Source organism: Corvus cornix, chromosome 2 (assembly GCF_000738735.6).
Source record: "Corvus cornix cornix isolate S_Up_H32 chromosome 2, ASM73873v5, whole genome shotgun sequence".
NCBI classification, from domain to species: Eukaryota; Metazoa; Chordata; class Aves; order Passeriformes; family Corvidae; genus Corvus; species Corvus cornix.
In genome coordinates, this window is record NC_046333.1 from 122,317,037 (window position 1) to 122,461,215 (window position 144,179).

General features: G+C 38.8%; 2 protein-coding genes and 1 long non-coding RNA gene across 3 annotated transcripts; 1 reads left to right on the forward strand and 2 right to left on the reverse strand.

Annotated features, from left to right (window-relative positions):
• Positions 1–9,099: 9,099 nt before the first annotated feature.
• JPH1 (junctophilin 1) lies at positions 9,100–92,647 on the reverse strand. Its single transcript, XM_039549141.1, is given in 7 exon segments — positions 9,100–11,490; positions 11,651–11,746; positions 19,663–20,324; positions 37,162–37,280; positions 85,016–85,772; positions 92,135–92,435; positions 92,437–92,647. Coding segments are annotated over 6 exon segments (1,998 nt in total). The 5' UTR covers positions 92,515–92,647; the 3' UTR covers positions 9,100–11,490; positions 11,651–11,665.
• Positions 92,648–109,866: 17,219 nt separating this feature from the next.
• On the reverse strand, positions 109,867–112,237 carry LOC109145315. Its single transcript, XR_002046641.3, has 2 exons — positions 111,729–112,237; positions 109,867–110,196 (listed from the first exon to the last, which is right to left on the reverse strand). It is a non-coding gene; the product is annotated as an uncharacterized LOC109145315 (long non-coding RNA).
• Positions 112,238–112,355: 118 nt separating this feature from the next.
• GDAP1 (ganglioside induced differentiation associated protein 1) lies at positions 112,356–124,439 on the forward strand. Its single transcript, XM_039549506.1, has 6 exons — positions 112,356–112,625; positions 112,894–113,086; positions 114,357–114,530; positions 116,867–116,961; positions 117,410–117,524; positions 121,640–124,439. The coding sequence occupies exons 1-6, from the start codon at positions 112,575–112,577 to the stop codon at positions 122,020–122,022; spliced, it is 1,011 nt and encodes a 336-aa protein (XP_039405440.1). The 5' UTR covers positions 112,356–112,574; the 3' UTR covers positions 122,023–124,439.
• Positions 124,440–144,179: the final 19,740 nt, after the last annotated feature.

Sequence of the window (144,179 nt, forward strand, 5' to 3'; positions counted from 1 at the left end):
AGGCAGCTCATGTTTCTGGCCTGGCTTTTCTACTTGCATCATTTATCCAAAGTTGCCAGTCAAGATTCTTTCAAGATCAAGTAATTTTTCTTGTAAGAAAGCAAATCAGCTTGCAAGAGCTCCCCTCCAGCTATACAGTAACTTTGTTTATTGCCATTGAATTTTCTACAGTTTATAAAAGGTATGGGTTAATCACCATGACCACTGAATTAGTATATTAACTATCTACCTTATGTGACTTGAGTAATGCAACAAAGGTAGGTTAAAATGGTCTCTCTGCTGTAGATGTGCCACAAGCAGCACCTGTGGCTTCCAGGAACAAAGTGTCTCATTTAAGACACACAGATCACTAAGGATTCAAAGGTTGTTCTGAAGCAATGTGTGACAGACTGCTCTATCAGATCTGCTCCTATGCTTGAGTTCGATTACCTCTGCTATGGGAAGTATTAAAGTTAGTTGGAGTGGCATTTAAAAAGAAAAACAAAACACAAAAAGGAAAAATTAAGGGTGGCAGAGAGCAGGGCTTACTCTATTCCTAGTTAAAGCAGGTCTATAAACAACAGTGGTAGCTCAGTTCTGCAAAATTTGTTCATCTTTTTCATCAATTCTGGAAATAACAGTTATTTTCACATTTTCTTACCTTGACTTTTCCCAGATTTTCCCACTGTCTCCATAGCATGCATTCCAGATCCATTTCAGGTCTCCACTGCTGTTACTATTTGGGAAAATATCCTATATGCAATCCTACTCTAGTTAAATATGTTAATAAAATTAATATACTGCAAATATATCTGTAACTACCCTCTTGGAATATTTGGTGTGCTCTGAAACAGGCTCCTGTTTAGTCCCCTGATACAATGGGAAGGTCTAGAAGAATAGGAAATAAAACACTGCCTGCAAACTCATGTCATGCCAGCTATTTCATGCCAAATGTTGTTCTCAAGCACCTGGCAAGCACAATTCATTCATTTTCCAAATGTCAGTGGCCAGCCAGCTCCTCAGGACGTTCCCTCCCAACACAGGGACACTCGATAGGCACAGTCGGGCAGTTTTGGCTGCCAGCCTTATTCCCGAGTCACGTGCGCGAACTGTAAGGACGGAAGCACCTCTTGTTTCTGTTTCTGTCTTGCAAGTGGCAACTTTTTCTGCTCTCCTCCCAATTTATTTTACTCTGCCATCAGTATTTTTGCAGTATCTTTGCAGTATTTCAACAGGGCTTTGACAAAGGCATATCTGGAATACTGAAAATACCCCCTAGGTGCCCAGATGCAACAGCTGGTTCCTGCTGTGACATTCAAACCATTAATGGCACGCTGCAAGCACCGAGCTCTGGGGGGCTGTGGGAGCCAGGCACGTGTGCAGGTGTCCTGTAGGCACCATCATTCACCACTGCCCTCTCCAGGATATAGGGAGTGCTCCAGACCCAGTGCTAGTGGGGCAAGTGGAGGTGTCAGGAGGCCTCCGGCTGAGCCCAGGGCGCTCCACCACCTCCAGCTTTCCAGCCGTAGGTCACATCGCCAGTTCTCTGCCCTAAAGCTCGCAGCTACAGCTGGCTGGCAGCTGGAATTCTGTCCGAAGAGCGAACTGAAAGAAGCCTTGTGCCCACACAGAGGGTGTCCTCAGTAGGGTGTTTGTGTGCAGCCCGTCTTGCCGGCCTTTGAGACACAGGCTTGGCCCCTGTGTACATAATACCCCTGTACACAAATGGGCTTTGAGGTTCTCTGACTCATAAATGTAACCAAAAAGCACTTTTCATTTCCATCCAAAATAAATCCAAATTATGCTTCTTCTTATGCCTGAAAATACATTTTCTTCAGTGTTTTCAATTTCTCTCATTTAGTGTGAAGAATGTGAGATGTGTGAACACAGGGTTTTGAAATGTCAGCCAATTAGCTACTAGTCATAAGGTGAATTGAAAATATTTTTCTTTCTGCTTTTTTTCTTCACAAGATGACATCTCACCTATCTGAACACTTAGCAGTCCCTATTTCTGGCAGCCAAAGCCAGTGATTGACATTTTTTATGTCAATCACTAAAGACCACTAAATTTATGCAACCAAAAAACCTACCCTAATGCTTAAAATAATTAAAAAAAAAAAGAAGTTTTTAGAAGTGTCCAGAAGCACTAATGATAGACTTTACAGCTGGCTATGTGCTCCATGCATCACATATTTTTATCTATCTGGCAGCAATGGACTATAGAAGTGCTCAGTCTCCTGGGTAGAGGATGAAGTTCACATGTCCACACTGAGTCTCTGAAATGTCTCTGCTACCTTCAGGCTGCTTGACAGAGAGAAATGACCAATTACTGGCAGAAAACAGTGAAACAGCTGTTTCTTGTTGCATGAGAAGGATGGACACCAGAAAACAAGTGCATGCACGTGTGTGTGCGCAAAAACCCCAATGAACTCCAACCCCCTACCACCTGACACCACCTCCCAGGAAAGAAGTGGGCCTTGGATGAAGCCCTAAATCCTCAGAGGTGTGCAGGTGCCCACACAGCCTTTTAAGGACCTGGCATAAACTAATTAGCACTCAGGTATATCAGAGGAGATTGAGTGAAGTCTGGCTTACTGGAAGGGATCTGTGGCTAAAAGTTGTCCTTGATCCTGCATTTGTTCACTTATAGGGAAAAGCCCATCTCTCCCCTCAGCGTGGCCAGGAAGGAGACAGGTCAAAAGCTGTGTGGCCAGGAGGCAACACTGGTGCTTTGGAGAACTGTTGTTTGTTTGGAAGGAGGGCTTCCTTACTGATCGTGCCTTTCACTGGTTATGTTCTCACCCTGTTCCTGGTGACACTTGCACTATGGAACAGCACTCTGGATGCAATTAAACCCCAATGCAACAGATAGCTTTGTCAAGGAGGAAGGGATGGCAGCACCTGATTACCAGCACATATGGCCATTGGTGTCAATGGAGCATTATCGTTTACTCTCTGGCTGAGTCATCTCCCCTTGAGGAAGTTGCATGAAAATAACATTTAACAAGGGTGATAAAGACTGTTGAGATAAGAGAGTGAACAATCTGTGAGCAGTATTTCTGTAGCAAGCAGATGACTGAATGTAATTCCAAATGTTACGTAATTTCTTGTGTGACTCACAACACCACAGTCTATAGAGCATATGCAACATTTGGTACAGCAGCGAATCACTGTAAATACCAACAACATTTCTGTGCTCTGAGGAGATGCTCAGGGACATAAACCTGCAAATCTGCTTTAGGGTTCTTTTCAAATGGGGAGCTAATACGATTAAGCAGTGGTTAAATTTTTTGTTTGGTTGGTTTATCACATCTTTAGGAACAATAGGAAACTCCCATCGTATGAAGTATTTTTCTTGGAGAAATTTTACACAAGTAGTTAATAAAATGTTTTGGTACCATGTCTGCATAACTGACTCTTTTCAGTGGAACTCAAGCCAGCCTGCTGTAACAGCAAGCTGTTGTTTTCTGCAGGTTTTGGACACAGATGTTTCCCTGAACATTTAATTATTAAAAGGAGGCCTCCTAATAACTTCAATTATTCCCATGATTTAAAAATTGTATCAAAGTCTACTAAGTATCTTCAACTGAGAAAATGATGGACACCTGCGGTGCTGCTGAACACCTGGTGCTTCCTTGGTCTTGCTTTGTCTCCTAAGCCATCTTTGCTGTGCTTCAGTGTGCTGCTCTTGCAGGACTGCCTAGGGCTTCCCAGCCCACTTCCTGCCTGTACTCCTTCCTGCATTGCGACCCTGCATTTGTGTGTTTTGCCCATTTGTTCCCTTCGCTCTTGTGTGCCCTTTTTCAACCCCCTGACACTCTTCTTCACTCTCTATGGCTCATGTTTTCTTGTTCCTCTCATCTGCCTTATCCAAACATCCTCCTGCACTACACCCTCATTTAAGTTTCTTTTACAAGTAAAGAAGAACTCATTCTCTTGTCTCCCAGATCTTTCCCATCCCACCTAATTTTCACATTCCATAATAATTATCATAGAATCACAGAAAATAGGCCATTAAGGGACATTCAGCAATCTTGCTTGTTCAGAGTAAACGTATTAAATCCTCTCATTCCTGTGGTAATCTAATTCAAAGATATTATTCTTACAATTAGAGAATTTTTCTTTATGCCCAACCTGGATCTCAATTTTCATGCAATTTAAGTCCATCTGTTTTTTTCTTAATCCCCGTGGGCTTGGAACGCAGCTTTCTAGAGCAGCTGTTTGAGTACTGAGGATGGTTGCTTCTCAGTCTTCTACCCCATTCATATTCCTATCTAACAAATGCCACTTTCTTCTGTACAATATTGTCTATTTCCTTAATATTTTTTCCCTATAAACAATCTCTTCCCCTCCCTTTTAACACATATAGGCTCCTTACGGCTTCTGCTTTCCCCTTCCTCCCTTTTCCCCATGCTTTCCTCTTTCTTCTGTTTTAGATTCCAACATGTCTGTACCTCCTTGTTCCTAAAGATTCATTTCCAATCCTTCTGACAATGCCTGTTCTGCTGAGTATCTCTGGTGCATGTGGAGGCCTGTTGCAGCCTATGCCAGGAATGTGTTGTCTTGGTATGGCAGGAATGCATGGAAGCCATCCACTGTGATGTAAATGTCTTTCAATTACCTTCTCTTTGCAGAATGTCTTTTTTAGTCCTAGCCCCTGTGAAACGCTGCTGGTGCTCTTCTGTTTTCACTGTTTCTATGGTAGCCGATCCCATCCCTTAGTGACTTTCTCATCAGTGGCCTAAACAAAATCTAGAACTGAGCTGTCGTAATGAAATGGAAGGCAGTTTACAGTATTTTTGAAGACTTGGTGGTATTACATGATAAAAGTACTTTGCAGCTAAAATTGAGTAAGTAATTAAGCACCATTACCTTGAATGATGATAGTTTCTGAGGTATTCTGTGGAACATGTCCCGAATATAGTAAAATTGCAATGTTAAATAAAGTTAATGACACTTCCAGAAGTACAGAATGTAACAGTTTAATTAACCCAGAGTTACAGCAGCCTGGTTTTAAGTAACTCCCTCTCCCCCCAGCCTCTTCCTTAACAGCACTCCTGGTTCAAGTATTTCACTTGTATGCCTTTGGAATCAGATCCAGATTTGGATTCTGACTGAAATCCCAAAATCAGAGCCCGTAGCTCCAATGACTGATTCAAAACCCAAATCTAAATGCTTCCAACCTTTGGCATATTTATAGGCCAGATTTAACATTTACATACACCAGTTTTCAGTGTAGTATCTGATTTCCCCCCTCCCCTCCCACATGTCTGAATAATAACCATTGGGTGTTCAGAAGTTAGAAAATTTTTACATTTAGATCATTAAGTATAGATGAAGAAATGTAAATATAGGCAGCCATTCTCAAAACTCTTGGTCAAGATCTGTCTTTTGTGGTCTAATACAGTCTCTGTCAAGCTGCTATTCAGTGAACCAGTCTGTAAAGTTGAGAAAGACACGTCTCTCTCTCAAATTCAGGTACTGTCATGGATTAACATACCTATTGTTGTGAAAGACAACACCTGAAATTCTACTCTTTGACTATATTCTGTATTTTCTTCCAGGCTGGAAAAAACAGCATAAAAAAAGAGCAGAGTTCAAACTCCATGGCTTAAAGCCTATGATTCACCTCTCGATCATTTATTGCTCTTTACTTAACTAGTATTGAAGGCACTCATGAACATAAAATCTAGTCCTTGTCTAAATGTATGTGCCCCAGCTTCCACAGAGCTGCCTGATAAATCAGTACAAGACATGGAGGAAGACATACGAAAGCTCAGGCAGGACAGCAGCCCCAAACTTCCAACACAGGATGTATTTTATTCAGTCCAACAATCGGCATGTATCTGTATCAGGTCGAGAAATTATCATACTGCACTGTCCCAATAAATCACAACCCTCAACAAGACTCCTTGCTCTTCTGATTTGAGAATCAGCTTCAGCTGCACGGCCAGTCTTTTTCACAGTCTTAATGTGGGCATTTGTAGAGCAGTTCCTAACCCAGTTGATACCAGATTTTGTTCTCAGTAATGTCACCACTACCTTGGTTTCTATGAATTCCAAAGAACCATCAGAAATCTCTGTGTATGGCATCACTTTCAGTATTTTTCTTTTCAGTTCCCACACACTGTATTTAAATCACTGTCCTGACACTGGAGACAATGACAGTAGATTTGAAATTATAATACAGTTGCATAAACCAGCATCGACAGTGCAAAGAGAATGGACCCAATGAAAACTGTGATATGACACGTGCAATTTGCTGTGGGGCAAACTGCAGCAGAGATGGGCTCCACAGCCACACAGAGCTAAATACACTGAACAAGCGCCCCACAGAAAACACAACTTCCTGGAGTGAGTGGCTGAAGTCTCAGGGAAATGTCCAGATTCAGGGCAAAACTGATTATGTTGAATTTGTCAAAACTGGGAGGTGGGTGGGCAGTGAAGGACAGAAGATTATTAGAAAACCAGTGATGGCACAGCAGAAGTACCACCAAACCCATTTTCACTGGTGGTAAGGGAAATCCTGTTTTTTTCATTAATGAGAAGAATTCAAAACCTACTTGAAGAAATGACATAAAATATACTGCCAGTTTGCACCTAAAATCTCCTAGATAACCAGTCCTAATGGATTGTGAAAAGCATTAGCAGAAGCAAGCACATACTGACATGATGAAATTTAGATTACTGGGTTAAAAAAAGCTGTCTGTTCCCTGTTCTCCCCCCCACCCCCTCTTTGTAGCAAATAAAAGGAAGAAACATGAGAGATTGTTATCAAATTCTGCTACCAGCTTTATTTTTGTTATTGGTTTTAGGGGGGTGAAGGATTTGTTCTGCTGTTAGTCATGGTCACAACATAAACTTTTCAGATAGATGAAATGGCTTTTTTCCTTCTAGTTTATAGCCATTGACATTTTTTCTGAAAGATGTTGAGTATGGAAATTATATTTATCTCCTACAATGGTAGGAGGTGTAACGTCTCTTAGTTTGTAGTTTCTGTGTCCAGTAGAAAAAAAGCAGAGACAGATACTGTAGATGGCTCAGCTACAGCACGTTGGCATGCACAGCTTCTTGCTCAGATTTAGCCTAATTTCTATTTTCTGCTGTTTCTGTGAATATTAAATGAGAGAATGAGAAGACTACTTCATTTGAAACTTATTTAATCTCCCTTCTCTTAATTTGCTTTGTTTACTGAATTACATTTCCATATGAGAATGGCCTGTAGAACCGTCTCCCCTGACTAAATGGTTCAAATGAGCTATGAGTAAAACCATTTAGATACAATTCCCAACCATGTTTTATTAATTACAACTAAGGATGTTAGTGAGGCTCAGTATGTGCTGAGTTCTCCAGGCTTTTATCCTTGCATCTATGTTATTGTCAGAATCTTTTCATACTGTGTATTTTAACAGAGCACTTAATAAATATGTAATCACAGAATGTCATTAAAAGTTATGTAAATAACTATTTCAAGGTTTTTAATTTAACTCTCATAAAGAGGTTCTTCTTTTAAAGTCAGCACTAGGCTGTATTAATGATTTTTTTAACATATGTCTGTATCTGAAGGGCAAGCTGTAGCCATACGTCACAGAATTTCTACTTTCAAAGTGAACCCCTCCTTTTGGGAAGCAAATGCCAACAACTCCTCACTCTTCATGTTCCTTATTGCTTTTCTGATGGAAAAGCCAACTAAGATATATACTTAGATATATATATACTAGGTAAAGCAAGGCCTTAAAAGCTATGACAGATGATTCTTTTTTTCTTCAGCCAATGGCACCTCACCCTTGTTCACTTGCTGTCTTTCTGTGTACACTGTACATACAGTTTAACCGGAAAAATGGAGCTGTCCAAGAAACCAAGCCTCACAGGAGTGTGGTGAGAGAGCTCACTGTTTACCTGTGGGCAAACACACAGCTGTGCCAGGAGAAACTACTTTGCCTGAGAAGCTTTCCTTGCTGGAACTGGGGTAAAATTTTTCGTGCTGGAGCAGATCTCGAAGCATTAAGTTGCACGGTGTGTGCATGGGGTTCTGTTCCTTTAGGCACAGCAGAGGCACGGCCACGTAACACCATTTCTAATATAAACCACTGGTAAAAACATCTTGGATGGGAAATGACTTGAAAATTATGGGAACTTTTTTCTTCTATTTCCATGCAAATCTTCTGCTTGCTGCTGATCAGATTTTTACATGCCTGAGTACATTATCACATTCATATGCCTTAAGAAATACTTCATGCACACTTTACACTCCTTACTGAACGTATAGACTGTGGATCACAAATGTCAGAGAAGACTTATCTCACTAAAGTTAACTTTAAAATTTTCTGGCATTAAAGTTTTTTCTGTTTATTTTTCTTGAAAATGCATTTTTCTCTCCTTAAAGAGTCTAAGATTTTCTTTAGGAAGAAGGTATTGTGCAGAAAATAAAAATTCCTGAAGTTAAGCTTCATGCTGGTAGAATTATTTTAAAGAACAAGACAGTAATGACTGCTTCCTAAAAATATATTTCCATTAAATAGGAACTACTAATAAAAATTGCTCTACTTTTCAACTAAATATTAGGATTTCAGTACAGCTGGCTACAAGCATGAACTGGAATCATGGAAAACAGTATTTTCAGCTGATTGAGTAGTTAAGCAAATGTAGTGGCTTTAAGACAGTTGTAATGGCAAATTTTCTCTGCGTAAATACTGGCTCACAAATGTAATGTTAGTTTTGAACCTATGAAGACCCTGAGGAGCAGTGAAGCCTAAAAAAATTAATTCCCTTACAAGAAGAGCTGTTAAGTGACCAGTCACTCACCAATTAAAACAAAATTGATCAAACCATCTTGCAGTGGGAATACAATTTGAGATATTAAATTGATAAAGTTACAAAATCCTGTATTGGAAGATAAAAGAAGACACAAAAGGAAGCTTGAATTTTTTTTTAAATTATTTATTTTTAATTGTTTCCCAGAATCACTTTTGTTGAAAACAGTAACTCACAGTTATTTCAAAGGGACTAGAATTTCACCCATTTTCCTGCTTCACACCTTTTTATTTGATTAGTTGTTAGAAAAGTTGCTTCCAGAGAGTGAACAAAGTAATTCATAAACAGGAAAAAGTAGTCTGAAACTCTATTAATAACCAACTTATTTTTATTAGAGCAAATACAGTTGTGAAAACTGTACATTGTACATTTTGGGTCAAGAATTATAAATAGAGAAACTCATAGATAAAGAGTTCATTCTTTGACAGCAAGAAACTTTAAATAGACAAAATGACATTTTTAAGTACATTGGCAGGCTTCATTGTGCTGTCCAAAATGTAGTGTACAGTATAACAACCAATTATAAATAGCCTTTCATGTAAAATACAGCTGTGCACATTTTAGAAAAATACCAACAATTTGTTTGAGCTTTGTTTTTAAAAAAGCTTATAAATCATACATATTTATAAATGGTACTAACATGCTTACTTAAATTTATAAACATTTTTCATAAGCTTTGTTACCCATTATTTCCAGAGCATAAAGTATTTTAAATAAACATTTAATAGGAATTAAATATGTCAGTTACAAAATTACCTCTCCATGTACGGAGACAGGGGGTGACTGAACGGTGGGATGGAACATTTCATCCATTAATTCAAGGCTTACACAGTAACTTTTAAAATTTTGTTCTTAATTAAAAATCACTTTCCTAAATTTAAAACACAATTTAAACTTTGTAGTTTTTTTTTTTTTTAAATAAATATACAAGTTTTATTTTCATTTGCTCTCTTTCTGCTTTCTTCTTTATCCACACTGGTCAATACACAGGATTCTCAACATATTTCTGTAAAAAACACCACGGTGTTACTTGCCCTGCTCGGAGCTGCTTCGCTGCACAATATTTAGTCCATACCTACGGTGCTTTACTATGCCGCATCAAAAAATAGCTAATATATTTTGTAAGAATGTTGCCCATTAAACCATGCAAAAACTTAGAAAGTTTACAAACAGGTTCAAAAACTATACTGTATGAAAAGTTTTCTAACAGAGATAAAATAAACCGTAATACAAGCCCTTTGCTTTTCGCAGCTTTAAATTAAAATGTTTGCTTGCCAAATGATCACACCACATACCTTCAATAAATAAGCATGCATTTGATTAATATAGGGTACAATAATTACAGTATAATGGCACAAAAAAAGAAACGTGATCACATCGTTTGAACGAAGGGCTATGAAACTACTTAAGACAAACTTTCCAAATGAAAAATTTTGAGGCTTTTTTAATGCTGAGGTAAAATTATAAATGGACTTTAAAGACACTGAAGGCATCAAGTTGATAAACAATCACTTAACATTTTAAAATGCTCTACCTGAATGTATTCAACAGAAATCTAGCATTTTAAAATTATGATTTATGAGCATTAGCTAGCTTAACTGTCCTTGGCATTAATGTGCACCCAGACAAGACTTTATTTTAACTGCTGTCAAAATACCTCAGTGTTGAAACATACTAATTCAAATCACCAATCACCACAGCACCAGAATTAAGAAAAAAATAAAAAAAAGTCAACATGCAAACCCTGTATCTCACCTTTCTTGGCTTATTTTGATATTCTATCTCCTGTTTAGAATGTGCTTATACCAATGTAAGATTCTTATTTTTTTATTATGAAAAATTTTCCTTGGTATTGGCGTAAGTATTTGAGCATTTTAAGGAAGATACCAGTACCTTTAAGTTTTGCAGTAATGGTGTATCATTTACTGAACCTTAATGCAAAATGACTCTTCAGGTTTAAGAAAATGAATTTTAAGAATTTTATCCTTGGACTAGGAAAATATATTTGATTTTCTGCTTCTGCTGCTAGGCAGAACTGGTAGCTTTCTCCAGCTTGGACTAAACACTACTTATGGCTATACATCAAATTTCATAAACAACAAATGAACAGAATCATGCACAGGCAAATGAAATTCGATCTCCCAGAACACTGCAGGAGATGTTAAAAGCAGCAGGTAATGGAATAAGACTGGTGACTGATGTTGCTAACTATTTCTTCTAATGAGATAGGAGTGAACGCTGGAATCACTTCCACAGCAACAGAATCCTCTGACCACATTCCTCTGGCAGTCGTTTTCCCATCTCCCCACTAAAAACATCAGACGGTAAAATAGTAAGGCAGCTGTTAACTTCCATCAACAAAAAGTGCAGCTCCGTACATTTCCAGTTTAGTCACACTCTGCTGGAACAGATGGAGAAGCCAACGCACTTCACTGGCAGGGCTGCTTCAGCAGATTATTTTGTTTGTTTTCCAACATGGCTGCTTGCTTCAGCTTTCAGAGGACCCCAAAGCCACGAGCCACCAGCAGAGAAACTGATCTGGGCCCCTGGCTGAATTTTCCAAGTTTCATCTCTCTTGCGTCCCATCCTAATTCCAAGCCTCCTTCCCTGTGTCTGAGTATGACAGGTGCCATTTAAAAGGCTGATGACACAACTGCAGAGAACTGTGGGCTAACACCACTAGTTGTCATGACTTCACTGAAGGGTCAAAACAGTTACAATATTAAATAACTATGTTGAATCACATTCAGGCATAGCTAAAGTGGGGAACATTAAAAGTATGTGAAGAAATTAAATCTTTATCATTTAAGGTGGGATGGATATGGTGAATTTAATACAAAAACAAGACCTTTCTTACCTTTCTTAATTCCAATCAAGTTAGAAAATGGACAAAAAGAATGGCTAAACCAATATTCAACAGCATTACCAGGGCGATCATGACTGAGTTAGGGCCCTGAAAATAAAATAGAGATAACAGAATTAATGCAACCTCCAACATATGCACAGCAACGAACAAGACCCAACTTCACAATTTCTATAGGTTTTGACCTTGTGCTGAAGGAAACAGACCCTGCTGCTGAAACACAGCCACTATCCTTGATATTCAGGTGAGATAAGTAACATCTGTGTGAAAATGAGCTGGATGAATACAGGAGAGAGTATATTATTCACTGTTCTTAATCACACTGAGATAAAGCCACCTGACAAATATGACTGCATAAACAAATGAAAACAAACCCATCAACACAAAAACAATGTCAGCCTAAAATAAAGCAAAACAAAGAATGTGAACTACTTTAGGGAAGCCAGAGTGCTGCTCTACATTCTTACAGTGGGTTCCTTCTCCAGTTCCAGCCCATTTCAAAACAAACGTAACAAAGATGCTTAAGAATACACTTTTTTGATAACCCAAGTGGAAAAGAAAATTTACTTACCAGTGCACTAACAAACCTGTTTCCATTACAGATTAAAATCCATTTTACAGCTGCAAAATTAAACTTGTTTTGATTTACTTGACACTTATCTTACAGACATCTGTACTGAAGAAATGAAAAGTCAAAAAACTCCTTCCATTCCCAGCTAGAGCTAAAATTGGTCAGAAAATTTACATCATTACAAATTTAGTCTTTCTGTAAAGCCAGAGAAGAGTTTTTAATTCTTTTTAGCAATTTTGGATTTTTTTTTTAAATGGATACTTTCTAATTATCAACTTGAAAAAATGTCCCAACAGATGAAAATTCTCAGTTCTGTTCTGCTCTTAATATGCTTGATTTATTACAACATAATTTTACAAAGATTTGTATACTCTTTTATTTCAGAGTTGCACTGTAAGCAGAAACAGAGAAACTTTTCATTCAGACAATACTTTCCTAAATCAAAGATCACGAAACCCACCAGAAAATGTGTGCAGAAAACTATCTTCTGAGCTACACAAGAATCACTGGTTTGCATAAGACGGTATGTATTTCATCAGAAATGATATATTGTTTTCCACATGAGGCATGCCTTGCAGAAGTTCATTATGCTTCATGACAACATAATGCTAACATTAGCTATAATTTCTGGAATGCAAAGGTGTAAGAACTTGCTATCAGTAATTTGCTGCAACAGTGTAACTGGGAAGCCATGGAATAGTACTTGTGTCATTATTATATCACATGCTTTCCTGAAACAGTCTCGTTAAACACCTTCTACCAGAACACACCTTTACACAGTAGATCAGACGGCAAGCCAGAACAAAACACATTATGTCAGGTACTGCTTAAATCCCTGGTGAGTCTAAATCCCATCAGTGCCTCTATCTGTAGCAGCCATCAAGCTCACTTAGCACCAACGCAGAGGTGTCTGTTCACATGCTGAGAACTAGGTATTCAAGTTCAAACAACGATTGAGATTATCAGAATGCCAATTAAATGCTGCCACAAGGGTAATGGTATTGGCAGTAGCACCCACATTTTGCTTAATGGCAGAATGTCTAAAATATTCACTAGGAAATTGAAGACCAGGTTTAATGGCACCTTGGTCAAAGTGATTTTGAATAACAAGCTCCCACTTACCAGCGGTACATTTCAACCATCAGGTCACAGAACAGAAGTGGAACCATATTGCTTCCTCCTTAGTGGAAGTGACTCACCATGTGCCAAAGCATACCAGACACTCGGGGGCAGAGAACAGGCATAAAAGGAAAGCACAGCTCCAGATATGGTTACCACAGCATTGTGAGCAGCCTTGCTCTCTACAGGAAGTGTGATTTGATTACACTATTAATTTCCACTAAGATATGGGTTTCTTTCTGGTGTTAGGCACTGGAACAGGTTGCCCAGAGAAGCTGTGGATGCCCCATTGCTGGAAGTGTTGGATGGGGTTTTGAGCAACTCGGGTCTAGTGGAAGATGTCTCTGCCCATGGCATGGGGATTGGAACTAGATGGTCTTGAAATGTGCCTTCAACTCCAAACATTCTATGGTTCCATAATCCTATGATTCTAATAGGGACTGCCCATGTGATTCAAATCAGGGTAATGGCTCCTTTATAGGCTGAAATCCCACCTGAAGATTTTGCAGTTATACTGCCCCAGGAATTGCAAGGAACTGTAAAAATCATTGCCAAGTACCATTAAAATTCTTTGGGATTTGGCCATCTAGTACTTTGCATATCTGAAAATAACATGTATGAAAATCACATTCATTTTTTCAACTAAAAAAAAAAGGAACCTATGGTGTCTTCACAGGAGCCAAGAACTTGTTCATTACCTGAAATACATCATGGAACAGCATCCTGGTAGCTGCAAGACAGATTTTTGCTGATTGCAGCTCTAACGGCAGCTTGGTATCATTAGTGCACAGTCTCATGGAATTAAGCTTGTTGGAGGGGAAGGGGACCTCTCTTTTGATGCATCTGTCAGTCAGGTTAGGTATAACAATCTCACCACAGCAACATTAGATAAATTAGGCTGAAAACCCCAGGGCTACGCTCTGAATCAAGTCTCATTTACAAAGACAGAAGCAAGTGACACCTTAAGAACTGGGCTGTTGATTTTACATCAAGATCATAGAAAAATATGTTATTTCTTTATGATAATGAGTCTGTGCTTTATAAAAAGAAGTAAAGCTCATATTCTTTGATCTGCTATTTGTATTGTGTTTCACATTCTGACAACTACACCTTTCAGCCCAAAGCAGGATTTCCTGATAAACTAAAAAATGATCAAACAACATTTATGAACACACTGTTATTATGCAATGAACTACTGCCTGTTTTGTAGACACCTACTAAATGAGCATTTAATGCTTTAAGGCAAATACCACAAGTAAGACTTTAGTGTCCTGCAAGGGCTTAAAATAGCAAAAGCCAAAATTAGTTTGAACAGTCCAAGAGTGATTAGAACAGGTGCACTAAAGAAGCTGTAGTAGAAAACCTTCAGTCCTGCTTAAATTTACCCTTTCAGCTTCTCGTAAGTTAGAAATTTATATAGTTGAAAATACAACCATATGATTAGCTTCCATTTGGGGAAGAAAGAAAGTTATTTTCCTAAAATGTAGTGCCAGGAAGTAAAAAGACTAGGCTTGTAATTCCATTGCATTAGGAATGTCCATTAAATTTAGCATAAAGTTCTTGCTCAGAGGTTTTATTTAGGAACAGGCAAATACTGTTCTATTTTTCTAACATCATGGTATTTACAGCCCTTACTAAATGAATGTTAAGTGAACAAAAAGATGAGAATTGAACAAAAATATGGGAGTAGAATCCCTGGGTAACATTCAGGTAAAAGCCAGGCTAAACACTGTGTGTTTAAAAATCTTTACCTGCCAAATGAAAAAAGTTACAGTTTAGTAAAACACTTGTGCCTGAGCTTGTACTTGTTCTAGGGCAGCACATGGACACATATTAAGCAAAAAAAAAGGGTATTCATAAATGTACACTACAATAGTGTTTTGTGAAATTCAATCCTATTTTTCACTCAAATCCAAGAGAACCTCCAATCAGCTCATACTCAAGGTGGGACAGCAGCCTGCAAGCTGAGACTGGGGCTAGAGGCTGCTAATGACCAGTTAGAAACAACAGTACTGGTTTGTGGTCAAGTGTCTCTGAACACTTCACACTGTGGGAAATGTAAGGTAATGTAAAGGAACATGATTCTTGGTGAAAGAGGGGTGATTTATCTCTCATAAATGACAGGTAATGCCTGCAAACAGCTATTTTTGAGCAGCTGATGAACTCACAATTTGTCATTGTGCTTTACATATGATTTAACCTTGATAAAACTGTGACTCTTTCTTATGAGTTCTGGAATGATTTCAAACTTTGTTTTTTTGAACAACAGGGAGTAAGTACGCAGAGAAACACACTTATATGTGTGGCATACGAACTATGTGCTGATATTTTTCAAGTATAATGCCAGAAATGGGGTATCTAGAGAATCAAGACTGTTTCTATATCTTTTTGCACTCAAAAGGCATTCTTAAGGATGTAACACATTCACAGAAAGTACAAAATATGAATTTGATTACTAAAACAACTACTACAAGCTTTGCAAATAAAGCTGTTTAAAGTTCTTAATCCAAATTAAAGTTGATGTTTCATTCAGGTATGAGAAATGGCTTTGATTTAGACACATGGAAGGAAGAATTAAAAATCTTCCCTTCGGGATCTGTGTTCTTAATGCGTTATCACTGAAAACCTGGAAAAAGTACCGCACAACTTTATACAGCACTGTTAGATAATCTAATGAAAAGTGCTCAATAAATGTTAATAGATTCATTTTTTGCATTCCAAAACCATGTTTTATCATTCTCTTTTCATGAGAGTTCTTTTCTCTTTATATTCCTTAACAAATACATTTTAGAACTTTTATGGAGGATCTAAGGCAGACTTACTTTCAAGGCATAACAAAATCATTTGTCAGAATGACTAAAAAGCAATGGCAGTTTCTTACTAAAATAAAATAATTCCCCAATGCAACTCTAGAATTCTGAAGTCTCTCAACATTCAGAAGCACCTGGGATAAGGAGAAGTACATTAATTAGGAAAAGGGAGAATGGATTTAAACTAAAAGAGAGTAAGTTTAGATTGAGTATTAGGAAGAAATTCTTTACTGTGATGGTGGTGAGGCACTGGCACAGGTTGCCCAGAGAAGCTGTGAATGCCTCATCCCTGAAAATGTTCAAGACTATGCTGGATGGCTCTGAGCAACCTGGTCTAGTGGAAGGTGTCCCTGCCCATGGCAGGAGAGTTGAAACTAGATGATCTTTTAAGGTCCCTTCCAACCCAAACCATTCTATCATTCTATTAATCTGGCTGCTCCTCACTAACTGCACTCTTATCTTAGTCACTCCAACACGCTGTTGAGCTCGGTCCTGGAGCACTGCAGAACAGGCTACTGTTTTTCTGAAGCTGAAAGGTGATACTAAAAGTTAAAAGTCTCCAGGCAAAGTTAATAGTCATTCTGTACTGTTTCTCCCTCAGACTGCTAGGCCAATAACCTTCTCTTTTTTGCTTTAATTAGTTTAGCATTTTTACTCTCAGCATTTTGAAGAAATAAGCATGTAGGAAATTTAGCCTGTAAGGGCAAATTTATAGACACATAGAAGACATCTTTGAAAAACACCCACATACATTACATACATCTTAAGGTACTGATATAGTAAAACGAATTCCTAAAATCTACCTTCCTTCCATATTGGAATGCTGGTAATAAGAATAATGCAATTAGGGTGCTCCAAATGAAGTAGATGGACCTGGAGTAGAGCTCCCAGATAACCTGCAATATCGGTGAACAAACAGTAGCTAATGCACAATATCTCATCACTTTTACACCTTTCGTGATAACAGGCTGTAGGTTCATGGTCCTTAGCCTGATTATCCTAGAAGGTCAATAAACTGCTGTTCAGATACCCTACTTGTTAAGATGAAGCCTCCCTCAGCTCCAAAACATTATTTGGAATGAAGGAAAAATAAGGACTATTTCTAGTCACTTATTTTCACCAGAGATGAAAAACAATTCCAATTCAGCCTAAAATTTGTACATGCTCACTCAACATTTACAAGCCTGTCAGCTTTGTGCTACCCTACATAGGAGTCATATCTGTGAGATTTGAAAGGTTAAAGGGCTGATATCAGCTGTAATACAGATTTTCAGATTAAAAAACCTCTGTGAACATCTACTCTGATCCGCACTAAACAGAATAAAAGCCTCCTGCAGAACTAGAGAATATCATCTGGACAAAATGCTCATTATCAAACTTTTCAGTGATGGCTCCAAAACCCCAGCATCTGGAAACTGATGGCACATTTAATTAAGATCATTAAAATCAACTTGAAACAAGCTTTTTATCTGAATCTTTCTAGCTGTTGGATCTTCTCACACATATGCTTGTTAGGCTGGGAAACTGTTTTATAAAGCACACTTACAGAAAGTGATTTAATATGTCAGGGTTTTTTTACCTTGAATCTTTCACTGTAAGATATGTTTTAATCATTCTTGCAGCTCTTTGTGGGACTTCCCCTCAAGGTTTTTTTTTTCATTTTAAATCCCTGATTTACGGACACTCTATTTTATCCTGGAAGTGGTTGCACCCGTGCCAAAAGCAGACAGAACAGACTCCCATGTACTCTTGCTTAATCTTTTCTGTTGATAAATCTAAGGATTATATTAACATCTCTGAACAACAGCAGCAGACTGGGAGCTCATGTTCAGTTGCCCCTCTTGCTCCTGATCCACCAACCTTTTCCAGTTCTGTTCCTGTGTGGCCAGGCTCTGTTAACTGTCTTTCACATACAATATTATATTTTGCTGTGCTGCCCATGGATAATTATACCTGCAGCCTTCTTAGCAGTTGATTTGCATCAGCTTGTATTTGCCTTCATTGTAGACCACTCTCCTGGTCTCTGTGTCTTCTATAAACTTCATGGGCAATATTCTTATGTTCTCTTGTATGTCATTAATAAGAATGTGAATAGAGTAACAGAATTAATGTAAGAATGACCTCACCAGAATAATATCAAATAACTAATGGTTTTCTAATTCTTGAGAACCATCAGTCAGTTTTAAAAAATTCTTGTAATGTGACATTTAGCCTTTGCATTACTCTGGTTTCCTTGTCAGAATACATCACCATGTAAAAGCAAATTAAGTGACCTTCTTGACTGAGGATGATTCTTCTGTCACACCTGAAGATGTCAAACTTGTTTGACAAGACCATTTACAATTCATGTTAGTTGGAAATTCCTCCCCCTCTTTATTTCTAAATTCTTTACTAATGAAGTCTGGAGTCAATTATTCAAGTGTTTTGCCTGCAATCTATACTAGGCTATCTGGATCTCTTTAAATAGGTCATTCTGTTTATCCCCTCAATAATAACACACTATTTGTTTTGTAGAGTACCACCAAAAATGACTCAAAGAAACAATGCTTATAAAAGAGAAATATTATGACAATTATCTCGACCTCTTCATTTACTAAAGATTAATTTTAGGATCTACAGCTAATGCTTTCCCGAGTTTCTCTTGGCCCAAAAATCACAGAATTATCATCATAGATTCTGAATTTCATACCCTGGCTTTTTCTTCTACCATGGAATAGAAATGGTACTAGTCATCACTCCTTTTCTGCATAGCTATTGATAATTTTATTGTTTTTAAATAATAATGAAATTAAGATTCACACTGATCCGAAAGGGTAGTTTTAAAACTCCATTTCCTGATGAAAAGTAAAATTTTTCACATCACTGTAAAACGTAAGCATTTTTAGATGTATGCATTTTAAAACAGCATGCATTTTGGTTCAAATTCCCTGTTTGTAGAGGCCACAATCAACATGGAGAAGAAGCTGAAACTGGGAGGTTGTCTGGACTGGGTCAGACCACAGGCCAGCACCCTGTCTCCAACAGTAGTCAAAAGCAGACCTTTGGGGAAGAGCGTGTGTCTAACTCCAAGTACTGCCCAATTATCTACAGAAGTGCAACACTGTAGGACTTCTTTTTCTGAGTGGGAATATATACATATATATGTACGTGTATAACTGCAGGTATGTATGTACACACATGCAAACCACACCTGTTTGTTTATACATACACACCCTAATACACACAGTAGCATGCTTTTGTGTTTATGGATAGGGTCTCATGGTCTCATGGTTCAGAAGTCTGTCAGTATCTGCCTATCAGCTGTCCCCTCCCAGTTTACAAAACAGATAGTTTGAAGGACTGGAATATTTTTTCCTAACTCCAGTCTGGTGTAGTGGGTTTTAGCTAGCAGACCGCATCCAGATGAAGATTTGACAGAAGTAAGCTTTTCCTGTGCTTAGGTTGCAAAGCTCAGCACTTGGAGGCAAAAGGGCAGTGAAAGTGAAAAGGTTTCTTGCAGTACTTACCGAGCTGTTTCCTACTTCTTTCTCCATTGCTGAATGTGACTCATTATTAGCTGGGTTCTTTGGTGCAGCAAATTCTGGTTTCTTAATTTTTATTTCAGGTTTGTTTTCTTTGGCATCTGGCTTACCCCCAGATCTAGCAGGACTTGGCTTCTGAGAGGGTGGTACCCGTGCAAGTGTTGATGGTGAAGGGTTGGCATATTCATCTTCTTCCCTGAGCTCCTGTGGAAGCGCTGTTGGATTCGTTTTTACATAATAGCCATGGTAGTGACCATGCAGCTCCCCATTCTCTGTGCTGCTGGGATTGTGCTGGGCTGAAAACTTTGGCTGGTGTTTCCCAGCTAGCTCTTCCTTCACTGGTGCTTTTGAATATAAGGGCTTGTTAGTTGTGGGTGTTATATTCTCAGTGGCTAAAAGCTTTTGTTCTTGACTGAGTCTTGCCCCAGAAGTGGAGCTTTGCTTTTTCAGTTGTTTTGAAGGAGAAGTCTCAGAAGAAAGAGGAGGACTAATCCTTGGACTTGCTTCTGGGGTTCGAGGGGGTGTAGTACCTTTTCGATAAAAGTGAGGTGACTCTTTTGGGGTGGGTGGTTTCTCCTGACCTTTTTCTTCAGATTTTTCTTTTGCATCCATTCCTTCTTGAAATTTTTGTTTGATATAATCAGGGCCTGAAAAATAGTGTGAGAAATATTAAGATCAAAACAAAATTCACAGTAAAACTATCACATTGGGATGTCAGACTGCACTGCCTTGCTGAAATGCAGGCAAGGGTGTGTATTACCAAAAATTCATTGACATTCATAGTGATTTACTCCAAATTTCTCAGTCACTGGAGTTACTGTAGTTTTTTGATAATTGTTGGGACTACTTATTAACTTGGCTCGGTTACTCTACATCTTCAGCTTTACAAAGGGCCACAGGATGTAAATTGTTCCTGAGTGAAGTCTGAGTGACTGAAGACTGACTAAGCTTACCTCATCTATCATTCCTTTTCTGAGAGGAATATTTTGAGGTATGTTTTGCTTAATTACCCTAATTGATTTAACTTCTTATGATCAGAATACCTGTTTGATATGTAGGTAATTAACCATCAAAATGAAATGTCTCTTCTGTTCTTATAAGCTACAGAAAAAAGTGCTTGAATCGCCTTTTTTCCCTTTGGGTGAATGTCAGCTTGTCTGATATACACATATATGCACCTTGAACTCTCACATGCTGGCTTTGTCTTCCAGATCAAATAATTTCCATATGAAAACCCAGGTTAAGCACTCTAGTCAGTAATACAACTCCTACTTAGAAGGCAGAGCAGCAAGTATTTAGAACATCCTCTACCTAAATTGTACCTAAACACCCATGTGCACATTCACTACTAGGACTCACTTATCAGAGTGCATGTCTATACAGCTGTTAACATAAACACAAACTGGCTGACATGCTCTGCTCCAAGTTTTGGTTGTCAGATTTAATTGTTTAATGGTAAGACCTGAGCAAACACTGTTGAAGAAACAAAATTGCTGTAAATCTGTACGTATTGCAGGCAGGGTTTTCTGTTTTACTTCCTAGAGGTCACATTTCAGATTCCAGGATCAGTTTCCCATAGAAGTCAGAAGCTGGAGAGCTCTGTGAACAAAGAACTGCCAACAAACTTTCGGTATTTTCAAAAATGGCTTCTGAAAAATATATTGCAACTATTTCTCCACTTCTATCCTTGCTAGCACCACAACTTTCCTTTGATTTTTTTATTCTTCTCTAAGTGAGCCTTATCTGTGCTTTATGTCATAGAGAAATTCTGTGCCCAGGGAAGAATGTCTGCACACATTTTTCTGCTTCTGAGTTTAAAGGAGGCTGTAACTGTGCTAGGCAGATACAGTGTTTTTACAGATGCCAGAAGCATATGCATCACTACGCAGTGCGAAGATGAGAGGAAGGAAGAGCAGCATGAAGCTTTTGGAAGTTACTGAGTCATCTGGTAAGTAAGCACTGCTAAGAAGAATTACTCGGCATGCAAGGTCTTTTGAGCAGGAAAATCACAACATTTTTGGCATCTCTGAAAACCAGGGGTGGAAACAGGGAGCTCTTAAGAAAGAAGGCTAGACACAGACAAGCCAGGATTTGTTCTCAAATGACATTTGAGGAGGAAGTTTTGAGGAGTTAAGCCTGCACAGAGGGAGAGAACTAGAGGCTTGATTCACAGCTTTTTATAATCTTCCTGGTAAAAGGGAAAGGCAGCACAACACAAATTAAGAGTTTCCATATATAAAGTTACAGGTATGATCGCCATTCAAAAAATTCTCCATCACGTCGGGGATTTCCTTCCATCTTTGCTGAGATACATAAGGTAATGCTGAGGGGTTTAACATGCATAAACTTTCATGCATAAACTTTCTTTTTCATATCCTTTCACATTAGATATAATTACAGGTGTAAAGAGAAAAGGATAGCTAAAAGAGCTCTGACTAATCTTTAAGCCCAAGCACGGAGCTGTCAAATTGCAATGATTAATTATTATGGACAAATCCACATTCACATTAGCTTGCTCTTTACAACTGCTGTGGTTAAAACATCCAATTGGAATATTATCTCTTCAGTCTTAAAATGCTGCTTTAACTCTGAAAATTCACATACTGTGACAGCTCTGCACTGCCTTATATATGTAGAGATTTGACTTTTACTAATATCTGACAGCACTTGACAAACTGAAGACACTTTCAGAAGGAAAACATCAGAAAATTACATCAGAAATGACCTCAGGAATGTCATCCCTCTCCATCCTTTCCTACAATCAACTAAAAGCCTCCCAAAGTTGGTCAGAGAAAATCCCATCTTCTCAAGAGACCTCTAAACTCTGTTGGAATTTTTGAAAAAAGAAGGGAGCCCACGGTCTCAGCTGCCCATGTCTCCCCAAGAGACTGGGGGAGCGAAAAGTAAAAAACTTAAAGCAAAACAAAAATATAATCTGGAGCTTCCCAAAGAAGTTAAGTTTCAACAGGCTAACAATACCACATTTTTACTGGATATTTGGCAATATTGGAAGCTATGTGACACTGAGATCCACCAGAGAATGCTGCATCCAAGTAACATCTGAGGGTGTCTGACCAGACATTCAGTCATTGCCTTAACACAGCACAGCAGCCCTCCCTCCCACCCCCAGTACATCACATATGGATATTAGAGATACATCCCTTGCCTCAAATCTTGTCAGGCAAGTCTTTCCAACACTGAAATTCTTGGCTCTATGCTCAAGTTAGCTTTGGAGATTGTCCAAATACTTTTAAAACATCTGTTCGCTGTATCCAATACAATCGGATTATGCACTGACTCCAAGCAGCAAGCAGCAAGAACTCAACTCCCACTCCCTTCTGAGGATTAAGAGCTGCCAGGATTTACCTTTTCCCCTTTGTTTAAGACACTATCTAACACTACAGACATATGTAAGAGAGTCCTTCTTCAGAGCAATCTACAGCACAGGTTTAAAGAAACAAGGGCCAAGGGAATTTGGAAAGAGAGTCACTAACATCTCTTCTTGTAAGATTTCTTAGCTGGCTGATATCTTAATGAGGAAGAGAATAGAACTTGAGGGTGGGAAGAAGGTAAAGGGGGATTATCTGACCAGGAAATAAACACAGAGCTCTGGTTTGCTTCAGTTTGCAGTTCAATCAACCAATAGATCTAGACATGATACATGTGAGTGCCTATGGAGAATCTGGTCTGGAAAGCAGAACCAAGAAATGTTATCTAACCAAGTAAAGGTAAGATGAACCTGTGTGTTTCTTATGGTGACATGCTGGCTGTGCTACCATCGGTTCAAAATTGATGCACCTTTACTTGATAAAGGTCAGCCATGGGGTGGTTTTGGCTTGCACACCTGTTGTGATGCCAGCAACTGGATGGCACCATAAAAGTGTGAATTAGGCAGTACTCAGAGGGAACAGCCTCTGGAAGCCAAAGGACTGTGTGGATGAGTGCAAGGTATGCACACAGAGTCTCATACAGTCCGATGGTTTGCTTGAACAGCATTTCACTGATGGCTGTGGGGTGAGGGAAGCTTTGATTCGGTTGAAGACACACACTCATGGTTGTTCTAAATCTACAATTTCTTGTGAAGTTCTTGTTTAATATGTCCTTCCTCCTGGAAGGGCTCCAGTTAGTGATGTGACAGCACAGCCAGCCCTGTAAATGAGAAGAGAAGGATGCCCTGGTTCTGCCACAGCATTTTTAAAGAGGTGACAGCCACATGCTTTCCCCCATGGCCTAGTGAGGCACACATATCGGTAGCACAGGGCTGTTGCAGGATTGTGGCTCAAGAAGCATCTGAAAATGTCATCTTGCAGGACACTGTAAATGCAGCCACTGTTTCCCAAGAAGACTAAGAAGAGACCTCACGCCTCATCAGATTAGAATGAAATGTGAAGCTTGAGAGGGATGGCAGAATATATCTAGGATACTGAGGGACAAGGCATACATGCAATTTCATCAGTGATTTTATAAATTTCTTACCATTCTTACAATTCAGGAAAAATAAGCATTTCATATTACAATTTTATTAGTCTGTTGAAAGCAAAAAAAAGATTATAACACCACTAATGCAGGCTCCAGAACATAATCTTTTAAGAATATAATATTTAAAGTACTGTTGATGCTGAGTGATGTGATTCAATTTCAAGGTGTATTAGAAGTACTTATTAGATAAACATATGCTAATTTCTGCTTTTTAAACTAAAGTACACTTTATGTGATGTAACCTATCTTTAGTACTACATAGAGAGTTAACAAATAGACAGGGCTATAAAGAGTAATCCATAAGGAAAATAAGAAACAACATTATAATTCTGTCATTATGAGAAGATTTATGTTGTGCTTATAGATAAATTCCAAACGTGAAGCACATATTTCACTTCCTAATTTTGTTTACATGTATGAACTGTTAGTGGAAGCATGCTCCACTTTCACTGTACTGTTTAACAACTGTCTGTGGGGTAATGGAGACACAATCAAAGTTACTTGCTCAACCAGAACACTGCAGTCTATATGCAAACCTTCCAAGATTAGAGACCCCTTTTTACTCAACTACTGAACACTTCTACAAAAACAGGAGAGAATTTCTGATTTGAAAAGTTCACAATCTGTAAATAGAATACTAAAGGTCATACCAATAGCTCATTTTAGTGATGGGGAAGCTAACCCAAAAGGAAATTATGACCCAAAGCACATGTTTCATCCAAATAACCTTTCTGAATTTAGTGCTCACCTGTCAATAAAGTACCAACATGCCTAAAGCTTTGGTAAATCTTTGGCAAAGCTAAACATGCAGAGAAAGCCTTTGTCAAAACTAGGAATGGAGTGTAAGTCTCCTGAATAATCAAAACCCCACACAGCACTTTGGCCACAAGTTTGTTGCCTACCATAAATGCCATCTTGCTGAAAAAGCCGAGAGCCGATCTAACAAATCAAAATTCAAAGAGGAAACAGTAAATGATGAGTAAGTTTCTTACTTCAGATTATACCCTAAGACAAATCCAGAGCATGATATGGTTGAAGCAAAAGCTTAAGACTTTTGTATTTAAATGAACTGTACAAAAAAAGGAAAATGTATACTTTAGTGTTGGTAGAGCAGGTTGATATATGCTGTTCATGAAATAAGCCAGTGAAAACCATTTTGTTTATCTTCTGATATTTTTCTAATGTGTCACTGTTAGCAACAATATGTATGCTCTCACAATAAGATTTCTTTGCTATTCTGATGAACTTAATAAAACTTTGGAAAGCCAAGCGATCGATCAGAAGATAAATTAATATAGGGTCTTTCTTCCTTATGTTAGGATTTTTCAGGACAGGACATCCAGTTTAGAAGAATTCCTCAGGATGGTAACAGTAGGTGAAGGAAATATAAATAATCAATTATCAACCTCTTAAAATAAGTGATTCAGTGAGTCATTATGGAAGTGCAAATAAATATATTCAGTAAATTTTAGAAAGATATGGCTTATTATTATTTCTTCATTGTGGAGATGAGAAGGAATGGGGAAGAACTATAATTAATATCATTAGTACTTCCTCTGTTTTGTTCTTAATTTTCTGATGGTTCTACTGGTAACAGGGAACAAAAAATCCCTCTTAAGTGCTAGGCTGCTGGCTTGGAATTCAGCCCAACTGAATGGAGGGCTGTGCAATGCTACGTACAAAATGTGTTGATGAACTCGCTGGAGGCAGAGATATGGTTACAGTTTTAGTAATGTTTGGCACACTGAACTGGGACTGAACAGGACTGGAAATTAATGGCTAAGGATTATTTCTACAGAGAAATTAAAGGATAAAAGGCAAGGTACTTAAAGAGCCATAGGACTCTGAGAGAACACTTCTGCCTGACTTAGGTATGAGTAGAATAGAACAGGACATTTCAGTTGAAAGGGACTTAGAACAATCATCTCGTCCAAGTCACTGACTAATTTAGGTGTGAACAAAAGTTAAAGCCCATTATTAAGGGCATTGTCCAAATGCCTCCAGAACACTGACAGGCTCACCCGGGGCATCAACCACCTCTCTAGAAAAGCCTGTTCCAGTGTTTGACCACCCTCCTGGTAGAGAAAGACTTCCTAATGGTATTTTAAGAGGTTATCACCCCAGGTGTCTGCACTACCCTTCTGATGGATGCAGTGATCCAGCAACAGGGCGTGGAATAGTGCAGCTCCTTCATGGTTGGGTCAATGTGCAGCAAGGTAAGAAATCTCTTATTCCTAGTGATGCATATGTAAGTTATTTAATAATTCCTTAATTCAGAAACACATATGTAGGCCTGTCTGCCCTGTTTCAGCTGCATCTGAAGTTGGGTGCCAGCTGCAATAATGGCTTTCTTTAACTGTACTTGAGAACGCTTTACAGAAGAAAACCCCACATTATCTAAGGCTTAAAAATAAAGCATGTCACAAAAGAGAAAAAAGAATTGAAATGGAAGGGATTGTTGACACTGCTTTGTGAGATGTAGAAGAAACCCAAGTCTGGATGGCTGATTTAACTTTCAGCCTCTGATGGCAATTGCATTTTGGTGAGGTATGATCAGTATTTTAAATGTTATTAAGCAGCTTCCCTAGCTAGGAGCAAATAAAAATATTTCCTGGATCATTTTTAAAATTCTATTTGGTTGCCTTAAAATCCCTTTTTTCTTTTTTTTCCGAGACTTAGTACCACCAGCATGGAAGTACCATGGCTGCCTAGGAAAGAAAACTACAGTGTAAACAAGAGGGACAGGAGTGCATTTTTTTGCATAACCCAAAAAACACTCCAAAATATAATGTTTATTATTTAGAATCTTTTGTTAACTTTTAATTGCAAATGCTAATTTCCTATGTTCCCTCCTTGAAAAAACCTTGCTGAAGTTTTCTCCAGCTTACACTTTCAGGGCTTCTCAATCTGTTAGCATTGCTGCTTCCTTAAGTAGTATTCCTGGTACTCTTCCTTCTCTTGCTGGACTGGAGGAAAGACTGAAGCTAGCACGTGCCAACAGCTACTCACTAAATCCACGAATGTCATGGGGATTGATGCCTACATGTGTATGGAACTGTTCTGACTTGATCTGGCAGCCTGCTGTCTTTGAAACCATGTACTACCAACATGACTGAAAAATATGACAGAGATAGAATATAATGTGGTATTTTACTATTGCCACAACCTGACAAAGCCACATCATCATTCAGCGATGCAAAAGTTAGAATACACCTATCTCCCTGAGTCCTCCTAGGACTAATTTTAAAAGGTAGCATCACTGGAAACAAGTGGGTTTCAAAGCAGCTTTAAATGCAACCTACACTTCTTGCTAAGTAAAGACCTACAGAAAGTATTCACTGGTAGAAATTGCTTATTAAGTGTCTTGTTCAGAAGAACCCTAAACACATAAATTTTTGCATATCAAGGTTGCTACTGTCTTTATACCTGCTCAGGAAACAGTTTTGTGCAGTATCCTAAACAACTTCTGCATAGTTTTGCTAGAATATGTATCTACCATCTTTAAAATATCTGCCAATGCTTTATTTTCCTGACTTTGACATCAATGAAAGTGACTCAGCCTTCTCAAAACCCCCATCAAATGCTTCCTGACACAGACTAGACCGAGATCAAAAGGCTTGAGTTACTTATTTACTAGCCCCATATGCAGAGACACACACACACTTTGGCCAAATCCAAGGCTAGTTTTTATGCCTCTGTGTTTATTCTGCTGTGATATTTACACAGCACAACACAGTTCTTGGTGTGACCTGTGTGACTACTTTAGTGCTAGTGTCTCTGCATTTTGCACAGGTATTTGCAGAAAAGCGTATGACACCATGTTATCTCACAACGCTTTTTGAAAATATCAAAACATCTACTCAAGCACACTTGAGTTGCCAGCAACAGCAATAGCAACAGAAAAGGAAATGGACTTCAGCCAAACAATTCACATCACAGGCAACGTCACAAACTTGTGAGTCTAGCAGCAGGATGATGAAACAGATATTAATGCAATTTCTACCAGCAAGAAAGCCAGACTGCCTCCTCTCTCCCTGTCAGTTCCTCCAAATCTGGAATTCATTTGAGTTACCCTACCATTAACACACCTGCATGCAGAACCTAAACAGTATTTTTGTAATTTGCATTTTTGTATTATCCAATAACTAAAGAATCATTAAGGATAAAAGAATTCCTAAAAATAACATTTTCTTCCTCTAAAGGTTTATAAATGCATCATTATAGAGCAGACATATACACACTGAAAGATCTGAAGTCAGGAAATACTACACCAATGAATCTCAAAAACTTCCTGGAGTCAGCACCAAGAACAATGAATTTATTCTGACTATAAATCCAACCTCTGCTCCATTTCTGTTACTGCTTTAGCAGGTGACTGAAGTAGCTGTGGTATTTCCAAAACAGGGCAACATTTCCTAACTGTATCTGCATAGCAGTATATAAGCCTTTATACTTCTGGATTCAACACCACCATAAAAATCTAGCAAATTTATCCTACATGGTAGAGGGCACTCTGAGTGCTGCATAACTACCTCTAACACCTCACTGGGACATCTGCTTATATACATAGAAATTGCTTGTGACCAGCAATCTTCATTATGGCTTGCCTTACTTACCCTACCTTTCTGTTGATGAATACTGACAGAACTTCAAAAAAATATCTGTCAAGATTACACGGTGATGCATATGACTCCTGTATCTAGGACAAGCTTCATTTTTCCAGGGTAGATAATATACACACATTGTATTTAATGTGAATGATCCCAGCTAAATAAAACATGCATTATAATCTACTTGAACACTTCTAAGCCTGCAGGCTGCTTAACAGGCAATAACTGAGAAGGTAAATTTTTAGCTTTTTCACAGAAAACCTAGAGACTACTGTACTTCATCCAAACTGCACTGGGGCAGCTGTTAACCGCGAAAGTAGTGTTCTTTAAGCTCCTAAAGCATGGGTAGAAGCGAAAGGCTGTAATCCAAGTCTCATTGCAGCTGCATATTCTCTGAGAAGATGAATTTTAAATATAGAGAGAGACTTTTAATGTGGCATAATAGCTGTGTTTACTCAGTAGAATTCACACTTTTTTACATTTTTCCCAGTGTGTCCACATCTTTCTGACATGATTATCCCCAAAGTTCTACACAGTATTTCAGACTCAGTGTCACTGGGATCATGCAGAGTAGGAACCATTCTCCATGACGTCCTTCTGTATATACAGCCTGGAAGGCTATGAGCTACTTCTCTTATCACATTTCAAGTGCATGGCTATCATCCTGCTCCATGGGAGTTTGGCACCCGACCTCAACAGGAGCAGGTTCATGTCTGCTCTCCAACTAGCCAAGTCTGTCTTAAGAACTGTTTTTTAGTAAATTCAATAACCAAGTGAAATTTTTCTCCAAGTCCTTCTAACTTTTGCCTCTATTAAAATCCATATTTTGTAAAGAAACAGTGCCTGTTTTTCTCAGAATACCCTTCTGTTCTTCCACTACAGAAAAAAGAAGAGCCTAGGATATGCACTCAGGGCTTGGGTTGATGATGTCAGCAGTTCTTATGCCTATGGAATATGTTCCAGTAAGGCTCAATACTGGGAAGACAGAAAATACATGTGTCACCAAACAACCAACACTACTTTTGAATATACAGGCATAAATATAGACAGGCAAAATAACATGGAAATAACTAGACAGTTTCAGACTCCACTGATTCTACAGATCTAGAGATGCATTACTGCCTTTACTTAAAACTCCAGATATTTCTAAGGTATTAATGATTATATGATAATGTCAGATTTAATTTTTTTAGAAGTCTCCTTTATCCCCTTGTATTTATAGAAAAAACACTTGAAATTAGGAACTTTGAAAGATGCACAATCAGGAGTAAAATAAAGAGACTCGAAATGTACTGCTTTTGAAATATATGGCTTTATGAATTTTCTTGGAGGGTTGAGGGTTAATCCAGGATTTTTCAAAAACAGTACTCATTAAGATGCACCACACTTTCAGCAAAATTAATTTCTTGTATCTAGCATTGAAATTAATTATAAAGTGTAAGAGCCTGAAGTGACTGCTGTACTGCAAATGGCAGAACTGGAGAAATACAACAGTCAATTTAATTCTGGAAAAACTAGGGTATGTGAGCTGCTTGGTCTTTCATCCATATATCCGGCCTCTTTCCAATATGCTCTTGATCTTTTGTATGTTAAGAGAAACCCCACTCATCATGCAACTTACCATTCTGACCTCCCACAGTGTCATTTCTGCCCTTTCACATCAGTGCTCTAAGTTTTCATTTCTAAAGTCTAAATTTGCAATATCCATTTACTGGTCCTCTTCTCCAAATCTATCCAATACTCTTCAGTTTGGCAACTGCCTCTGACAAAATACTTTCTGCTCTTCATCTGATACTTTTTGAGGAGCTTCTGCAATTTTCTTAGTCACATTTCAGTATCAGTACTCCACTCTCACCCTCCTTTGACACAGATGACCATTCTCCTCTTTTGGAACAATTCCCCTCTGTTAACATCTATGATTTATCTCTTTAATTCACCTGTATTTTTCTTCCATTTTTAAATTATACTTTCAAGGAAAATAACCTCCGATTATTCTGTTCTTGGTCTCTCTACCTTTCTTTTACAATCTTCATCCTGTTTAATTTCACCATACAAAAACTATCAATTCCATGCCAGCTGTGTTTCAGTTCCAGGTTTTACTCCTGTTCAGACGATGATCTGAGTGAATAACTACTACTGAACTAATAGGCAGAAATCTTCATCTTCTCCAAATTCTCAGCATGGTCTTCTACATCATACTCTACATTACTTAGCTCTATAACATGAATTGCATTTTTCTTTTTTGGATATCTCCCTAGAGTCTCTCTACTTTTAAGTAAGTCTTAAATTTTGCAGCCTTTCTTGGAATAAAAGGCCATGTATATTAGCCATCTATTTATGTGGCCTTGACAAACACAGAATGCAACTGCAAAGATTATTTTTCTCTAATGGTCCACATCACATGTTAAAAGTGTAACAGGAGAAACCTAACCTTTTAAACATGATTTAAACCTCCACTAGTATAATAAAATCCTTTCAAAATAGATCACCATACTCCACTGAAAATTAGCACTGTAAGGCAAGTTCTCAGTTCTTTGTTAACTGAATTTCAACATGGAACAAATATTTATGACGCAGTTATAAATAGGATTTATAATGGAAATTTTGACACTGTGATAATACTCCCATGTGATAGACCCTACTTCATCTTGTCCTTGGCTGGACACCATGACAGACCAATATAGAAATTCATTGGAGCAGGCCAACAGTGTCCTGGAAGGCATGATTCTTTTTCGGAGCAAATGAATGATTTTTAACAGGAGAAAGGAAGCACTGACCTCCTTCTCTCAGACTATACCTGTAATTAACACTTCCATAGTGCCAGATTAGATATGTACACCTAGGCTAGAATTTGAGAAGTTACTTCAAGGTAGCAAACACAACTGAGACAGCACTGAAGTTAGTCCAGGCTTCTGACTAGTTTCATAGTAAGATCCTGCAGCCTTTACTAAGCAACCATGAATTTCATCTGGATGCAAATTAACTAGCTCACTACTTAATGCAAGTTTGTGAAAATTACAGTGATTGTAACAGCTTTATCTCTCTGCAGGAAACTGGTTCTCTGTTATTAGTTTTAAAAGTTAATTTGCTCAAAACTAATTAGGCATGTTTTTTCCTAAGCATATCATTTGATTATGTGACTCAAAAGTATCTTGGAGAGATTGAGAAAGCATCCTGAAGAATCAAGGCTATGCCCTTGCACAGTCTCTTTGCTTTGCTTTCTCCCAAGCATGCTCTCCTGTCCCAGATGCATTACAGGAACACTGTGGAGTGGGTTGAGCCAGCAGGTGTATTTGGCAGTGTGGCAGGATGGACGCAAACTCCCAGCAAGCTGGATGGTCCTCACACTGGGCAAGAGGAAAGATGTGGAAAGGTGGGGGAATCTGTACCCAGGGCTTGGCGAGACAAGTCATAAATCTGGAAGTCAAGTTGTGAAGACTGGTATAACAAGAGCTCTAAAAAGAAAGGGGAGAACAAGAATAAAGCTTGAAACTGACACCTTGTCTTCTAATGCACCTTATTTCTTTGATTATTGGATATAACAAAAGTGCATTTGGGTAAGTCTGTAGGCTCTTGCTTCTCCAGAGTTCTGTAGAAAGAGGATAGAAGCAATAAACTGTAGAGAAAAAAATGGCATAGCAAGAAACCCAGTAACAGATCTGTGAGGCTGATGAAGTCCTATGTAGAATAAATTCAGAAAATGAACAGGCTCTTGTATCACTAAGAATAATGAGCGAGCTTCTGTATGCTTTAAGGCACAAACTGATGGCATGGCTGGTAACTCTAATCAGGCAAAATGCTCATTGTAATTGGCCTTTTATATAAAACTATCTGGTCCGGCCCACATGCATTTAGCCAGGACATTGCAGTTAATTAGCATCAGCCAGAAATCTCTCTTTCCTGTCCATATGGAGTTTGCATTTTGAGAACTCGAGGAGGTGGTGATGGCAGAGAGGAGAAAGATGGGAAGGATTTTTTTTTTTCTTAAGCTACAGACATCTACCACTGGTCAAAAGAGAATGTAAACCACAGTTGCTCTTTAAGGCATTAGAGGCCATTACAAATTGCCTTGTAATAGACTTAAAATGCTTATTTATGAAACTAGTAATGTTCAGCATGTTAATACTGGTACTTTAACAAATGTTATAATAAAAAATACTAGTAAAACCTGCCAAATTCTTATCATTAGAAAGTCTTTGCTCATATATTTCACCTAAAAAATTCCGCCCATCTCTAAATTTAGACAACTTTAATTTATACACTGCTACTTGATTTCTCTCATGCCTTGTTTAGGAGGTCAAGGCTGGATGAATGGTATTGGTGACCCATGTATGTTCATCTGGCAGCTGGCTGGCCTGACAAATAATCTGCCAGAAAACAAATCAGATCTGAATTTCCAGACCTTAACTGCTCTGTGGTAAAGTGCCCAGACTGCTCTTACCCTGCAGCAAAGTAGTTTTACCCTTCTTTTATTTAATCAAATGTTATTCATTCAAACTGAATGAAAGAGCAGTATCCATTTGCTGCAGGATATATATGCACACAGACAATCATGGCTTAGCTGTCCAGTCTGTGCAAGTCCATACTTCGGTTTACCTCCGGACAGTGTGTTTACAAGGCCACATTCTAAAGATGGTCTGTGGAATTTAGAATGAATGTGTCAGTCAAAGCATCCACTAATCTTGTGCAAGACTAGAACAATATTCCCCCTTTTTACTGAGTGTCAAAAACCTTTCTTTTCTGTTACACCTTCGATACAGTATTCCCATCAGTCATTTGTTCTTCTCTAGGTTTTTACAAGAGACACAAAACAACACTTATTTTTTTCTCTAAGCAAAAGCAAATCTCAAACTGTCCCTGGATGACTCCCTTGAATGAGGCTATGACTCAGGTTTCATTTGTTTCCTGTCCTGGTATGCTCTCTTTTGACACATCCACAAGTTTAGTGATGCCTGGAGGAAACAAACAGGTCAGAGCTGGGATTTCGCAAAATTTGTTCTATTTGTTGATAAAAAGACCTGTAAAGTATGGCCGCTGTAAAGAGTACAACATTTGTTAAATCTACAAAATGTACAGCCTTGTGGGTAGGACCCTGCAAAGATACACATCCTCATAATTATTAATCACTAGCCAAGTATCTGCTACAGCAAAAATAGAGGCAGAGTCTTGCCTGCAAATAGCATGAACAAACTCAGGGAAAACAGCTCCCTGCAACCTTTCAGGTCCTTATACCATGGCTCTGGCCTGTTCAGTCATACTTGGCTTTCCTTATATGCAAATACTAAGGCAATCAATCACTGGGAGACCTGAATCTTAAGACTTCTACAGTACCTCATTATTATTCTTACCTGCTGGATGCTACTTTGCTTCCTAATGTTTTGTTCTCCTTTTAGCCTCCTTTTAAACTACATTACAAAGGAAGAACCTCTTGGCAGCTTCTGATGATTGCCTTAATGAACATAAATGTGAAACATAAGAGAAAGTATTTGGGAAGTATGAACTGCCATGGTACAATGAACGACGAATATTCACTGCAATTATAATTTGTGTGTAATACTAGGCTACATGGCCCAGAAAGCTGATTTTTAAGAATCTGAAATTTAAGAGCTTTATCCAGAGGTTTTCAAATATTGAAATGGTTTTAGGCTACAGGTAATTCAGAGATCACTCCTTAAGACAGAAAAGAATGCTTCTCTTATTTACAGAGAGGTATTTGTATTTCACTTCTTTTTGTCTCTGTTGTTGATATGCTACATACATTTACTGCTGACAGCATGCTTGTCTACCATACTAAGCAGTTAAAGAAATAAGAGAAAAATTACACTTTCTCATCATAACCTATTTTCAAGACAATTTAGTACAATGGAAAGCTTTCACCTAACTATAGTTTCAGAGAATGAGACAACACTTATCAATACCTTTTAGCAGTACTTACAGATACTGTAAAAATAAAAAGCTCAAGCAACAGAAGAAAACCAAGAAGTTGCTATTGGCAAAGAATAAGTTACCTTGTTTTCATTCTAATACATGAAAAATGTTATTTGAAAAGAAGATGTTTACTGCTGTTTGTGTGAGTGAATGTAAATACTCAGAAATATTTATCTATTTCACTACCATAAATGACAAAAGCTAACAGTAACACTGTCCAGTTACTCTTGGCATCACTCTTGGGAAATGCTTAAACAAACAAGTATGTATACAAGTGAGTGGGTTAACTGGTACCACACAGAAAAAGTGTATCTGAAAAAGGCATCACGTACACTGAGCCTGGAAAACATCTCAGACATGATAGCACTTGAAATCATCACAATGATGTGTGAACCTGGTGGTTTGCAGGAGTTTATTTGGGATAACTGAAATTTAGTTAACATCTTGGGATTTAAAAGTTGTTTACTCAATGGGAATAGATTTTTTTTTTCAAATGTGTACAAATATGGTGTATTTCGCTATCTTGAGAACAATTACAGAATTCAAAATTTAGACTCCAGAAAAGGTACTTATTTTTGCTAAGAGCTAGCTAACTGAGAGACGTTTCTACACAGAGAACAGAGTAAGTAAACTTGAGAAATGCTTTGCTATGTCATTCCACATGTATCCAGCTACACCTGGGGAAGGGATACAAACTCTCATCTTCTGTAAATGGAATAGAAGTTTCAAATGGGAGGAAAATAAGTTCCCACACTTTCTCTCCCATATCTCAGCTGATTTGTCAGCAATGCTACTTCAATTCCTGTGGCAGGGAGTAAAAAGACATCTGAGAAATTACTGATCTGGGTGATATCTTGGTGTCAAATTTCACACAGTCAGATGTTGGCATTTTCACTTGAGTACTCTAGTAATTTCTTTATTTGAAGGGTTTGGCAGCTTTAAAATATTTTCTTTCCAAATGCTTCAATTCTTTGCATGGCTAAGGTTATGGATTCTTAACTTACGAATGGCGAGATAACCTGCTGCTGTAAATTGGGATTTGTTCAGCTGGTGGAGGACGAAATAATGAAAGAAGAAAAAGACAGCAGTAAGTATGGGCCAAATATATAAATCCACAGGAGAGGTAGTAGTGAGGTAATTCTCAACAGTGAAAAGTACATATTTATGCTGTTTCAAAGCTAGTAAAGTCTTACTACCGGAAATAGTTGAGTTTTGCCTACAGTTCTGGACTGCCATGTTCAAGAAAGATGAATTTACATCAGGATGTGTACAAAGAAAGTCCGCAAGACTGATGAAGGGAATGAAAATTCCAACCAGGTCAACAACCCTTGACTTAGGCACTAAATGAATACAAAAAGAGCTCCCCAATCCCCCCAATCCCAAAACACATTCTCTACAACCAAACACTTAGGAATAAAGAAAAAAACAAGTATTCTATGAGATAAGTGACAGTAAAGATTTAGTAAAAAGTTACACATAGTGGCCACTTGAACTGAAAAATGAAGTAAATAGGTGCAATTTTAGAAAATATTGCAGAATGTTGTTCTTTGCTTTTGTAGGTCATGATAGCCTGCATTCACTATATGGGTACATTTAAGAATAAGTTTGTGTCTGAAACAAGGATAAGCAGAAAACAACTGTAAGTGAAAATGAATCTGAGAGCTATAATCTGTATTAGCATACAAGTACAGGCAAATCCTTGAAAAGTAGTAACAAGATATGACTCAACTCAATTTGACAGGTGAAAGAAAGGGCAGACACGAAAAGACATTAAATTGGCAAATGGAGTTCCATTTTATCTACCAATTTTAAGCTAAAGAGCAGTACACAGAAATATTAGCCTCATGGAAAGACAGAAGAAAAACAAAGTAAAACCAACTTTGCTTCTTCCTACAGCAATTTTCTAAACCCTGTGACAGATGAAAATGGGCTGCAATGCTGACATAAGTGAGACAGACTTAATTCTATGCTATCATGAATATGGAACTAATGTTCTACAGAGCACCCCAACCATAACAGAGATGATTCCTTTATAGGTTATGTATGCTTAATGGTAAAGCATTCTGCAAAATCCAGACCTTAGCTAACCAAGACTGTCAGGAATTTTACTGGACAGTGAAAAAGCTATAGATCTTCCCACTAATAAATACATTACAGAATTCATCCAAATTTCTGTTGATTTATGACGGCTGAAGTCTGTCTCTGACACTGTCCTGAATAAACTATTAATCTGAGGCAAAGTTATATGCTTTTTATCACTCAGCTGTTTTCATACAAAGAAACAGTCACCGAATTATTAAAAATTGAAAATAAAATCTTGAGCAATGTACACTCTTCATGACATACACGTGACTTATTTCTGTATAAATGATAACATTCAAGATGGAATCAACACTTAATAACTTAACACAAAATCTTTTCACTGCAATAAAACAAATAGTCACACAAAACCCCAATCTACAATTACCTGGTTGGTAGAAATTTGGTGAAAGTTCTCTGGCAACTGCTCTTGCAATATCACATTCCTGGCGAGCAGCCTGAGCAGCCTGATCCGCAGCATCAGCTTTAGCTCTTGCATGTGCGGTTCTGTACAAAGTAGAAAATAGTTTATATGCAGAGGAGTCTTTTATCAGTTGCACCAAGCATCTGAGAACACAGGACCTCAGCTACCATACACTATCCTGTACAGTGCACTCTTAGGACAACCTGTTGTGAGCAACTGCAAATCAGCAAAGTATTTCAGGAACAAATCACTATTCCTCTCAGCTCTTCAGTCCTGTTCATCCTTGGATCACAATTACTTGCAGGAACACAATATACAGCCTCAGCTTATCATTAAAATTTCTAAATAGAATGAAAGAATAGTATCTTGGGAATGGGATTTAGGATTTATTTACATGTTACCAGAATGTGTACAGAAGTGTACAGAAGGTCAGACTGGGCCACCACACTGATTCCTAAACAGGGTTCTGGGATTCCAGGACACATGGTATTCAAAGGGACTGAGGAATGCTACTACCTTTACCACATTGCAAAGTTAATGCTGGGTCAATGCTGAGTGCCATGTAAAAATTTTTGAAGGTCAAAATTCAAGTATATTGGCCCAAAAAATAGGAAATGTCTTCCACAATCAGATCACGTTGGTAAGGAATAGCCTGGAAAACGTGTTTAACACTTCAATAGGCATTTGTAGAAACAGGGACTTAACTGTACTAAATCCTTGTAACTCACTGAATTTCAAATCCAAAAACAATCTGAAAAGGCAACTTTTCTGAAGTCAAGACAACAGTATGGAATACTTTGGTAAAGTAATGTGCACTCTGCTTCCACTTTTTTCCTCTTGCTATTTCTCAAAAAGCCTCAAGAACAGCTTGTGCAAAGGCCTCTGCTTCCAGACTGCAAACTGATAGCTGTGTTGCTGCAGATTTGCATCACTGTTTGTCCCATCTTCCCTCACCACTTCATTTTCCAAACAGTTATCTGTTTAAAAATTCCTGATGGCCATGATCTCTCTGTGCCTCTACAGCATTAGCACATAGCCTAGAGCTATGAAATGGCTTGTTAGAAGGGAGGGGAAGCTAAACATGGCAAACCAGCAGAATATTTTGAGACTCTAAAGAGATTAATAACATTTCTAAACCAAATAAATTAAATTTCATGATCTCATCACTTTTCTTGTAACATTCTAGTAGAAAACTGACACAGAAGTAAGAAAAGAATTAGTTAACAGGACAACAATAACACCAAACTTTATCCCATGTGCCTGGTAATAGTAATGAATAGCAATTAAATAAATGAAAACTTCTAACAACTTCACTGTAAAAATTCTGTTTTGTTTTCAAGAAATAAAGAAGGGTTCTATGTGTTTTAGACAAAGGAAGAATTAAATGTTAGCATTAACCAGAATGAGCATCAGGAGATTAACAGTATGGCAGACTTTGCATTTCTGTAAGGATGTTTAATCCTGTAGGGTACTAGTATAAACACAGACATAAAAAAACCACATAGACAGTTTCATCTGTGGTGCCTGGAGAAGATTTATTTAAGTTACATCCTCCCTAAAATGTGTGTGGGGATAAATGTTGAATGTTCTTTCAAAGCTTAGCTTGTCATAATTTACTGGATAAATATTAGCTTCTGCTGCCTTCTTGCAGGTGTCCCTAGGTCTGTGAGAAAAAAGACAATGAGGAAATGAATTGTAACACCTTTGATTTGTACTCAGGATGGGGGAAAGAAACTGTTAATAAAAACAAATACACCGTATAATCCCATATGTGTTCTGTGCAGTTCATGAATGGGTGTATGGTACGTGCTTGCTTAGAAACAGTAATCAAACCCGTTCTTTCTCTATAATCATTATTTTCAATTAGATGAGCTATTCTTAGCTCCTGCATAATTATGTCTATGCAGCATAAACTTAATGAAGCAATCCCAGCACTGGGACATTGTTTTGTGAGACAATAATGTAGTCTGCTCATAGATAAACTAGACACTGGTCATCTTTTTGTGATGAAAGAACAACCAGACTACTCTCATAGAAAAAGAGTCTAACACTATTGCTACTGCTACAACAGACATTTTAAAAGCTAATATACTAAATGACCAGCACCAGGAAAACATACTGCCAGGATAATGCATTTATTTATTGATGCCTATGAATTTCCTATATTATTATATCCAAGAAGCAAAACAGACATTCTGTAGAAACGTACAGTATCAATCAGTTAAGGAATTAAATGGTGACATGAGTAAGAAGCTGGTGTAACTCTGTCACATGAAGCGGGGCAGAGCAGGTCGCAACAGGAAGAAGCCAAAGGAACAGAAGGTAAATGAGCACAGCTTTCCTTGGCTGCCTTATCTCACACCTCTTTTTTCAACTCACACTTCCTGCTATTCTGCCCCTTTTGTACTCTCAGTGAGGAGTTCCAGCAGACCAGAACAGGAGGGAGCACTGCCAAGGCATGTCCTAGCAGTGACACACAGGAGCAGAGCCTCAGTGCTGAGAGACGATGCAGCAAGAGGAACTCACCAGCACAGGAGGGCAAGGCACAGGGACATGTTTATGCTCCTCTGCAGGCCTTCGACAGCCAGACAGAAGTGTGAGCACATGCCTGTGCTGAGATATTTTCTTGACAGCCTCTTCAGCATTGATTAGCAGTGACAAAAGTGACAAGAATGGGATAAAGTGGCAGAGCTGATCCTTCTGCACAGAACAGCAGCTCTGTGCCCTGCCTGGGAACGCAGGCTCTTCTCTATGTGCAATTACTTGCTATTTATCACCTTGGCATTTGGATGCTTTACTGGCTAACTTCAGCAACATGTACTTTATCACCTCCATTTGCAACTGTGTACTTTGATAATTTTTTAACTTCTTGCACACTTTTAAGCATCAGACTCAAATAATTTTTCTGTTGCTATTTATTTTCCTGTTTTGTTTTTTATTCTGATTTCCACATTTGATCTGCCTGTATGTTTTCCAAAGGACTTGCTTCCAATTACTGCCGGTTTTATTTTGCCTTGAACTGACCCCCCCCCCACACTATCAGACTATTAGTATCAGAAACTATGAAGAAATACGTTAGTTTTGAATGATAATGCTCGTAAAGGAGAACTATCAAAGCAGAAATAGAATCCATTTGCTCCATTTATGCTTCACACAGTTTTGGAAAGCTTTCTTTACCTTTCATTTCTGGGGTACTACTTGGAGACCACTGTAAGGTCTCCAAGTTTTGTTTGCTATCAGCAGTTATTCATAGAAATTGAAGTCTATGATATATCACATCAAAATGACCCACATCTGAATGACCACCATCTACTTGAGAGCTGTTTTGTTTCTCCAGGGAACTCTATGTCCTTTGCTATGACAAGAGATCTTTACGAGAACTCTTGAAAGAAAAACTTAGAAAAAAAAGCCTCCTTTCCTCTTCCTAGCCAAGAAAAAGACTGCGGTAGGTTTTTTCCAGGAAGGATTGATCTCAAGTTTCAGCAGCAAAATAGAAATTATGCAGGAGAGAAGGCAGCAATCCACAGACTGCAAAACAGTACAAAAAGATAGGTAACCTGCTTTGCAATGCTGCATTCAGGTTCTAATCCATAGCAAAGGACCTTTAATGATTTTTTCATTTTAGGTGAATAGGTGTTTCTTTGTAGAAATTAATTCTGAGCAACCGTAATACCTAATACACACTAGTAACTTTTGAATTGCTGTGTGGTTTTATGTGTATTTCTCCTGGAAAGTATCAACACTACCATTAATATTCCACATGATGTCTCAAACACATGCTTGAAAGGTTTCAAATGAATATAAAAATTGAAGTAATTACCAAAATCAATTCATATTTAGAGGGACAATCTACTCCTCCACTAATGAATGCACAGAGGTAGTAAATTCAATGAAGACAGGGGCTTCAGATTAAGTTGTATCTGTGGCAGGAATCAAACCGTACTTACATTAAAAAGGAACCTGTAGCTATAGCTCATGGAGAGTCTTGGTACCACATAGCAGCATGTGGAATCCCTATAGATACTGTGTAGATACCAGTCTCTGTTGTCAGTGAGTGAGGGCTGAGGGACCAGTGCCTGACTGAAAGCCTGGTACTGTGAGAAACTGCGTATCAGGGTCTGATTTTTAAAGCAGCCTAAGCTTTCTAGACTGTGGGACAGCTGGTATGACTACTGATAGCTTTCTTTTCTGTGTTTTACAGGGTAGGTAAACAGGAACACATCATATTAACTACACTCAAAAATTATAAGCACAGAGCCAGAGGCTTTTTACAAGCAGCTCCCCTTTCGGCAATACTATGGTCAGGTTTCTATCTATTTATGTATGAAAAATAACTTGAAGGAGGAGTGCTTAGCCTTGAAGAGCTTAAAACAATATTATCTCCCTTTCTGCAGCAACAATGCTTATATATAATGCCATGTGCCTGGAATGCATTATGTAATGTTTATCTAAATTTAAAACCCATTTAGAACTGTCCATTACCCTCCAGATTATTTTGTATTTCCATGGTATCCTTCAATGCACTTGTAATGCTGCCTCATTCAGAGTCAACTAAAAATGTTAGCAGCATATGTTTACTTTGTTTCATTTTTCAAACTTTATTAAACACAGTGAATCCAGCATAAAGCTTTCCAGGAGCTTGCTTTCTATTTCTTAAAATTATAGACATAATTTTGCTTTCCATTTGCCAAATATATGACACAGAATTATGCTCTTATCCCATTATCCTAAACTATTAATATCTACAATGTTAAATTAACAGATTTCTATATTGTAAGAACAAAAATATCAGTAGTGGCCAAACCTACATGAAGTTCTCAGGAGGTATTTTTTATTAATGACAGCTATCAGGTTTATCGTGTAACATTACATATTGTGGGTTACTACCCACTACCATTCTTCTTGAAACTGGAATTCTCTATAAACAATCCTACCTTCCTAAACTTTAAAATGCAGTGATTGTTCTAGAAAACAGAGAGTGCTATGTTTTTTTCCAGGTATAAAAATTTCCAACATTTTCATATTTGTTTCTATCTGTCAGAAAAAAGCTTTGCAATCTGCAAAACCAAGTTCTGGTAAAATTGGTACAGAGATCCATAGCATTTCCAGGTAAAATGAGCTGGAGAGAAAGAGAAAAACTTTAATCAAAGTTCTTTGGTAGACAAATATTTTCCTTGCTCCCATTTTATTTCCATATTCTTATGATAATTATATATCAGTAATGAATGCTCAATATATATAGAACATCTATGCATTTTTTAACACTGCAAGTGAGAGACTGGTATTTTCAAGTGTGCTAGCCATCCTTCTCAGCTTCTCTCAGTGATAATACTGAGTGAAAAACAATATTCTGCTATGGTAGAATCAAAAATACATACATGCATGACTGTGTAGAGTACCTAAGAACTCTAGGCTTCATAACTCCCAGCAACTCATTGCTGTAACAGCTGAGAAGTGAGGGTAGGTCACTGAATACCAGCAAGAAATGGGAGTCTCTGAGAGAAACAGAAAGAGGAAAAAAGACAGACTTATAGGTAATGCAATACAAGAGCTTCATGTCAGCAAGAAACTTAAAGTGATCCTAAACTACAGATTGAATTAACAAAATGAGACATATGCCTTCAACTAAACTTTACTTTATCAATCTCCTTTGTGCTTTACTAAATTTTAATCTCAACCAGCCACTCCTTCTTTATGAACTGACTTCACTCAGTAATTGGGACTAGCTTGGTACTACCAGTGAAGGTTGAAGCAGTAAAGCATGAGCACATCTATCATGCAAACACTGCTGGCACATCAATCTGTATCATCTTGCCTAATGGATTTTGCTTCTGAAAACTCCTCTTTCCCAGCCTAAATTAATTTCTCATGTTTTTCAGTCCTTACTCATATTAGAAGAACTTGAAAAATACTAACTTTTAGTTAATGACTCCTGAAAAACTGAGGAAATTCCTTACACTTGGTAAACAGCCAACTTGATTTCAGTACTTGAAAAAATAACCTGGGGCTAATGACTGGTAAGCCCGATGTCAGTTGTAGGCATAAATAATACCATAAATAAATTTGGTCTACTTCCACAGAGATTTGCAGGCTAACAGTGTATTGTGCCAGACATCATACTTTAACAAAGTATTTTGCCAAACACTTCATACACAAGTGAATATTATGGGTCCTGTACCTTATCTTGTTTGTCTTGATTTAACATACTTAGACTATTTTTTTAAGGCTTCTGATTTTGTACCCTATGGAAATATATTTAAACAACAGCATAAATTACATGGAATTAATAAAGTACATCAAAATGGATTGAAAGCAAACTCTGACACATTTCAAAGCTTAATGTAGAAGACACCAAAGAAAACAGCTGTCAGGTGCGTTTTACCTTAAGAGTTAGTTTTTTGTTCCAGAGTTGTTTAATATTTCACTTTTAGAATGTCTCAATACAAGCTAAAACATACTGTGGTAGAGCTGGCAAGTTACACAACTTCTGAATTCTGAAAAACCCCAAGGACAATTTCCTGTAACCTAAAGTTACTGTAATCTACGGTTTACTGCAACATGAAGTTCAATCATAGCAACTCCAAATCCCACTGTGTTTAAGTGTACCAGAACAGAACACTGGGAAACAAAAATCCAGCCAGTATTGGAGATGGTCATGGAAAGTAGCACAAAGGCAGATGACATCCTGCTGGCTAGTCCCACACACTGCCACAAAAGGAAGGGTTAATGTGCAATTAATACATGTAGAGACAGAAATCAAGTATGAACTAAGGAATCTGTTTTTGCTCTACTACATAATCCAGCATCCATAAAAACACTAAGGGAACAATATCCAGCACATCCATGTCCCAAGAACGAAAAAGAAATGTCAGGACCACAGAATAACTGAGGATCTAAAGACAAGCTTTTTGATTTACACTTCTTAAGCCTTCTGTCTATTCATTTTTGAAAAAAACACTGAGAAGCCACTTATCGAGGCGTATGCACAGGTATCTGACAGAGGAATATGGGGAAGACATAATGGGGAAGAGAAGTGTTTCAGATAAAGACGTAACTGGTTCAACGACTAGAAGATGAACTTGGGCATAGTCAACCTTGAAATGTTATGGGTGTATTTTACAGCGAAAAAGATGGACATTTCTAAGCCTTTGCAATGATATTAGGCACTGTAATAAAAGTGCTCTTTAATCCATTTTCTGAGTAAAGAACTACATAGTCTTTTGTTTACAGGAAGTGAGATTAGTTGATTTTGGGACTGTTTACATTAGGTATTTTAGACAGCTGACATTAAGGGCTCTCATCATCTCACTGAAGACACCCATCTTACTCCATTAAAACGAGTTTTCAGTTTGGAACTCTGAAGTGTACAAATGTCAGACTCCTGATGAACATGCCCTGCTGTGCTCACAAATATGGCAAACACCAATCTCTGTGCTTGTTGGGGAATCAGCTGCCTTCTTATGCCAAGATTTAGAACCTGGTTGCATTCTCCTTTAGGGTCCATGCCAATAAACCCAAGTACAGCTCAGCAACTCAGGAGTGCCAAGGTACTAATTTCTGTAACACCAGTCCCATACACACAGCAGTTCAGAAAGATTTTAGGTGAATGAAGGACATGATCCTCAACAGAGTATATTTCTGAAAATCCACTTTCAGCAATTGACATAAATTATTTCAATCTCCCTAGTCTGTCTTTCAGGCCCTCACTCTTGCTTACTTATTTGAAAAAAGACTCACATTCAGAGGTCTGAATTTACAAAGTTGTTTTGAATTGCTGTTAGCATCACTAGAGAGGCTGCTTTATGTGGTACTCTGCTTAACTTTAGGTGTCCCACTAGCCTCGCATTATTTATATGCATGTCAGATACTCTGCCTCTGTATAAAGGAGCTGGCTTATCATGTGATGGTACTCAGTTTTAACTACCACTCTGTCAGTAGTTTGAATGAGTTTTGCTTTCATATTGATTTACCTGACTACAGCACTGGCACAGAAATCATTGAATCATTTAGGCTAGAAAAGACATTTAAGATCATCAACTCCAAGCATTGACCAGGTACCTACTTCCACATCTGCCACTAAACCACATCCCTGAGTGCCACATCTACAAGGCTTTTAAATACCACCAGGGATGGTGACCCAACCACATCCCTGAGCAGCCTCTTCCAAAGGTTGGTAACCTTTAGGTGAAGGAATTTTTCCTGATATCCAATCTGAGTGCCCCCTGTCACAGTCTGAGGTTGTTTCCTCTTGTCTTACTGCTTGTTACCTTGTGAGAAAAGATCAACACCCACCTCGCTATCTGTTAAAGATGGCACAGTCTTCAATTTCTGCAAGATCATCACCATCACTTCAAGCAGAATGCAAGCTTTCCTGTGGGAAAATTTACACTGCACAAAATACACTTTTGTATGCTACACTCACAGGAGGTTTTGCCCCATTTTTGCCAACGGTGATTCACTGACAGTTTTTCTGTCACATAAATCTTGATGTGCATTTATCTCTCCTACTTTATAGGACAAATCGTACTCTATTCTATTTTATTACCAACCCTCCTTGGTGAGCAGTATTTTCTTCCAGTTCCCTGACCCCACAGTATTAATTCCTGCGGACAGGAAGGGGCTTTTTTTTTGAAAGGGATAAGGGAATAGCTGCAAACAATTTGTTGTTTCCAATCACTAAAGCCAATTACATTGTTTGGCTGAAAAGAGCTTCTGAATCTAGCTGGAAGCATGAAAAAAGATACACACTTGAGCTTCAGCTGCTCCTGATGACATAGTTAAGTGAAGAAAAACAAAAAGGAGATAAATATGTTTCTCCTCCCTTCATTATAACGTACAAGCTTCATAAAAAGAAGAACTTCATCTAGTAATGATTCTGCACAGCGAAGGCATTCCTACTCAAGGAAATGGGAATACATGGACCACTGTGGTCATTTGCTTAGATAATTTGTAAGGTATGTTTAGTGCATTGCACTTCCCCCCACCACATATTTTTTTTTAAAAAACTGCTCTCCATCTGGGACAAATAAAATAAAATGGTGGGTATGATGACTGTTATCATCAATGCCAATATTTGGAAGCTATTCTACACTCTCAAGTATAAGAAAGCAGTAACATTTCATCCCAGGGATACAGCTAGATGAAAAATAAGAAAATCTTACAAGAAGAGATTTGAATGGACTGTCTTTTCCATTCAAAACATTACCTTTTTCAGTGTTTTACTGATTTTTACCACTTTAAATTACTTTAAAAAATAAAATAAATCAGAAAATATGATCTCAAATATAATTATTTAAAAATTTTTTTTTTGTTAGAATAGTTCTAGTTAGAAAACTTTTGGAAGCTCTATTAATCAGTAAACTTATTCAGAAAAACTATGTCAAATGTCATCCAAGATAATGTCTGTATTTCTTAATCTCTCCCTTATACGGTTGGTGTGGTTTTTTAACATTTTTTAAAATTTCAAGGAAAAAGAAGTCCACAGTGTTAAAAGATATTTTAGCAAAGAATACCAGAGCTTTTGGAGAGTCGTATGCGTAATATAAGACCAGCATCTGATCTCTCTTAACATCAAAATACATGTAACTCACAACATATTTGTTGCATGAAAATTACATTCCCGGAAACCAGAGGGCAAATGTGAAAAATTAGTTAAAATTCTGTGGGTTTTACTGGCTTCAAAAAATGCAAGATAAACTCCCCAATCATAAGTACTTCTAGGAGCATACTTCATGCTTTTTCTAAGTGACTTTGGCAGTCTGTAACTTACTATATTGCAGTTTTAGTACCTGAATCCAAAGCCTTCATTACTGTGCTTGATGGAGGAAAACATGCTAAGAAAGAAGTCCCTACTACACACTTAGTGTCTTGGTGCTTATTTGGCTTTCTCTATTACAAAAGCTGTAGCACACACACTTATTGCTTATATTTTCTCAAAATAAAATAATATTATGAAATTAAAATCTTCATAATAAATGAGAACAGAAAGGATACACTGACCATAGAATAAAGCTTAATCATAGTAGAGCTTTGTGCATTGCACAAAATTGTCTAGAAAATAATACAAAATGAAAATACTGGCTAGAACTTAGTGCCAACAAAATAAATTTTTTGTGAGATATAATAGTGGCATTTATGCACTTATTACTAAAAAAAAAAAAAAAAGTGGTGTAATTAAACTATTTAAATGATGAACATATTGCCATGAATTCAAACACTCTGTGGCAATATTATGGTGTTTTTTAACAGTCCTTTTAAAACCTTTGGGCATTAAAATCTAGTTCAATACTTTCAGCATTTTAAAGGCATTAACTATGCGTGTTTAAATTTACTTCTTGTGTCTTTAGCAATCTTAGAGCCAAAACTAAACTGGGCTTATCTTTCTTTGCATGGTTCATTTCTGTTCCCTGATTAGGCGTCAGGTGTCTACAAAAAAAGTATTGATAGAAAAATGTCTAGCAAACCACACTGGAGTAAGTTCTTCCTTTTTTTGTTGTTTAAAGATAACTGTTACAAAATTCACAGAAATACCTGAATAACAGAAGACACTGACACATTACAATTGAGCAGCTTAATTAAAAAGGGCCTAATCTCTCCACGAAAGACAAGTACTCAAGTGTAGGGATGGTTTAAGTAATTTGCCTTTTCTCCACGCTGACTGATATGAATCAGGCTGTTCATATTATATATTAAACATCAAGAAACCAAACAGGTTAAACAAGCAGAGGAAAGACTTTGATGATCCTTCCATCTGTAAACATGTAATTGCTCTTAACTAAAGAGCACTGCAGATTGAAAATAACACCAGATCACTTCAGACATTGGGCAGCTGACAGCTATTTTACAGGTTTTGCTATCTCCAGCACGAAGGAAAGGCAAAACCTGAGTTTATGACAAATGCAGTTAACAGCTTTAAAATAATCTTCTCTCATATACATACCCCCCTCCAATGAACATCTATGCATATGTTTACCCTCTATAGCTATCTATAATGCTGCCAATAACACACACTTGGAATAAACAACCACCATGTCCTATCAGCTACCAGAAAAACTGAAAACCCAGGAATGTTGCTCTGTTCTGGTTTACACAGGGCTGATGACCTTGCCTAGATGCCCAGAAAGGCTTTTGTGGCATCCAGAGACTGCTGAGAGTTTACAGCAGCTTATTTGTTCCTGCTTAGAGCAGTCCTTGACTGCTTTGTTCAGCTGAAGTCATGCAGATCTGCACAGTAAAGTTGAGGATTGTTGTATTACATATTTAGCAGTAACCATTCATGAGAGCAACAACTTACTGCAGACTCATGAAAGTCTACTGTTTTAGACCCTCTGAACAGAGCTGGTCATGGTCTATTTGCTCCTTTTTTTTTCTTCTTACCACAGGCCTTGTCTGGAAGCCCTGATATTCTCTTCCAGTCTCCTCTAAAAAGCAAGCACTTTCTTTTCTGAGTCACTAATAGCAGAATTTTAGTGTAAACACTATGGCATGCCATTAAAAAGAAAGCAAATCCCAAAATAATCAGTCCTATATCTCCTTGCCCTCTCTTCACACAAACACAGATTTATCAGACTTTCCAAGAATCTAAAGGTTGATGGCTTTTAGTGACACTCACGACTGACTGTGATACTGGAACAGCTGGTAAGACAAGAATCTTCTATTAGGCAACACCATGTGCTCCCTCTCCCACCAAAAAGCTGTTCCTACTGAGGCCCAATCTTGAGATCTGGTGCTTGACATCAGGATGGGCAAGCAATTCCTGAGCCTCAAGAATGAGTCTCCTAGTAAAGTTACCTTTCTGAACTGCAGGTATTTGAGCTTTTAAGTGTATCAGAGAAGGGCCACATGTTGCTCCCTCTTGCACAGCAGCACTACCACAGCTTGCCAAAAGCACTGGATCTGCTCTACCTGCACTGAATAATGGTGCTGCATGCACACGGCAGTATTTTCCAGAAGTGCTGGGCATGACTAAATACACACCCATCTAAGTCCTGCACTCATCATGTCTTCAATGAATACCACTACAAGTGTAAGTGCTGCTACCACAGCAATTCATGTTGCTGACAGCCAGTGGTAACTGCAAGGGTCTGAACACCAGGGAGTGACAGGAAAATATTTGCACCTGCTATTTTTCTTGAGGACATTAAAGGAGCCTTACCATGTCAAGGGCATGCATCTTGGCAGGGAAAGCGCTGATAAATCCTGGGAAACCAGTGTCCTGGAATAACCCTGTGGGCTGGATGAATTATCCTAGGATCACAGCATCATAGAGTAGTTTGTGTTGGAAGGGACCTTAAAAATCATCCACCTTCAACCCCCCTGCCATGGCCAGGGGCACCTTCCACCAGACCAGGTTGCTGAAAGCCCCATCCAGCCTGGCCTTGGACACTTCCAGGGATGGGGCCTCCATAACTTCTCTGTACTACCTGTTCCATCATCTGACCACCCTCACAGTAAAGAATTTCTTTCTAATACCTAATCTATATCTACCCTAAAAAATACCCTACATAAATCTCTTGAAACCCTCTGTCTTATCACTATACTCACTGACATAAGAGTTCCTCCCCACCTTTCCTGTATGCCCCTTTTGGGTACTGGAAAGCCCCTCCAAGATTTTCCTGGGCCTTTTTTCCCTGGGCTAAATCACCCAAACAGCAACTTATTTTGTCAGGTTGTATAACAAGATGGTCCTTCCTACAGTCTGTAATGATCCGCCTTCACCTGAATATGTGTCTTATTTTATGAATCGCATGGGGAAATATGAAGGTCATCAACTGGGAAGGCTTCAGTCATGCCTCAGTTCTTCTGCTGAAGCCTGCATTGCTGGGGGCTTAAGGGAGGAATGGAGGACATACTTGAAGAGCCACTGGAAGGGAAGGGAAAATGAACACATGCTTTCTTGGAGAATTTGGTAATTCAAGATCATCAGTGCAAGGTAATTCAAAGATTAACCAGTTTTATGTAATTAGCAAAATAACAATAATAAAAATCTCTCCCTCAACAAAGGACAGAATTCCAGCTAGATATATGGATGCAGTGCATGTCTACTGAACATGGATATGACCTCATATTATGCTTAGCTGACACTATGTAACAAAATGCTAGGGTCTGTTCCATACAGCAGTCTTGCTGCTCTGGCATGAACATGCTCCAGCAGCAAGTGGATGCACATGGAATATGATTTCTCATTGGAAAGGCAAAGTCATTTGGTAACAAGTAAAGACTTACTCTGCAATCCTATTCAATAAATAAAATTTTCATTCTCCGTGAGACAAATGAGCAGTTAAAGTCCTGCTGAAATTAACCAGACTTCTGCTATGAACTCCAGTGCTTAGAAGACTTGCTGAAATACTGCAATGGGTTAGTTTGCAAGAAATTATGTGAGAATCCTTCAGCAGAGGTTGAAATTTGCTTTTGGCAGTTTCTTCTTCTACCTCTTATGCAAGTGAGTCTAGCTACAAAATCTTGCAAACTACTTCTGCTTGAATGGTTGACCTGTCTAGTAGCAAAGCCCTGTTTTGAGTATTCAAATACTGAGAAAATAAGATACAAAATGACCTCTTTTTGGTCAGTATGGGAGCTAGATTTCTACCTGACAATCAAGCTTGGCATTCCACAGAATGGGCAGACATAGAAAGAAAGCTTTTAGGAATTCTCAGGTCTAGAATCTTCATGTACTTTGATCAGAGTTTATACGTGCAGAAACTCAGCCTCTCTGTAAGTTTGTTAGAAAAGCCCTCACTGCAGAGAGAAACTATATCCTTTACTCATGTTTAATAGGTTTGAATAACAATTCAAATGGCAGAGCTGTTCAATTCCATAATATCTGGACAGAAACATGCAGGTCACACCATATATCACTGCACCATATTTCTCTCTTATCACCTAGCTGACTGGGCAAAACCAGGAGTTCCTTATTTTAAACACATCATATGTTTTATAGAGAGTGAGAGCCTCATGGAAAAATTCCGGATGCAGCATCCTTGATTGACATTTTCAGGTATATCATGCACTATATCTCTGTAAAAATGCCAAAAACAATGCATTAGTCTTACACGTGTAACGTCCTATGATAAAATCATTACCAGCCTACAAGTGAGATAGCATAGGGAGAACTTTAGATTTTTCTGGGAGAAGAAAGAAATTGCCTTTCTTATCTACCTTGAGAAAACACATAGTTTCCAGTGCGAAGAAAGCAGGACCCTCATCTATAGATCTTACATGAAACAAGGTCAATTTTGTTTGAAAAAGACTTCACAGAGAAAAAAAAGTCTTTGGAGAAGGAAAAGAAATAAAACTGTCTCTGGCATGGCAAATTGAGACTGAACGGATTAGTCAAGAAAAACAGCATTTTAAGACCCAGCCATCTGAGATCCTAGCAATTAGTCTTGAGCGAACAGGGCAAGATAGAGTCTGAGAGATTGTATTTTCTAGTGTTGGTTAAAAAGAGTTACCTGCTTTCTTGTCAAATCTATCAAACAAGAAGTAGTGCCAAAGAAAAGGGAGGCTGACTCCCACAGCAGCAACCCAGAAACATTTGTCATAGGATTCTGTTTGCAATGCTGGGACAATTGTTTTGGCAATTACAGAGTCTATGTTAGGGAACGTGTGTATGGGTCCCCCACTGCCCAGGGTAAGAGTTCCCAGTCCTTTTACTGAGTCTACACTACCAAACCTCCACACTGAAGAATTCTGACCTCTAAAAAGGTTCCACTTCCTCCAGAGCACCTGAAGCTACAGTTATATGATAAATGGTCAGGATATCCAGTGTGTCCATTTCATCCAGCGAAGCTACTTGGCTAATGCTCGACCCTTTTGTTTCACCAAAATTGAGCTCTTTGCTGTCACGTGAACAACGTGTTATCCCACTCTACATGAAATGATGATTTCTTGCCTCCAAGACTTAGTCAGCCAAAGAGCTGTAGCAAAGCTGAAGTACAGTTTTCATACAGAAAGGTCAAATTATTTGGGGTCCTTGTCCTTAGATGGGCTTCTGCTTGTCAGAATGCCTCTAACGCCGCTTAGGAGGCTCAACTGAAGTCACTATAAAAATATTCAAGCTCTTTCTTATTGCCTCGCTCTACAAATCTCATCTCTTTGGCTGGTGCCTACTACACTGTTTTCACTGAATCTAGCAGTCACCCATTAATGTGGAAGATGACCCTGCATGAGTAAGACTTCCCTGATGTCAACCATCCATGTATGCCTCAGTCTTCTGAATCTCTGCACTCATTCATGATGTGCCATGAGACCCAATTCTTCCATACACACATTCCTCAATGGTAAAGCCTCAGGGGATGACAGGGTAAGACTATTGTCTCTCATTGGTGCAGACCAATTCTCAAAAGACAGTGACTGAAAAAAGTGAGACAGCAGTTGACACCTGAATTGTCCACTTTCAGTCAATCCTAAGAAATACTCACAAGACACTCTCATAAGATGCCAAATAAGCTGGGGCTGGGTAGAAAACTTAGCACAGGGGAACAGCTCCCTGTTCAGGGGGGAGGGCAGAGACCAGAGAACCAAACCTCCTCCAGGAACATCGTACAGATATAAAGTGCGCTTGGTACTACAATTTTTATTTGGGCTAGCTGCTACCTCAGATTCAGTGATGGACCAGATTAAGTGGACCTATCTCCCTGTAACTGGGATCAGTGAGACCCATGTTGCAGTAACTACGGCTACTGATGTCCATGTTGGGAGTATCAGTGGTGCTGTCACTCTGAAATTTTTATACCTCAGCAGGGTGTAAGAGCATCAGTACATTGTTAACTGTTTATTATTCTGTGACATTTTGCTCTGGCAGTCGGGTATTAGTCCTCTCAGTGGTGTATTTAATGGACAGTAATTGCTTGCAATAGAAATGCTGGAGCTTGCTTAAGGTTTGATGAGGCCATGAGCTGCTGTAGAAGACAGTTTGTCATCAACCTCACATACTGTGAATTAAAGCAGATAAGGGCAGACATATGAAACATCTGAACATGCAGTCTCCCTAGCAGAAGAATTGACAATTTTTTATTTTGTGGAGGAAATATATTTGTTGAAAGGTGGATTAAATTTAAAGTTTAGGATTATCTAGCTGGGGGCATCTGAATCAGGCAATAACAGATCAGGGCAGTCAGAATTCTGTATATTCTGGAAGGTTTTGGGAATGTTTGAGTTAGTAACAAGTATTTTCAATAGTCACCACATTCTCTCACAGCGAGAGGGAAATAAGGCCCCTTCTATGCTATCCTTCTACTTAGAAGCTTTATACATCTTGTACTTTGCTATCCTGAGTGGAAGTGTAAAAGGGCTAAGCTGGGTGTAAGTCCAGAAAATATGCTGCTATTAAAAACAAACTAAACAGCTCCCACTGTCTAACCTAACTGAGGTGTACATGTGCCTACAATGACATACACCTGAAGAAGAAATGCCATCTGGTGAGACTGGAGCATGATGTACTGCAGTGCTGCTGCTGTGTGAATGAGATTTTTGCCAGAGCATGTCAGAGCTGAATTTAGCCCTGTTGGAGATGGGATAATTAAGCAAAGAAGAGTCCACCTCCAGCTAATTACTTTTCCTCCTACAATATCTCTGAATTAAAGAGTATGAATTACATCTAACACAAGCTTTAAAAGCTTTGACAAAGTGAACTTTGGAATTCAGAAACTTAAATACCCTTACCTATTTAATTCTTTTAAAAAGAGTTATTTGGTATCCATCTGTCCTTCTGAATTAAACTAAAGAAAAAAGCTATGTTATTTGAATCAATTAACATGGCACAATGCCTAATAATCAGTACTAATGCTATCCTTCTATTCTCTTCAGCGGTCTTTTTTTCTACACCTGAAAATTATTTCAGAATAAGGTTTGTTTTCATTGTAAAATATAACAGTTAGTTAGAGTAAATCCATGAAGCCAACTACCTTCTCTGCATCAAACAGTTTCAAAACACTCCCGGAAAAGGCACTGTTATTCTGAAAGTGCATGAGAGAACTGTACATAGTTAATCCAGAATATTTTATACATAGGAAATTTTACAAAGCTAAAAAATAATTTAACTAAAGAAAAAAATCTCTGCACTGGTGTTGTAAAGCAATTTCTTCTCTGGTGTTGTCTGTTGATTTACTTACTTCAAGTCAGATTTTTTTTTTTAAATTATAACACTTATTTTCTTTCCCTTATTACAATACTTTTTATATGGAGCAAATCATGTTTCTCTCTCAGAATTTGCTGTGATGAAAGGCTGTGGAACACAGAAGCAGTACCAGTCATCTCAGATAAAAAATATTTATGAAAGATCTGACGATTTTTCCCTCTGTTATCCTTCAGACGACATTTTTTCGGAGCGCTTAAAAGGAACAAAGCATATGTTGTTTAAGCAAGCTCCCTGAACAATGGTATTGCCTCTCAACAGTGTCAGGATTGTGTCAGAGATCAGAAATGTTAAAAGGCAAGAAGACAAACAGGTTAGTAAGGAAATAAAACATGCTCAGCAACGATTAAACTGTGAAAGCAGCTAACTGCTACACATGGGGACAAACAGCAGAAATGAAAGTATTTGAGAGAGAAACTGAGTCAAGGTGAAGAAAACAAAAATTGCAAATCAGAAAAATGTAGCCTCAGATAAGTTTTACCAATAAATCTAAAAAATAAATAATAGCGCTTAGAAAATTCCTTGGTACCCATATGATCTTTGATATGGGTCATTTTTGTCTTTATCCTTGTGAATTATGGAGGCAAGGAAAGCATTAAGTAGAGTCTCTGAGTTCTGGAGTTGAACTACATCCACTCAGACAGAACACTGCATCCTTGACACGTACGGTAGAAGACAATATTCAATTCTTGACAAGGGTCTAGAGGGAAAGAAGTTTTTGTATGTGTTTGGGGTTTTTTGGGTGGTAGTGATTGTTTTTTATTTTGGGTTGGTGTTTGCCTTTTTTTTTTTTAAACACCAAAACTTCTGGCTTAAACTGTTTTTGAAAATATACATTTCAACCGATAGAAACAGACTTCTCTATCAAGCATCAACAGCTTCTTTGTCTATCTTTCCTTATATGAGTGGCAATGAGAGAACACTGTCTCCTTGCCAGCACATTCATCCTTAAGATGATCAAAATGGTAATTGTTTTAAATTTGTACTTTTTAAAAACAGATATTAAATTAATATATGGAACTTTTTTACTATTATAGCTGTATTTTCTAATCTATTTCAATACCACCAAGAAGTAGATTAGAAATAATATTCTTTACATGTCTATAGCCACAAAGTCTATTTACCACTATATCCATGAGAATCTGAATTTGAATTAATGAATAGCAAAATAAACAGAATATTGGCTATAGAAACCAAATAGAATTTACCAAGGTTAAACAGGGCAACCTTTCACAATTCAATTAGAATGAAGAATAGTTCATTATGGCCTTTAATGTGGCAAATGTGAGTTTGTTTTGATTTTCAATTATATTTGTCTTTTATTGAACTAATCTTACACAATAAAAATGTGTACATGGTTTTAGAAACAATATCAACTGAAGCATTAAAACACCCCCTGCTACTGCTATAAAGGGAAATCATATAGAAAGAAATACTAGGTCCCATGTGCACAGCCCTACTGTTCAGAGGATTCTCTTCTCTGGCTGGCATTTTGCCTGAATACATTTTTTCCAGGTCATCAAATTCCAGATTACATTCATACAACAAAGGAACACACTAGATCCCTTTAAGAGACTCTGTAGGAAAAAAAAAATCAGGTAAAACAAGGCTATAGTTGCATGCATGCTTAAATCTAAGGAAAAGCACAGCTGAAAGGAACCATCTTCTCTTCCCCCAGTCTCAGTCAGTCATTCCGCGGATCAGTCCATGTCTCATGTCTGCAGCTGATTCCTGGTACTGGTTCCTGGTACTGCAGGCAAAAACACACTTGAAACCACAGGCTTCAAGAAAGAAATACGGAAGTGAGACGCTTTAGCAAATAAAAGGGCTCGGTATAAAGAATACTCAGCTATTTTTTTGGCTCTGGGGGCTACTGAGTCTTGGGTCATACAGCTCCTGTTCAGAGAATTATTTCTGGTTTTGTAGGAAATGTTACCCAGGAAAATGCAACAACAAAATACGGAGCAGCTGCTTCTCTTTCATCAGTTTTTGCTCCAAATGCTGGATTTGTCTGTATCTCTCTGCCAACAAAACAAAAGGATCAGTACATGACAACTAAGTCTTTCTGTGGTCTATCTGTGTGATTACAAAATATGTGCAAGGACTTAGTACCTCATAGGGTATATTCTTTTGCAGATGCTCAGTTTGTACTATTACACAGATTTGGTGAGGAGAAGTTAAGGAATGAGGTAGCTCATGAAACACAAAGATGAGCAGATCCACAAACTAAAATACCATACTACTTTATTAAGACAGGCAAACCAAAACGATGACTACAAGAACCCTGTAATGGCTGTTTTGGCTCAGGCAACTGTACAATATGCTTTCTCGGTAACTTACTTCTTATCCTCTGCAGCTGGAAGGAAGTATGGCACTCCTCACTTCCATGGCATACTTTCTCTTGGGCTACTTAGTGAACTGTGTTTTGGCCAAAAGGATCAATACTTTGGGAGTCATGCAGTAAATACTTCCAAAAGATCTAAGCAATTCAGAAATTCAAGACATCATCCTCTAAACTTACTGTGTGCACAGTATCCTTCTTACTTGACATATCAATCCAGCTCCTAGTCTGCCTCCACAGGTAGTGCATTTATGTTTATACTACAACTCTCACCATATCATTTTTAAGAGACTGATCTACTGAGAGATGATCTTCGACACTATTTAGCAAAATATCCCCCATTGCAAATATAGGTCAGGAACATCTAATAGAAGTTTGCCTATGGCAGCACAATATTTTGAGACATGAAAACACTCTTTCCTATAGAGAACCCAAAAAGACCACTAACAGAGAAACCAAGATTCTACCTGCATTTTCATCTAAGATAATTAAGAATTCTTTTACATGAAATTACATACTCAAATACTTCTCTGTTGCTCAGGTCCTCTTGTAGACCTTAAACCCAGTAATAAACATAAAATTTCATTTGAGACAAGATATGATCTTGCTCTTTTATTGATCGTGACACACAACTTAAAACAGGCATGAGCGATGCAGATGAAAAGTAGAGGAAAAACTTTGCATAAAAAACCCCCAAAAACCCAAACATAAAAAAACCCCAAAAAACTGGAACATGAGTAAAATCAGGAACACAAGAGGTGTTCATATGCTGTCCAGCAATGCAGGACACGACATGTTTACATTTTTAAAGACTTGACATCTTAGAAGAAAAGGAAAGACTGACTGTAATGAACAATACATAAGTTTAAACAGTCTTTTAGAAGCATTAACTTAAGTTCAAAGAGGTTATTCTAAAATCCTTGTCATTCTATACACCAGTGTCCTACTTATGGCTCCAAAGCTTGCCATAACACCTGGCCCATTTTCTGAAAAACCTGATGGTGGTGGTAAGAGAAGGCACATGTAGCTTCAAGGCAGTATTGTGACGGCCCACATGCTCATTCTGCCCTTTCTCTTGACACAAATCTGTTGTATATATGCATAGGATCCCATGCAGACCATAATAATCCATTTTTACCTTTGGTGACTCTACGACAGGTCACCTGGCTTACTCTCACCACAGTGCAGGTGTCCCCTCTGCATTTAAGCCATATGTACCAATTCTCACTGCAATAAAATACAACTGCTCTGTGAAATTTTACTAAAACTATCCTGTTTCCATCACCTTAGATAACAAACAACATATTGCTTAACTGAGACATTATTCAGAGATTTACCAAGTTTTCCACATATTTACTACAAAAGCTTATGGACTTTGAAATAATGAAAGGAAAATAATCAACTATACGCACCAAAAATAAGCTTCCTTTAATAAATCTACTTTAAAGTTCTTGGCAGCTACATGAAGATTGTTTTAATGAGTGCACAGATTTACGTACAACAAAATTAGAACTATCTTGCTTACATTCACTGCATCTTGATGCTGACATTAAATCCCAAGACAATAACTATGAAGCAAAATAATATTAACTGATAGATATAAAAAAATAAAGATCATGCATTGCTTGAAGCTATTCAGTTGATGTGGAAAACCAGGTTATAGCTGATGAGATGGAAAGAATGATCACCATAGCAACAATTTACCACTTAACAATGAAGGGGGAAGGGTGCATCATTTCTTCCTACTCGCACATGTAAACAGGATTGGTTCAAAATTCTCAAGTTCAGTGACTTATTCCGTTCTTTCAGTAAAGAATGCACTGAAAAATTGTATTAAATAGTACTACATTGTACTATGCAATACAATGTCTAATACTAGTACATAGTACTAGCATTGCATTCAGCATCATATGTCAGTCCTATTGGCAAAGATAAGAAATTCAGTACCAGTAAAAAATATAATGATGATTTTAATTAAAAGTTTCCTTATTAGCATAAGCTGTCATGGAAAAGCTTTTCTCACTGAGGAATAAAACATCCCAGTGAAGTAGTGAATCAAAAATATAAATTGCTTGGTTTTAGCAATGTAATTTATGTTTTAAAAGAAAACCTGAATTATATTACCAACTTATTTTAAAATAGATCTTTTGGTTAAAAAAAATACAGACTACATATGTACCAACATAACATTATCTATTAGTGCTCTGGGTAATTTAAAATATATGATTTAAATGCACTTTCCTGCCATTTTTTGGAATTATGTCATGTGATAGAGAAAGAACGTGTATTGATGAAATACACTTGAACTGTTTTTCCTGCGTCTGCTCCACCACTCCTCTCCATGCACACAAGAATACTTCAACACCTGTAACTTGCATCACCTTGAAGTTTACCTCAGTCATCTTCAGTATTGTTTATACGGTTCAGATATATTAAGATGAAAAGAGCACAGCAAGCAATGAACTGTTCAGCTGTCATTGAAGCAAACTGAATGACACTGCAGTCTTCATTAGCTGTGTTGGGTACTCAGCCTTTGAGGCAGGCACTAAGCTCATTCACCCACTCATTATTTTAACTTTTACCCCATCTCTGCAGCATGCACACTTTATCCTCAAAGTGCCTTGGTAAAACACGGATGTTTAAACTGCTCACATTTTACACTGCACAGGGATCAGGAGCACAGCATTATGAAGCTCAACAATGCTGTGTTTAGATATGAGGAGTAAAAATCCTAACGCCTAGAAATAATACTTATATCCTCTCACAGTGAATGGAGGAGAATCTGGTGTACAGATTAGGTACTGGGCAGCACTTTAAACACTACAAAGCTTCACTTGCCTAAAGAAAATTCTCAGAGACATTTTCAAAATACATTCTCTCATCCGTATTTATGCAGCTCTGTGATAATGAGTTTCAGGCCATAAAAATTTTCAAGAATTTAAGCTCTAAATTCATGCATTTAAATCCAGATGAGTGGCTTATGGTCAGTATTCAGAAAACACTGCCAAAGGCAGAGTCTGTAGTCCCACACATCCTTTTTGTCTCTGCTGATAATTAGGACACCAACTCAGGAAGTGTGAAATATGAATTGTGGGTGCCTGCTTCCAGTTTGAATCTGTACTACCTACATACCAGAGGGTGTGTGCAGAACAGTAAAGCTTTTGACAGAAAAAGCTTTACCTAGAAATGATCCAAAAGTGGAAAAACAAGTCTTTAAACTTTACATATGATACACAGGATGTAGAAGTCTAAATTCAGTTACAAGAGAATGCAAATCTATGCAGAGTCAGTTAACTACTCTGAAGACAGCTCAGAGGAGTCAGGAATGATGCAGCCAAGAACAGCAAAAATGGTAAAGGATTTCTTAAAGCAATCTCCCTACAAGAAGGAGGTGCCAGACTAGTCCTGATGATCAAAGTGCCTTAAGAGAAAGCAGAAAAAAAATGCTAGCTAGCAGTTCTACATCAGAATCATAAAGGAGATATTAATGTACAAAAAGTTTAATCACTTTCAAAAGCTAAAGAAAACACTACAAAAAACACTACATAAAAGAACCAACATAAAGCACTCATGAGTGTCAGTAGCGTAGCTGCATAAAAGCACCCCTGGGAAAAAGGGATCAATGGTGCTCATGCTGTCACACAAAAATTGCATGCAAATAAGTCATTATCTGCCACAGCACTCAAATATCCAGAACCACAGATACAGATATGGCTGCAGCATAATAGCTGAGATCTTCCAGAATAAACACAGCCACATTACTTATGCCTGAAGCCCATTCTTACTTCTGGGCAGATAGCACAGGCACAGTTGAGGCATGGCATGGCACTTGGCCAAAGGACACGGCAGGGCCTCCACTATGTGTGCAGATGCAAGCTCCTTCCTGCTTGGCAACAACCTGCTGCCCACCACTTGATACTCAGGAAATCAGAGAATGGAAAAGCAGAGAAAAACACCTTTCCTGCTCTCCTATTGCTGCTAAGTAACTCTGTCTGCCATGGACTAATGGTGTCTAAATGCCTCACCGTGGCAGGGCAGGGACCATGTCATCAAGGCACCTGGCAGTAGTGGCTCCTCACTCCACTACTCTGCTGGATAGACAGAGACAGTCACTGCAAAGTGTACGTATCATCCAGTCTGATGTTTCCCATCCACATTATTTCCACCCAGTAAATCCCTACCCACTCTCAGCTGCGGTTGAGAACCCTTGGAAGTCAGGAGTAGGCTGCTATCAGCAAGACAATCCATTCAGCCTACTCCTGAGCCCTCTTGTTCAAGGACACTGCAGAGGCAGCTGCAGACAGGCTGAATGGTCACCCCCACTCCCAAGTATATTCTTAACAACTTCTAGCTTTTGCATCGCCAAGACTTCGGCACATGATCTTACAGCGACAAAGGTAAAAAACTTGAAAGTGAAATACAACACTGAAAGAGAAATTCCTTTGGCAGATCATCTTTCCCTCACCCCTTCTCACCCCGCATTTTCAAGAAAGGACAAGATGCAAAAGAGGTGAAAGATTTAGAGGAACAGGTGCACATTGCAGTACCCATCTTACCAGGGTCTACAAATAAACTAACAGAAACAGTGACAGAAACATAGAATGACACTGCAATGAATCCTTAAAAATTAAAAAATTCTGGAAAACATAAGCAAGCATTTCCCCAGTTACCCTGGTTATTTAAAACCTCTGCAACTGAGAGAGCTTGCAAAATAGCCAGGCAACACACACCAAGACTGGAAGGGACTACAAAAGACAGGTAAGGAAGTAAGGCTCCATAAAGGAAAGGGCATTCTCAAACATGAAATATTATAGAAAAAGCACTGGATTAAACCACGGTAAAGAAATAATTATAAACAAACTGTTGCATTTGTGTGAAATGCCAGGGCAGAGAAGCAAAAACCCCTACCATAATTTGTTATATGGTTAGTCAAAACCCAGCAGCAACTAACACAGCCACAACTCACTTGGTCTGCTCAGCCTGGCAAAGAGGAGACTGAGGGGAGACCTCATGAGAGGAAGAGAAGGGGCAGACACTGATCTCTTCTTTTTTGGTGACCAGTGACAGCACCCAAGGGAATGGCCTGCAGTTGTGTCAGGGGAGTGTTAGGTTGGATATTATAAAAAGGTTCTTCCCCCAGAGGGTGGTTGGGCACTGAACAGGCTCCCAGGGAAGTGGTCACAGCACCAAGCCTGACAAGAGTTCAAGAAGTGTTTGGACAATGCTCCCAGGCACACGGTGTGACTCTTGGGGCTGTCCTGTGTAGGGCCAGGAGTTGGACTTGATCTTTGTGGGCCCCTTCCAACCCAGTGTGTTCAGTGCTTCTGTGAAGCCTATGAGATGGTGCCGTGGCTGTTTAAGTGCTAAAAAAATTTCCCAGAGACACAGGGAAAGAATTAGAGACAAGGAGCAGATTATGATTATCAGTATCTATAATTAAGGTTTATTTGTTAGGAAAGGAGACAAAGAGCTAATGTATGGTATTAGGATACAAGGAGGCAACTAAGGTGGTATTTGTGAGAGAGGCAGGAAGCAACCAAGCTTCCTGGTTACCCAGGATGTGTCAAGTGCAGTTGCTGACATTGCACAGCCTCTGAAAGATCTGTTAATAAATATTTGCTTAGCATATTGTAACTTGAGCATAGGAGAGAAAAAGTACCCCTCCATATTAGCACACTACAGACAACCCTTACAAACCTCACATACTTTTCATAGCAAAGGAGAAAGTTGCTCTTTCTCTTAGGAGGAAGAGGCTCTTCACAGGAATTACCTCTCCCACATACATTTCGAAGAACTACCCAAGTTTCTTAATAACCTTTCTTTAAAGTCTTTACAGAAAATTTTGGAATGTCCCCCCCCCTCAGTATAAACTGTACCAAGGAAGACAAATAATTATAGATGTTTAAGATTTTTATCACAAAGGCAATGGGATTTCTTCTGGTAATTTCAGCTTTAGCAGAAACAGACAAAGTATTTCAAATTAAGCCGGGTTTTAAGAGAAAATAATAACAAGTCACCATACATTTGGAGTAATTTCATCTTTAGAAAATGTACACATTTACACATAGAAAACAGACCTCAGCCTCTTTATTACACAGACCATACACTCAGGACCTGTCCCTCTCTTTTACTATAGCTTGCAATATATGCAGCAGGACACGTCAAGTCCCAGATCTAGCTAGACAAAAGTAGAGAAAGTAGCACTAGGGCACCTGTGAGAAATCCTTTGGTGCCCCTAACCAGAATTTCTGCTTACAACCTGAAAAGTGCATCCATCAAAAGCTTAGAAGTTTCATTAGAGATAATAATGGTCCACAAAGACCATCAGAGGGCTGGAGCACGCCTCCTACAAAGACAGGCTGAGAGACCTGTGGCTGTTCAACCTAAGGAAGAGAAGGCTTTGAGGAGACCTCACTGTGGCCTTCCAGCACCTTTAACGAGGCTTATAAAAAGGAGGAAAGGGGACTTTATATACTGGCAGATAGTGATAGGACAAGGGGGAATGGCTTTAAACTGAAAGAGGGCAGGTTTAGATTAGATACCAAGAAGAAATTCTTTACTCAGAGGGTTGTGAAGCACTGGAACAGGCTGCCCAGAGAAGCTGTGGATGCCCCATCCCTGAAAGTGTTCAAGGCCAGGCCGAAGGGAGCTCTGATCAACCTGGTCCAGTGGAAGGTCTCCTTGCCCATGGCAGGTGGGTTGGAACTACACGACCTTTAAGGTCCATTCCAACCCAAACCATTCTATGATTCTAATATGGTGCACTGAGCAGCTGGTAAAATGTGTTGAAAGAGATTTATTTCCCATCAAACTTTATTTGTTCTATCCAAAACCATAAAGGAATGTGAACTAATGTTTCAAAAGTATAAATCAATTTTTAAAAATAGATTTCAGATTGAAAGCCTTCAAAACACTCATTTTAAGAAGATGAAGTCACATCTGTGTATCACAGACTCTGTGCTTCCGGAGTTGCAGAATGAGCAGTAAACACTGCAATGTAATGACAGAAATTCTGAATGGATTATGTATTACACATGCGGGACTTCACTTCGCTAACGTATAATGTGATCCAAAAGATAAATCATAGTTAATGAACAGTAAAGTCAGAATCTCCGAAGAAAAGCTAAAATTTATAATTCACTGGAAGCTACACAGTTATACAGTAACCATATAAAAGTACAGAAAAAACTTTAATGAGATGTTGAAAATATAGTATCATTATAGCAAAGTTAAGTGCTTCATCTCAGCTTAAAAATGTCTTTCCACAGTTAAAAACTGTAATTTTATGGGCATCATTCTCTGCCGCTAACTTTTAAATTCCAGTCTTCCCAGCAGAAGGCTGAAAGTTGGGTCGCCTTTTGGTTTGTTTTTTTTTTTAAGATTAAATAATTCACGGATATTTTCCATTATATGCATTTGGCTTTTTAGTAAAAATATTTAGATTTAATCCTGGAGTAATTATTATGAAGAAAATATGATACTGTGGGTGGCTCTGGTTGACCATCTCTGATGACTGAACTCCCTTCTCAGGGGCACTTATATTTTGAGTTACTGTTCAGCATAAAACTAGAGTAAATACATCTCTAAAAACCACTAAATTTAAGCTCTTTATGAGTTCTTGATGTATGCCAAACCCCACCTACCATGAAATGCACTGGAAGTTGACACAGGCTAAGAATTTGTTACCAGCCCATAGCCCAAGCTGATGCATTTCTTAACTTCAGTGTAGACATTAACTAAATTTCTACAAAGGCTGATCACATTGTCTCATTCAGCAATTAAAAAGACTGCTATTGAATGAGTTATTCCTTAAAGTCCAAGTATTATTTATCAGTGTTTAGTTTCCATGATAATGTATAATTAATAATACATAATACAGTAATATAGTTTGCCAAACACTTGCTGTTATATAGAAGCATATTCAGGTGCAACAAGGCCCGTATTGTAGAGTGCTGGACTGCTTCAAGCTATTTTTAACTGATGAACACTTTGTTAAATTTGTGTGCTATGAAAACAGGATAAAATATTTATGAAGAGTAGAGTATGTTTAAAAGAACCAGAAAACATGAAATTGTAAGTCTGCATAATTAGTATGATTACAACAATTAAAGCATTTTCAAAATGCATTTTCAGAAATTAAAAAGATGGAAGTCATTAATAGAATTTCTCAAAATAAAGCAGCCCTGAATGACTAAAGAATTTTAATAGCTTTACTATGCTTTTCTGCATAGTCACGTAACTTAAATTCATGGCTATACAGCTTCTCTATTTCTCTGGACACATCATGCTTTCCATGCAGATCACACAGGCATATGACAGACACATACCAGAAAACTAATGGAGTACTTTGGGCATAGCAGGAAAGTGTCAAAAACGCAGCCTGAAAGTGTCCTTATTTGCACTGTAGAAGTGCTCTTATTTTGGAGGGGAGCTATTACACACATGGCAAACAGTCCATTACACTGTGCATGTCCTGTGAACCCTCCCAACGTGCTCTAATGGCAAACATCCCAATGAACTGCTTATTCTCTCAGGACCATTATCAGAGATGGACTCAGAGCAGAGAATGACATCTCTGTTACATATATTGCATACAACAATGCTATTGATGTGTGAATTCACATTAGGGCATTTAAGCCAGCTTACTGAACTGAAGAAGATGGATCTCAAATTGCAGGTTTGGTTTTTTAAAACACTGCACTGGGTAAGAAGAAAAGGCACTTTGAAAACCAACTTTCGAAAAAGCAAGGAGTGCTTGCTGTGCCAATAGGATTTACATGCACAACTCCCGATTAGGAAATTTATTGCATTTTTGTGACACCAACTGGTACACAAGAAACTAACACTTGAGAGACTACAAGAGGTAAGCATTCTTCCCATGGCAGAGTTAAAAGTCCCTTCTTTGTTCTGACAGGAAAGTAAATTTCGAAGGAAAGAAACCTGATTCTTCATTCCAAGCTTAGAGAAGAGATAACAGGAAGAACAAACCAAAACAAAAAGCCTCACTGTCCTTTTCAGATTTATCTGTTCCACTTTCCCAGGACTGTTAGCAGAAAACTCTTCCCTAGACTGTTATGGAAATTCTAGTCTTTCTCTGATCATTTTGCATATTTAAGTGTTGAACACTTAAACAAAATGTGAGGTTCCCACAAAACCAACCTGGAACCTTCTGAATGCTCTCAGAATGATGCCATGCACTCTCCACTCCTCAGTAAGCTTCCTGTACAGAGGACAAGTGGAGGGTGAATACTGACAATGCTGTGGTGAAAAGAGGAAAACAGTAATGGAGGGCTACGGAAGAACAAATAAGCAAGATATTGAGTTATCAAAGTAAGAGTACTGGGTAGTAGAAAGTACATACAAATGCATGTAAAAAGGTAGAATCTGGATCTGATTTTATACGGAGAAGTTTATAAAGCCTGTTTTACATTTACAATAAAATCAGAATAACTGTAATTTATCAAGACTACTTTTACCCGAGTGTGCAAAAACCAATTTGGGGTACACATCTGATAGGCAGGTGTAAAAGGATTAGTGTGAAGAGACTCAAGTCAGCACCACAAATAAAGATGATAGTACATCATCCATCCATCCATCCATCCCTTCCCGCCTCTTTGCTTGACTTGGGAAGATAGCACAGAACAACAGTCAGAAGGAACAAGAAATTAAAAGTGTGCTATAGAGAAATGAAAAGGATTTTTCACTATTGTCTTAAACTCCTGCTTGATCACCTTTGTAACAGAAACTTTTGCCAGAAATTCAACAGCCTTGGCCCCGCAGTTTAATGACTTGAATTTGCAAGAAAAGGAGGAATTCTCAAATCACTGACCTGTCCTCATAGTAAGGAATAAGAATTTCATGTCTGATATTTTTCAGAAATTCCTTAGAAAAAGGCCACACATGCACACACATTTACATGCACTCCCAGTATCAAAACACATGGGCAGATCACCAGTTTGACTGTTTTGGGACATTCTGTAGCAGGCCAGGTGCCAACAAATCTTAAAATATATTTACTGGCCTAGTAACTTTATGGATAAAATTGTCAGATCCCGAACTCTTGCACAACACGAGGACAAAATCTGACAACCAAAACTCAGCACAACAGGAAAAATGATACTGAGACAGTGTTAAGGGTATTTTACTCTGGATTTTTTTTAAAAGCCCCTACAAACATTCAAGGTACAATACTATTTCCAGAAAGATCACTGGGAGCTTAGACACTCATCTGAGCAGTATCAGACCCTCAGAATGAGGAAGGCACCATCAGTCAGGACTTGCTTTCATGAAGTTATGGATACTTTATACAAGCATTTCTTAGCGCACAGTAGTACCATAACGGCACAAAAATGCATTAAGTTTCCTATTTTTTATTTATATTATCAAACAATATTCACAATACTCCACACTATCTGGTGGTAGAAGAAGCAAAAGGCACAACATACTTCTCTAAAGTTTGAAAGCTGACAACTCCACATCCGTTTTTATATAGATAAAAAAATATTTAGCTTTCTAAGGGTTTCAGCTCACTTGTATTACTTCCAGCATATACGAACTGAAAAGAAAAGGTGGAGGGCTAAGTTTTGAACACTATCAGCAACCGAGCAGATGATAAATGTACATCTGTGTGCAATGTAGGGAGACGATGATAGCACAGAAAAGATGGGCTACTGTATCAGCTGTTAGTGGACTATATTCCTGTCAAACCCTGATAAGCTCTACTCATGCACTGCCTTTTTTAGTCAGGCTCCTCTGCTGACACACCAATGCACAGTAACAAGTGCATATGATGATTCCAGTACAGACTTCAGCTCCTTCTTTTACTCAGAGCATAACAAATATTAAATGGCTTAGTGTCATTTTTTAAGGCATACTGGAAAAGTCATATTTTCTCATTTAAGAATACACTGCCAGTAATAAAACTGCATTCTTAATAGTACTTAATGTGGAACATGATGTAGACTGAAATAGAATGGTCAGAAAAAATTGAAGACTTTTTCATAATAAAGACAGTTACTCTCTAATTTGAAGACTAAGGAATTTACTGGAACATGTGATGTTCCATAAGCCTGTTGTTTGGGAATTACTATTTTAAGAATGAGCATAGGATAACAGTTTAGGTCTCCAGAAGTAGTTCAACCAGAAGATAAAAATTTTTATAAACTTTTTATTTACATATATACCTGTAGACTATTACTGTGATAGTCAGGACAACTCTTTTCCCAAGTAACTCTAGCTACGTTTATTCTAAATGACATGACACATATGAGGAGAGAACATTTTCATTAATATTAAAAGCCAGCATCTGTTACTTTCAGAACCATTTCAGTGGCCTCACACTCACAGAACTAGTAGATTAGTCCTGTTTCACTGAAACTATTTAATAATAGGCTGCTGTAGTACAGTGTCCTTTCAGGAAATCATCATTGCTTTAACTAATAGTACTACTGTCCATTAACTCATCTATTACAAATATATTTACAGCATAACTGCTGCTATAGAGGTAAATTAGCAGAGCACATACTGTTAAAGCGTGTATCCCTGAAGTTTTGTCATCATGTTTCACTCACTTGCTAAGTTGTAAAATCAAGTAATCTGTGATGGGTCTTTTAAGTCATTAGCATGAATTAACAAGATTCTGCTGTGTATTATTTCACTGCTATTGCCAAAAGGTCAGCTCTTGAATACAGGAGATCCACTCAATGTCACATATTTTACTTCCTTTGGAACAAGGACAATATATTCTATTAAAACTCACGCTGCATTGTACAATGCCATTAATCATGTCAGCTAAAGCACTCAGTTAATATCCTACTTTTTTAGTGGAGGCAATATGCCTTTCAACGCTGCAGATGAACACCAGTCCTCATCAGATTTTACCCTTAGAAGAGATCATCTAGACTAAGCTGTAATTTTCTTGGTACACATGGAGAGTTGGTGCACAGCTTGACATATAACAAAAACCTGTGCTTACACACTTACCACATCCCTCTTACAGACCTAAAGGAGTACTTGTTCCCAGGTCAGGTATTTCTAACGTGGTACCCCCCCTGTAACTCATCTGCTGAAAGGTCACACTAAAGTTTAATGTCATGCTTGGAAAGCAAACCCACATAACCAAGTTCTGTTGTGCACCAAATCCATTGGATCAACATCCCGCCTGTGGCCTGGGAGCATATGCAGCTCCTATCACTAGGCCAATTCACCAAACCCAGGGCTGCCTTTTGACTGGACAAATACATGGGGAGGAACAGCACAGGTGGACTGCCACCTAAATTACTCTGGAAGTAATAGCAGCCCACTCCTGATCATTATCTTTCCCATAGCTGCTGCCTCTACCACAAGGCTGTCTGGCTGCCTCTACAGAATTTCACAGCACATTCCACACCCGCTTCCAAAGATCCTTTGGGAGAAAGCACAGCCGGGAGCCAGCTGTCAGAATGGTTTCAGCACCCTATTCTCCCTGGAAGCCTTGGATGTACTGCACATGCAATAAGCCACCTAGCTTTCCCTGCCACTAGGTAAATGATACATGCATCTAGCCAGGGAAGTTTGGCACCACTATCTAGATGACCTTCCAGAAATGGGGCTAACAAAGCTGAGGAAAACAAACCATGATTAAAACTCTATTAAAACCCACTCACATAAAATGCTTTTACATGGTTAGCTAGTACACTGAGGATCTTTGCAGCACAGAAGAAGCAGTACTGCAAAAAGAAGAAAGAAGCAGTAACCTCTATAATCAGCTATTTCCACTGCAAACCATGTAGTCTGTTAGCAGTATTTCTTACATGTAAGTAAATGCAGAGACCAGATTCACTAGTAGAGCAATAAAGCACAGAGCTATATTCCCAGTTACTTTTCAAAGCAAACCCTCACTCTGATTTCCAGAAATATGGATTTCCTTGGCAAGTGAGCTGACATGTCTTTCTAGAATAAATTCTGTCTGAGCTGTACCATACTGAGCTGTACCATACTCAGATCTCAGGTTCTGAGGACAGTATGCAGAACAGCATAGCATTCAGCATGAGTAACAGCAGACTGAATGTGTGTGACAATACGGATTCATTACAGAAGCTTCATTGTTTGCAAAGGGAAAAGACTAAATCTCAGAAGGTACTATTAGTTTCTTCGGAATTCATAAAAGCACTGAATTTTAGTTTTTCTGGAAGTTAGGAGAAGTGGACAGCATACTGAGAACCTAAAAGTTTCCTCCAGTGGTAACTGAACTGTCTCTGTATTTGATTATCCCTTCTTGTTCCAGCTGGGAACTTCTAGTATCTTGACTTTGGCCTTTCAACTGCCCGTGACTCCCACAAGACATGCAGCTCACAAAGAGCACTGTTCCATCAGTGATATCCTGCTATCACTGGAACCAGTGGGAGTTTCTGCTGTTGATGTCAGCATGGCAAACATTTCATATTTCACCAGCAGACTATGTAAAGGATAAATTAAAAGCCATGATCAGCTCACACTTTTATCCTCCAAAGCAATGGGAGTAAGTAAAGTCCAAAGCAAATAAGCCATTTGTCTGTTCTTTGATTAGAAAGGGATGTTTTCTCTGCTCCTAAAGAAAGTAACATCACAGGAAGTATTTTAATAGCAAGTTGAATGTTTTCAAAAGTCTTGACCAATTTTCTCCCTTTATCCACTGAGCAGCAAGCCACATGCACCCTTCCAGCTTCTCTTCATTTCAGAATTTGCCAAGTAACAGCAATGAAGAGTTGCTGATCAGAACATGAAATGTCGGCTCATTCCTTCAGGATAACAGGCGCAATAAAAACTAGCAAAACAAACACTGTACATTACTACTATAATCTCACTAGAATTTTATTTCATAACTGCCCTCTAGGTTAATTAAGTACACTTTAAAGTATCCTTCAGGGTTATGAAAGGGTAGGCAATTTCAAATTATAATATCAAAGTATTTGCATATTTTCATATTAAAATCCCACAACATTATTGCTCTTCTGGTTGTTTTAGATCAATTTAATAAGAAAACAATTTTCTCATCTTAATGTTACTAATACACTCCTATGTATGCAAGGATCCCTCCTACTGAAACCCTCCTGCTTTCACTCAGAAATACCATAATCTGAATCATGCCAATCCTTCCTTGTTCCTGCTATTGAAGAATGTAGGGCTTTCGCTGTAATATGCTCACTCTTGAAGTCCCTGCTTTATTCATAAGATTCAACATAATGATCTTACCTAAGTTTGGGTGTTTTTTTTATAAAATCTGTGCCTATTTTCCTTGGCATAAATATTAAGCCATATTTCAACAGCAGAAAGACAGACGAGACCAACACAATGCCTCCATACCATTCTCTCCAGTGGCTAGAAACAATTGTAAACATTGCAACATCCATGGGCTGTGGCTAATTATTTCCTTTTGAGAAGAAACTAGAGACTTGAAGACTAGAAATCTGTAATTTCTTTCCTGGTAAGTAGTAGGGAAAAGTGGGAGGAAAAAAAAAAACCACAACAAACTTGTTTACTCTTACCAGCACAGTGCTCATAAAGACAGTATTATTGAACTTAAACAGAACAACAGCATTCCAAAAACCCCCCACAGCAAATCATCTTTTCACTGCTCCTCTTATTATTAGTGAATACATTTTGCTAATAATTGCGTGATCACAACTAGACTAAGTTCCACCATTTCAGTAATTTAAAACATGTATGATGAAAAGGCCCAAGAGTCTAAGCAACTCAAAAGATGAGATGAAACATGTGGAGAGAAATATTCCAGACAGAATGGAGTAAAAGCCAGTAGAAGAGCAATAGTGAGTTATCCCATCAGAAACAACTGGTACCATCTTCAGGTCTCCACTCTTCAAGAAAAATGACTCCAGGTATGAACTCTGAGAAGGATCTGAAAAAGCCATACATTTCTCCAACTCACTTGTAAAGAACATCAAAAAAACAGACCACGGAAAGTTTGAACCCGTTGTGTACATACTTTTCCAGAAGCAGTACATGAACAGCACCAGCTTTAAGATGATGCCGTACACTGTGATACAGCTTTTGGCACTGAACAAAGGCCCAGTAATGTGCCTCTGTCCATAGGCCTTGTTTCTGAGCAACACCGAACAAGTTAATGGGATATATCAGAGTATTTCAACAAAAGGTGCCCAATTACCTTTCAGGATGTTCTCATGCCCTTTAGCCAGCTGATTATATGTAGTCTTTTCCCTTAGATGCAAAGTGATTGCTCTGATGGCATCATTTCCTTTTTTCATGCATTCAAGTTTTTTCTTTTCAATTAAAGCTACACAATAGAAAAACAAACAGCAGGAAAGGATGTAACTGCAGACTAAGGTGACACTTGGTTGACCCTTAGGATACAAGACGACTTGTCACATTCACAAGGAACAAAACCTTTCAGCTCTTTTGCAAGGAACCTGACCACAGGCAACAGCTCCACTGCAACACAGTATCATCTGTTTGACACAGAGAAATAAAATACTGCCATCAAACAAAGTTATCTCACCACAAACATTTATGATGAGAATTTCAGTCAGTTATCTACATGTTTAAATTGAGCCTCTTTTTTCTTCATTCACTCCTGCTCACTAACAAAGTGAGTTACAGCATCAACTTACTACTAGTCCTATTTGTGCAGTCAAATACTGCAATAACATACTAAAAGATAAATCACTTTAGATCTTCACAGTAAATTTAGAGAAAAATATTGGAAATATTAAAAAAAATTAATTAATGTAAGGGAAGAGTAATAATTTCAGTCTCGTTCTCTCCTTACAAAGGTCTCTGGGATGGATTAACTCTGGAAAACCCTTTATTATGCCTGATACAGCAAGTGCAGAAAAAGGTGACATTCAGTTTTAAAGCGGGTCATGGTGATCAAATCTGCTCTTGCATACATACTTTCTAGAAAAAGTACTCATCCTATTTCAGAGTACCACGGCCCTCAGTAGGGCACCTGATCTAAATTACTATTCATTTAAAAATACCCCTCTGCCAAAGCAAGCAACAGACCCAAAGCAAATATCAGACATACCACCCCAGAGTGATCAAAAAATAGAAGAAATATATGGTATAAAAGTAGCATCACTATCAAATTTTGATGTGAGCATAGTTATCAGAAGCTTTCAGTACACCCTACTTGTAACCTTCTGAATAAAGAATGTTATCTAAAAAAAGATATATTTGATAGTCTGAAAGAAGATCTGATGTTAATCAAAAACTTTTTTCACTTGATGTAGATTGTAAAATGTAGATTTCTAAACTGTACAACTGTACCACAGCATGAGACCAGCAGACAAGAGAAATCGGATGGTTATATAATTTGGTGGTTAAGCAAGATATTTTTAGTGCTTTGCTAATCCATCTAATGCATTTCTTTCCAAGAGAAGAAAATGCATTACACTGATAGCAATAACAGGGTCAAAACATGAGGATATTGACAAGGAATTTAAATTTTCTAGAAAATCAAAAATTATCTCAAATTATTCTTAACAGCATCCGTTCCTAAGGAAGGCTTATCAGGGATTAGGGACACTTACACATAAGTAATTGAAGAGAAGAACCAAAACAAAGCAGGAAAACTTTCACAGAAACACTTCAAACAGGAATCTCATAATGCAAAACAAGCTGGTGACACCTCAAGAGAATCAAACAAATAGAAATTTAATTGTGTAGGCAGTTTCTGAGTGGCACATAGTTTATGCTACCTGGGAAGCCTGAAGCAACTTCTGCTTTTTCTGAAAGAGTATTTTTTTCAAAAATGAGAGTAGAGACCATAAAGGGATACTAACAGAATTTTGTAATAGCTCTAAAATTCAAGATTTTAATTTGTTCTCTCAGCTCCTTTTTACTATACTGTTGCTACACTAATGTTAAATGCTTATTATATTAAGTAATAAATTCTTGAAGTCATATATAAAACCTTCCACAGAAAAATCTCACTATGAAAACAAAGAAAATGTGGGTTTACAATGCATGTTATTTGGGATAACAGAATAGAACTTTGCTATTCATTTCCCCTTGCATTCTATTTCATATTAATCTTGAGAGGAACAAAGCATATTTAAACTGAATGTATGGGAATAGGACCACCAAAGGACAACAAAAGTGTTTCTATATATAGTAAATATTCTTTTAAAAAGATGAGTTAAACCACTCCTTAGTGTAATCTGAAACATACTACACTGGACTTAATGTTAAAAGGTCTCAATCTACCTTAAGGTTTCATTTATTAAAAGATGGAAGTGTCAAAGTTGTGTACAAAATGTTTCCTCAGCTGACTTGCACCTCGGCAGGCTCGATTTCTGACTCCCTTGAAACTTTTACTTGCAAAATGAGACAAGTCACTGTCAAAGAACAGAGAAAAGGATTCAAAGGTGTGAATTAGCTTTACTAATGAAAAGACAATAAATGGTTTCAGAGTCAGACAGATGATAGGAAATGGTTTTAAGAGTGAGCATATAAAAGCAGAAAATCCAAGAGGGAACTGTCACCCTAATTCTGCAAAGTGAATTTCTATACAAAACCAGAACTATTTTCTTGAATGGATTAAGCAATGCTAGGTTATACATCTGCTCAAAAACACATTTTCAGGTACCAGCAAATTGCAGGCAAATTATTTATCTTTTTCAAAGAAAAGTATCTTTTTAAGTATCACATTAGATACACTAAAAGCAGAACAGCATTTCTTAAATTTTCAGGGACCTTGACCAAGCAGGCAGGGTTTCTGAAGATAGCTTAAGCTGCATTTTCTCAGCATGACCTATGAAGACACAGTCAGTATGTTCTTTGAACCATCAACCAAAAATGCCTTCATTGTTACAAACAGCTGATTAAATATGTTGTGAAATAGCAAATAAATGGGAGAACTTTTGCTATGAGGAAATGATCTCACACATTTCACAGACCCAAGTCTTGTGCAACCCCTACTCAAATATCAGGGCACAATTCAACATTTCTGAGGACTTTTAACAATGGTTCAAAATTTAATAGTATTTTATACTGAAAGGATTCCAATCTGGCTTCATCCTTGCTGGAAACAGCAAAAATCTAGGTGTGCAAAGAAGTGTGTGAGACCTCTGATGGTGTACCTATCTGTAGTACCTTCCGGAAAGAGACACCAGCTTTTTTATACTGCTCATTCACCACGACGGTCTGCAGCCAAAATTCATCATGTTATGCAGCATGTCATGTCTCAGCAGTTAACTCAGAACTTAACTGCTATACAGACTCATGACCACTTCTATAATGGTCTAATCATAAGTGTAAGGAGCAGGTGAATTCAAACCAAGTATCTATTACATCACAAAGATGGAACTAATGAGTGAACTGTTAAAACCCATTTAAAGAGTATTCCGATCAACTAAAATTCGAAGAAAACATCAAATTTAGCACAAACTCCTTGATGAATTTATTCAGAACCATAATTTTGACTAATTGCTCTCTGAATTCATTGTTTACCAACCCAGCAAAGCTCAAAGCTAAATTCTATGTACTTTAATCCTTCTGCTGAAAAAGGTTCATCCTCAGAGCTCCATCAACAATTTTTCCATCAGAAATGCATTGTACCTGTGCATGTCACAGACACAGATACAGACTTGGAGGTGAAAATGCTCAGCATCTTTTCTTGACAACAAGTAGTTGTATGAAGTTCAATTATGAGCAATTTAACTAGATCTTTTGCAGGCAGCCTAAATTTTGAGTGTACAAAATATACACTAATTTTTATCTGTCCCATTGCTGTCTTAAAATAAATTTCTGGATCAGGTATAAACTCTGCATTAGGAAATAAAACTACACTCTTTACCGATATGGCACAGACTATCAAACACTGCTTGGGATTGTAACACATCATTATGATTTTTTTCCTCATAATTCATTATCCACTGAGAATAAAGAATAGTATTTATACCTGTATGCTGAACCATTAAGAAATTGTGAATGCTGGGCAATGTTAAACCTCCCAAAATGAATTAAGTTTTGCACAAGGAATCTAGCCACCACTGGAAGAGAGAGAAAGCCTCTTCACCAGAAACCACTGACTAATACTTCAACAGATCTGTACAAATGAAACATTTCTGAATATCAGAAAATGTCACCAACTTATCTGTTCTGTTGATTTTTATGGAAATTATAAATGCCATTCCCACCTTTGTTGCTAATCTGCAATTTCCAAAATTGAACTCTTCGCTGAAGCAGAAAATGATATTATGAATGTTAATACATTTAGAAATATTTAAAACATGAAAAATCATTGGAATTTTAGCAAAACGGAAAATAAGCCCTTGGTCAAGATGTGTTAAGGTAAAGGCAGGACTCCTGACATATGGAAAAGACACCCATATGCTTAAGGTGGCTCATGACTGCATCTTCACAAAGCATTCTGACAACCGGCACCTGTTGGGTTATACTCTTAACTTTTGGTTATAGAACCACAGAGTTGTTTAGGTGTCAAAAGACCTGTAAGACCATTAGCTCCAGCAGTTAATCCACCACTGCCAAGTCCACCACTAAACCAAGACCCTAAGTACCACATCTACATGTCTTTTAAGCACCTACAGGGATGGTTCCCTTATTTTTCCTGAAATACATTTTGTATCTTAGTGCTCGGCATTATACTGTTCGTTTTTAGGATACTCCTAAGATGCTTATACAACTGACATCACAAATTCCTGCAAGTGAAGGAGCTTAGAAAGTGAACTTGGGCTGAACACACACAGAGCCAGATCCTATGAATTCACTTCAATTTAGTGATCACCAAAATTTCTTGGTCTTCTTTCTTTTCCCTATGGAAGTCAAGTTTTTAACCAGCAACAGGTATATAATCCTAGCTCCAGATAAGAACAAACCAGGGCTGTGATGCATGCCTCCATCTGCCAACAGACCACTTCAACAGTGAGTTTCCTTGGAGTCTTGCTTGTTTCCACATCTGGATTTTAAACTGTTCTGCAAAACTAAGAGTGACATGATCCAATGCCCTTATTTATGAAGCAGTCTAAAAATTCAGAGAAGAAATATCTTTGAAATGATTCACCCCAAAGCCAGAAAGGAAAGCTAAAGCAGCAGCAAAACGACCTCTCCTTATGTATGCCAGTAACATCTGAAGCAAGCGTGAAGTGGAGATGCTACATTATAGCAGTAAGGTAGCTAAACAAGCCTTACCCACCAGATTCAGAGTGGTAAGAGAAAAGAGATGTAGCTACCTTTCTTCTTCTCCTAGAACAAGATAGCTGAGAATTCACATTTAACAGATTTCAATTCAGTCAGATACTAGGAGGAGATTTCTGGCTTTTAAATGCAAAACAGTAGTACCATCATTTTCATCAATCCCTACTTTCAATGTAGTAGGACCAAGGTATAGCATTCCTCACTGAAAACTCTGGAAATAAAGATTAAAAAAAAAAAAGAAAAAAAGAGAGCAGAAATGCTTAATAGAATAAAAAATTAATTCAGAAACAGAATATAACAGGACAGACTAAAAGACTGGTTCTCCCAACTGCGGTTTACCACTGGATACCCACAGGGCTCATGGCTGAGAACCCATGCCATTCATAAATCCAGAGGAAAAGCTGTGAACAGCTAAGTGACTGAATTTGTGAATGTCAGTGTCAGAGAAGTCTGAGGGACAACTGCAGTGAAGGGCTGCACAAAACTCACTGGTCACTCTTATTGGCGAATGAAGTTCAATTTAAGAGTAAGAATGATTTGCAAAGCAGAACGCTAACTTTATTTAGAAGTGGCTTTAGGGTGACCTTGGGAATGAGCTCTTGGGAGACTACCTCCACTCAGCAGATCTGGGAATACTAAATCTTGAGAGGACTCCAGGAATAATCAAAAGGTTGTTTCAGATGTTGAACACTTACATGGGCTTGAGGGAGGCAAACTTGTGTGGACAAATTTATTCCTGGACACTAGGCACAAAGAGACTGTGCCTCTGCCTCTGCAAAAAATGAGAGCAAAGAACTTCAAAAGAACGAAAAAGCAGAAAACAAAGCACAGAGTACTGAAAGAGGAAGATCACAGTAAGGTAGGCAAAAGAATGCAAGTCAGTGTACGCAAGTATGTACTGACATCTGTTAAATACATAAAGCAGAAAAATGTATTAATCACCAGAAACATGAAGAGAAGTCATAATATGTATCACTGATCCATTAGTATCCAAACAAAGAGCACTACTCATTGAACTACCTCAGTTTTGAGAAAATGAATCAATTATTATTTGGGAAACATAGAATTAGATCAATGTAGGGGGCATAAATTAATCACTTTAATGAGTATTTTTCTGCTGTAGTTTTTCAGAGAGAAGCATCCTACTCTGTAGAATACTGATTGACAATGTTACAGTTGGATGACGGCAAGTTTTCCTATCTCTGAAGAAATAAACTGGGAATGTTCTATATGAGTTGATTTAGTCTTTAAGCAAAATATCAAGAAAATTATTCAAGCTCCAACTAGTATTACTGGACATATGTATGCAGTTGTACTGGATACAGCAGAAATACAAAATATTTTTTTGGTTTTGAGAATATTTTTATAGCAATCAATAACAAACCTAATTACTTTACAGTTTGTACATGACTAACCAGTACAAACGATCCAGATTTTTTTTTTAATGGGTATTTATTTCCATCACACAAACTCTCCTGTAAGTCAGTAGAGATGGATGCTATTTGCAGCTTAGCTTTTGAACAATTGTTGTAATACAGATCAAAACTGACATGCTGTGTAAAAACTAAGGGGAGAATCTGCATAACAGAGCACCTTCTGTGGCTACAAAAAAATATTAGCCTCTTTGTATACCCCAGTATAATTTAAAAAAAGCCTTAATGTTGTCACATACATCTGCTGGGCTACCACTGCAAAAATCCTCTCTGCTCCAGAATTAAGTGTTCTGGAAATTGGGAAAAAAAATCCTTACCATCTGAATAAAGAAACATTTCAAGAATGTTTGCACAGTAGAAAAAGGCTTTTTAAAAAGGTTATTTTAGAAGCAGTGGTGCAGCATTGTTTCATTTATGTTCTGAAAGCACTGAACATTTTCAGTATTGTACTAGCAATCTCCTGATTTTAAACAATTTAGAAAAGCAATTCTCATGTAACAATTCTGTGTCTAATACAAACACAGAAGGTAAGACTAGATACACACCAGAACCACTTTAAAAAAAACCAAAATCCCTGTTCAAGCTTATGTCTGTAGATACGTATATTTGGATATAGGTAATAAAAAATTTAATACTTGAGGTTTTTTAAAAGTTCAAGCTGAGGGATGGTACAAGACTAATTTTGCATATTTTCAGCCAGATAATCTTGGTGCATTAAATATTAAGAAAGTAAAAAAAAAATCTGTGATGTTTATATTATTTGTATATTTCAAACAGATGTATTATTCATTCCCCAGCAAATAACTGAGGAACAGTCCAAGATTATACTCTTTTACCAACAAGTTGTTTGTGAAATCTGAGTAAAAATGTGCCCCACTGAAGTTAGTGGTATAACGCTGACAGGATTCAAAGAACATATGGTTTTCTCTAATGAATGAAGAATTAACTTTAAAATTACTATCTATAGTAGCCCAAGACCTATTTTAAGCTTCACCACAGCATTTCATTTGTTATCTTCAAACAAACTATGTAGCAAAATGATTAAAAGTGATTTCGTTTTGAACTTCAGGCAGCTTTTTGTACTGAAGCAAGCAGTCTTACCTTTGGTATTTGTTGGATCCTATTCCTAAACATAATGTTCATATTTCAGCTATAATAAGTAAAGCATCTCCAAGGCGTGTGAGGCACCAGTCTTGCAAGTGTCCAGTTTAGTTTCTTGAGTAAAGTAAGAGTGCTAGAGTCAGCTAAATCCATCATGGAAAGCTGTGTGTGACACACATAATTCAGTGCTGTTTGGAATGATTGGCAGCTGCCTTCTAGCATGGACACAAACTGTACTGTCACATGCATATAATTTCAGCTCTCCCTAGAAATCACAGTTTGTTCAGGTCAAGCTGAGCACACTGGTCACGCAAGGAAATGAAGTCAACAAAGGGGCTGGCTAATAAACCATTTAAGAATCCTCCTTGAGACTTGCATGCTTCATATAACCCCATCATGCAGCACAGCATACTGAAGCTTACTCTGAAGCAAGGTTAAGAGAAATAAAAGCAGTGGGTTCTTACGTAACTGCTGTACTGTGGACATGGCTGCGCTGGGGCGGACAAGTGAGCTGGAGGTGCTGCCCAGCGACCTGAAGCCAACACTAGGCACCCAAGCCCAGGCTGGGGCAGCAGCAGGCCACGACTCAGGGTAAACTGGAGTTCTCTGAAGCATCCTCAGCGCTGAACATTACACAAGCCAGCTACTGGGTCCAGACCATGATGACTGCTAGGAATAGCAGGGACCCAAGAAAGCCCAGGTTGTGAAGGTGAGTTCACTCCCAAACAAAATTGTTACTCTGGGTCTCCACTACCAAGTCAATCCTGGTGCACCTTCCTCCTGCATCCACTTCTAACAATTCAAGACTCCTTCCCAGCCGCACAGAATGAAGCAGCCTGCTTGTGAGACAGGAACACAGCCAGAGTTTCAGTAGTTTCTATTAAAAAATAAAAGCTGAAATTTAGCTGTAGCATCTGTGGACTTGGACATAAACATGTTAAAAATAAAACTGAGCTATCTAAAAAAGCTGCTCTGAAAAAGAAATTGCTGCAGAAGATGCCAGTTAATCCCCCTTCAGTGCTCCACTTAAAAGGTCTTCCCGACTAGAGGCTTGGTAGTCACTGCTGTCTGAGCACAGACAGCTAATTAACAAGGAGGAACTGCTCCATATTATTAGTAGCAAGATATTGATTTTACTGTTATCTTGTTCTCAGATCCAGTCTTTTGCCAGCTTCTTTTCATCTGTTGGGCACTGCCATTTTCCCAGACTGCAAGGTCTCCAGACAGCATAATTTGTTTGTGCAGTACCTAACACAAAGGAACCATTATGCTTCACCAAATCTCAGGTGCTCATGTAATGAGAGCCCATTACAATACTGCTTTTAAGGTGGTCTCAAGTTCTCATGGCATATTATGACAATACATACACTTCACTTAAAATTCACTCAAAACTTTAAAGTAATTAGAAGTATTTAGCTTCTGTGAAAAAGAGAATAAAATAGAAGTTTAAATTCTTTAACCTGCTTGTTTTATGACCTGAAAGATCAATGAAATGTAAGGAAAATATCAACAAGGAAGTACTTTTTCTTTTGACTTCTTTCTCCCTTTTCCTTCATACACTATCTTCTGGTTCATATTTCTTACCCTTACTGTACTTTTATCATGTCCCTCTGTGTCCTGCAAAGTTTGCTTTTCTTCAGAGACTCAACACTTAAAGAAGAAGATCTTTTAAGGGGAGAATTAGCTAGAAAATATCTGAAGGAAGGAAAAAAGAAAAAAAAAAAGAAAAAAAAGGCCTGGCTCTGAACACTCAATTCTGAACCCATAAAACTGACTTTTCTGAAAGAATATGGAACATGAAGGGTTGTTAGTAAACAAACATCATTCCTTCTGCCTCCAGTGCTTCATGTTTATTTACAGGACTGATGTATTTTAAAAGCAACCAGTGACACTGACTATTGCAAAGTAAGTTTATGTTCAAACTCTGAAAATGAAGTCCAGAAACATTACAGTTTTATGCCATCATAAGTATTGATGAAGGCAAAGTTAATATAATACAGTAGAATGAGAACTTAAGTAATTTTCATACTAGGAAAGAGTGCTCTAACGTAATTCCAGTTTATACTGAACTGCAGAGGGTTATCTCCTTCAAATGAGACGTATGAGAGTGATGAAAAGGGAAGTTCAAAATCCCTACAGTGAAAATTATGGGATATCCTCAAAGTGAGTTCCCACTTGACTCTGGGTTGAGTCAACATTTGGGGCTTTTTAGTATCTTCCAACAGGGTCTTCCAAACGTACATCTTCCGGCATTTAAAGCCCTTCACATGTGTAGAAAAGAATCAAACATTTCTGGAAAGCAGCTTCTCCTTTTAGACAGGAGGATCCCATATAAGACACATAAACCTGACTGCTTTTAGCACGAGTTAAAGATGAATTTGAATTAGTTACTCCCTATAATAATGATATTTTTAAAAAGGCACCTTATAAAGTTTTGAAAAGGGAAAGTACTGAACATACGTTTGAAGTTTCTCAAATTCTGGGATTTTTATATTTATGCTGAAATACTTTTCCTTAAATACATGTTAGTAAAACTCTAATACACAGTCAAATCTATTAAGCAGCACTGCAATTTTAAAAGCGTTTTAATTCATTGCTAGTTTATAAACTGTTTTGAATACACATCTGTGTAGCAGAAACTAGTAATTATTTCTCTGATACAGCAGCTTTTTATACATCACACAATGTTGCAATCTGCTATCTTTTGAGAAATGCTGCTATCATTTCCAAAACACCACAGTACAAATGCCTCAAAAACCCATAAGATAAGTCAGGAGAGCCAACATAAATTCAGGTTCAGAGAAGCACTATTCATCCCAATTTTTATATTTTTCTGTGTATACAAAACTGCCATTTTAGACAGCAGAAGATGACACAGATTACTAAAGAGGACTTTTAGACACAAAAAGACATCAGGAATATAAAGCAAAACAGTGGCTGGTCTCATTGAAGACTGTGCGGACATCTGTCACAGGTCAAGCTACCAGCCAAACCTGTCATGACCAGCAGGGAGATATGAAGAGAGTATGATCTGTTTCCATCTGGCTGAACAAACATTTTAGGAACAAACAATGCAGGAAGAACAGCATGTAACTCCAAGCTGCATTGAAAAGGAAGGTATCCCGATGAGAGTAAGGATTTCTATATCTTTGGTTTGATGGCTTTTGGGCAGAAAAGGTCTACCTAGTGAGTTCTTCAACCAGTGGAATGGAAATCTACAGGAAGCAAACAGTGCTGGTGACATCTGTCCAGTCTGAGACACAGAAGGCCACTGTGCAGTGAGGTTATGCCATATGGGCAGAATCACGTTTGTATTACACATTAGAGAAATTATAGAAGGCACTTCTAGACTTTTTTGTGCAGTAGTAATCGTTGGGAAACAGACAAGACCACCATCCTCATATTCATGTAAGACGACACTGCAAGAATGCTACTGTCTAAAGAATTATCATATTATTAATATATCAGTTTGCTAAAAAATAACGGTCACAAACCAATACTGGTCATCAAGTTTCAGTGAGACAGAAGTACTTTCATCATGAAACCATACCAATCCGGTCAGCCTAGATTTTAACAACTATTTGAAACGGAAGTTTTTTACTCAATGCTGCTCTAGAATCTATTCCAGATGACCTGGCTCTCAGATACTGACCCTGCCAGTACGACAGTTCCTTAGTTCACACAGTGCCATGGTCTTGCTCCCACTGGTTGATACTCAAAGCAACTCTGAAAACCTGAGAGACAGGAAGACTCCTGTCATTCTTACTACAGGAGTAACATGCACTCACAAGTGAAGTTAATATTATCTTCATGCCTGACGTTGCCTGACTTGGTATCAGGTCTCTTGGCCTTTGAATCAATGCCAGTACAGTTGGTGCAGTGGCTACTAAAAGAGAGAAAACCTGAATCTGCAATCTTGCTGTCTATACTTGCAGTCATAGGAGTGTTTCAGAGAGATTTTTAGCGGAGAAACCAAAGGGAGAGATCGCCCCTGGTCACAGCTGCACTACAACTGATTCCTTTTGCTGCACTTTCAAAAATGTATTTTCATGAAATAAACATTGTTTTGATGAATTGTTCCAAAAGAAGCAATTTGAACTCTGTCCTCCACCTAAAAATCAAAGGGAAGGAAAAGCAAACAAAACACTTCAGAGACACTTCTTGAAGAGGAAGCGCATACACTGTGCCTTGGAATGTAATGGTCTCAGACTACAGCTTTTTAATAGCTTTATGTAGACTCCAAATGGTGACTCCCCCTTTCCATACATCCCACTGCTCCATTTTATTCAGAACTAGGGCTTATTATGTACTGACAGAACATGAATGGGATCCAGTACTTTCTTAAAGTTAGGTATTACTGATCTGTGTTACTAATATGGTATGCTGTCATATAATGCCTTACATATATTTATAGAAGTAACCAAGTATATACTACCCTTCAGTTACTTACGTGACCAGTTCTCAGAAAGGTCCTTTACCAGTGTGCTACACTCTTCATGTTAGTGTCTCAACTACTTTTTGCTATGAGCATTTATATATTTAAGCTCTCCCACTTATGCAGTTTTTGGTATTTTCTGTATTCCTTATCACTGTCAGGAAAAGGGTAGTCACTGAGGACACGCTAGTGACCACACTAAATTAGGAATCAGTTGTTCAGCTCTAAGAGTAACGTGACATCCTCTTTCTAAAATAGCATGAAGATTTTCTTTCACACACATTTCTGGACTCTTTTTTTTAATCAAAGCATATTTTAAGAGAAGCCTGCCTGAGGAAACAAACTAAAGCCATAAAAAGAGAAACCACCACAGAAACTTATTGGAAGGCAATTAAAATTAAATAGCTTTTAAAGAGCACTCAAACTTAACAATAAAACCTATTAAAATTGTCTATACTGATTTAATTTGCAACAATTCCATTTCAAACAACTTTGCTTGGTTGCTGGTTAGGAGTTCAAAGTGAAAATGACGTTTTTCTCCACTACCAATACCCATACGCTTCTCCCATCTCAAACACTTGGCAAAGGCACAGGGAGAAGACCACCACCTCCACCTGACGTGGTGGTCGTATGATCATATGAATTGAGGAAAAGCATGCCAAAATGGAAGAGTCCTCACAGAGAACTCTTTTGTCAGATACTGCCCTGGCAACCAAATCAACAGTCTCTAAGCACAACATCCTTGACCATTATTCTTATGCTGTTCATACCAGTTTCTCAGATAAACAGATGCATCTTAAGATGCCCACTGTCGAATGGGCAACTTCAGTGAGTTTCAGATGCTACCAATAAATCAGCAATACAATAAGCATAACTGGAGCATGCTTACAGAAAAATATTCAAACTTTACCTCATATATTCAAAAATATTCAAACTTTACCCCCAAATCATTCACTTATTTCCTCACCAGTTTTATTTTCCAAACAGGTTTAAAGGCATAATGCGGCACCTTTCCAGACAAAGCAGAAATGTATCAAGAATGGAAATTTACTTTCACAGTATATTATGGAACATACACAAACTCTTCACTTAAATGAGTTTAAGTTCTAAGTTTTACATGTGTAATGCCACTAAAGACAATGGAGCTACACATGTGAAACTAAAAGCTGAGCAAGTGCTCACTAACGCAGAGGTCTACAACCCTACATTTGATAACTTACCTTGAGGTTGCAATTTCCACTTTGGTTCTTGCCATGGCAGCTGCTCGTTGTGCACCCTCTATTGCTCTATCCACCTTTTCTCTAGTTTTTGTGTTTCGTATTGGTATAAGTTGCTTTCTTATTCCACGGACCAAAATGTTATTTTTATACTTTCCCTCTTCTTTGGTGCCATCTGGAAACATGGTACATCCATACCCATGCCTCCTGTTATTCAGCCACTCTCCTTCGTATTTCATACCATTTGAACGCTCACTGATACCAAAACCACTGCGCTTGTCATTCTTCCATTCACCCATATAGGCTTCTGTAGTGGTAGCATCAACGTGGTCTTCCAGAGGGCTATAATCACAGTCACCGTCTCCAAAACTAATTGTAGAGTTGGCGTCACTAGAACTAATTCTGCTCATAGCAGCATCACTCCTGACAGAGCTCCGTTTGCTAGATATCGATGACCTAGACTCCGATTTTCTAAGTTTTATACTACCAAGAAGGGATCCTCTTCTGAATAAGCCTCCTTTTTTCTTAATGCCCATGGCTTCTGGATCACTGTGAAAATTGAGCACAAATCCTCCTCTTGTTCCAGCTGGACTGTCTGAAGTGACGTCATGCAGAACAGTGCCATTGCTCTGCTCACTTCGAAGTGACGCCAGAGATGTTCGGAGAGGTGAACGGATCACAGTGGCCATGCCATAGGGTACACTCTGACGTACACCATATCCATGTCTCATCCCTCCTGTCCACTGCCCCTGGTAGGTACCTTTTAAAGTAATAAGAAGTTAAATTTAGGAAGCTGTAGAAGACCTAGCCCTCTCCATCCAATATGCTACATGCAACTTTACATTGTCAGTTCTGGTTTTGGAAAGAAGAGATGCACATGACACAGACTACTTTTGTTACTTGTTTTTCTTATAATTTTTTTTCCGCTTAGCAAATCCTTCACTTTCACAGCTGACCTGACTTATTTTGGTAACTACGACACAGTAGCTATAATCATAGGCATTTTTTTAATGGATCTGTCCAGGGTGAAAAAAAAATTGAGAGAAATTTCTAAAGCAGGACTCCCTCAACATTTTTTAAGGTGGACTGATGGGAAGGTGGCCAGCAGAAACAGAGTCACATTATATGTAGTCAGCTGAGGAGGAAGACAGGGCTGGAGAGAAGGGAGAGAGCAGAACACTTACAGCTCTTGTGCCCAGCTGCTCACATAAAGAGCAAGCAGGAGAAGTATCCGCCCTGTTATTGTGGGTTTAAGGTGACTATAGACCTCTCCTTGTCAGGAGCTATTTGACAATGCACTAGATTGTCTTCAGACAGGCCTTTGGATCCACTGTCATAAACTTCTACTGTAAAATTATATCTTTTAAAATGTTTGTGTGGATTTGAATGAAAGAACAAAACCTTAGGATTCCTTTCTCTTTATGAACTCTTCATACCAACACTTTCTGGTATCCCTGGTACATAAACATGCACTGCAATTCTGCTGTAACAGAGGGATCAAAAGCATGAATTCTTTAGCCCTTTCTTGCCTTTCATTTGTTTCACAGTACGTAAGAAAGGCAAGGCAGTAACACAATATTGCACAACATTCTAGCAAACATTTAACCATAACTACTCTTGTAAAAATATTAAAGAGCAATGTAGGGAGGAACACAGTATACAATATGAAAAGTCATGGATGTCCATGCAAAGCTGTATTGGAGCCAAACCCCACCTTTATCAGATTACTACAGCAGACAATTATTTTCTTGTATTCTTGAAAGGCATTTTTATTTTGACACTTGCCAGTGTCTAGTGTCTGAAGGCCATTTCTACCAGAGGCTACAAAGGAAGGTGACAGGAATGCTGTAACCAGCAAATAGAAGATAACTTGCTTTCTGATATATTTCGCTCTAATTCCCATTAAACGGCTTTAAGCTCCTCAAAATGAAGTCTCTCACCCACCTAGTGCTGGTTCTTTTTTTTTTTTTAAAAAAAGCTGCTTTGAATCTGAATATTTTTACAGAGGGATGAATAAGCAATCTTTAAAATATTTTTAAAAATTTTGATCTACCTCAATTGGAACACCTATTAACTATTCAGGGAACTAAATATCAAATGTTAAATTCAGGGATTGATAAAATTTTTGTGAAAATATTTTTTAAGTATCTGCAGTTGTAGATGTAGAGCCAAGATTCATTTGCTTTGAGATTCAATCTCTTTCATGTACACATACTGTTTTGGTTATATATGTATCCACCATCTATCAAGTGCTGCCTTGCTCTTTACCTCTTCTGCTATGTTATATTTCAATGTTAACACACAAATTTGGTAAGTCTGTTTTCTTTATTATATAATACTAGATAGGTTCCAAAATATAACTGGTGTGTGCTGTAGAAAATTCTACGAAGTGGAAGGTTTTTGTTTTAACAGATGGCTGCTGACACAAATAAACAACTTTCTTAGTTTCTTTCTCATTCTCTGTATCCTGGATACCTACTGCTGTACTGGTTGTAAGGGTGCTGAATCTAGGAACATGATTATTTTAAAAAACTCAGCATATGGGGAAGAACAAATAGAAACATGAGCACAAAGCACTGGTATGACTGTAAAGCACTGGTATGTTCTGTAAATACTGCAAATATACAGCCACATTCTAAGATTTTTTTTTTGTTGTTTTAAACAGAAGATTCCCAGAAATACATTAATATTTTATGAGCATTAATTACTTCATTTTGTCCCTAACTATTTCTGGGATCTGTAATGATATGCTGGAACTAAGAATCTGTCTACATATACTTACTGCTACACATTATAACCCCTCTAATGTTTTGCACCAGTTAATTTAATTTTGAAATAGTAAATCTAAGTCTAATTTTGATTATACCACAATATTACATTAGAGCAGCATCTCATAATTATGGCTCTCCATGCTGCTATTACTATGTCAGACTTGAAGCACAATCAACTCATTTCAGTATGGAATTTTATAGAAGTAAAAAAGGTCAGCCATTTTTCTTACTAATAATTTAATTAATAAACATGTGTTTAATGGAAAGCTCAAAAATACTTAATTAATTTAGGACTTGTATTTTCACTACTATAGAAAGATGGGTAGTGGTTGCTGCTGCCCATAAGGGCATTAAAACAAGAACAATTGCTGTGCTGCTATCCACTAGTCCAATTTTCCTTTCTATTGCAGAAATAAAATCAATGCCAGCTTCTTCTGAAGAGAAAACAGTCAAAAAGGAAATGGAAGATTCATACTCATTTCGTCCTTAAAAAGTATGAGATATTTAGGTTGAATTTTATGCAGTGTAGCAGGTAAATATTATATCTTCTGCCATTACAAATCCTTTAATGGAAAGGCTTCCTATACTAATGCTAAAAAGCCAACTAATTTTCCTTGGTTTTTCAACTCATACTTTAAAGAGTAAGTATTTTAATGGCATATGGAAGACAGTGTCCAGACTGTAGATACGAGAACCTTGTACAGTAATTTGACTGACTATATCAGATTTTAACGGCATCACCTTATTCAATAAAAGAAATTTTAGAAATCTTTAAACAAGCAAAACAAGGTATGTGAATATTGCAATATAATTAAATAAAACAACTTATGATATAAGACATGATGAAAAACCTTCTCCCATATACAAAGACAAAAACATATGCAATATATGCAATATTTACCGATCTCTCTAGATAAATATGAATACTACATCAACAAGAACACCATATTGTTTCACCTTATACCATAGTTGACTGTTCAAAGCAGTTCCTCTAAGGGTTAATTGTTAAAATTTTAATTACCATTGTAATTACCAATCTAATTTAAAATTGTATTTGACCATAAAACAGTAACATTGTTTAGCATTAACTTTCCAAAAGCTAGGCTCACTATCCTTTGTAACTGAAGAAACATTCGGTCACAACTACTGACCATCCATCTGACTTTTAATTGGTTCTCTTGAAAAGGTGTTCATATTTCGAGCCTGAGAACTATTAGGAAGTTTTTTTTTTTCCTTTTCTTTTTGTTGGCAAGTAGCTGTAAGATATAATTTCATAATCTGTTTCCTTAGTTACAGTATGCCATCCCTTCTAAAACACCCTTGGTACATCTTACAGCTGTAAATGTCATTGCCCACTTGCAGCTAAAATTTAAAACTACACTGTGAAAAAAATGGAGAGGCCAAGGAGCCATTTAACTACTCCACTTGCTCTTACCCTTTACTTAGATACTCTGTGGTTTGAAAAATTTGTTGTTGCATCAAGATTTTGCATGGTTTTCTGACTCAAATATTAATAAAGCACGGACCTAGAAAGAAGACCTCTCAGAAATCAATGAACATATGTGACCTTCGCTTAGGGTGCTTTTGCCACTGATCTCCCTCTGTGGAATGACAACACGCAATTGCTTTTTGCTGTTGTTGAAAGGACCATAAATAACCAATTCAAACATACTGAAGTTTCAAATTAGGCCACAGTCCCTCCTCCAGTAGGTTTTACATCTTCACAGATCAACAAAACCTAGGGAATTTAAAGGAGGCACAAAAATCCAGATTGCTGCAGGGGACAGACTGAGGGGCCACTTGAAGGCCCACTGTAATCACGCACAATGAATGAAGCATCATGGTTTATAATTCACAGTGTTTTCCTCAGAGATTTGACTGAGTGACAATTTTAAGCATCTAAACACAGCATGACATATATTACTCATGTCATGAAAAGTGTTGTGTGCAAAAACACTGAGGAACACTGTCAGTGCTTATTTTCCTTTTCCCTCCTTCAATGATATCTTGTAATACCACCAATACACCTTAAAGGAACATACTGGGGCTATATTTAAAAAACACAAAGAAACTAGCAGTAAAGAGGCCTGGATCATAGTGAGTTTGAAAACAAACTGGAAATTGGCATAGTCCGAAGAATTATTTCTCTATGCTGGTATTCTCGGGTAATCATAAAAAGAGCTTTCCTGCAACTGTTTTAAATTATGTTAAAGATACATGTGTAAATCTGGTTTCCTTATAAACCCATTTCAGATGTTCTTCTGGTGTGCAAATACATCTATTGTCCGCAGAGCATGAAAATGAAAACACATCTGCAAACATCTATGACGTACTGCTCTGCTTCATTCATGAGTACTTTCATTAAAATCAATGGGACTTCACACTCTCTGTTCGTATGAACTGCAACATGCAAAAGACTGGAGTCATGACAACAGATTTCAGCTAACAGTATGAACTGGATCCTTCATGTGCTGTTCCAACTCCAAATATTGAGAGAATTTACCTCCAATAATCAGTACTGTATTAAGATTTTTTAAAAATCCACAAGAAGCCTAAAGAAAAAAGGATAAAAACAACTTTGAGAAAATAATTTCTAGAAGATTTATTAGAATGGCAATTTACTCTTCCAGAAGGGGGGGGGGGGGGGGAGGGGGAGGGGAAGTACTGCTTGTAATATATTAGCCAAACAAAATAAAAATCGAAGAGTGCATTGTGTGAGGAAAGTGAAACTGAAATACTGATCACTTTCATACCTTGATTTCAGTGCTCTTTTCCCCTCCTCCTTTTTTTTTTTAAATCCACAAACACATAGCTGTCTTTGAATATCAGAACTTTCCACACCAGGAAACAATTTCTGGACAGCTACAAATATCTATAAACCAGGGGACAGAAAGGTACAAAACCCACCATGTATTTCGTTTTCTGAAGGAATTGCATCTTACCAAACTTTCCACATTTTGTATCTTGGAAAAGAAAAAATAGGAGCTCAACTGCAAATATTTCATCTTCCGCATAATACAAAAACACCCATTCTCCTGAAAGTTTGACTAGAGATCTTCTGAAAAAATTCTTTGAAGAAACCAGCAAACAAACATATCAATAGAGAGGTAATACATGGGTTAGTCCTTTAGTCACATCACGTGAACAGTACCTCTGATTTTGGTAAATTCTATTTCTTGCATGTTAACTAAACACGTTGTTGAACGCTGAAGCAAGCAGCATGTCTGTAAAAAAAACCAACAGCTCTCTAGTCCTCAAACTGAGACCCGTTTTTCGCCCTCTTACAATAGAACAAACCTTTTTTCTTGTTCCTAGCTGAAGACCAACTCTGCAGAAGTTGCAGGTGGCACTTCCACTGAGGCAAATGACATTACAGCAGCTGAATTAAAGAGTATCAGGCTTATTTATCGCGCAGAGCATGAAATGACAGAGGTGTAAGAACTGTAAGTGAGCACTCAAGTAAGCTCCAGTCCTCTCTGACCTCACTGAACCCTGACTTCTTGACCGCTCCCGACTTCAGCAGGAGGGCGGATGCCGCGGTCCCTCCGCACGCCCACCGCGAGCTCAGCCCTGGGACATTGGCTTTGTCGTGGGGAAGGATGTGAGAGGCAGGTCTGTGTGACTGCACTGCACACCTCGTGCTTTGAGCAGGATGCTTAAAACTATCCCGTATCTTGATAATAACAGCAGTTATATGAGGGTGGACCCAAGTTTCATTGATTTTACGCAAGCTGCGTACCCACTCCATTAGCTCCAGCCTCCTGTTTACAAGCCGAGCGCACCAAGCCATCCCTGCCTGCACATCAGCGCGACACAAGGGCTCTACCAGAACAAGTTCTTGCCGTTTCCGCACGAACGCGGTGCGCAGGGGGCGAGGCGCCGGGACTCGCTCCCCGAGCCAGGCGCGGCCGCCCGGCCATCGCTGCCTCAGGCAGGGAGCCCAGCAGCCGCCTCGGCGGGGAGAAAGGAAAGCCCTCTGCAAGCGGCCGTAATGCGGATTTCTACCAGCTGGCCGGGAGAAAGCGCCGAGCCCGGACAGCTCAGCGCGCTCGGAGCGCAGCCGGGGCCAGGCGGCTCCTCACAGAGTGGGGCGGGGCGGGCGTCAGGCACCTGTGGCGCTCCCCGGCCGCCAACGGGGTCTCGGGGGCGCCGAGCGAGCGGCGCCGGGAAGGGTGCACCGCCGCGGCCAGGGCAAGGAGAAGAGACCCCGGTGCGAGGGCAGCGATAAGGGCGCGGGGGTGGAAGGAGGGGCCCTTCCCGCGGCGCGCCCACGCAGGCGCGCGCCCCCCCACCCCCACTCCCGCCCGCCCCCGGCGCTGCCGCGCGCGGGGCGCCCCCCGCCGGCGCCCACCTCCGTCCCCGTAGGTCTCCACGCCGTATCCGTCCTGCAGCCCGTTGCTCCAGGTGCCCTCGTAGCGGGCCGGCGTGCTGAGGCTCTGCCGCACCCCGTAGCGCCCCTTGAAACCGTGGGACCACTCGCCGCGGTACATCCACCTGCCCTTCGTCTCCACGCCCAGCCCGTGGCGCTTGCCCTGCGCCCAGTAGCCCAGGTAGGTGTTGCCGCTGGGCCAGGTGTAGCCGCCTGCCACCTCGAAGCCGTGGGACCAGGAGCCGGCATACTCGCCCTGCCCCTTGGGCCCGGTGCAAATGCCCGTGCCCGTGGGCTTTCCCGTCCTCCCAGCCGCCGCAGTAGGTGCCGCCATCGTCGAAGTCGAACCGGCCGCCCGTCATCCAGGGCAGCGGGGCGAGCGCGGCGCCGCCGTCGCCTCCCGCCCGCCTTCCGCTCCCTTCCCTGCTCTGCCTGCCTTGCCTTGCCGCCCGCCCGACAGCCCCGGCGCTCCCCGCGACTGCGAGCGCTCCGCCGGCCGGCCGCCCGCGCCCAGCCCAGCCGCAGCCCCGCGGCGGCGAGCGGCGCCCGCCCCCCGCTCCTCCCCGCCCGCCCCTCCGCTCCCGCCCGGGTCCGCCCCCGGTGTGGCCACGCCGCTGCCGCGGGGCAGGTGCGCGCCCCTGGGGGACGAGCCCGCGGCTGCCGCGCCTGGGCGGGCTTGTCCCCCGGGAGCGAGCGGGCGAAGGCGGCTGCTCCCGGGGCGGTCTCCGTGTGCCTTCTGCTCCCGGGAAAAGGTGCCCCCCGCTGGTCGGGGACGCGCGTGGCCCGGGGCGGGGCGAGCCGGGAGCGCGCAAGCCGGGCCGGGGCCCCCGCGATGCCCGGAGGGCGGTGGTGGCTCCGTGCTCTGCGCTGCCTCGGCGCTGCTCGCCCCTCGGGTTCCCGAGCAGGTTGCTGCTACACCTGCTAGCACCTGCAACAAGTAGGCAAAGAGAGAGGGCTTCCGAGTGCTATTTGTGATTCTTAGTTTTGGTTTTGTATTTTTATTTTATCCTTTACTTGCCCTGAGCTTCGAGACGAGGTTTAAGCTGAAATTGTGCATGAAGAGCACATCCGAGTTGTGTTTTTGTCCGTTTTCCAAATCATGTGGAGCCCACCAGGTTCCACGGGTGGAGAAGTACGGGGCAAAAAGAACTTTAGTGATATCGAGGCCTTTCAGGGATAGCACTGCTGGGAACTTCATTAGGAGCCTCTCATTATGCCATGAGCTCCGTGGTCATCAGGTGACCGAAGAGCTCTAAATCCTGCCAAGTACTTCTTTGCCAGATATTTGATAAGCAGATAAAAATTTATAAGGGCAAATGACAGGAGAAACACGGAAGCATAGAAACTGCAGAGAGAATAGCAGGGAAGGGATTGAAAGCTGCTGTCATCACATCTTAGGTTTTTGTTCTTTCACAGTTACAGACCAGGACTGGAAAAAATATGAAAGAAAATGTTCCTCTTCAATGGGGATTTTGTTAGAAGCATAAATCATATTTGTTAATCATGGGTAGTGGTACTATCTGGACACAGATGATTGGAAAAGTGAGGAAATAACGGCTATGTTAGTAGTGATGAATAAAAGCAGAAATATAATTGCAAATGAAAGATTTGAACACAAAACATTAGAAATTGAAACAGTTAAGCTTCAGAAATCTGCCAAATTCAGCCCAAATGTGAGCAGTTTTGACATAAACCTAAATGAAATTGAAGTATTGCACATACTAAACATACCCATAGAACTTGAATAAATTTTCAAACTTTGTGCTCCACAGCACTCTCTTCTGTGTGCATTTTTATGCCACAATTACACCGTTTGGTGCCAAAGTATTTCTACTCTTTCTAGGGGAGAGTTGGGCACCATAACTGATACTGTTGTCTCCTCTCATCATTAGAAGTGTGTGCTTCAACACCTTCTTTTGGTGCCAGTAAGAGGATTTCTAGTTCTGCTTGAACATGTGGAGGTAGAAGACTCTGCACACACATTTGAACACATACATACAAAGAGAAAAAGACACAGTCAAAGACTTGTGCCTTTTCATGAGGAGATGGAGAAGCTTTCAGTGCCCTTTTGAGCCCAGAAAATTTTCTTCCATAGTTTTGGAGTGTAGAAAACCAGAAAAAAAATGTTTCTGTAGCACAGACATGCAGTCTTTCAAGTATCATTGGACAAGTGTGCTGAAGTTAAGGACTGAAGTTAAGGACTGAGACCTTCACTGCAATGTGATATTTTTGGAAAGCTGTTATTGAGAATGGAGGGGAAGTCTGAAAATGTTGGAGTGGGTGGGATTGCTGAAGAAGATGCAGTGCAGTATTCTCTGAGTATTGGTCGAACTTACTGGGTTTTATGCCCTACATGTCTTGCGTTTCTTCCTCAAGAAAAAGATTGGAAACAATAATGATGACAACACGTGCTTTGAGGAGTTTACTATTTTCATTCTATTCATTTTTTTACTAGTTTACTATTTCACTCTATTAATTTTTCACTACTTTCCTATTTCACTCTATTAAATTTTTTTCCTGTTTTCTTTATTCTGACAGAAGATAAAGCCCTGTGATGTTTGAACAGAATTACAGAAGATTGAAACACTTTATATGGTTGTGGGGAACGACCTGTTGGAATTCAGCATGCATAATAGCTGATACTGGTATACAGTTAACTAGTCATTGAGGTTGCCTGTTCATAACTGCATATTATTATATGACCAGACTTTTTTGAAGCACACAAGTTGTCGTGGTTGAACTGGAGCTGCTGAGCATTGGGTGTGTCTGTTGTGGGGCTATTGTTGCTTTACACGGTGTTTCTTGGTTCTGTGTGCACAATTGAGGTGTCAAGCCAGTATTGCCTTGGACAACACTTCTGTGCCCTGTGCACTGCCGGGACACAACCAGCACGGAGGGGAGCAGAGGTGGGCTGTGAAGACAGGTTAGCAATTCCAGACAGTGCTGCTGCGACTAGGCAGTGGAAGAGGTGTGTCTCATGAGGGAATGTGAGATTTTCCCAGCTCCTCTGTGGATCTGAGTTGTTCCTTTGAAGAACCAGCTGTGTCCCTCTGCCTGATGGCTTAGACAACAATCACAGTTGTGCAAGTCCTTTGCCAAGCTGGGTATCACTTTTGGCTCAGTATTGGTGAATGACTGGATTTGCTGTTGTAAAGACCTGGGTAATTGCAGCCCTGATGTGTTACTGTACTGTTATGTAGTGATGAATTGTTTATCCCTAAAGCTGTTGATGTAATGTCTCTTATGGTATCCCAAACCTACAGCTATATTGGGGCTGCCTTAAGTTCTTACATCTGTACAGTAGAAGATGTTGCACCATTGCATAAATTTTAAATAGGCACCTATTAGTCCTTTGTTTTACCTCCTTGATTTAAATTTTCCAGGTTTTAATACTAGATTAGCTGAACCAACAAGACCAGGTGGGCCAGAGATGAACAGTGAAAATTTCAGGAAGGAATCGTATTCTTTTTCTTTTGTTATCACATGTGTGTTAGTAGGTCCTTTTTTAGTGACCTGCAAATGATGCTAAAATCAGTGGTAATTTTGCATGTGGTTGATATTTCCAGGTGTACTCATTTAAATGAGGTAATCAATTTAAATGAACTTGATGCTTGATGACAAGATGAATTCATCACTGCCAGCCTTCTCTTATTATATTTTCAGCAGGGGATAAATTTTAATAGATATGAGAATAGAAGTGCTTTGCAGAGAACTCTCAGCATCACTTAGCCAGGTCTTGATGATGTAAGAAGCCACAGGTGTCTCATTGCTGATGAGGTTGTAGATTCATTATTTGTTTTTTTGGTTTGGTTTTCTTATTTTGCTGACAGATTTTGCATTGACAAGTCTCAGCTGTAGTTCATGCCACCTCATATTTGCTTCTGGCCACGGTGTAAGTAATGCCCATATTCAACCTTTAGCATGTATGTGTTAAATACCTTAGATCCACAGATTTGTTTCCTTTCCTTCTTCCCAGAATTAACTTAAAAATTATTCTACAACTCCATAGATGCAGGAAGTAAGCAGTTACAGATAGATGAATGAGTTTCTCTTTTGTCCAAAGTAAACGGAATTACTTCCACTACTTTTTTAATCTACATTACAAGGGTTCTTTTCTGAAGTCTTTCATGCATGTAACACTCAGAAAATACAAGGGCCAGGTGCAGTTTATTTATTATTTACAAAAAAGTCATCACAGTACTATGTCTGATGACACTATATGTATGCAAAACATGAGTGCCTAATGACACAGTATGTATACAAAAACTGTGATGCAGGGTTATATTGAAAAAGGTCCTTGCTATAGGGATGGCAGATGCAGCAGGTGAAGATACATTAACTCCAGAGATTTAATATTGACTGGATACAAAACTGCTGAGTTTAAACTATTAGTCTATAGATATCTGATGCATGAATAAAAATTAGGCACATTTATTCTTACTTTAAAAAGCCTGATTCAGCAGGGAATTACTTTAAGTACTTTAGTAATCCCATTTACTTCAGTGGGACTACACAGGAGCTTTAAATTAAACATCTGCAAGATATCTGTGCTCAAATAAAGCAAAGCTCCGAAGACTGTTCTCAAGTGTTTTGCAGAATGGAGGCAGGATGTTTCACTGATGAGCTCCACGCCTCACACGTTGTATTGGAGGAGTTCACACACAGGACTGCTGTGTGGGAAGCAGAAATACAGAAGTAAAGGTAGTACAAAAGCCACAGTGTAGGAATTTCAAAGGCAAATAGGTCTTTTCTGGCTCCATAGGAACAGCCACAACTTTTATGCCGATTTTTGTGTCTGGAGTCTACGTTAAAATTTTTAAACATAATTCTGTGTAACTCTAACACAAATAATTTTGTCTGACTTCTAGAACAGGAACATACCACTTTTTCCTTATACACTGTAAATCACATAAGTTAGTGTAAATACTGAAACAGTAATTCTAGAGGATTTTTTTTTTCTTTTCAAAAAATCTGCTATAATATTTGAGTAACATTGTGTTATGAATCTGCTCTCCTGGGCACATCAGTAAGTGTCAGTTCTACCTCACACTTGAAGCTGGGACCTAGCCAGTAAGACAGTATATTTAATTCTAGAGATATTGTGCTTGCTCAGTGAATACAGTTATTATTTTCTTTGCAAAAGTGCTGATAAAGCTTACAAAATCAAAAATACAGATCCTCTTCTAACTTGAAAACAAGATGAGTATGTTCTGTACCCAGACTTCTATTTTCAGCATTGTTCCAAGCAACTGAATTAGATTTTAAATAAAAATGCAGTTTATTTGTTTTTTAAGAAAATGCAGCATTTTTGTTGAACATCTTTGTCTCTAGAGTGATTTTAACTGTAACAGAACTATATGCAAATAAGATACAGTGTGTTGGAATGATTTTTTTAAATCTATAAAGATATTACAATATTTTATAATAGTGCAAAAATATGATATATTGTTTCTGGATCTTGTCAACATTTGGAGTTGTGTTGTTGGTTGGTTTGGGTTTTTTTATATATGTCTACAGAACAAAAATGAGTGGGTCACTATACCTTAATCAATTTAGAAAGAAAAGAAACTAACTCCAAATGTGTTTGATTTTGCAACACTTGATTTGAACAAAAGTGTAATATCAGTGATTACCCTAAATCAGCATTCAAATTATATCGGTGGAAAAGATCTAGAAAATCAGATTTATCCCCAATAAATTTTTCCTGAATGGTAATAGGAATTCTGAACTGCTGTAGTTCAAGTCTTGCTTCCTTGGGGAAGACAGGAAAGGCTTATGGATTTCCTCTTCGTAGCACATTCCCACTTCTGAAGGTGGCTTGTCTAGTCTTACTTGAGCCTTTTTCTTTAGCCTAAGGAGGCTCTGTGATTCATTATTTTCTTGTAGACCTCATGATTGTCACAGCTGTGGTTGTCTGAACTTCATCTAATTATGTTATGTAGTTGCTAAAGAGTGATTTCAAATACAAACCATGCTATTTGGCCAATATTGTGTCATATTAAAGTAGCATCATTCTGTGTGACTCCCAAATGACATTATTCTTTTTACACTGGTGCCAGGAGTCGGCAGTATGGTGATTCTGTTCTCCTCCACACAACAAGATGATGTGTAAAAACTGATCTTCAGTTTGTGATTTGCTGTTGTCCTAATTCTTTCCTATAAAATATTGTTTAACTAGTTGTACTAGTTTGAAAACAAACCAGTGGGAGGCACCAAGTCAGAATAACAATTTAATGGAAATTAAAGAAAAGGAAAAAAAAAGTAAAAGAAAACACTGGTTCAAACTGACAGAGTCAAGGTACAACCTGAGTCCCTGTTAGGCAGGGTGGTGGTAGCAGTCTGGTAGAATGGTGGCTGCAGTCCTCTGAAGCAGTGATCCTGTAGTAAAAGAGTCTGCTCTTCCTCAGAAAGTCCAGTAGTGGCTGTGTAGCTCCTGTCCTCTGGAAATCTGGTGGGAAGGGTTGTCTCTGGTCGTCAGTGTCCCAGATTATATCCAGATGGGAATGCTTGGTTCCTCCTTCTGGGTGGAGCATCTCACAATGGGGTAACGAGTCATGAGGCCAAGTGTTGATTAGGCTCATTAACAGAAGATAGTCCGGAGGGAGTTATCTCTGAGTCAGGCGGCAGGACAATGATGGGCCATTAACAGAAAGATAGTCTGGGGGGAGGAGGCAAGGAAACACTGCCCCACCTGATTTCAACAGCTCCTGAGGATGGTAATAGAATACACTGCAACCCAGGACACTAGTTGCTTCCCACTTTGTACTAGCGAAGTTGAGTTTCACTTAGCAGGCTTTCACTAGCACGCTCTTTTTTCCCCCTTTAAGATTATGCTCCCAAATTAAGTTAATTTTGAGTTTTAATCCCACATTGCAGTTCCTCGCAGGTTTTTAACAGTTTGCACATTTGCATGTGCAATAACTGAACTCTTCCAAGATTACAAAGTTATTCATGAAGGTATTGAGTATTAAAGCATTTGATACAGATTTAGCATTTCGTACATCCTTCAGGCTTGGGACTTAATAATTAATAACCATTACTTAGTAACTATAAACAATGTGTAGTCTCTTACAGCTTTACTTAGATCACGTTTAACAAACATCAGCAGCTTTGCTGAAGTTAAAATACATATCTCTTTTAGTGAAGGCTGAAACAGAAAAGCTTTTAGCACTTTGGTTTATCTCAGTGGTGCGGCTTAAAGCTTTTCCTCCCTTCCCTTTGCCGTCCTCCTCCTTCTCTAGGGCTTCTCAGTTTCCCTTTCTGTTCCTAGCTAAGATTCATTCTATGATTTGGCCTTTCTGATTTTGCCCCTACATACTTGCACTCTTCCCTAAAATTCATCCTTTAGTAATCTGACCTACTTTTTACTTGCGTATGCTTCCTTCTAGTGTTTCAGGATCCTCGAAGAGCTCTCCATTTAGTCAAGTTTATCTCATGATACTAATTTTCTCTTTACATTGAGGCAGTTTGTGTTTATGTCCTTCACATTATTTTCAAATTATATTCACATTTTATTTACAGATTGCTCTCTTTGGAGTTTATAATCAAAATAAAACCTACTAGAGAGCAAATCTTAAGTTTGTGGTTTTTACAGGGCAGTCTTGGCAGACACTGGCTTGAGATATTCTCATGCCCCCAGTCCTCTGTGCTGCCAGCACAACTGTTTCTTCAGTGAGCTGTGATTTGGATCAGGAAACCAATCCATCTTAAAAATAATCCAGCAAAAAGATTTATTTTTATTTTGCTCTTAAAGCTGAATCCTTTGCTCTTTTTGCAGAACATCTATACAAACAATTGCCCTGATGCAATTGAAAGCATACAGAAAAGCTGGCAGCTTTACTGTTCACCTTGTTTGTTTGTAAATCCATTCTCTTTTTCTAGGAATTACAAGTAACATTTTCCCCATAATCTTTCACCCAAGTTGCCCTCAGTCTTGCACTTGCAGTCAGTTTACCCCCCGTTGATTAAAAAAGAAGAAATATTCCTGATTTGATGTAGTCACTTATCTGCTCAATAAAAAAACTTCTCCCTGCACAACGGCCTTCCAGTACCTGAGGGAAGTCTACAAGAAACATGGAGACTATTTACAAGAGTATGTAGTGACAGGACAAGGGAGAATGGCTTCAAACTGAAAGAGTAGGTTTAGATTAGATATTAGGAAGAAATTCTTTACTGTGAGGGTGGTGGGGCACTGGAACAGGTTGCCCAGAGAAGCTGTGGACTCCCCATGCTTAAGAAATGTTTGAGGCCAGGTTGGAAGTGGCTCTGAGCCACCTGGTCTAGTGGAAGGTGTCCCTGCCCATGGCAGGGAGGTTGGAACTGAATGATCTTTTAAGGATCTTTCCAAACCAAGCCATTCTGTGGTTCTGTACTGTAGTGATCCTGTAGTACCTTCCCAACATGTCCCTTGGTTGTTGAAGTTCCCCACGTTCACCCTGTTCCATGCTTGGAAGAACTAGCAGCAGCGCCCAAATCTTGAGTCCTGTATTGGCACGTCCTACAGATTTTCCAGGTGCCTGAGGAGGACCAAAACCTGACTGAAGATTTTCTAATTGTTTGGAGGATTCATATTAACTCCCACATAAGGTAAGAACTGGGATTGTTTAATATTTATTTGTTAGTGATATGCAAAGCATCTCTCTTCTGCCTGGATGTGTACCTTGTGGCTTTGATTATTTTAAGTTGTAAGAATGACATTCTTTTGAGATCTTAATTCCTCTGGAATTTTCATGTAAATTAGCTAGTGAATTAAATAGTTTTCATACATGCTGCTTCAATGCTGTAGGAAAAAAAGTTCAACAGCCTTCCTGCTCACCATGGTGCTATTTTTCTGAATACCTCTATTGAGAACCACTTATATCTTCCCAGAAATCTAGGCCTTTTGCCATGCTTTAGGCCACTTATTAATTGAAAATCCTCCTTTATTAGTTAGCATTTTCATCACCAGTGATTACAAACCTTCACAGAGCTCTGGTAAAGAGAGTTCCTTCATCAGACAGACAGCTCTGCAGTGTTTCTGTCTCATGTGACTCAAGTGAAGGAGACCAGAGCTCTGCAGGTCACACCAGGGGACCTTTGCAATGGTGAGTGCCCCTCAAAGAAGGCACCCATCCCAACTTCCGTAGGGATCACACCTCTCCAGCTGCCCCCTGGAGCTTGCAGTTCCTTATAATCTGCCTTGATTTTATCAGGCCAATTTTATCAGACATAGGGATGAGGCTGTATGTCTGTCTGCATTCATACCTAATTTTATCTTAGCATGGGATCTGTCTTGTGAGTTTCTTCAGGTTTTTTTTTTTATAAAAATGTAAATGTATTTTTTTTTTAATTGAATGGTGATAAATTAATGTTAAAATAGCAATTAGATATTATATTTCTAATTTTAAAAGACTTTTTGATGGCCTTGGCTGTTGTCACGCTCTGGTTTTGCTGTACTGGATCAGAACAAAAATTGCATTTCACCAATGAATTAGTGTTGGTGCTTGTCACACCCCAGATAATTAGTTCTTCTGAGGGAATCCATTTGTGAAATTAGTTGAAAATCATTGTCATTCTAAATATGAAAGCGTTTGGGGTTTGTTGGTGTTTGGGGTTTTTTTTCAGTTTATGATGGAGAAAACAAGGTAAATGCTACCAGGATGCAAAAGCTGAGGGTTTTGCTGTTTGATACTGAATATAATACGGATATTTTATGCACAGTATAGTAACTTTTGAGATATGTTTCCATTAACAAAGTCTGCAATAGAGGAATTGAGCTTTAGAGGACATTACCACAGGGCTAAGCAGGCTGCACTGCAAAGACCATTAATAGAAAGCCACTCCCTCAATCTGCTTAAACTTTGGTGAGGATAATGCGGCTTATTCTAACTGATTTTTGATATACCAGTAAAAGACAAACAGATGCATGTTATGCCTGAGTTCAGAAGTGCACCATATTGATAAGTTTCTTCTGCTTCTCCAGGAATATTTGTCCTGGGGAAGAAAATTGTTCTCACCACAGTTAACATGCAAGTCAAACACCTTAATGTATTTTGATACTTAAGTTTTTATGAAAGAATATAGCAAGGGTTAGTGCATCATAATCAGCCTAACCAATGAATTAAACCTCACAGCTGGTATGATATTTCATTTTTTCTTCATTTGCTTCTCTTCTGCTGGCTTTTTGCATGATCATAACATAATGTCATGATGTTTTTATATGATGAAGAAACCTGTTCACTGTGTGGATTACAGTATCAGCCCCCTCTGCATCTTGAAAACTGGCTTTTTTAGCAAATGCTCTTACTGTAATATCACATTGCTGCAAAATAGTTTTCTATTTGTCCACTGAAATTTCACTTAGAGATTCAATTCTGCACTCTGGAACAACCAATCACCAGTGCAGAATTTTGAATGTCTCTCTCTGTGTTGTGCAGGTGCAGTACAGTTTTTATGCTCTTGTTTTGGTGAATTCACATGAATTTAGTGTTTGCAGCTCTGCATATGAATAAGTTAGGTAGATCTGTGTTATGTGTTTCTGGCAAGATACACATTGGACAAATTAGTATTTGCAGTATTTTTTTCCTAAAAACAACCTGTATGATTTGGAGAGTTTTAAACCTTACTTTTGTTTAAAAGTAATCTTTTCTTCTTTTTTTTTTTCTCTAGTTGTGGAATCATAGTGCTTTTTATCAAAATATCATCCTTTAGTAACTGCAGTTGTCATAGTAAATAAAATCCTTTTATGTAGAAGTTTATGATCTTGTACAAAATGATCTTTCTCCCTTTATGAGAAAGTATCCATTATTTGAGTTTTTCTAAACTACCTATACTTTGTATTAAGTATGTAATGGTGGAATTTAATCTAAGATTTCTGTAGAAGGTAAAAATATCTCTTCTCTGAGAGTGTCTGCTCTAATCATGGAATGTATGTCTTCCTAATAATACAGTATATTTGAAAAACAATTATATGCTATTCTCTTATGTCTGAATGCATAATAAATGTAATTGACTTACAGAATAATTTATGTTTAGTTAGGCATGTATTCATCACTAAATCTTTCACTTGTAGGTATGCCTAAAATCACCTGTGCTATTAAGTCCATTGTGGCGATCACCTTAGTTTCTGTTTTAGGTTGTTGATTTTAAAATTTGTCATTAACCTCCATGGTATTTGGTTATGTTAGGTACAAAATATTTGGATATGTTAGGTACAAAGGTTTTTTTCAGCTGATTTGAAAAGTGAAATTGATTTGGAAATTCCCTTATTTCATAACATAGCAAAAAATTTGTTAATTCACCCACAGTTACCTATCTGCTATTTTTGCTTATAAGAAGTTCTTCCATGAAAAAAAAAAATTAATAGAGCTGGAGGACTGTTTCTGTGATACAACATGCTAAGACTGGGGGTTGCAGTTTTGTTTTCATATGTAAAGGGATATAGTTTTGGTTTTATGTAAGTTTGAGACTGCAGTTTTTGTCTAACGAAACTTTAAATCAGATTTTATTATTACCAGCTGGTTGCATATTTGCAAAATTGAGCCAAATGAAGTATTTAAAAAATGTCAGCCAATTCTGAAAATTTATGATGTCAGGATGTTCTACCTTAAATTTCAGTATCCAGAAAGGGAATGAATCCAGTACTATGCAACTTTGTGATTCTCCAGTTTTAGTGCTGAAAATTTCATTGTATAGGCTTAAGAGAAGAAAAAGAAATGTGGGTCTTTTCTGTGCCATTTGGTATCAGTGGCATATTTCTAGATTAAAAAAAAATAATATTGGCAAAATGATAACACTTGAAGTGTGAAAAATGTGCATGTCACTTCAATCTGGGAATTTTGTTAGGTTTTTCATTTGTTTGGGTTTTTTCTTTTTTTTCCTTTCTCTTACAAAGTCTAGCACAGATCTTGCTCTAGGTTGGGTTTAATCAATGACTGGATGTGCCTGGCTCATTCTGCAGGCTATTGAGTGAGGTTCAGTTTGTAAACTACTTGCCTGATTTTGGAAGAGGTGATCATATGTGCACAATTGGTTTAACAAATACAGTATTTTCCCCCTACTTTCACAGTTTTTGGGAGACACAGCTGCTGTCCACATTTGGAAGTGTTGTGCAGAGCTGGAGCTAGTGTTGCCACTGTCCTGAGTTAAGAGTTCATTTATGGGGACAAATAAGCTTGTGCCTCCATAATAATTTGAATTATTTTATGAGGTAATACTTTTCTTTTTCTTCTTATGGTTTTATTTTTTTTAATGGGACCTAAAATCTTATCTACCTACAGTACAAAACATATAACATGATTATTGAAATAAGACTATGTGTGTGCATGAAGTTGTTAAAATGGAAGTCTTCAATATGCAAGTACGCTTGCTCCCAGTAAATTTTGTTTTATTTCATCCTGTCATGCTGGGAGTGAGTGTTGAAAGACAAACGGGCAAGTGTTGCTCAGCCAGAGGGGAGAGGCACGTCATCCAGCCCCCAGAATAGCATCGGCAGTAAATACGGTCATGCTGTTCTTCCCCGAGATAGACCCAGATCACATTCGTAGCACCCACTGGTTCTGCTGCTTACCAGACGCTCAGGGCCTTTGATGAAACATTTACAAATGCAGCTGCAGTTCAGAGGGATCTTCTGCCAGCACCGAAGTAGCTGACATCAAGAAAACGGGAGGAAACGGGATCACAAGCCATGGAGTTCAAACAAAACGCAGTTTAGTGGGAATTCAAATTTATTCACAGTATTAAAACACTGCTCCAAGGTATGAACCCTGTACTTGTTAGACTCCTTTTTCATGTTAGCTTATGTTTTCCAGTGACTTAGAGCTGCTAAAGCATGAAGCTTTTGTGGAGGAGGAAAGGGGAACTGAAAAATAGCTCTTTGTTCAACTGTCCTGGGTCAGACACAATGTCAAAACTGGAATTAAAAGATATTGTAAAGTGAAATCAGAGAGAAGCTGAAATTAATATTTTTTTCCAGTTTCAGTTATTTCTCACTTTGTGCAATATATTCAAATGAAGTAAGATAGCCCTGAAGGTCTGTGGCAGTGGCCCATCTAGCATGTTAGAGGGGAAATTTTAATTATTCAAGGACAAGAAAAAAACCCTGTTAATTTCTTCATCTTGAAAAGATAGATTATTCTCCTGGGCCAAAACAATGTTTTCACTTCCTTGTCCCAAAGCTCTGTTCATACTGACTCAAGTTAATATAACTTCTATGCATTTATGTTTGTATTTTGCTCTGAGGACTGTAACATACAGGTCAAATTCTGCCTTTCTGTTCTGCTCGATGGACTTGACAGGACACTACAGGAATTAAGCCAAGGCACTGCATCTTCCTCCACCCCCCCCACCAGTTTGCACGTCTCTGTAAAATTTGAAAAGCTTGTTTCAGCTTCTGCAGCTTCTCTCCTCTGGCTTTGCCCCTGCACCGGTGCATTAGCTCGGGTGTTAGTGGAAAGGGTTTGTTATTTCAGACACATACCATCGCCTGCTGCCCTCACTTCTCCCATGCACTTGCACAGGGCAAAGAGACAACTTCATACTTTCATTTATATCAGTTACACACAGAGGATTTAAATTCATCCCTTTCTCTGTATAGTGCTTTTTTTTTTTTCCCTGCTCTCTCCAGATAACTCGGTAAATGCTAAATAGCAAGTATTACTGCCTTCTGCTGGCACAAATATCCTACCTCTGTTTTTCTTAAGAAAATCTCAATGGGATTTCTTTAGATGTGACAGAGGAAGTGTGTTTTCAGAGCAGTAGCTCTGGTATTTGTTCTCTATTTGAGTGACGTTATGCAGTTGAGAAAAAATCATGCCAGCATGTTTCAGTCAATGCCAAAAGCACATAGACAGTGATTCAGTGCCCAGATCTATTGCTGCCCAAAACTGTATCTTGTCCTATTTTTACTTTCACAAATGAGGGTCTTGCTTATGAGAGGAGTTAGGTGAATGTTATGTTTGCATGCTATTTAATAGTGAATTTAAACAGATGTTTTATAGTCTGCTGTTCTTATATTTCATGCAATAAGGATTAATTAGTTTTCAGAATTCAGTAAATACACACTAAATTGATGTATCATAATTGACCACTACAATTTCCCTTTTGTTTCTACTTTAATTTGAAAAGACAATCCAATACTGATCCATAAATTATGTGATTTAGATTGGGGGGAAAAAAATTTTAGCAAGAGAAAATATTCTACCCACACTTATGGCTCCCACCCCTCCATGAGCGTTTGTGTGCTGGGTTATCCAGACAGCAACCATGATTTTCTTGTGGTGGTGTGGAGCCCATGGTGGCCCAGGACAGAACAGCCTCCATCCCTGCTGCTGTGCTGGTGCAGGGTGCTCTGGGATAGATGATGACCTAAACTCTTCAAAACACTTTTTTTTTTTTACTTCTGTCTAACACAGATATCTGATTATCTCATGAAGTGAGATTTCAAGGAGGCTAATTGAAATATTTTGTCTGTTACTGTTTTAGTCCAGTTTGCACAAATGTAATGAGCAAACAGCAAAAATTAGGGCTGAAGAAACAAGTATTTACTTATTTAAATGAGAGCTGTATTTCTATCTTGTCTCAATGATGAATGTTGTTAAAAGAAATTGCTCTTCCTTAGGGGCCTCTATTTTTTTACTTGTCAGTGTCAAGGGTGTGGAAGTACATGGTTATGCTTTAAAGCATCTTAAAGCTGTTTTTCTGAACAGTTTGCTGGAAAATGATTAAATGTTTAAACTTATTTAAAAATTAACTTAGTGAAGTGTTCACATTTCCAATAGAAAGTGTAAAAATATTTTTAGAATTTTTTGAAAATTATTAAACTTTGTGTTTGTTTCAGGGACGGAAAGAATCCAATTTCTATAATTTTTCAGGAAATATTTTTAAAACTGTTTTCCAGTCAAAGAAAATACTGCACAAGACTTCAAAGGACATTTTACAAAATTGTATTTAACTCCTTAGATTTTATTAAAGCTTTCTCTGTTTGGGTGTCACCCCAGTTACTGGATATTTTTTTTTTTTGCAGTGTGATTGCAATAGAATTTGAACTGGCCTAAGACCTGCTACAGGACCCATTGAAGTCAGTACAAATCACCCCTCTAATGTTGGTGGACTTTGTTTCAGCATCTGTCCAATCTATTTTACAAGGTCAAAGTTGTGCACTCTGGTTTTGGCCACAGGCAATAGCTGAAAGGTACTATTTCTAACATTCATTGTTTGTGTTGTGGTAATATGTGAATTTTAATGGGCAGCCAAAGGCCAGTGTGCCAGACAGTGCTGTGCAAACAAAATGTCATCACTGTTAGATTAAACCAGTATGAAAATCAACACCTGGATGCTATGCACAGAGGTGCAGAGCACAGGAGAACTTTTAAAAGAGTTTTCACTTGTGTGGGTTACTCGTCTAAGTTAATGGGAGGGAAGATGAAGCATGTGAAGTGATGATACAGAATTGTTTCTAAAAGCTTGGTAATGGTCCAAGTTTGTGAGCCAGCATATTACACGTGCACAGAGACAGCAAACATGGGCAAGTATAAAAAAAGTTTAAAATCTTTTGAATTTGCCTGATATGATAGATTTTATGGTAAAGATGCTATTTATATAAAAGCTTGAGGAGTGATAGACTCGATAAAGCTTTAATGTTAATACCTAGATTTTAAGGTTTGCAGCTAAGAAACTGCACTTTTTCCACCTTATGTAAATATATTAAATATCTTTCTGTGTGTGATATAAAAGCCTGATATTTCAGGAAAATTCATTCCAATCATCAAAATTGTTGAGTTTTATATCTCGTTAGAACAACTGATATTTTTGTTATATCGCAGTTACTAATAACTATTTTGAAATAGGCTTACTATAAATCTTCTAAAAATTTTATATAAGAATTAATTATTAAGTAGTGTTTCTGAAGTACTTACATATGAAACTCCTGCATGGAACAGGAATACTATAGTATTTACAGAAAATTTGGCAGAATTTTGTGGTGAAATCCCTGAAGAAAACCTAGTATGATATGTTAAGTAACTTTGAATGTGACTAAATAAATTCTATTTTAAGTTGATTTTGTTGGACATAAAATGGTAATGACTAATTATATTTCCTGAGTACACGAACCAGCTATCTAGAATTACCAGTTTTATATGCAGTTAAATTAGATAGTCTCAGCTGTGACTATCAAGACATAACATTGCTCTCACTCTTTCTAAATAGTTGCATATCTAATTTTTCAGTGATGCTAAAGTAAGTTCTTGTGTCAATATTAAGTCTCAACTGTGTACCTGAGTTCAATGCTATGTTCTTTTGACTCATATCATCGCCAGTAAAGCAGCATCTGCCAGAGGAATTTAGGCAATAACCATTGATGACAGAAGGTCCAGAACAGAACCCGTCTTATTTTCCCAATGAGTACTCCTGCAACACTGTCAATCAGGCCAGTTCTGCACTTGAACTGAACCAATGCATCTGTTAGTGATGCATATACAAAATCCAGCTAATTTTCAGCTATAATGGCTCTGGCTGCTTAGGGGAAAAAAAAAAAAGTTTTTTTTGCTCCTGTAGTCTAATAAATTTGGGTTTGGGTTTCAATATGGACAATTAATTGATCTGATAAGAAAAAAATAGGGTTTTTTTTAACTTGCATCAATCTTTAATGACACATCTGACCTAGGTGTTTCTTGTTAATATCGTGGAGTGAAAGGTGAAGTAAAGAAGTGTCTTGGGGTGACTTTATGATGTGTATCCCATATCTCTGCCCTATGCCCAGAAATTAATTCTTGTGCCTTTCTATGCCTTTAAACTGAGCCTGAGAGCAGGGAGGAATAACTGAGCAAAACTTTTTCAAAGCAGTTTGCAGCTTGTTCAAGGTCACACAGAGATAGAGACTTTATTTTCAGCTGTGGCAGGAGAGCGAGAGGGAAGGGAAGCACCCAGCTTGCTTTTCTTTCCAGCCAGCTTTCGGCAGTTTTTTTCCCCAGCTCCTTTTCCTCTGGAGAAGTTGAACTTTTGTTTTCCTGGGACTTTGTTTTTTTCCTTTTCTCTCTGCTGGACTGTTTCAACATCAGAATACATTGGGAGGACTTTCCACCGAGGTCTTGGCCCTGGAGGTGGGCCCACCACCCTGTCCTAGCTCCAAGGAGGGGGAGAGAGATCTACAGAAGGACTCTGAAATTTCCCCCAGGTTTCTCTCAGCAGAGCAGGAGGCTTTATCATTTAGCATTATTACCCTTTTCCTGTGTGTTTGTTAAATAAATAGTTTTTATGTCTTTCACTTTCCCTTGAGGAAAATTTATTTTTTCCCGAACCTGGCGGGGGAGGGGTGGTTGTAGCCTGCCTTCTCTCAGAGGATATATCTCTAAATTTGGCCAGACTGGAACAAGAAGAAAATTGATTACCAGAATACTGATTTCCAGATCTTTGACCCATTTTATATAACTGTTTATCAAATTGATTTTTATTTTTTAGCATTAGATGTGAATGTTGTTTTCTTTCCATGATGTGAAAATACGTGCATTAAAAAAACTTGCAGAGGGGCATGCTTATATACATATATTTTTGTAAACATATGTAGGCTAAAAAAGGCCTGAGAGGCCATGTAGAGAAACAGGGCAAGAACATCAGTGTGGTAGGAAAATGATTTATCACACAGAGCTAGGGGTCTGCTTGAAGCCACAAGATGCCAAGATGCCAGTAAACTTTGCATTTGTGCTGCTTGTTTATTCACGGCACTTACACATTAAACGTGCCTTTAAGGAGACTTTTATTTAAGTTGTGTAAAGCCTTGTGTAAATGCATGTGGAACAAGGTTTTCCAGGACGTGGTGAGCTTTTTCACAATCTGGCCCTTTTGCTTGCTTTTCTGAGGGTATGAGAAGGTAGAGGGGCAAACACAGGTGGATGGATACGTGCTCATCCTGAAGAGAAAGGAATCGTCCCTGTTTCTTCATCTCTGGAAGAAGGTTCCACGCACCGTATTTTGGAAAAGGGAGGCCTCGTGTGGTCCGGCGTGGTAACAGCCCTGTCGGGCTGGGGGGATCCCGGCCGCAGGCGCTCCCTCCTTCGGCTGAACCAGGACTGTAAACAGGGACACCGGGGTGGGATTTATCATAGACTCATAGAATGGCCTAGGTTGGAAGGGACCTTAAAGGGACCTTAAAGATCATCCACTTTCATAACTCCTGCTATGGACACACTAGACCACATTGCTCAGAGCCACTTCCAACCTGGCCTCGAACATTTCTCAGGGTGAGGAGTCCACAGCTTCTCTGGACAACCTGTTCCAGTGCCTCACCACCCTCACAATAAAGAATTTCTACCTAATATCTAATCTAAACCTACCCTCTTTCAGTTTGAAGCCATTCCCCCTTGTCCTGTCACTACATGTTCTTGTAAAAAGTCCCTCTTAGTCTTTCATGTAGGCTCCCTTCAGGTACTGGAAGGCCACAATTTGGTAACCTGTTCTTTTTTCCAGGGTGAACAATCCCAATTCTCCTAGCCTTTCCTTACAGGAGAGGTGCTCCATCGCCCTAATCATCTCGTCCTCTGGACCCTCTCCAACAGATCAATGTTCTTCCTGTATTTCATAGCAATATGGATGTCTAGGTTAGGAATAAGAAACACCTGTATATGACTGCAGCTGCTTATCTGAACAAGTCTGAAGAAGGAAATACTGTTCTTACTGGTCTTTCTTTCTTTGTTATAAGATAGATACATTTCCTTGCCTTTCTAGACATCTAAACCAGGTAACAAAATAGAACTCAAACACAGAAGTCCATGTGTGATATTAAATTAATGAGCTGAACCAAGAGAAACGGAGTAGTGGTCTATGTGGTAATTGACAAAATGACAGCATTTTGATTTAAAGGCAAAATTAAGGAAAGAAAGCAAAACAGAAACCTGAAAGAGTGCCTAGTTCATGTAAATTTAAAAACCAGTTCCCAGTTCTTTGCCTTGAGTTACTGTAAGATCTAGCTGTGAGGAACAGCTGTACAGCAGCCTAGGCAGGGACCCGTGAGAATCTCCGTATATCGGTGAGTCACAGGTTAAAGCCCCAGTGCATGAGAGGATATTCCAGCATTCTTACCTTAGACATGTATCTTGAAGAGAGGTAAAATCCAGTGTAACGTATTTATCTCATGCCATCGACTGCATTGTTATTGTCAGTTCTAAGCACATTCTCCAACTTTTTGAAGAATAAAAATTAAATTAAATTCCCCCAAATGTGGAATTTACCATCAGTAACACTGACTGCTATCAGCTGGGATTTGTGAGAAGCCTCTCATCATGCATAAAGAAATTATTCTGGCTTGTGACTCTACCGGGGAGTAGTCTCTGAGGAAGGCATGGGGCTGCCCTTGTGCCCACTCCCATGACCAGTACAGGGCTGGAAGCTGGCTTTTTGTTTCTTTCCTTTTTATTTATAAGATTTGTCCATTACCTTGTCTCAGTGACTTAAATCCATTCCCTTGCTTAACATTAGTCAAAATTACCCTTAAATATTATTGGGATAAAGCTCTCAACATACTAGGTTCAGGTCTTTAAGATACTAATAGTGGGGTTTATCTGTTATACAGAAATGGCACATGGGTCTGAGTTATCAGGCTTACCTGAGGCAGTCGCCCTTATTGGGAACTGAGCAGTCAGAATGAAGAGAACAATATTCTGGACTCTGTAATCTCTATGTGTTTTTTCACTTTGCTAAAATCTTCCTGCTGCTGCTGATAGAGTCTAATGTACTATCAGCAATTGCATCTTCTAAACCATCTCCAGTGTAAGATACAGAGGAGGCATTTCCTGATGATGTAAGGCACTGATTGTTATCAAATGCTTTTCAGAAAGGACCTTGCTTCACACAGGGAGAATGAAAAAAGCCCTGCAAAACTGTTCAATTTTCTAATTTTGTCTAGAATAAAAAAGTAAAGAAACATTCTCTCTTGAGATTGAAAGAACTCATCTGGAGGCAAAAGAAGTTACTCGAAAGCTTTGTTCCTTCTTGCTATGACTCATTTTGCACTAGAGGATCTATGCCCACAGGGTCCAATTCAGGATGACTTATGGTAGTTTTTTTTTTTTCTTCTGTCCCAAGTGCATGTTGCCGTTGTCCCTGAAATTCATACGGGAAGCACTGGTTCAAAAAAAAAAAAAAAACAAAAACAAAAACAAATATAAAAGGGAAAATCCTGCCATGTGACCTTCCCTACTTGCGCATCCATCTTCCTGCGCTTCCTTAGGGGATGCTGCAGACGGCTTTGCAGGCGGTTTCCCCTTCAGAAGGGCTGTCCTCCGAGCAGTGAGGGTGGAGGGCAGACGGGGGTGTCCCCCCAATACCCCGGGCATTCCCTTCGGTTAATTTCCAAGCGCGGATCGGCGCGGGGCGGGCACGGCCGCTGCTCCTGGCCCGCGCTGCCTCCTGCCCCGCCCGGCGCCGCGGGCCGAGCCGGGCCGAGCCGGGCATGGCGCCGCTGGTGCTGTACCACTGGACGCAGTCCTTCTCCTCGCAGAAGGTGAGGGGTGGGCGGGGACGCGGGGCGGCGGCCTGCGGGCCCCGGATCGCCGCCTCCCGCCGTGCCCACAGCCCCAGCGCGCCCGCGGCGGGATCGGGCGGGAGGGATGGGGGGATGGGGGATGGAGGGATGGGGGATGGAGGGATGGGGGGTGGAGGGATGGGGGGTGGAGGGGAGCGGCCGTGGGTGCGCCGAGGCGGGGCGGGAGAGCGGCCGGGCCCGGCCGTGCGGGGATGCTGCCCGGGTGACCCGGGCCGTGCCGTTCCAGGTGCGGTTGGCAATAGCCGAGAAGGCGCTGAAGTGCGAGGAGCACGATGTGAACCTGCCGCTGAGCGAGCACAACGAGCCGTGGTTCATGCGCTTGAGTTCCTCTGGAGAAGTACCCGTCCTGATCCATGGAGAAAACATAATTTGTGAGGCAACGCAGATTATTGATTACCTTGAAGCGACGTTCGTAGATGGTAATCCCACAGGCATTTCAAATGTGGTTCTTCCCCTCACCCCTTAGCTGCAGCAATGCTGGGAGCAGCTCTGTCGCTTCAGGACTCTTCTTCATTTGGGGCAGAAGATGTTTATGGCCTCACAAGTAAATGGGCTCTCCTAATAATTAGCAGTGTGGGTTGAAAACATGTTCCTGTAAACTGAACTGAAGGCTTTCCAGCACCTTCATGAGTAAGCCTTTATAAGTAAAACCTACCACTCTCTTTCTTAGCCCTTCATGAAGGATGGAGACGCCAGGAATGGCAGCAGCACTGAGTTGCACTAGCCCTGGTGTGACACTGCCATAAAAAATAGCATACTGAACAGAGCTGCACAACTGCCTTTCTCGAGCAGGTCCATATTCTCTGTGAGATCAGAAGAAACATGCTTAATTCCAGTATAATCTTCAGTGGAACAAGGGAAGTAGAATGAGCAAATTATTTTTGGAGCTAAAATGGAGTGAAGAGGTAAAAGAGCAGGAAGGGAAACCTTTAAAGTGATTGTGTGCAGGCTTTTGAAGTTCTTTGTGCCTGTTCTGATGAAAACCAAACCAAAAAACCCCAAAACAACAACACTCCCCCCCAACAAACCCAAAACAAACAAAAACACCCTGTCTCAGTTTTTGAAGGAAATGCAAAGCTGTATTTTGTAGAGGTGTGAAGATGGCAGCATTTTGTATTTCAGGGATTTAGTGCTGCGATTTCTAAGGCATGAAGAAAACATCAGTGTATAGTGAACATAATTTGTGCTGCCTTTTAATCAAAAAAGGAGTCAGGGCCCAGGTAGGTTGAGGGTAGGGTAAAACTCAGTGATGTGTAGGAATACTTCCAGTCATGCTTTGATCAGGATTCCTGTACTATAATTTTTACATCATTGCAGCGGTAGTAATGTTTCAGCCATAACAATATCCTGGAATTTTGGGTGTGCCCAACTGTGAGAGCGTTATAGGGCTGTATGTCATGGTCACCGATTCCTAGATGTACGTAACAGAGCTGAGTCTGGTTTTCTGATTTGAAAGCCCCTTAAATATGTGTTTATGTGGTTTGCTGCATAGGAATTGGAATTATTAAAACATTTTAAAATGAACTATACATTTCTCTGAGCTGCAATAACACTGTTGAGTTATGCTGGGGAACAGTGGCTTTCTTAACTGTGGCTGTGTCACCTGTCCCAGCTGGACATAACTGAATCAACTTTGGTCAATTAGATGATTCTTCTTTTCCTAACTTTGTTTATAACTTTATTTTGCAGAGGGAGTACCAAGATTAATGCCAGAAGAGGGGAGCATGTATTATCCAAGGGTGCAGCACTATAGAGAGCTTTTAGACTCCTTGCCTATGGATGCCTACACACATGGCTGCATCCTGCACCCCGAGTTAACAGTGGACTCCATGATTCCAGCCTATGCTACCAGCAGAATCCGTAGTATGTACTGGTGTAGCTCTGAATGTCTATAACTTAGTAGGTTGCTGCATTACATTCATCTCCTTTCTTAAGTCCACCTTAAACACAAAATATTGAGCACAGTTGATGAATTTTAGTTGCAGTTCTTGATGATTTGTTCATATACTTTTTATTGATTGTGTATTCTGTTTTGATTTGAAAATGGGAAAGAGGAAGTGTTATTTTTGAGGTATCTGTGGAGATAATTTTTGTATCATGGCAAACTTTTAATTAATGCCTTTATGTTTCCTTCTATGTATCACAAAAGAACTAAGTAGTTCTAGGACAAGGATCAACTCCTGACAGCACGGCTGGATAATGATTTCCTGTTTACAGTTACATTCTGAGATCTCTGATCTTTTTGTCAATGTCAATGGTTTATATACTGTTGATTTTTTTTTGTCTGATGTTTTAGAATGCTCGGTAGAACAAAGTCAAATACTGCAGAGTCTCTGAAATATAATACAACTATACTAGTAGTAAGTCCATGATATCATAAAAGGGGTATGTATTAGTTTGAGAAATCCTATTTCCAACAAAATGTCTTATCCTCCTCCTTAAAATTTTTGGCAAGTCAGTTCTCTTACTGGCCATTTTGTTATGGTGTCAGAAGTGAAGGCAGGCAGTTAATTTTCCATGTAGTTGCATGAGTGATGTTAGAATCATAGGATCATAAAGTCATAGAATCATAGAATGGCCTAGGTTGGAAGGGGCCTTAAAGACCATCCAGTTCCAATGTCTCTGCTGTAGGCAGGGACATCTTCCACTAGATCAGGCTGTTTCCATCCAGCCTGGCCTTGGACACTTCCAGGGATAGGGAGTCCACAACTTCTCTGGGCAATCTGTTCCAGTGCCTTACCACCCTCACAGGAAAGAATTTCTTCTTCATATCTAATCTAAATCTACCTCCTTCAGCTTGAAGCCACTTCCCCTTGTCCAAGAACATGAATTATTCTCTTACATCAGTGCATTGTCTGGTTTGGTGGTTTTGGTTTTTTTCCCACATGTGAATGCTAACTGCTTATTGAACGATTGTGCTTTACTCATAGGCACTGTGGATAGTTTTTCTTTTTCACATGTTAATAATCAGTGCTTTTGTTACAGTTCACTTTACAACATTGTCTTCTGCTTTCTTGGTGTATGTATTCTTCCCCTCTAGCTTCTAGATGGTATAAATTGTTCTCAGTTTGCACATGTTCATACTGGTAGAGCTAACATGTAGAGCTCATCTTAGTTTTCTTATCTTTTTATGCTTAAAGCGTAGCCTACATTTTTTGATTTGAAGCATTTTTTTGGAAAGCCTGTAGATGTTTCTTAACAATTCCTTTGCATGTTCAAACATCTCCTGGATGGTTTAGTTTTCAGCTTGAAACACTGGGGTTTTTTCAGAGTGCTAGATATAATAAGGCATGAGCCAGTTGTATTTATGCATACCAAGTCCAAGTAAGTAATTAATTGCATATGTAAGATTTTAGTTGTATGAGTACATCCTTCAATTTCTTCATACACTATATTAAAGGATGGCTTTCACAGTCATGTTGAAATGAATACATAAAACAGTGAGTTCATTATTCTCTAGAAAGAATTTTATCAGTTTAATTTTTAAGACTTAATTGTAGCTAAACTTTATTATCAAGTACAAGTGAGAGGTGATTCATGCTCTATAATTATTTTGTTCTTGGTTTATTATTAGAAATACTTATTTTTAGAAGAAGATTTATTAATCACTATCTTTTTGTATTCTAGGTCTGTAAGTGTGGTATTTTCAAGCAAAGCCCCATTTTAAGGAAAAGGCTATACCCATGTAATAGAAATCAGTAGAATTAACTTCAACTTTTCACATAATTCCTTCTATAAATCATGTAATGAATATTTTTCTAGCACATCCACATAGTTCTTAATGAACATTTCCAAAAGGATCACAGACTCTGGCTTCACATTTTAGCTAAATGAAAACACCTTGGTTCCATATTCAGTGGCATTTAGGCTTTTGCTGTAAAATTATGCATGTGACCTATGGTGACCTTCAAAAAATCTCAATGTGGGCCTACCAGCACTTTAATATTGCAAACTGATGAGCTGAAGATGTGGTGGGTCAATTTAAAAAGCAGTTAAGTTTTCCAAAATGTGATGTATTTAAATCCTAACTTGGTACAGATGGTGTATTGAAGTAGTACTTCCCATTTCTTTGGTATGGTAATTTTATGCAGGCAATTGATCAGTTCCTGTGGATTGCATTATGAGTATGTTTGGATATTTAATATTTGTCATTCCTTTTTTTGTTTGCCTTGGTTTTTGGTTTTGTTTTTTTTCATCAGGCCAAATAAGTAACACAGAATCAGAATTGAAGAAACTTGCGGAAGAAAACCCGGACCTCCAAGATGCCTATATAGCAAAACAGAAGCGCCTTAAGGTAGGAAACCCCTTGGTATTGGCCCCTTTATTAAGGGCTTGTTAGTGTTAGATGTTTTGGTCGCAATATAAACATTTGTTTCACCTGTCATTACCAGTAATGTCATGCAGTGGTTTAACCCTTCAAGGCATGTCCTCAGATCAGCTACACACTTCAAGTGTGTGCTGAAGTACTGGACTGGTCCACGGACTTCTAAGGTGAGTACATATCAGTGCTGGTGTTGGGCTGTTGAGCACCCTGCAGGGGGAGGCAAACCTTAATATCTGGCATCTCTAAAGTTTTTCTTCTGTTTTCTGAATTGTCACCAGTATCCATGTAGTATCTAGCTGACTATGTGGAGAAAATACCATTTTATGAATAAACACTGTAGTATCCTAAGTATAAGCTTCTCTGATAAAAGTAGAAACTCTGTATGATGATTAAAACACTAACCTGTATGTCTATTTAGTCTAAACTGCTGGATCATGATAATATAAAATACCTAAAGAAAATACTGGATGAACTGGAAAAAGTTTTGGATCAGGTTGAGACTGAATTGCAGCGGCGAAATGAGGAAACACCAGGTGAGGAATTATTCTTGCTAAATCCTGTTAATATTTCTGTTTGAGGATACTGAGTAAACTTGTTGACAGCACCATTATAAAACAATTTTTAATGTGTCAGATTTGATACTTCTAGTATATATTGATCTATACATCACAGAAGGGATCAATACTGTTTTAAGTACTCGCTTACTTTACTGTTCCTGTCAGTGAGTTCTCACTATCTCATGAGAGTGCTTGATCACATTTTCAGCAAAATGAGTATAATCAGCTGCACAATTTTTTAATATTTTATCAACAAAATCAGAAAAAAATTAACTACAGAATGTTGATGTTACAGGTATAGGCCTCAGTTCACTATAATGATCACAACCTTAATGTTTAACACAGGTTTATTATAATCTTGTGCAGACATTATGCTGATATTTGTGGTATATGCAGGATAAACAATCTGGATAATCATTAGGCAACCCCCTTCCCTCACCCTCTTGGAAAGCAGTCCTGTTTACCTGCCTCCACCCAAATGAAAGTCAAATTTTTCACAGAATCACAGAATCATCAAGGTTGAAAGAGACTTTTAAGATCATCTAGTCTGACTGTCAACCCAGCACCATCATATCACCCCTAAACCATATCCCACTGTCCACTGCCCTGGGCAACTTATTCCAATGCCTCACCACTCTTTCAGTGAAAAACATTTCTAGTATCTAATCTGAACCTCTTCTGGCACAACTTAAAGCCATTTCCTCTCATCCTGTTAGAAAGGACTGGCCCAAATACTGAGCCCTGGGGAACCCCACTAGTGACCAGCTGCCAAATGGAATGTAAGTCCATTCACCACCACTCCCTGGGCCTGGACATCCAGCCAGTTTTTCACTCAATGAAGAGTGTACCCGTCCAATCCATTTCTCCAGGAGAATGCTCTGGGAGACAGGTCAAAGGCTTTCAGATGTCTAGATAGACAATATCCACAGCCTTTCCCTCATCCATTAAGCAGGTCACTGGTCATGGAAGGGGGTCAGGTTGGCCAAACAAGACCTGCCTTTTGTAAACTCATGCTAGCTGGGCCTGTTTCCCTGGTTGTCCTGCACATGCCATGTAGTGACACTCAGGATGGTCTGCTCCATGACCTTTCCCAGTCAGGGAAAGGATGGATGAGGAGGTCAGGATGGCAGGTCTGTAGTTTCCTGGATCCTCCTTCTGACCCTTCTTGTAGATGGGTATTACATTTGCTGATATCCAGGAAACAGGGGCTTCTCTGGTTAACGAGGACTGCTGGTAAATGATTGAAATGACTGGCAAACTTTTGACAGCTCCCTTCTTACTCTTGGGCACATCCCATCTTGACCCATAGACTTGTGGGTGTCTAACTGGCATAACAGGTCATTAACCATTTCCTCCCAGATTATAGGGTCTTCACTCAGCTCCTCATGACCACCTTCCAGCTCTGGGAGCTGGATGTCCTGAGGACCTTGGGTCTTGGTATTAAAGATAGAGGCAAAGAAGGCATTTAGTACTTCAGCCTTTACCTCATCCCCTGACACTATGTTTCCCCTTGCATCCAGCAAAGGATGGAGACTCCTTAGCCCTCCTTTGGCTGCCAATATATTTACAGAAACTGTTTTTGTTGTCTTTAACTGCAGTGCCCAAATTAAGTTCCAGTTTGGCTTTCTTTCTAATCTTCTCCTGCATAACCTCATGACATCCTTGTAGTTACCCCCCTCCTTCCGGAGGTGAGACACAGTCTTTTTTACTCTGAGTTCCAGCCTAAGTTCCCTGTTTAACCAGGCCTGTCTTTTTCCCTGACAGTATATGGGGACCTTTAAGAATTCCTCCTTAAAGCTTGCCCATCCTTCCTGTACTACTTTGCCCTTCAGAACTGACTCCCATGGCACTCTGCCAATCAGTCTCCTAAGCAGTCCACAGTCTGCCTGGCAAAGGTCCAAGGTGGCAGTTCTGCTGGTGCCTCTCCTTACTTCATCCAAGTAAGGATCCACTTTCAACTGAAAACTCCATCATTTCATGGTTGCTATGCCCAAGACAGCCACTGAGCACCACATCACCCATGAGTCCTTTTCCAGTTGAGAGATGTTCTCTTCCACACACTCCAGGAGCCTCCTAGACTGCCTCCTCTCCACTGTGTTGTATTTTCAGCAGGCATCTGGCGGGCTGAAGTCCCCCACAGGTACAAGGGCTGGAAACTGAGAGACTTCTGCCCGCCTCTTGTAGAATGCATCATCTGCCTCTTCATGGTGGCTAGCAGGTCTGTAACACAGTCCTCTGTGGACATCTGCAATGCTGACCTTCCCCCTGATCTATACCCACAGACACTTAACCTTGTCAGCATCCTAAATTTTGTTAAAATGGGATTAGCCTTCTGCTTATTCACAGCGTGGTTCAAGTCCCAGTGGTGCTAATAGAAGTCCTTCCCCTGACTTCTCTGGGAACTGCATGAAGCATCAGTCAATATCAACTGCATCTGCTCAAATCAATAACTTTTTACATTTAGCTCTATAAATAGCTGTTGTAATAAGTACCGGTTACTATCGTAACTGTAGGTTTGAACCAGCAGTTGAAAATCTAGATTAAATTTCCTACTGACTCAACAGTGAAAGAATCAAAGAAAATATTTTACCTCATACAGGATGGAAGGATTTTGTTCAGCAAACTACATCTGCCATCAATTCCAGCAACCCCTGTCCTTTCTCTGCTAAGTAGCCTTTCCAAGGAGTCAACTGATACAGTATTGATGAGCTTATGAAAACTGCTGGGATCACAGGATTTTGTGAAACATAGGGCTATTGCCTTTTGGGATTTTGTCTGAGATATTCCTGTGATCTGTACTGCTCCAGGTCCTGGTCCAACTCAGAGCTCGTGCTTCTCTTGCAACTGCTTGAATCCCTCAGCTACTGCTGCTGCCACTGCAGGCATCTTTCTTTCACACAGGATAGATTCTTTCTTCTTTTCCATCACCTTATTTAATGCACTGGATGAGTTCCCAGGTATCCTTTCAGCAGCCTAGGATATGCTCCTTTTCTACAGAGGCCTTTCTTTCACACCTGCGTAAACAGTCAAAATGGACTGGTACCAGCTTTGTGCCAAGCTGTAGCTTTTCTCTGGTGGCAAATGGATTGGAAAGGAAATTGCAAAATTTCTCCATTTCCAGAGAGGTGCTGCTAAGTGTTCATGCCAGTGTTTTTGCATGCCTGCTGTGTGGGACAAGCTGCAAAAGTTACAAATGAGAAGGGAACAGCATAGTTCTCCCTATTCAAGATCTAGGCTAGAGCAGAGTACTTATGCTGGCAGCTGTGATAGCTGTGCTGGCTATCAAGTTTCATATCCTGGGTTTCAAAAGCTCTTGGTATAGTCAGTACACGTCAGCCCTTTCAGGTGGTGGTGGTTCCGATCACTGACAACGAAGTGTGATGCTGCCTGGCAGTGCCTGCTCTGAGCCATCCCAGGAAGATTCACCTCTTTCCTTTGACTGGAGAGGGTACCTGGGGTCTCCACCTGTGCTCCTGACTAGTGGTGAGCTATGTGAATATTTGTCATTTCTCAAACATCTCAGTGTAAAACCCCCATGGTTTGGGGTCTGAGAGACACAAAAGAGTGACGAGTAGACAAACTCCGTCATCTCACTGAGCTGATACATTTGGTGCAAGTCAGTCATCTGATCCATTCCTTTTTGACTTGAAAGCCTCCAACAAGTTAGCTGGAGCTAGTTCTTGAGTGAATGCCATCGAGCTGAGTGACACAGGCAAGAAGACAAATCCTTCAGACAAGTGGTAGCTTTTCAGTAAAAGCTGAACTGCCTTCTTCCTTTCCAATTCTATTTAATTCAATCCATCTTTGAGAAATGTAGTAGTTGAGGAAAGTAAGTGTTTACTGTGGGTTTTAATTTATGAACCTGGAATGTGGATCTTTTTTCCTTAACAAATACAGGCCAGGCTGCTGAGCCTAAGGCTTTACAATATTGTGGTAAGAGTGGACGGGGATTAGTAAAATGTTGATTGATTAAAGTAATATTTTAGCTGAAGTGTTTTTGCTGTTTATTAGATGGTACTTTGAAATAGCACTAAACCAAATGTGCTTATATTCCATTAATTCCTAATCCTTTACGTTTTATCTCTGCTTAGAAGATGGAAATCAGCCTTGGCTCTGTGGTGATTTCTTCAGTCTGGCAGATGTATCACTTGCTGTCACATTACATCGCCTGAAGTTTCTGGGATTAGCAAGAAGAAACTGGGGAAATGGAAAGCGGCCCAACTTGGAAGCTTATTATGAGCGTGTCGTGAAGAGAAAAGCATTTTACAAAGTTTTGGGACACGTCAACAATATATTAATCTCGGCTGTCCTGCCAACAGCATTCCGTGTGGCCAAGAAAAGGGCTCCCAGGGTTCTTGGCACCACCCTGCTGGTCAGCATGCTGGCGGGAGTGGGTTATCTGGCTTTCCTGTGTCTTCGGAAAAGATTTGCCAACATGGTGCTATCGATTAGAACCAGGCAAAATTATTTTTAGACCCTGTCTGTCCCTGGTGGTGATTGGAGGACATCTCTACTCCCCAGGAAAATATCCTCAATAAAATATAAATGTAGAAGAACAATTATGTCTGTGAAGTAGAACATTGTCACACAGTAATCATCTCCTGCTGCTGTATAATTGGGTTGGCAATGCTGACATGTTTTTCAAAAATATATGTTGGGGGGAGGCAAAGGAAAGAAGAGACTTTTCAGCCAAGGGCCTATAACTGTGACAGTGCTTTGTTAAAGTGGTTTGTGTCTCCTTTACCCAGCAGCTGACCTAATTAAAATGCTTTTATTTAATAGATATGCAGCAATGTGACAGCTTTTCAATGTAGATGAAATGCATTACTGTGCAGAAACCAGCATTGTTAAAATACTGAAAATAGCTCTTACTTTAAATGCTCAGAGTAAGATTTAAGTGTAACATTGTGCCTGTTGTATACGGGAGCAAGTTTCTCTATACTGATTAATGTCTGTTGATTTGCAGTTGGACCTTTAGGAATGTGTTAAAAAGTAATCTTGTGAAGCCACTTTTGTCACTGTATGTTCATGCAGCAGTACAGGAAAAGACCTGAAACAGGTAAGAACAGCAGTGATTTGTGCACCACACAAGTGAAATTCTCCAGAGGCATCACTGGACAGCAGATACTAGAATTTTGCTGAAATACAAATGGGAGTGAAAAACCTGACACTTGTCTTTCAAAAGCCTTTTGGGCTCAGCTGCAAACTCTGGCAGAATCAAATCAAACTATCTTAGTGCACATTTGCTGCTTTCATTGGGGTGGCTTGATACAGTTAGCTCCATATGAGTGTCCCATGTACCCTTTCTTGTTTCACTTTGAGCACTGGCTATTTTTGCACACTTCTTGGCAACATTAGCAATTGCATGTGCCTCTATAAAGTATTTGCTCACAACGTGCCACAGCCAACTAGAAAACATATGCACAGCAATGCATTTTTGTATAAGTAATTAAAAATAGTTCACTACCTATCAGTCTGGTTAGATTGAAGGTAAAGCTCTAATTCAGCAATCTCTTTACTTATGGATAGGGATCGTGCTGATGGTAAGTGAAAAATACAGTACAGTTTGCAGACAGATGATTTGTACTGCTGAATTTTTGCAAAATTGCAGTCTTGTAGCATGGAGGAAAGGTGTAGAAAAACATTTTGATTACTTCCTACTACTCAACAGATGCTGTGAGTTTTATTAGTTTAGAACTGAGCTCCTGTTTCAACAAGAAATGTACATTTACCTGAAAGTAGACATTGAATCATTTTGGAGGAAAAAAAGCGTTTGGAAAGGGCTGAAAATTTCATGACTGTTTGTAAGACTTTTGTATGCCTGATGAATGTTTGAAAGCCTCTGTTTTGTTTACAAGTTGTACACAGCTGCAACAAACAAAGCATAGCTTTAAGTGTTTGCCTATCAAGAATCAGTGCTAATGGGCCTAAGTACATTTTAGGTTCGGTGCTGGTGGCTGTGGTCTCTGCACAATTGCGTTTAGGTGTCAAGAAGATCATCTCAAGTTTGCTGGACAGAACTGAGGCAATTTCTGTCTGGGCAGTCTCACCATCTAACACATATCAATATAGATAAAATTATTGAATACTCCTGCTTATTATTTAATACTGTACTAGTTGTCTAGCAAAAGTAGACCTAAATCTCATTACACCTTTTCAGTAATAAGAAGCATCTTACCTAGGAAAAAATGCGCTTTTTTATTTGTTAAAAAGACACTTTTATATAATTACATTTCATGACCCAGTTGTTCTCAAGAACTTGTTGAATTAAATGTGCTCTATTTAGAAAAGCTTTATTATCTCTAGAGTGAGTTTAATCCAACAATACTATTAATGTACTGCCAGCTTTAACTGAGTTTGTTGTTTGTGTATTGCAGTTCATCTGCATTTACTTGTAGCTATCAAATTCCACTAAGTTAATAAACACAGAGTAAGACCTGTAACTTAATGCTTCCCTAGCATGTATTTCTGTCAGACCATCTGTAAAGTGTAATTTGATCAAGTCTCAGCAAAATTATATGTATACAGCTTAGCTTTCTTTAGAGTGAAGTGACCACCAGATGTCAGTGGTCCTCCAGGACTCTGCTCTGGCGTGCCTCTGAGGCAGGAAAACACTACTTTTCACAAACAAAAAGCTTGTGATCTCAGCATAAGAGGGTTGTGAGCAGCCTCATCAGACAAGCAGTTTGTCCAGAGCTCTGGAAACAGCTGCATGGGTCAACCACAGGTTTTTTCTCTGACACCTGCCACTTATGCTTGTGTAGTTTTTACACTGGGTAAGTGAGAAGCCAAAGTTGATATAATACTTCACATGAAAATGAACATTACTGAACAGCAATTAAACTTGTCATCTGCAAGAATGAATGTGGATAAAACTTCTACTGTTGAAAAGTTTGGATCCCTGGTTTGATTCATGTCTGTTAATTCAACTGTTCAATATCCTACTTATTTTCACCACCCTGAAGTACTGTGTACATTGATTTCTGTACAGGTGGCAGCAAAAGGCTTATCCATGATTAAATTCCTCAAAATAGGATGAGATTTAGAAGCACATATGCTGCATTTAGCTCTTTGTGCAGGATATCTTTTGTGCTTGTAAAGTTTCTTTTCAGCCTGGCTTATTTTCTTTCTGGTAGGTCTGTACTATTTTGATTTGGTACAGAAGCAATCTTCTAGTTTTCATTTACTATTTGCTCTCATATAATGCATCAGATATATTTCATATCTTTATGTGGGACCTGCACAATAACCATCAATTCTAAGACCACTTTCTAGTCTTGTTTATGTCTTCTGTGTCAATAAAACAAAGCACATTTGAAGATTACACAGTATTGCTGTAAGGAGTCTGATGCTATTCAAGGAGAGAAGCCCTTGAACACCTTTTAAACCAGTCTAAAAGGTGTTCAACAGTTTGCCTTGCATATATATGGAAACAGCAGTAACAATGATGTTTTCTTTCATTGTCAGTCTGAGCTGTATATATATGAGGTTCAACAAAAGCTATTCGATAAAGTAAAAAAAAAAATAAGGAAGGCAAGCAAGTTTTTTGTACTTTCAATTAATCCATAAAAAAAAAACCAACGCAAAAAACCCCCTCCACTTCTGAGTGTGTCCCTGATTCATTGTTGAGCTGCAGCAGAGGGGGCTTCTTTCTGTAAGGTGCATGACGAGCACATAGTCTGTGTCCACACTGACATTGTCTTTGGTGAGACTAAATGGTGTGCCCCATTAAATGTATGTTAGTCTGGCCATAAACTGTCCCCCCCTTTTTTTCCTTTCACTGTACGAGTCTGTATTGGGCCTCCTTCCTTGTTAAGCAGAAGAATAAATAGCAGCACTTGAGGCTTGCATGCATTGCCTCTCACTGTCTTGAAAATCAGGAATGCCTCTAGGATCAGGTGGACAGCTGGTAGGGCTTGAGTTTCAGGAGATTATGACACCTGTAGTCTGTGCACCAACTTTGAAGTAGCCTCGATGTTTTAGCATTAATCAGAAGTATACACAGAGCTCTTGCAGTGGAAAGCTTATGTCTAAACAGACAAGAGGCAAGAGTGAATGCAAAGGTAAGTACAGCAAGTATAAATTCCTTGTCCAGGTTCACAAAGCCATACCTCCACTTTTGCATGTCACATTTTTAAAGGCATTTTTTACTTAAGTCTGAGTTTTAAGGGAGCAAGGAGCTAGTAAGCTTTAGAGAGCAGATTGGCATGCCCTAATGCATGAGGATTAGAGAGAGCAGCAGATGGAAAGTAGGTGAAAAGTAGTGCGTCTAGCTAGCTGGAGCACACTGTGCTCTGCAATAAGGTGTATGACAGATTATTGTTTGCCAAGGCCTCCTTATTATCTCTCTGTTTAGCCAATGTTAGACAAAGAGGTGTAAGGTTGTGCTTAGGCAATTTATAAGATATGCTGAGGAAATCAAAAGCATGTAGAAAAATCCCAAACAAAGTATGCTGGGTTTTGTTCCCTCTTTTCTCTATAAAGAAATTTTTAGTTTTGGTGCAGTCCCAAGTCATAAAGTCAGGCACTCAAAACTCAGGAAATTCCAGAAGCCAGAGTTCTTACAATACTGTTAACTCACTCATACAATACTTCAATTGCCTTTTTATTTCTGTTTTTCTTTCTAAGTTACAATCATGGTGCTTTATTTAATGTGAAGTTAAAAATGTTGCACCATAAAATAGTTAGGCTGTGGATAAGCTTAGTGTTGTGGGAAGAATCTGTTGGAATCTGCAGATCTGAAGGCCTAACTATTTCTGTGCTTTAAATCAGCATCAGTATTTACTACAGTTTTAAATACTCATCAATAATTATATAAATGTGTATTGTGTAAACTAATCCATAATATCATGGACCAGTATTAATCTACTTTACATATGGTAATATATATTGATATTCTATATACATATACACTATAGTATTCCTATTAATCCCTTTCATATTTCATTTTCTAAAAATGGCTAATTGACAATAATTTATTTTAGTGTATTACTTGCCTTTATAAAATAAATTTGCATTTATATAGGTAAAATTATGAAAATTTCATGTAATTGTAGAATTATAGAAAATTTTGGGTTGGAAGGGACCTTAAAGAGCATCTAGTTCCAAGTCCCCTGCTGTGCACAGAAGTCTTCCCCTTTCCTTATTTACTCTGATAGCATTATAGAGTATTTGATAACATTGGTTACATTATGACTGTAGGGACTTGAGAATATACATGAATGTATTTGGTGCTTCATGTTAATTGATCATCCAGATCAGAATCTGCATGCTACTGCATTTGGACTGAATAGAAAGCTTTTTTCAGAAAGGTTACCTAACTTGAAGCATTTGAGCAGATGATGCCTGTGTTTCCATAAGCAGCAGAAAACGGAACGTTCATAGGGCCAGACCAGATGTGAGGGGACCACTGGTTCTGTCACCTGCTCACTGAGGCATTCACCTTACAGAAAGTGGAGTCCTTCTCCCCCACTTTGTATTGAAATAGGTAAAACTCAGAGGTAGAGACAAAAACTCCTCTGTCATGGATACAGGCCCTATGCAGTAGGTTGCAGAGCCAGGCTCCCTCTTTCCCAGCACAAAACACATCTGTCTTTACAGAAATCAGAGGCCATTCCTTTGACAAAAGGGAGTTTGGACGTGTAGAGGGCTGAGACTGCCAGTCACTCAGCAGCTTGATGGAGAGCAGGGCCTGCCACACAGCTTCCTCTGCCAGCTGTGTTTAAAAGCCAGCAGTTAGCAAATGCCGAGCTCTTGGTAAGGATGTCTTTAGGTACATAACACAGGTTTGGGGAAAGGGAATGAATTCCAGGCTCTGGAGCCCAAATGAAACAAAAGAAGAACTGTCCAGAGAAGTTCCATCACTATAACTTGTGGTCCAGCTCTGTGTGGCTTTTCTGCAGGTGGAGAGAGGCTTTTGGATTGCTGCTTCTGAGGACATATTGTTGTATCTCACTTCAACTATTTAACTGAAATCAATGTAAAGAAGAAGAAATATCTGCCTCTGTTGAATACATGGTGAAGCCAGCCTCCCAATACAGATATTTATGTTGGATCACTGTTCAGAAAGGTACTGTGAAAGCATATGTTTTGAACTATGTAACTCACCTCAAACACCTTTACACAAGCCTAGACACTGAAGTAGAAAAATTCAAATTAGAGGTCTGGATTGCACCCCAGAGTCAGAGGCAGTAAAAACAGAAAGACCTATTGTTTAGATTTTTAGGTCTTCAGCTAGAAATACTTCCAGAGACAAAGATCTCACAGGAAGTCTGTACCAGATGCTCTTTGTCCAAATCTTGTGCCTTAAGAATTTGTGCACCCTTCTGTTGTGCTGAATTAAAGATAGCTCTAAAATACAGAATCCACTAAAACTTAGACAGGAAACAAAATTGGCCAGTGTTGCAGTAATGGGGGTATCAAGATTTCAGTTTCTAACAGAGAGCCAAATTCAGATCTGGTATGAGTCATTGCTACAAAAAATGTAGTGGTGCATCTACTTACATGGGATCTGAATTTGATTTTAAAGTCATTATGACATGAATCACATTTTACAACTTTGCCTTGACAAGTTTTGTTTTAATCAACCTATTTGTTACAGAGACAATGAGAGCTGTACAGTATCTTTCTGAAACAAAGGAAATATGCATAACTTAAGCTTTTAAAAGCTGTGTAAGCTTTTAATATGGGCATATATATATATATATATATATATATATACTGAATCAAAATTTTTGGAACATGGAGTTATTTTTGGAATAAAGAATTCTTTTAAAACAAGTCCAAGAATGTATGTTTAGGAATGATTCCAGAACAGCATAACAAGTTTTTTATTCTTTGGATTTGAAAGAGAACCAAAAAGCTATAGCTGACTCAATTTTTCTGTTGTTGACTGCCAATTTTAAGTGTGATACAAGGAAGCTCCAGCAAATAAAAAGATAACAGATTTATCTTTTTTGTATATATATATATATATAATATATAAAATAACTGTGCTTAGCTAATTTTCTTAGGTAAATCATATTGGATAAGAGTTCTGCCTCTTGTGTGCTATAAGAAATCAACAGTGTATTTTTTGTGCAAAGTAAGAGATGGAAATATTCCCAAAATGGCTGGCAGAACAACATTGGCAACATTGGCTGAGACTGCAGTTCCACACCCGTAGCAGCCCACAGAAGTGGAAGTCCAGCAGCAACTGAAAAGAGGCTCATTGCAGTCCAACAGCCTTCTGTGACAAGTGGGAGGAGAAGCAAACCAAGCTTCAAACCCAGTGCAAGAAGTGGCTGTGCTTGAAGTCAGAAGTCCCTCAAGGTGGTTGCACAGATAGATACTGAATGTATTTATCAGGTTTCTAGCATGTGTTTTTATGTGTTTCTATGTTTTATGTGTTTCTAGCATCTGTCTAACTTGGAATGAGAGAATACCTTGGTGTTTACACATTATCAATGACCATAACAGTTGTCAGTCCAGGGGTAATATATTGGAGAAAACTTACATATGGAATTCTGGAATCAGGAAAAAGTTTGTATCTTGTGCTTAAATTTGTATAGAAAATGAATTGAGGATGTATTTGTGAAGAAAAGCATATTCATACCTTGCTCTCAGCAAGAATTGATTCTGAAATGTGGTCTTTAGCCTCACACTTCACACTGACATGCTTCAGCACCATGATGTTATGGGAGAGAACAGGGACAGGGAGACTCAGAAAGAGGACCTGAAATGCTAAGTTATATTAACAGGCTGATACCCTAAGGTTTGTGCTTTGTTTGGTTTTGTTAGTTTGTTGGCTTTTTAATAAAAAATAAACCCACATCTGATTAAGTGCTACACTGAGGCGTGTACATTGCTGTCGAGAGGGAAATGCAATCACAAGATGTTGTCTGTTGATGAAGGAGTAGAGACTTTGCTTTCTGTGCATGAGAATTTATCTGAACATCTCTGCTGGGGATGAAATATGTGAGGAGACAAACATTATTATTACACGGTTCGTTGACTCATTCAGTAATGATTCTGTTTAACAAGAGATTCTGTAGTTCAGTCACAGCTGAAAACTAATTCAAGATAGCAGTAATTTCCCTGCTAGCCTCCATTAACAATTTATTAGGTATTACCAAATTTTATGTTTTTGCATGTATTATAATTAATCTCACCACACAGCCTTCCCTCAAAAGTAGTTTTGTTCTCCCACACTGCAGTCCTTCATCTCATGTTTGTTTGTACAGGACTAGTTCTAATCTGGGCTGTTTGCTGTATAACCTGCAGTTCCCCAGGCTCCTGTTGGCTGTGGGCACTTTGTGTAATGGTTCGTCTTAGAATCATAGAATCATTTAGGTTGGAAAAGACCTTTAAGATATTAAGTCCAACGGTTAAACCAGCACTGGCAAGTCCACCACTAGACCATGTCCTTGAGTACCACATCTATGCATCTTTATACACTCCCAGGGATGGCGACTCAACTGCTTCCCTGGACAGTCTGTTCCAGCACTTGACCACTCTTTCCATGAAGAAGTTTTTCCCAATAGCCAATCCGAACCTCCCCTTGTGCAACTTGAGGCCATTTTCTCTTGTTACTTGGGAGAAGAGACTGACCCCCACCTTGCTCTGCTACAACCTGCTTTCAGGTAGTTGTAGGTCCTCCCTGAGACTCCTTTTCTCTAGGCTAAACAACCGCAGCTGCTCCTCATAAGACTTGTGCTCCAGACCCTCTACCAGCTTTATCCCTCCTCTGGGCATGCTACAGCACCTCAATGCCTTTCTTGTAGTGAGGGACCCCAAACTGCACACAGTATTTAAGGTGTGGCCTCACCAGTGACATGTACTGGGGAATGATCACTGCCTTGGTCCTGCTGGCATCACTATTTTTGATACAGACAGAGATGCCATTAGCCTTCTTGGCCACCTTGTTTGCTGAGCTCAAGAAGGCAAGGAATTTATCAAGCTTTATATGCTCTGAAACATGGTTCTTGGTAATAGTAGCTGCTTGGCAATTAGCTGTAGTTGATATGACAGATACTTTTGGTATTGACTAGCTTTCCATGAGGAAAACATATGCATATTTTGAACTTATTTCAACACTTTGGGCTCCAGTTCCACCACTTATAAATATAACTGCAAGCTTTGTGTGGTAATCTGCAAAAGAAAGTGACAATTTTTCAGACATTAAATGACAGAGATATGTTTTATATCATGAATACTTCATCTGTAGTACAATGATCTGTTTGAGACTGCCTGTTATAATTCATCAGTTTACTTCTCAAAACCTGAGAGCACTTACAGCTCCCGCCTGACTCAGTAAGACTGTGGGCAGTTAGGACCTCTGGATCAGGTCCACAGTTGATGTCCACATTATTATATATAATGTGGTCCATGTAGACAGGTAAGGTTTAGAATCAGGTCCTTTTCAAATGTAAAAGTCCTTAAACTAATTGCTTATATGGGCATATCTGAGACAGCATAGTGTAGCAGGGATCGGTAGATTGGTGATTTGCCCAAAAGCAGGTGTATCCCTTTACACAAATTTGTAGAAAATTTTATTTCTTTTTTAGTTGAACTAACATTTTCTGTGGTTTATCTTTTGACTCTTATATTCAGACAATCTAAACATAAGATTAAACCTTTGCCAGGTAATTCACTGGGTAGCAATTGTAAATTTTTTTATCCATGGATCTTACTCAACTCATTCAAATGGTCTGATTAGAAAGTATTTTAAAATACTTAGCAATAGTATTTCAATCATTCTGCCATTGTTCCAGAACATCACCTGGTGGAAAGCTCAACAGAAGTGCAAATGCTTACTTCTCTAGTTTGTACTTTAAAACTTTTCACTTGCAAAGAAGTATTGAACACAGGATAAATAAAGCACCAAAAAAGCACCCCAAGCACCAGAAGAGTTAGTTAGCTGTTTGGGAACATGAATTGACTCCTTCCTCAAGCTGGAGAAAAGGCCAGTAAGTTCCTTCATAAATTATTTGGTTGGTTTTTTTTTTTTGTGCTAAATGGGAGACAGCTAAATTTCAGATGAGTGCAAGTGGTGGAATTTTCCTTTCTAGCCCAGACATGCCAAATGTTTACGGAGTTTACTTGCCTGCACTTGAATTCTGGCTGATGAAATGTAGACACTGTGCTTCATCGGAAAGGGCTCAGTACAAGTACATGGCTTATGGTCAGCGGTGTTTGGGTAAGACATTTGCATAATTTTCTCAAGTGGCAGTGACTCCACACTGTTTGCCCAAGTAGCTTTAAGAAAACACTAGATGATTTTCCAAATGGTAGTACCTCTGTTTGAATATGAACCTTAATGGCCATATTTGTAACAGGGAGTTTTTATATGTGATAAACTATTTTTCCTTTAATCTCTGGACTCTGAATGACATGGTGTATACAGAGGAAGAGAAGGTATGGTTCCTGAAAAACTTTTTTCCAGACCTTTAACAGAAGCAGCACAACAGAGAATGATGAATGAATAGCCTCTGCTTCATAATTTCAGTTAAAACTATCTTCTGATAACCTTTGACATAACTAGCAAGAGCAAGAGATATTTTATTCCATGAATTGGGCTTAAATCCTTAAGCTGTCAGTTAATACTGCTTGCAATTTGGCCTTATTTGAATTCTTCCTTGTATTTTGAAGATATTAGCTTTTAATCTGCCTGAAGTGATCTTGATACATTTTTTGTTTCTTCCTCATTGCAATAGTCGACATCCTTAACACAGACTGTTTAAGACATTGTCAGCTCTTTTGAACTTCTCCTTTTCCTACATTCATATCCAGGGAAAATACAGTATAGACTATGAAAGTACTAAAATTTGCTTCATTAAATTCCCATCTTCATGTCTTTGTGAAATGTCTGTCTTCCACTCTCCTTTTCACAAGCCTTTGTAAAAGTCCACTTCAAGGCTGTACCCAAGTCCTTGTTTAGTTGTGGAGATCAAAGATAGAAGGGTGTGAAAACACAGCCTCCTAGTTCATACTCAGAAAAGTCCTGGATCTTTTCACAGGTTAGTTTGAAAACTACTACCATGGAAGAAACCCATTTCATTTATCACATAAAACCATATCTCCTCTTCCTCCAAGAAAACTCTTCTGTTTGTCAAAATTTTCTGCCAGTTTGTGTCTTAAAATAAGTTTGGCTTTTTGCCCCCCCATCACTTATTGCAAAAATAGAGCATAACCTTGGATTTCTGATGGTTAAAATTTGAAACTAAGCTTACTTCCAAATATCCAATAGCTCATTCATACCCAATTATCTCTGGGTACCACCAATGTTGTTAGAGTTTAAGCAGGTTTTCCTTCTTCCTGGTATATATTCCCATTATGTATCTATGTGCAATAATCGCCCTATAAAAATAGCAGAACAAAATAGTAGAGTAAAACTATTAAACTGATATATTTTACAGAAGGAGAAAAGAAAATTTCCACAGGATGCCCTACCCCAATAAATATTTTCCCCAAAGGTGAGATTGTAAGCAAATATCAGTACTTGGAACCCTTCCTTTCAAAGTGTGTTTACTAACTAAAACTGTTACACAGGAGGACACAAGTGAGAGCAGTATTCAGTGCAAAGCCAGCATTTTCAGTGACATGGTAATAAAGTTAAAATACTTGTAAAAAAAAAGAAACCAACAGGAAACAAAACAAAATCAACCCACAAAACCCTTAAAAACACTTTTAGAAAAACAGCTCAACACAAATGAATTCTCCTAGCAATGATAAATAAATAGTGATTTCATGACACTGTTTATTTACTGTCATTGAGATTTTATCTTGGATCAAAATATGTAAACAAACACACAACTCCAACAGTTTTGGAACTAAATACAGGACTGGTATTAAATTTATAATTCCTCTTGAGTATAACCCAGCCAGAAACTTAAATTAAGGTTAAATCACAAGCCATCTGTCCTGCTATGAACACCCTTGCTGTATGTAGAAACCCAGTCACAAAAGAGTACTCCTTGTTCAATTCTGATTTTTGTTAGAAAAGCACATTTACTCATCCCACTTATTTCATATTGTTCTAATTATCCCCACAATGTGATCATTCACAAAAGGCATTCTTGACCACGAAGAAAACTGTGATGGATTATTAAAATAAAAATTGTCATTTCAGAGTCTACTTTCGAAAGCTTTCCTCTTGCCCAGAAGATGACATCATGTGTCACTGACATTGGCGGCTTTGGAGTATTGTACATCAGCCACAACAAAATAGTTTCAGTCCAAGTTTAGCAATAAATTCTACTACCATGCAATTAATTATTAGGTTTCCAGATTATCAAAAACCATTCATACTTGTTCTAGGCAACCCCTCCTGAGGGTATGGGGCATCCCCTGGGACCACTGAATAAGCCTGGACTGCTCAGGAGTCTTGAAGCACAGGCTATGGACAGTCCCTCTAAAAACACAGCAGGAGATTGCTAATCATGGGAGAACCACGTCCCTTTGCTTGATCCCACCATTAAGAAAGTGTCATTTTTCTTTTGCTCTTCAATGTGGCCATTTGAGAGATGCTTTGCTGGCCATGAGTGGCAGGGTGTGGGCAGCAGGAGGCTGTGGGGGTCGTGAACTGTCCTGTGCCAGCCACAGACGGTTCTGGGACCGGCGTGAACACTCTAGTGTGTGCCAGAACTTTGAGCAATTGGAGGAGCCCCCAGGCCCCTCAGAAGGTGTATTTGGGAGTCAGAATGGAGTGCTGCTGTGGGGGAGTGTATGTATACCCTGAAGGGACGGTGGCAGCAGGCCACCAATGCTGGAGCAGGGACACCTGAATGGCTGTCATCAGCCCAACAGAGCTCTACAGGAGGCCATAGACGTGTTTCTCTCTCTTTCCACAGCCTTGCAGACACTGTGCCTGGTGACTCGTGTGTTTAATCCCTGCAGCCAGTGGCACAGCAGCTGCAGTGACACACCAGCTGGGGGTCACCTTGTCCCAGTCTCCACTGACCTGGTGTCATGCGTGCTGACTGGGAAGTGGCTAGAGCACACCAACTTGAGTTTCTCACTTTGATGGACAGCACTGTTTTGGCCAATGGATCAGAAATGTTGCCTTTAGAGCAAGCAAATCAAACCCCAACATGTCAATGGACAGGCCTGTAAGCTTTGCTTAGAATTGAATTTAGTGCAATGGGTTAAAAAGCACAGGTCAGACTCACAAGAAGAGACATGTCTGGCAAGGATCTTGTTGTCAGAAAACAGTTATCACTGCTAAGTGTATGGATGAATAGCAAATTAGTGCTTCTCCAGTGCTTTTGCTGTGCCAAGCCGTTCCCTCTTGGCTGTACAAAGGAGAAATGCTTTTCCCTAAAAGGTATTTTCATAATGAGAAATCTGCACAGCATGGCTTCATCTATGAATAAGATTTAATAAAATACAGAAGTAAAGCACATTTATTATCTGTACATCATTACAGAGTAGGTATAAATACGTTTTTCAATATATGACTGTTTTAGAATATCTGCCATTGAATTAGATTGCACTTCAAGGACCTATTCTCTCAGTATTTTCCGCTATGGACACTGGAAATGTTTGTTTTTTCACAGCTTTAGAAAAAATACAATATATTTAACAGTAGAAAGTAAGAAAATAGTCTTTGGGTTGGGATTCCTTTGGATACTGTGCTTAGATGAGTGTGTAAATTTTATTTTCTTTTTAGTTTTTAGAACGGTAATCATACATATAATCCTTCTCTTCAAAAGGAAAAATAATATTTAATTTTAGTGACATATAATTAAAACTCATAACCTGCTGTTAAAGCCCAGCTTATGCCTTTTTTTTCCATTATGCCCTATTTATTACTGTACATGGTGCCATTTTCAGTTTTTTACCACCTGTGGGTTTCTAACTCTTTCTTGTCTAGTTTTTCTGCTAATTGGCATGACTTGCCACTTTCCTGGTCCAGTCCTGTGTGCCTGGAAGACACCAGACACTGGGATATGGAGCTGTGTCCCTGAACCCTCCCAATCCAGTGCAGAGTTATTTCTGGTTGGGTTCTGCCTGGAGCATCCCCTAAGCTGAGGAAGGATGTGAAAGTTTAGAGAGCAAGTATTGAACAGCGTTGCAGGTGCAAACACTGTTTCCACTTACAGTAAAATGAAAAAAAAAGTGCCTTTTCATTGTGTTTCCTCATACACAACTCCACAATGCAAGAAAAATACAGTTAGAAACCTCACATCGTTACACATGGAATTATCTCCAGAACTGCAGTTGTTTTATTGAACTTGACAGGTAGTGAAGAGGGATTTTGTTGGTAAAAACATATCCATAATAACATGTATTGCTCCTGCTATCAAGTATGGTTACAGCTGCTGCTTGAAAATTCATAAACACTGCAGTGTTTGAATGAAGAACTGTAGGGCAAGGAAATAACAAATCACTAGAAAATATTTTAAAATGTGATTGTGGCAGCTCAAAAAGAAGAATTTTTGGACTCGTATAAAAGGCAGACCAGACACTACTTTTTAAAAGATAAATTTATTATGAGGTCAGTGATTTAACAGGAGATAAAAAGAACTATAAAAGATGTAAGTAAAGGCAAAATGGAAAGACCATCCTACCTGCTCTCTTATTTAATATTTGGTTTTACCAATTTATGTAATCTGATGGAAGATTTAACAAGATCTGTGAATGTTCCAGGTCATCATGCTTAAAATGGAATCACTAGAGGGATGTTTGCTCCACTAGAACATGATTTTGAAATCGAGGTATCTTACATGAGCCATAATGGATAATTTTAATGTCACCTGTAGTATAGCTTGAAGCATCAATGTTCTTACACCCTTCATCCCTTTCCTCCTGTGACACAAGTCACATTTGTGTCTCACATGTTTGACTAAACCATTCCCATCTAACGAGGCATAAAGCTTCCCGGAAACAGACAGTCCCTTACTTCCTTTACTACCCTATTTACAGTAGTTAATTGCACTTCTTCAAAAGGAAGACCTGAATCTCTGTATTTGAAGTGTGTTTTAGATTATAATCTTCCACATTTAAATAGGCTCAGCTGTGCTTGTGATCACTTCAAACCCACTCAGCTGAATAAGCATGAAACCACACAGATGCTTGTCCTTAAAAACAATGTCTTCCATGTCCAGGTCAAGCTCTGATATCCACAGAGATGGATGAGGAGCTGCAAAAATAGTTAATGAATACACTGTGTTGACATGACCGTTGGGATGACTGTTGGGCTGTTTGTTTAGTTAAACACTGGGCTGTAAGAAAAGCAAATGAAGAAAAAAATTGCCAGAGATAAGCCATATCTTAGTAAACATTTAAAGACAGTTACACAACCAAGAGAGAAGAGTGCTTGACCTCCCTCTTAACTCCTTCTAAGGAAAGAAAGCCCAGAAACTGAAAAGAGTCTGGACTTAGAAGGTATCTCACTTGATCTACAGAATAGATAAGTCTTGGGAAGAGAGGAGAACCAGGCCATGACATAAGCATCTGTTCCTGTATTTGTTTTTTTAAAGCCCATTTTATGCTTTGTATATGAAAACAAGCCAATGGACATCAGAGAACTGAGGCTGTATTAGGTCATTCTCTTGTCCTGAACAATGGTCTCAAGCAAATATCTAGGAAAAAAAGATAAGATTAGAGGAATGATACAATGAAAATTGCTCTGAGAAAAGTCCCAGCTTTTCCCAGCCCTTTACAAGGGCTTGTAGCACAGGGACTTCCTGGGGCAGAAATGGTTTCTGTGTATTTAATACCCCTTGTGAATTTCTTGTCAAGGTACATGTCAGTGTCTTCTTATACCTGTGCACAGTTCTGGCTGTCACTATCCTGTGTCAAGGAGTTTTGTAACTTACACATTTTGTGCTTAACTTTTTTTTTGTTGTTTTTGTTTTGGATCTTCCACTTGATGGCTTTAAGGCCCTTCACACTTGCTAGGGAAAAAGCAGTGAAAAAATACTTCAACATCTGTTGACAGCAACTTCATATACTGAAAATTACTTCAAACAAGTATTTCTGTCCTTTTGAGGGATTCCAGGCTCCAAGCAGTTACCCAGCCAAAAGACAGAGCTGCAAGTTTTATATCAAGTGAGTTCTTACAGGTAGGTCTTAATTGATATATACATAAGAATGGAGTATGGGGCTACTCATCAAAAATCTGCAAATTCCTTTTCCAGGAGCAGTAAAAACCTGGGACATGGTACATAAAGAGATATGCCCTGAGAGACCCTGAAGAGACAGAAGCTTTGAGGACCATTCTTCTAAGAAACATTTGGATTGGAGAAAGCTGAAAATGGGTTCTTTAATGAGCCTCTATTTTGAAATCATCACTTGTAGATAAAAACAAAATCCACATTAATATTGGCAATAGAGAAAGAATTCTCATTATTTATCATTTCTATTAATAAAGTACAATTTAAAACTGGTCTCTGCTATGAGTTGAAGTCAATGTTTTATGCTATCAGTGACTGATAAAAAAAATGGACTGCTTTCCTTCGTTTGACATGCCTCCTAAGTCATAGGTAGGCAGCCAGCAGCTCTTGGTTATGTGAGTATAATTTTCCAAAACTCAGTGAAGTTAGCCGAAACTTCCACTAGGAAAACTGAATTGGTATGGCCAGTTGAATTCACTCACATTTTTTTTATTTAGTGTCAAGGCATTACCTCACCTTACTATTTCATCAGAGACAGGATTTTCTAAGAGCTCTTTTCAAACTGTAGAATCATTTAACAGGCTGATTAATCAGGTGTTCAGACAGTAGCTACAATTTCTGTTCTCAGTAAAGATCTGACATCCCTTTACACCAGTTTGAGACTAAATTCTCTCTAATCCCACCTGCAGCTGCCAGCTGAAGCAATCAAGTCCTATGTTGTCTATAAGGAAATGGTTCCTCCTTTATATGGTGGGTGATAGCTTAAGTCCTTGCAAACAAACCCATGCATATTCTACTTTTCCACGACAGCTTGAACAAGTTAATGTAACTATAATAATTTCACTGAATTGTATTTATCCATGCCTGAATGTTAACATTATAACTAACAAATAACTAGCAAAATCCAAGATATACTTTATGATAAAGTGCAACTTCCTCCATCCTTTGGAAAATACACTAGTGTGGCATGACACTGTTTTGTCAGCATGTATTGCCTATATCCCATTTTCTGCCAGTGTTTATGAATGGAATGACATTTGGATTTTAAGTAGAAATTTAAGAATGTATACCCTATTGCTTATTGCTGAGATGCACTCCCACTGTATTCTGGCATCAGAAAAAATAATCGTGGTGCTGTAGTAATTATTTCTGCCATGGCATGTGAGAATAACGTTAGTTTATGCTTCAAGCTTTTCTCCCTTTCTCAAATGGATGATATGGATATTTTATTTTATTTTCCTTGTTGACATATCTTATTTAAAGGAAAAGAAAGATATAATTCTTGTTCTTTTCCAATACCGAGGTCAATTTATTTGCACTTGATTTTCGTTAGTCAACTTGATAGCAAGTAACACCAACAGTTGGCAATAAAGTGAGTACTTCTATTTCTTTGGAGATAGTAGATGTTAGACTTGACCGTGCATGAGACTAAGGCTCATTAATGATCAGATCTTGCTGTTAAATTGAAAAATTACTTCACTTGTACTTTCTGTACCTTTTGTGGGGATATGTAAATTTATAAGCAATATATCAATATCAATCAAAAGTCTAAGGTGACATAGGAAAAAGCCACTTTGGTATTGATGTGAGTGACTGCAAAGAATTCTTTAAACTTTTTTCTTCAATTTTTTCCCTTTTAGTCTGAAGAATACTTTGTCTTCCTCTGATCAACCAAAGAATGAGGCAAACAAGTGAGACTGCAAGCGGTGCATTTCTTTTAAGAATGCTTTTTAAGAAATCCTTTTCTCAAGCTGGGCGTTGACTGTTTATGAGTTGAAACCAGTGTGTGATTAAATGAAAGTATCATGTTAGGAACGAAATAGTCTTGTTAAATGCTGCAAGGTCAGGATCAGACATTTAAAAAGAGATATTTTTCCCAAAATTGTCACAATCTCACTGGATTTCCTTTCAAGCTGCACATATCCCATGGATAGTAAATGTTTTCTGTCTTCACTTACGCATCTTTAAGATGTTTGTTCCCCCACAGAAGGGTAAAGCTTAAGTAATGCTCTAAGGTCTGAGATCCTGACCTGAAAGATGCCACAAGAAGCTATAAAATACTTATCTTTGCTGTGCAATCTTTGTCAGTTTAGATCATGTTTTTGAATTGAAGTTATCCTCAATGAAACCTAGTTTTGGTTTAGAAAAACATGTGATTTCAGAGCAAAGAGCAGGAACATGTCAAAAGCAGTCAAGTTCTCTGATACTTATCAACAGCTACACTTTCTTGGAGAGAAACATGATAAATGAAAATTCTGCACTGCCTTCCAGGAAGGGTTCAGCTCCTCTGAAGAGGAACTTAAATTCAGAAAGAATCACTGATGAGCCAAGGGAAACATCTGTGGTTAGTTAACATGGTACGGATTAAACAGAGTAATTGCAAGATGATGATAGTGCAACTAAATTATTTCAAACCAGCATTTTAATTAAATTCCTTACAGCGAAAGACTTGCAACTTCATAATCTTGCAGCATGTAAAGAAACAATGGAGAAGAAGAAAGAAAAAACAGATGAGGGGTTTTCTCAGTTAATTTCTTAAATCATTGTTGACATGTTTACAGTTTGTACCTACATGCATACTGACTAGGGGACTGTGTGCTAGAAGGACCAATATGTAACTCAGCCTTTTTTGCACCCAGGCCATTATAATCCTGTCTAATGGCTCATTGTTTGTTTTGTTTAAAATACGTATCTATTGCACAAAAGGCTTATTTTACCCCTGAGAAAACTATTCTTTTTTTCTCTATTTTGCTGGTGTTGCAACTAGTTCAGCATCCTTAATCTGAGATGAATCTCCTTGGGATGCTGCTGGACAAAAACTTAATGTTCTGAATGCACTTCTTTGCTTGTAGTACTCTTGCTTTACATATACATCAAGATTTTCTCTGTTTTTCCTTGCCATTTATAATCTTCTTTTCCTATATCCTTTGAGTTCAGTAATCACTATTTTCTGGGGTTTTTTCAACCAGCTGAGTGATGGTCATATCCTAGAGCTTCCAGGACTCAAGATGGATAAGAGTTACAGCGCTTGCTTATTGCATCAGCTGAACGGCAGTGCCCGTTTTGGGGAGTGTTCCCAGCCCATTGCAAATGAAAACTGAAAAATGCCCTCAAACTGTGATGAAGATCTGCTCAGCTGGTCAGAGCATGGTTCTAGTAGTGCCAAGGTTGTGGGCTCAATTCCTGTATTCACTTAAGAGATGATCCTTGTGGGTCCCTTCCAACTCAGAACATTTTGTGATTCTGTAAAAGATGTTCAAATGAACACAATTAACTACTGCGAGACAGAGTTTGAAAATTGTTCCTGACCTGTTCCTGAAGCTCATCTGAGGCACTGTATTTCACTGAAATGTTGTAACTGAACCTGATGTTGGAGTCTTATGATAAAGAAAGTGAGAGTTGGATGGAGTAAGAACAGTCCAGCTGTTTCCCCAACAAGCTTTCTTGCTTGTCAAACGGGAGTACCTAATACGATGAGAGGTGAGCTGAGGACGTTTTTGACTAGTGCATTTTTAAATCCACACAGTGTTTGCATCAGAATTCCCACTTATTTATCCTTTTCAGAATATCTCAAAACTTCTGTTATTTTCTTCCCATTTAATGAAATGTTCTGCATTACTGCATCTCCCTTTGTGTCCTGTCCTCTGATGAAACTACCATGCTGGCGATGGCAGATTTTCTCAACAGATCATCAATAACAGATTGCACTCTCCCAGGAGGAAATGCAATTTGGATGTACCGTCACTGAACTTACATCAGTCTTTTTGTGGTTTGTGCATGTGAATGCTACTAAAGAACATGGTTTTACAGGGCACATATAAACACTCATTTGAACTCACCCATAACATGGCTGTTGTCTGTTTTCTGATGATCATGCTTATAGACAGCTGAAGATGGTTCTTTATTTGTTCGTGCATAGCATTAACTTGTTGTTTGATATTTTATAGTAATCGGCTTATTTGTTAACACCTTTGAATTTAATTCTTTTGTATGTTGATGGTTAATTCAAGTTGCTGCCTGTTCTCTGATACACCTGTTTATTTTGTATCCTAAGATCAAAGGCAGCATGAATATGGATACAATGAATGTAATGCACAATTTCGTTATCTGAAAAATTAGTAAAGTGACTGCACGGAGTTGTAGAGGCTAGAATCTTTAATTTGATGAAGAAGGAAGGGCAATACAAATATACGCCCGTCTCTTTCTATCCAGAGGCATACAACTATAAACAATAAAACCTTTCTGTTGGCCCTGTACGCATCCTTTAAACATTGCAGGGCCCTGAGCAGGCAGTTCAAGGTTAGCATGACAAGTGACATATAAATAGCCTGAAATATGGCATTTAGCTGTTTTGTGGTGAGATACCTTGGCTTGCTTAGACAGTATGTTTAAGAAAGTTGAAAAACAGTAAAAATTTTAATCCTTCCCTACAAATCAGTCTGCTATAAATTGATTTGTCTAATGCCCCTCTATTAAGGTAAAATTTTCAAAAAAGGCAATAATTTGTCATCAGTCCTGGCTAACTGGCAAGATCCCAGGTGACAGAAAATTAGCAAATGTAATGCTCATCTACAAGAAGAGCTGGAATGAAGATCCAGAGCACTGTCAGTCTGACCTTAGCACCAAGGAAGGTCACAGAACAAATTGTCTTGAGTGTCATCACATGGGACGTACAGAACAAGGGGATTGGGACCAGTCAGCCTGGGTTTATGAAAGGCAGGTCCTACTTGACAAACCTGATGTGCTTCTATGACAAGTGAGTGAAGGAGAGGCTGTGGGTGTTGTTCTGCTGGACTTTAGGATAGCGTTTGACATCATCTTCCAGAACATTCTCCTGGAGAAAGTGGCTGCTCATGGCTTGGGAAGGTGCACTGTTTGCTGGGTAAAAAACTGGCTGGATGTCTGGGTCCAGAGGGTGGTGGTGAATGGAGTTAATATCCACTTGAATTTTGCTGGGAATGAGGATCTGCTGGAGGGTCAGAGGGGTCTAGGTGAGCTGGATCAATGCACCGAGGGCAATTGTAAGAGGTTCAACAAGGTTAAGGGCTGTGTTCTGCACTTGGGTTACAACAACCCCAGGCAGTGCTACAGGCTGGGGACAGAGTGGCTGAAAAGCTGCCCTGAGGAAAAGGACCTGGGGGTGCTGCAACAGCAGCTGAACATGAGCCAGCTGTGCCCAGGTGGCAAAGAAGGCCAAAGGCATCCTGGACTGTGTCAGAAATAGTGTGGCCAGCAGGAGCAGGCAGTGGCCATTCTGCTGTGCACAGCCCTGGTGAGGCCACACCTCAAGAACTGCGTTCAGTTCTGGGCCCTGCACTACAAAAGAGACATTGAGGTGCTGGAGCTTGTCCAGAGAAGGGAAACAGAGCTGGTGAAGGGTCTGAAGCACAAGTCTTACAAGGAGTGGCTGAGGGAACTGGGATTGTTTAGTCTGGAGAAAAGGAGGCTCAGGAGAGACCTATCACTCTCTACAACTGCCTGAAAGGAGGTTGTAACCAGGTGGGGATCCCCAGTAACGAGTGATAGGATCGGAAGAAATGATGTCAAGTCGTGCCAGGGGAGGTTTAGACAGGGTACTAGGTTATTAACCAAAATGGTTGTCAAACATTGGAACATGTTGTCCAGGGATGTGGAGGCTGAGCAAGGTTCTTACGTAGCCTCTGTGACTCTCACTTTCTTTATCATAAGATTCCAATTCCCAGCTTAGAGTGCAAATTTAAATAAATATTAAGATGCCTAAGATTTCTTTTTATTCCAACATCTAAATGATTTATTTCACTTTGGTTTTTTTTTTTGAAGCTCATCATGTGGAAAATAATTGCAGATTGAGTGAAGTAAACTGCAATTTGTGCCAAAGAGAATAGAAAACCAAGCAATGCTGATAATCCTGGCCAGGCCAGAATAGCCCTTGGCACTTGATGGTTGAATTTAATTCAGCAAACCCATTATTCAACTTTCATTAACCCACAATGAGAGCAGAGTTTGCAGGGGCCATTGGCATTTTTCTATTATTTTATTAAATTGATAGGTTCTGGTGAATGAGAAGTGCCTGGTATTTTTGCTGTTGCATTTGTTGCACTACTTCTGGTTTAATGTAGTTGTACTAAACACTATCAAGAGCTATTTTGACTCTAAGACAAATGACTTCTTTAATTTCATATTTGCTCCTGTACTTGCATATGAAGTCTCTTGTGTTCTGCTCCCTACAGTTGTTGAGAACTAAGATCAGATGAGAGCAGTCGGAAGTGCTTGGAGCAATCTGGAAGAAGCAGGAGAAGATCCTGGAAGTCAATAGGGGTTTTTTAAGCTTTGTTGAACCTCTCCTTCTTTCTATCCCATCAGCATTCCTTTCTCTTCTAATCTAAAAGTCAAAGCACTGAGAGTAAAGGCTCTGAAGGCAAGTATGGCCTAATACCACAAACACAAATGTTTATTGCCATTTGAAATCCTGTCGCATAACAGAGCTTGAAATTTTATTCTTGAAAAGAATGGGGACCTGTTTTTCTACTCAAGACTAAGAACGAGTTCATGTACA

Bases quoted from the DNA above. Each gene is read 5' to 3' on its own strand.
- GDAP1 (XM_039549506.1), top strand. From the start codon at position 112,575: ATGGCGCCGCTGGTGCTGTACCACTGGACGCAGTCCTTCTCCTCGCAG. The intron at 114,531-116,866 runs GTATGTACTGGT...TTTTTTCATCAG, and splicing joins TGCTACCAGCAGAATCCGTA to GCCAAATAAGTAACACAGAA. The intron at 117,525-121,639 runs GTGAGGAATTAT...ATCTCTGCTTAG, and splicing joins GCGAAATGAGGAAACACCAG to AAGATGGAAATCAGCCTTGG.